Source organism: Lampetra fluviatilis, chromosome 43 (genome assembly GCF_964198595.1).
Source record: "Lampetra fluviatilis chromosome 43, kcLamFluv1.1, whole genome shotgun sequence".
NCBI lineage: Eukaryota > Metazoa > Chordata > Hyperoartia > Petromyzontiformes > Petromyzontidae > Lampetra > Lampetra fluviatilis.
Genome location: NC_136317.1, coordinates 3,575,162 through 3,697,057, shown reverse-complemented (window position 1 = coordinate 3,697,057; position 121,896 = coordinate 3,575,162). Strand labels below are relative to the sequence as shown.

General features: G+C 50.1%; 1 protein-coding gene and 1 long non-coding RNA gene across 2 annotated transcripts; both read right to left on the bottom strand.

Annotated features, from left to right (window-relative positions):
- Positions 1 to 752: 752 nt before the first annotated feature.
- LOC144946909 (P2Y purinoceptor 4-like) lies at positions 753 to 2,044 on the bottom strand. The gene has a single exon (XM_078875977.1). It carries the CDS (start codon positions 1,938 to 1,940, stop codon positions 753 to 755), a length of 1,188 nt encoding a protein of 395 aa, XP_078732103.1. The 5' UTR covers positions 1,941 to 2,044.
- Positions 2,045 to 2,103: 59 nt separating this feature from the next.
- LOC144947027 (uncharacterized) lies at positions 2,104 to 96,069 on the bottom strand. The gene is made up of 3 exons (XR_013639962.1): positions 95,997 to 96,069; positions 24,692 to 24,841; positions 2,104 to 2,183 (listed from the first exon to the last, which is right to left on the bottom strand). It is a non-coding gene; the product is annotated as an uncharacterized LOC144947027 (long non-coding RNA).
- Positions 96,070 to 121,896: the final 25,827 nt, after the last annotated feature.

The following is a 121,896-nucleotide window of genomic DNA, read 5'->3' as shown; positions in this document are numbered from 1 at the left end:
GGACATAGACGTTGTAGCACAATGCGGAGCGATGAATATTGCTCCATCTTCTTGGTTCCTTCGGTAAAGTCACGTAGAAGAAAAATAATACAGTAATAAAATAATAAAACATAATAAAATAATTCTCACGACGTTTCGGCCACAACGCAAGCAGCCGTCCTCTTGTTGTGGCCGAAACGTCGTGAGAATTATTTTATTGGTTTATTTTTATTATTTTATTATTTCCCTTCTACGCGACTTTACCGAAAGAACCAAGAAGATGAATCCCTGCAGTCACGAAAGCTTTCAATCGAAATATTGCTCTATCTTCTTCTTGCCGACGTGGCGGCCCTGTAAGTGGCCCCGCAGTGACACCCGTCCAGGCTGCACCCAGCCTGGCACCCGAATTTGTGAGGTCGCCGGTCAAGTCCCCAGGGCAACTCCGTGCATCGGCAGCTTCACGAAGAGCAACGGCGTTGCGGTGGTCAGATGTTAACTACCTCGCCTGGTGTACAGGAGGTCGTGGGTGTGCAAGACTATTTGGCTGCTATAAAGTTCAGCGTGACAAGCCACTTTCGTTGAGTTAGCATTTGTGACTGCGAGGTCGCTTCTGAAAAAGAGCTACGTAGCTCGGTGGGGCCTTACGTGCTGGTCAAAAACAACAACAACCAACCCACGACACCACCCGGGCAGCGGCGCGTCTCCCTGTGCCACGCCGCGGCGAATCTTGCGACGTTCGCCGTCGTCGTCGTCGTCATCCGTCCGCGTCTCTCTCACATGAAGTTCCCGTCCACGGTGCTCACCGTGCTCACCCTCGACTTGAAGTGCGGCTGGCCGTGGGTCCCGTTGGCGCCCCCGTTGGCCCCTCGCTCGACCACCCAGCTCGGCTTCTCCTGCTCCTTCTGCTCCACCGCCTCCACCGCCTCCACCGCCTTAGCCTTCTTCTCCTCGCCGTCGGACGACGACGACTTCTTGACCCTGGACGGCTCGCTGGCGCCGGTGCGCCGGGCCGCGTTCGCCCGCGTCACGCTGCGGCGGTACAGGTCGCCGGCGAGCAGGTAGAGGATGGGGTCGAGGCAGCTGTTGACGGAGGCGAGCGGCCTCGTCATCTTGTACGCCATGTTGATGGCGTTGAGCGTCGCGCAGGCGGCGTCCTGCTGCCGCAGCACGTAGTAGGCTGTGCGCGTCACGTTGAACGGCACGAAGCACACGGCGAAGACGGTGAGCACGAGCACGATCATGCGCAGCGAGCGCCGCTTGTACGCCGTCCACGTGCGCACGCCCGACGTGGCGGAGCGACGCAGCGTGCGGATGATGGCCACGTAGCTCACGAGGATGACGAGGAAGGGCAGCACGAACAGGGTGACGAAGAGCACGTGATTGTACGCGACGAAGTTGTCGAACAGCTCCGGCTTGGCCGTGTCGTGGCAGATCGTCTCGTCGCCCCAGCGGCTGGTGGAGACGAAGAACCACACGGGCGCCATGTGCGCGACCACCACCAGCCAGGTGACGGCGCTCACCACGCGCGCCCGGCTGTTCTTGCGCCACGAGAGCGAGCGGATCGGGTGGCACACGCCCAGGTAGCGGTGCAGGCTGATGACGGTGAGGAACGCGATGCTGCCGTACAAGTTGGTGTAGAAGAGGAAGCGTACAGCCTTGCACATGAACTCGCCGAAAACCCAGTTGTTGCGGTTGGCGTAGTAGTGCACGAGCAGCGGCAGCGACGCCACGTACACCGTGTCGCAGACGGACAGGTTGCACATGAACACCGTCGCCGGCGTCCACGGGCGGATCTTGAAGATGAACATCCACAGGGAGAGGCAGTTGAGCACGAGGCCCAGGACGAACACCAGGCTGTAGGAGACGGGCAGCAGGATGTACTTGAACTCCTCGTCGAAGGTGCAGTTGTCGTCGTAAAGGCTGCCCCCCGTTCCCGCGACGCTCCCGTTGCCGGCGCTCATGTCTGCGACGACGGGATCACGTGGTCTCCGCAGCCGCCCAAAAAACTGGCACTCCCTTCGATTGCTGTCGTTGAGGTCGCGCCGGGAAGAGGCGCGCACCCCACCACCCGGATCGGTCGCTTATTTAGCCTGCCGCCCCCCCCCCCCCCACCAATTTGCCCCCGCGCAAGTTCAGCGCCGGCGGCCGTCGACGGCGTGACGGCGAGCGACGACGTCCCGGCTGGTCGTCGTGGACTGGCGCCACTGTGGTCGGGCAAGAAAGAAGGGAACGGACGTTAGGGCACAACAGCAAAGCGGGCGAAAGTAGGAAGTTGATTCAAACTTCTCCTTTCGTCTCTCTCTCTCCCTCTCTCTCTCCCTCGTGACAACCGCGTGTGCCCTCGCGCATCCCGCCGTAGCCACCTCCGACAGGTTGGTGCACGAATGTTGAAATCTGTGCCACTCAGGGATCTGCATCCGCGAGCGGCGGGGGGGGGGGGGCTCCTTCTCCCGCAAGCCGAAAAGTTTTTTTCGCTTGGTAGTGCTGCGCAACGCGACCTTTAAATGTCGTGCATTTTTATTTTTCAAGAATACGCGTTACTCTCTTTCTCTCTCGGCTGGGGGCGGAAATAATAAAAGGCGATTCTCTGCTCGCGAGCTCTACGCAGAATACGCCCCACCCCCGCGTGCATTTGCCGCTTTATCCGCTCACAAAGGCGCATTGTTGTAAGATGAATAATAAAGACGCTGTGCTCAGGGGCGCCCAATGCAATACACTCTCTTACCTAATCGGGCAGCACGTACCCAGACCAGCAGGATGGCACTGGGTGGTAGCAGGAGTTCTGCGTAGTAGTAAGCGGTCTAGCGGTAGTGCTGAGTGCTCCGGTAGTAGTGCTGGGTGCTCCGGTGGTAGCGTTGGGTGTTGTGGTGGTTGTTGTTTTGGACATTCCTCGTTCTTGTTAATAATCTCCTTCGCAAGAGTGAGCCTTTGTTTGGCAATGTCAAGGCCACATTTGCCCAACTCCCACACATCCCCTTTGCTCTTTCCTCGGTGTTTGTACTCTACGCCCGTAACAACGGGCACAAAGCAGCCAAAGTCAAACAGGCAAGACAAGTGACAATTATCTCTCCACCAGATGCCAGAAAAAAAGACAAAGATCCCCCGTATAACCTTAACAGACTGTTGAGGCAAGTGCTGTTAGCGAGCATCTACGAAGGCCAGAACGGCACACGAGGGGGTGGGTGGCCAGCACCACGCCCGGCCGACTTTCTCTCCCCGGTGGCAATGTTTTTACGCACCGCACCAGGTACTCATTTGAGGCCGAGTCGACCTAGGGGAGGCCCAGGACCGGTTCAGATAATCGTCGACGGTGTTGGCCGTGAGCGGCAATCGAACTCTGGTCGCCGGGTTCGTAGCGCAGCGTAGCGCTAACCGCTGCACTACCGCGCACAAACGCACGCGCGCACACCCACGCACGTACCAAATACGCAGCAGCAGCTGCTCATCATGAAGTCCTCATAACCGGGGACGACTGCGTTCCGTAAAAAAAGGTGACCCCTTGGTAAATATTTAAAAAGCCACCCAAAGGGGAAAAAAAATAAAGAGAAAAAAAATGGACACACACACAAAAAAACATAGGGCCTTGTTTACCCTGTCACCGCTTAATGGAGGTCAAACGGACGGCGGTAACTTCCCCCACGCGGGCGCGTGAATGATCGCGCTGGGCGGTGGTGCGGGAGATGGTCCCTGGCCTCAGCAGACACGGGGGGGGGGGGGGAGCCCCGATGAAGGTTATAGAATTTAGAGGAGGTGCAGCGTTCGGATCGTCAGTCTAGTGCAGGGGTCGGCAACCAAAATAACAAGAAGAGCCATTTCTTTCCAATTCGGTACAAAATTCAGTATTTCAAGAGCCGCAATGCATCTGAGTACATACTGTACATACGTACATATCGTCAAGAAGCAGCCCGTAAAGAGCCGCATGCGGCTCCGGAGCCGTAGGTTGCCGACCCCTGGTCTAGTGTAACCACGGTGCGTGGTTTCACCAGGGTGTGGTATAACCACAGTTATACATTCTAGATTTGAAGCTTTCGTGACTGCAACGATTCATATTCTTAGGTTTTTACGGTAAAGTCACGTAGGTAAAAATTTTTAATTAATAAAAGTAAAATAAAAATAAAATATTTAAATTTTATTTTTTATTTTACTTTAATTCATTTAATTTTTTTACCTACGTGAATTTACCGAAAGAACCAAGAGTATGCATCCTTGCAGTCACGAAAAGTTCAAATCTAGTATATAACCACAGTGTTGGTGGTATAACAAACGTACATGCCTACCCACGTATTTATGCAGCCATCTGCCTACATTCACACACACACCTACTTACTCATACGCCTACATATTTATCTACAGACATATCTACCTATGCGAACAGCTACCTAACTAAATTCACACACACGCATCTACTGACATACCCACACAACTATCCACATACCCACCCACCTACCCACTCACCTATCAATATCACTTATCAACGCACGTATCTACCTATTTACCTAATTAACTACCTACCTACCCGCCCACCCACCTCCCTACTTATATAACTACCTATCCGTATATGTACCGGCCCACTTACCCACCTATCCATCTACCCAACTTACCTATCGAGTTAACCGCCTCACCGACGTACCTGTCGACAAGGCCACTCACCCACCTTATCCGGCACCTGCCTAGCAGCGTTGTAGCAGCAGCAGCTGGCGCGGACTCAAGGATAAAAACCCGCGTCTGGCAGACGCCGAATATGAAACAGCTGCGCCAATTTGAAAAGTCGAAAAAAAACGCTTTTCTGAAACGACAATGTCGAACCCGATACCTTACAGCATCCAACCGATCAGCCAACCGATAAGAATAGCAACCAACAAAATGCCAAAGCGACACAATTGTGCCCCGTTGATACTACGTATCGTAGCAGAAGACGGAGCTCCACAAGCCTGCCGAATCGTTCTCGTCACCTGTTCCCGTGGTGGTCGTCGTTCCTCGGTGTTCAAACACGGGCTCGGCAATATGCGGCAACGTCATTCCGTCGAGCGAACCCGACCCGACCCGGGCGCCGTGCTGCGTTGCCGGTGCCGCTGCCGTCAGCACCGATGGCTCGCGGCTAATTTCGTGAGTTTATTTTTCCTCTCTCGCTCGCTCGCTCGCTCTGTGCGTGCGGCGCACGCGCTAAATACCCATTGCGAATGTGGCCCGGCGGCCAAATGACGTGACACACGAATAATAACAACTCCCATGGTAAACTGGACTTCCATTGTAAACTGGACTTCCATGGTAAACTGGACTTCCATGGTGAACTGGACTCCCATGGTAAACTGGACTCTCATGGTGGACTGGACCTTCATGGTGAACTGGACTTCCATGGTGAACTGGACGCCCATTGTAAACTGGACTTCCATGGTAAACTGGACTCTCATGGTGAACTGGACCTCCATGGTGAACTGGACTTCCATGGTGAACTGGACGCCCATTGTAAACTGGACTTCCATGGTAAACTGGACTTCCATGGTGAACTGGACTCCCATGGTAAACTGGACTCTCATGGTGAACTGGACCTCCATGGTGAACTGGACTTCCATGGTGAACTGGACGCCCATTGTAAACTGGACTTCCATGGTGAACTGGACGCCCATTGTAAACTGGACTCCCATGGTGAACTGGACTTCCATTGTAAACTGGACTCCCATGGTAAACTGGACCCCCATGGTAAACTGGACTTCCATGGTGAACTGGACCCCCATTGTAAACTGGACTTCCATGGTGAACTGGACTTCCATGGTAAACTGGACTCCCATGGTAAACTGAACTCCCATTGTAAACTGGACTTCCATGGTGAACTGGACCCCCATGGTAAACTGGACTTCCATGGTGAACTGGACTTCCATGGTAAACTGGACTCCCATGGTGAACTGGACCTCCATGGTGAACTGGACTCCCATGGTAAACTGGACTCCCATGGTAAACTGGACTCCCATGCTAAACTGGACTCCCATAGTCAGGGACCTGCAACCAACATAACAAGAAGAGCCATTTTTTTTCTCGAATTCGGCACAATAAACCGACCCCCTCCCCGCCTCAATATTTCAAGAGCCTGCAACACTGCAGTCATTGAAAGGAGCGGCACGCGGCTCTGGAAGGGCAGGTTTGCCGACCCCCCTGCACGCGGGCGTCCACGTGGAAGCGCCACGTGGACCTATTCCCAGACGCACTGCGTCAATAAACGGGAGCCGTGGGCCATGGAGTCTCCGCTGTCACCGCCCGTAAAAAAAGCACCTCGCCTCTGAATTGCCACCGCGGAAATTGTGTCTGTGCTGCGAGCAACTTGACCTGTGTTTGCACGCCTTGCTCCAAGCATCTGCCCTGCCTCCCCCTCCATACAGCCCCCTCCTGCTAACACCCCCTCCTCACTCCACAGCGCTTCCATTTATGTTCAATGGAGAAGGGCCGTTGCCCAAAACATCGTAGGTTATTCATAATAAAGGTTTTTGGGTTAGATTGCGTTATTAACACAAGCTTCTAGCGGGAGACAAGGGAGAGCCCATTGCTGCTCCTTCCTTTTGTTTAAATAAGTCACTTCTACATAAGAAACGAGTGTTATTTAGACAATCGAAAAAAAAATGGTCAGCTAGTTTTGGGATATCTTCTGGTAAACCTGTCTTCTTTACTAGTGTATCAAGTAATTTAAGTGATATTATTTGGGTCTTTTGGTGAAGTCACGTAGATAGGTAGTACGTACATGCTTGCCAACAAGGACATCCAATTGATTTTGATAACGTTGAAGTGTTATGCAAAACTAATTATTACTGGCCAAGACTGATTAGAGAATCAATCGAAATTGAGAAAAATCAAATAATTTCAACCGCTGTGATAGCCACAGACTCAGCGCAGCCTGGAAGCGTATTATTAAGTAATAAACAACACACATTGCAATTCCTTATCGAGGAGTCACATGCTAAGTGCCTAATTACCGATCTATTACATAATTGCAATACCACCCCCACCTCCGCCTCTGATCTCGAAACCTGATGCGGTTAAACTATGATGACGTCACCCTGCTGCTCAATTTGAGCCGGATGCAGATGAATGGCCTTCACTATTCTGGCAAATTGCCCGAAGATTCTGGATGTAATTACCAGCGAAACGTCACATTAAAATTCTGAATGTTGTGGATTCACTCTTCAAACACACCGGGGGGCTAAAGTAGTGAACTATTTGTCTTTTGTCAACGTGACACATTTTTGCTGATTGGCCGTGTCGGGTGGTGGAGGGTTGCGACACATTTATAAATAACGCGATCGAACCCAAAAGCCTTTATTATGAATAATACTGGTCGCGAAAGCCTACACGTTGTATGTTATGTTTTTCTTTTAAGGCTATACACACACAGCTCTTGGGCGCCACGGTGGCTAGATGCTAACTACCTCGCCTGGTACACAGGAGGTTGTGTGTTCGACCTTGACGCCTGCGGTATATTTAGAGTTTGCGTGTCTTTCTCTTCACGTGGTCGCGTGGCTTTTTCTCCGGGTCCTCCGGTTTTTCCCTCGACATTTAGAATCGTGTATTTAAGTGTGATTGGCTGCTGTACATTTCCACGTGATGAGCCACTTTGCTGAGCTGTTATTTGTGGCCAGGTCGTTTCTGACAAAGAACTCTATACAGCTCAGTGGTCCATACCGGGCAAAATACCAAAAATAGTTTGAATAGACGAATGTGTTGAGTTAGTTTATTTAAGCAAAAATATGCCATCTGCCAAAACGAGTAAATCTTTCAAAGCAGTCACTCAATCACGATTGATACAGAAAGTTCGCTCCCGGGCATTAACATTTAACAATAACATGCTGAGTTTATGCCTAAGTAGTAGTGGCAGTACCTGTATTTAGGGTGGAGCTGTGAAGCAATGATTGGCACACCGCCCAATGAACCTATCCACAGGCCTTCTATTTGTGGCCCAGGCAAACATCAGTTGTGATTGACATCTGAGCCGGTGTTGCGCAAACCTCCCTGGAAATTACATATTCCGATGGCAAGATCGATATGGCACGGGCAGGCCTTCATCCAGCAGTGGATTGACAAGCGGGCTGTGACTTACTTATTCATCTTCTTGGTTCTTTCGGTAAAGTCACGTAGAATGAAAATAATAAAATAATAAAACATAATAAAATAATTCTCACGACGTTTCGGCCACAACGCAAGCAGCCGTCCTCAGGTGAAGAACAGGTCTGTCGGAAAGACAGCGTCTGAATTCAGACGCTGTCTTTCCGACAGACCTGGTCTTCGTTGTTCTGCGTTGTGGCCGAAACGTCGTGAGAATTGTATTTTATTATGTTTTATTATTTTTATTTTTTTATTTCCATTCTACGTGACTTTACCGAAAGAACCAAGAAGATGAATCCCTGCAGTCACGAAAGCTTTCAATCGAAATTTACTTATTATGATTATTCATATTCATGATTAGCCACTCGATATTTGAGAACCACGAGGCTATTTTTCCGACGGGACATCGGGTTTAAACATTGAGAATAGAACAGCAACACGAGTAGAATGCCAGTCATATATATATCCAGGAAAACCCCACTCCAGGCTATTTCTGAGCCAAGTATATTTGGTCATAAATCAACGAGACGTTACGCAATCGCCTACCCGTGCCACCTGGGCGCTTGCTCAAGGTCTCCCGTCGTACCCCTCTGCTCGTCACTCCGCCGACCACAGCAAACAGCCGCTCCCTACGGGCACACCTGTGACGGTTCCACCTGAAGACGGAAGCTTGTGTTGCCTCCGAAACGTCGTGATTTGTATTTTATTTTTATTTTACTTTTATTTATTTAACTTTTTTTTACCTACGTGACTTTACCGGAAAAAACCTAAGAATACACCACCGACAATCTACCATGCCCCGGGCTGAGTGGCGTTTCTCCATAGCTGCACCACGCACAGAGGCAGCGGCAGCAGCAGCATCACCATCAAGGCACCGTCCTACACCTTCAAGCAGCGGCTCAAGGCTCTCACCTGGTCCAGGCTCCCATCTGGTCTAGGCTCTCACCTGTCCACATCTCACCTGTACAGAATCTCACGTGTTCAGGCTCTCACCTGTTCAGGCTCTCACCTGGTCCAGGCTCCCATCTGGTCTAGCCTCTCACCTGTCCAGATCTCACCTGTTCAGGCTATCATCTGTTCAGGCTCTCAGCTGGTTCAGGCTCTCACCTGATCCAGGCTTTTACCCATCGAGGCTCTCACCTGGTTTAGACTCTAACCCGTCACGGCTCTCACCTGCCCAGGCTCACACCTGCCCAGGCTCTCACCTGCCCAGGTTGGTGCACGAGGAACTTTGAGCTCTGGCTCCGCGCCTCCGGAGTTCCCCATCGAACACCGCGCCAGATTCGCAAAATATTTCCGCGTTACAAATTGTGTTTATCGCGTCGATGATGATTATCGCCAACAGTGGTGAGGGTTCGCACGTGGGAGGAGATTGGCGTGTCCGGTAAAGAACCGACAAAGTTACAAGGGAACAACGCCCAAATTGTCCTCAATGGCTACGATTCAATTCTCAAACATTCAATGTGAACGCAGACTCGGCCCGTTGCCGTGCTGCCGCCATATGGTGGGCACCTCACCGCCTGTCGCTCGCAACCTGTAGCACCTGGCAAGCACTGGCGGTCACCCATCCAAGCACTCGCCTGGCTCAGCCCTGCTTAGCTCCCGGGAACCAACACGATCGAAGGCATTCAAAGTGCGGGCGGGGGGGGGGGGGGTAAATGAGGGAGGGGGCTAAATGGGGGGAGGGGCTAAATGGGGGGTAAACGGGGGAGGGGGTAAATGGGGGGTAAATGGGGAGGAGCTAAATGGGGGGAGGGGGTAAATGGGGGGTAAATGGGGAGGGGCTAAATGGGGGGAGGGGGTAAATGGGGGGTAAATGGGGAGGAGCTAAATGGGGGGAGGGGGTAAATGGGGGGTAAATGGGGGAGGGAGCTAATTTGGGGGGCTAAATGGGGGGTAAACGGGGGAGGGGGTAAATGGCGGGGGGGGGGGGGTAAACGCGGGGGGGGGGGGGGGGTAAGGGAGGGGTTGGGGGCTGTTCGGTCGTAAAAGCGCACGTACAGTATGAAATAAAACAAACTAAATACGAGGCAACGTATAAAGCGAGCGCAACGACTCCCCTAACTTACAACGATACGGACAGACACGTCGCATGTTTCTACAAACATCGACGGCGATCAGGGGACAAAACTCCCGACAGCGTCCCTCCCACCCCCCCCCGGGTGACCTGGTCCTGGGAACGGGGCGACCTACCGCTCACCGTTCCACTCACCGGACCCCCCATCACCGCTTACGAGTCACCCACTTGCCTGAGCCTCACCACTCTCCTCACCTGGCCCTCACCGCCAGCCATCAACTCGTTTGTTTATCCTCGAGGAATCCGATGTGCTATAAAGCTCCCTCCCTCCCCACAAATGTCCGGTCGGAGCCTGGTCAGAACGTTGCCACAACAAACAGTACAAAAACAACGATAGGTGTGTAAGGTATCGGCAAGATAAACAAAGAACTTTAAGTGTATTCAGATAAAACAGTTTTATCTCACCAAGTAAAGCCCCCACTGAGGTATTGACTGATCTTTCAGAAGCAACCTGGCCACAAGTGATAGCTACTGACCCTCACCACCCCCCCTCACCTGAACACTCACCACTCACCCACTTGCCTAACCCTCACCACTCACCTCACCCTTACCACTCACCACTCACCCACTTGCCTAACCCTCACCACTCACCTCACCCTCACCACTCACCTGCCCCTCACCTCACCCTCACCACCCCCCCTCACCTGAACACTCACCACTCACCTAACCCTCACCACTCACCTCACCCTCACCACTCACCTGCCCCTCACCTCACCCTCACCACCCCCCTCACCTGAACACTCACCACTCACCCACTTGCCTAACCCTCACCACTCACCACTCACCCACTTGCCTAACCCTCACCACTCACCTCACCCTCACCACTCACCTGCCCCTCACCTCACCCTCACCACCCCCCTCACCTGAACACTCACCACTCACCTAACCCTCACCACTCACCTCACCCTCACCACTCACCTGCCCCTCACCTCACCCTCACCACCCCCTTCACCTGAACACTCACCACTCACCCACTCGCCTCACCCTCACCACTCACCTCACCCTCACCACTCACCACTCACCCACTCACCTCACCACTCAACTTCACTGAACCTCACCACTCACCTGACCCTCACCACTCACCTGACACTCACTGCTCACCTGACACTCACCATTGTGAAGCCGATGCTGTAATGAGACCCAAAGGCTGTTTCCACCCCATACGCCTTCTCTCCCTCCCAAATGACACATGGCCTATCCGTTGTACGATTTTGATACGGGATATATATTTAAAATGTTAGAGCAGATACAGCGGGCACGGTCGGCTCAAAGGCTGAATTATACATCCCCATTCATTATCTTTCAAATGCCATTAAACACATTCCCTTTCGTTGAGTCGTTTCGGATGATTTGCCCGGACAGAGAGACACGCGTGCTCCTGGATCTGTCATTGTATAAACACAGACTTGTACCGTGCATATAAATATACATACATAAGTTGTAGGTTTTAAATGTTTGTCGATGCGAGCGTTGTTTTTGCGACTCATCACCACCCAAGGTGGTTTATCTAGGTGAGATATTTCAATAAGACGGCATACTCACATTCGCTGTTTGCGTATAGCCCCTGTTTTATTTTAAAGTCGGCTCCGGTTCAAGTAGTCCATGAACATCTTAGAGTGGCACAACTAATCAAAATGCATTTTGACTGCTTGTGTTGTGGTTATTGCAAACATGATGCCTTGTATAAAGGTGTCAGTTTTGTACCAGTTGAAAGGGTTAAAACCTACTACTATATTTTGCCACTGGTAAAGGAGATGTCTCATAGTGTAAATGCTTACCCCGAGCTCTCAATACTCTGATAGTGCGCTGTTTTTGAGTTGTACGCCTTTTGGCGTCATCTGGTCCAACACCAATGGAGACTAGGCTCTAAGAAAAGCGGTCTCGGGTGTGGACCAATCAACTTCAAGGACAGTGCATATCATTACCATTATCAGAGTTGTTTCTTTTTGTTTGCATTTTGACTGCTTGTGTTGTGGTTATTGCAAACATGATGCCTTGTATAAAGGTGTCAGTTTTGTACCAGTTCAAAGGGTAAAAACCTACTACTATATTTTGCCACTGGTAAAGGAGATGTCTCATAGTGGCACAACTAACTCGAGCCGTTCCAATTTCTTCACGTGGCCATCACAGTACCAGTGAATGATGGGAGTGGAGTCATCAAGCAATGCACTCGTAATATTTGGCCGTATAATTATATAGGGTCGGGTACGTGGAACGTTCCAATACCTTTGGGCGGTACCAAGTCCCACTCCTGCCCTAAAAGTCCACATTGTTCGGTGCGCGCGTGTCGGACATCTGCGGTGATGTGGTTGTCGAAAATAATGATGATGGCTCGTGATTTTCCCTTCGAGTGCCGCTCATTGCATCGACCCAGGAAGAACGATGGTCGGCAGCTTTGTTAAATATGAAAAATGTGTGGCCGTTGAATGTGAGTAGTGAATTTTAGGTCCCGACTTTCGGTGAGTGCACGATGAAGTTTCTGCTACTCAGAGAATTACATTGGAGGATCTAATTGTTCAATTTTGTCGTGGGACTTCGTTTATTCAACTGTCCTGCCACCGCAGTCACACGTGCATCCAGTACGTGTGGAGATGTACCGGTGAGCTGAAACAACAACTTCCTCGCCGGTGAACGAGATAAAACGGTGACAACTTAATCGGTCAGTGAGATAATACAATAACGGCTTCGCTGGTGAGTGACCTGAAACAATAATGACTTCACCGGTGCGCTCAAACAATAACGACTGGAGCTTCGTGACACGCTTCTACACCTCGTGACAATTTCATTTGTTTGGCCGCGTCGGGTGGTGGAGGGCTCTTGACACAAATTCGTCAGGATGATCATGCGGCCTAACGCGCGAATCAATTATGAATCGTGATATCGCCTGCGACCTGCCACGCGTTACGTATTGTGCTGCGTCACTTGGCTTTGTTGATGTAATTCTTTGAATAGCCGGATAAACTGTTGCGTCGTCTGACCGTGAAGGATGGCGACAGCTTTGGGGAGGCCCTCATCCAGCAGTGGACACAACACGGCCTGTAATGTGTACTTAGTCCTGCACTTGGTGGTGCAAAGGGGGGTTCACGAACCCATCCGTGCGGACTTTTGAGCGTAGCCACATCATATGCCCGTAAGGGTCTCGTCCAGGCACTCCGGTTTCCCTTTCGGCAAAACCAAACAAATATGATCCTTAAATAAAGGCACTGGTCAAAAATTCACCTCCGAAAAAACAAAAGACCCTTGAGACTCGGAGAGGCTTTGCTCACTGTACTGTGAAAATGTCTCACCGTGCACTGTACGCAACTTTGGCTCTCCCTCGCAAAGGGGCGCTCACACACAGGGCCATAAATAAAATCTATTGATCTATCGATCGATCGGGGTGAGATCACCCGTTGCTCATACCTCACCCCCCCTCCACCCCACCCACAGTCGCGAGGCCGCCACAATTTCCCAAGCATCAGGCGCGTCGCACGGCGCGCCAGGTACGTACGTACGTACCTGCCTACCTACGTTGAACTTCTTTCGCACCACGTGGGTGGCTCTAGGAGAGCACCGGCCGTATACGGGTGCTGGGCGCGGTTGGACCCGGTCATCCCCCACCATCGTTCCGCACCGTCCGGTCGGTTGAGACCGCGGTTTGGGTGTCCGTGACTCGGGAAACAGGGCACCCCGAAGTCATGGCCAAACCGCTGATAACATTCAGTGTCCCGGGCATTACCATCGATTGATGGCGAGCGTTACTCGGTGCAGGGTGGGCTATTTACCCAGGCCACACACAAAGACAAATATCCCCCGCCGAGCCTCGACAGACTGTTTGGGCAAGTGTTGTTAAGTGAAGCACCTATGAAGACCGGCACGGTACACAAGAGGGTGGGTGGCCAGCACCACGCCCAACTGTTTTTGTCTCCCCATTGGCGATGTTTACACACCGCAGCGGGTACTCATTTGAGACTGATTCGACCTAGGGGAGGCCCAGGACCGGTTCAGATGATCGTCATTGGCGTCGGTGGCCATGGGCAGGAATTGAACTCGGGTGGCCGAGTTCGGAGCCGCATCGCGCTAACCGCTGCACCACCGCTCCCTTTACCCAGGCCACACACACGCGCGCGCATGCACATGGCCCACTCCCAGCTTGAACCCGATTGTATATGCGCGTATAAGAAAAAAAATACTTGCGTGCGTAATAAGGCTAAAGGGCTTTCGTGGAGTTGCCCGGGTTTTCGGAGTGCCCGATCGTTAGGGCTGCGGGAGGCAAAGGTGGCTTGGGTGTGGCGCTGGTCATGCCGCTTACTCAGGTGCCGTGTCGGCCCTTGATAGGCGCTCGCTAATGACAAATTGTTTTATGTCCGTGCGGCTAAATGGAATGAGGCTGTCGTCACACGCACATTTTTCTTTGGTATGCGGACGTACGTCGACTTTTTATAGACGGAGCCCATCTCGGCCCTTCTGGTGTGGATAAAATAACCAGTACCAGTTTGTGGATACTCAACAGCAGGTCGTGGAATGGAAAGGCTGGCCATCGCCATGGGAATGTGGAATTTCCAACACTGACTCGGGGGCCATCAATGGAGCCGAGGGCTTCCCCATCACTCATCTGAGAAGGAGGGAAAATAACTTAGTCCAAAGTCATCGCAGACCAGTAATACACGAACGAACGCATCTTTTGAAACCGCGATTCAACTCAAAAACGCCTCCCAACCTGCTCAAACGAGAATTAGCCCAGCGCCCACCCCCCACCCCTTCCGTCGGCGTGCCTGTGCCTGGCACGGCGGAAATTCCACGTTGGCGTGGCAGACGCCAGTCCATCCACGAGGCGACCGCCGTTGCCCACCGGCGCGTCCCAGTAAATCGCCTGCTGCGGACGGACGAACGACAGACACGCCGCGACAGACCTACCCCGAACGCGCGCGCATCAGAGGTCGCAAACGGGTTTTGATTCCTTACCCGTACCCGTACCCGGCCGCACCAGGGTCGCAAATGGGTACCCGCACCCGTACCCGGCCGGGTACGGGTTTCCGTTCCCTACCCGTACCCGTACCCTAACCGAAATGAGTGACAAACGGTGACTCACCAGTGACTCACGGCCTACCCGTACCCGTACCCGGCCGCACCAGGGTCGCAAACGGCTACCCGTACCCGGCTGGGTACGGGTAGCCGGGTATCGGGTAGGGTACGGGTATCGGGTACCCGGTTGCGACCTCTGGCGCGCATCTAAAAAAGCCGGACGCAGTGCCTACGCCACCGCTCCGCCGCGTGTTCCATTAACGCTCAAGAGCGGAGTGAGGGACACAAATCATGCGTGGATTATCAGTAGGGCAACGGCGCTGTGGGCTGCCCGCACACCGCTGTGTAAACATCGCCGCATTAAAGGGTGAAATCGTCGCTGCGTTGCTGAGTGCTCTGCATTGGTCACCCAGTGTTTGAGATTCCAGGAGAGTTGGGGTGGCTAACCATGGCGTTGCTAATATAATTATCACAATATCATTGCGTTTTCAAGCGTGTGTTACCTACACGTCGTTCGTACAGCCCCTTTCATGTAAATCCACTGCCGGTTGAAGGCCTCTCGACGCTAGTCAGTGCGGGTTTGCAAAGGCGGGGAGCATATTAGTACAGCACAACAATTTATTTTTCAGCACTGCCTCGCTGCAGCCCGCAACGTAACTCCGAGATCTGATGAGGAAATCAGACTGTTGATTTGCCCACAAACTGGTGCTCATTTTGTGGATTGCGGGTGAGATGATGGGCTGAGACAACGCCCAAAACCAGGATTTGAATTCGCATACTTCTGGCTGCACCACAACAACCACGGAACTTACATTTGGCTCTTTTCTTAAGACATCAATATTCATCGTAGGAGGTTTTGGGTGAGATCGCGTAAATATAAATGTGTCGTTAAACCCGCCACCACCCGACACACAGCCAATTATGAAGGTTTGTCACGAAAACAAAACATCGTCCATTCGTTACGAGTTCAGCACACTGATGTGTTGGAGATTAAACCCACGACGTTTAGCATTCGAGTACCGTGAAGTTTCACCGGCAATTACAATCAGCATCATCAGGCGACAGCCAGAACTGTGGAGAAATCCTCCTGCTTCGGAATTAAATCAATATTGTGGCTCTGTGAGAGATCAAGATCGTCGAGTGCATTGCTGGTTTGTGCGCGCGTGCCTCGATGGTTAATGTGGAGGCTTCGTTTTTTGACATCGAGCTTAAGGAGCCATTCGCTGACCCACCGGGGGGGGGGGGGGGGGGTGGGGGGGGGCGGTGAACTGCTCGAAAAGAGACGTCACCGTCTCAAGACGACGATGCCGATCGTAACCATCGTACCCGCGATCGATTTATTGAGATGCGCCCCGCCGTTCCTGCTTAGAGCGGTGAAGCGAAGGCGGTTGCGAGGATGAGCTGCGCGCGGCCAACGAAATCCGTGACAGCTTACGACGACGACGATGACAACGACAAGAAATGCCCCGAAAAAAATTCAAGGTTGTTGTTTTTTTTGTTGTTGTTAAAGGTCCGTGCGTGACCCGAAGCTGCATTGCAATCGAGGAACGTCAGCGTGGCAGATTCACGGCCAGAAACGGATTTTTCTCTTCGGCCGTGATTTATTCCGGGCGAAGTTCCAGAGGCCACCCGCCGAGGGATGACGCCAAATCCCAACCCGGCGAATGCCACGTTCTTATCCCACAAACAGCCTCTTTCGTGTCACTCCACTGCTGGATGAGCACCGGCCCCCCCACGTTAATCACGACGAGTGCGGTCAACGCATTTTGCGCGTGTCCAGCCGTGCTCGCCTCGGTAACCTGCACATGTGCGGGGTTATTTGACCATACTTCACCACGGTGGTCAGTTCGGTTTGCTGGCCAGCACAATCGTGGGCGCATGGTATAGTAAGGAGGTAAAGGCGCAGCCCTGCAATTGCTCGCTCGCGCCACCGTTGGCGGAAGGGCCTCCACTCGCGTATGTGGCCAGACGTCTTGGAAGAGATGAGAGAGTACCCACACTGCACCGCACCGCACGCGACCTGCCGATGGACCGCGAAAGTAGAGGGGGAGGGGATTTAAGAAACGTGCCCTGTGCTCCGATCGCCATGTCAAGAGGTCAAACCCGATGACCTTTGACTTGCAAATCCAGCGTGCCAACGATGAGACCACGGCAGCAACCTTATAACACCGTCCAGCATAACAGTAGGTTTTTACGAGCTGCCCGCAGTGTAGTGGGACACACGTGATGGTACTGCCCAAGAGGTGCTATGGTTGGACCAGCTAAAAGTTATGCTTACAGGTGTAGTGGGTTCGAATTAGGTGCACACACACGCAGCTTGGAGGCAACACTATTTATTAAACGGTAAGTAACATAACGCTGTACATGAGGTGGTGACCACCTTCCTCAACTCACTAACACTCTGAAACGCGACACAGACTGGACCAGGCAGGCAACGGCCTGCCTGGCCCAGGACGACGACCCATGATGTCTTCACTTTGGAGTACAGTACAACAGCCTTGCTCTGCGTTCACACCACGCTTATATCTGGTTTGGCGTGGCTGGCTCTCTTCAGGCCACGCCTCCCTTCCCAGGCCACGCCTCCCTTCCCAGGACATGCCTCACTTCCCCCCACCTCTGGGAAGGTCCGGATCCCTCCACCACGTGACCCCCCAGGCACCCCCTTGGGGCCCCCAGCCTTTGTACAGGCCGACACAGTAGTGACCATTCTATGTCACTACACAGGAAAGACTAACACCCACGATCGAACCCTAAAACTAAACGTCAAAAACCTTACTAAAAACGATTAAACTATGAAACTATTGTTATTTTACCGGGTAATGCCCCACTAAGCTATGCAGCTCTTTGTCAGAAGCCACCTGGCCACAAATGATAGCCCAACGAAGTGGCTTGTCATCATGTGGAAAATGTTATAGCAGCCAAATACTCTGAACGCGTGATGTCGATTCTAAATGTGGAGCGAAAAACCAGATGACGAGGGAAAAATCCACGCAACCACGGAGAGAGATAGAGACACGCACAATCCAAATATACGGGTGTCAGGGTTGGGATCGAACCCACGACCTCCTGCACACCAGGCGAGGTAGTTAACATCTCCTAGCAACCGTGATGATGATGATGAGAGAGAGACACGCAGACTCCAAATATACAGCAACAGGCGTCAGGGTTGGGATCGAACCCACGACCTCCTGCACACCAGGCGAGGTAGTTAACATCTCCTAGCCACCGTGATGATGATGAGAGAGAGAGACACGCAGACTCCAAATATACAGCAGGCATCAGGTTCGGGATCGAACCCACGACCTCCTGTGCACCAGGCGAGGTAGTTAACATCTCCTAGCCACCGTGGTGATGATGAGAGAGAGAGACACGCAGACTCCAAATATACAGCAGGCATCAGGATCGGGATCGAACCCACGACCTCCTGTACACCAGGCGAGGTAGTTAACATCTCCTAGCCACCGTGGTGATGATGAGAGAGAGAGACACGCAGACTCCAAATATACAGCAGGCATCAGGATCGGGATCGAACCCACGACCTCCTGTACACCAGGCGAGGTAGTTAACATCTCCTAGCCACCGTGGTGATGATGAGAGAGAGAGACACGCAGACTCCAAATATACAGCAGGCATCAGGATCGGGATCGAACCCACGACCTCCTGTGCACCAGGCGAGGTAGTTAACATCTCCTAGCCACCGTGGTGATGATGAGAGAGAGAGACACGCAGACTCCAAATATACAGCAGGCATCAGGATCGGGATCGAACCCACGACCTCCTGTACACCAGGCGAGGTAGTTAACATCTCCTAGCCACCGTGGTGATGATGAGAGAGAGAGACACGCAGACTCCAAATATACGGGTGTCAGGGTCGGGATCGAACCCACGACCTCCTGTACACCAGGCGAGGTAGTTAACATCTCCTAGCCACCACTGGCTGCAGGTTCATGTCGTCTCTGGCCAACGGTGACTGAAGCGCGTTACCACACCTCGTCATAGCATTTGACTAATCGTGTTTGATGACGATTGTCGTCTCACCTTCCGTGCGTAGCCCTTCGAGTGAAATAGTGCACCGCGTATTGTACGCCAGTGTCAGCGATTTTTCTAAACGTGAATTTATACCGACTTTGCTTCCTCGAGCGCCGAATGGTTTCGACCGCCCCCCTCAAATATAAATCATCATCATCATCACCACAAAGCAACACACCGATTTACCTAAAATATATAATGCATCTATAAAAATCTGTAATGATTAATTACGCTCGCGCTAAAATCGGTTGGTGGAGCGGTTGCGCAGTGGTTTGCATTTCTCGTGCCACGAATCCATTCCAGCAACCTGAGTTCGATTTCCCAGCGACAGGTATTCATCAGCGGCGAGTGATACCTGGTGTACGGTGTTTTTTTCTGCAACATTTTGCTGTCTTTTCTTGGATTTTCTGTTTGCACTCAGTCACATATTCACTTTAAGATGTGTTCTTGTTCATGTTTTTGTTTGTTGCGGTTGCACCCGATTCAAGAGCCGAATGGCTCACAGGGCGATACCTAATAAATGAACTTTAACTTGATACCCGAGCCGGATCTAGGTGCCCAACTTGCCTCCGCCAATCCCACCCTGATCAGCGTGGTGAAGAATGGTCCAACCAGGCCTCCCATAGCCAAAACGGCACAGGGAGAGGCATTCATCCAGCATTGCAGGGCGCCGCGGTGGCGAGATGTTAACTACCTCGCCTGGTATACAGGAGGTCGTGGCTTCGATCCCGACCCTGACGGCTGCTGCTGTATATTTGGAGTTTGCGTGTCTCTCTCTCTCTCTCCCTGTGGTTGCGTAGATTTTTCTCCGGGTCCTCCGGTTTTTCCCTCTACATTTATAATTAACATCACGTGTTTATGGAATTTGGCTGCTATACATGTCCACGTGATAAGCCACTTCGTTGAGCTATCATTTGTGGCCAGGTCGCTTCTGAAAAAGAAATTAATATCTCAGTGGACCTTACCTGGTAAGAAAAAAAATAGTTTACCGAAAGACCCAAGGAATATAGTTCCTTATGCTTTGCACTACTATCGTGTTTTTTGTATTGTTTGCTGTTGTAACATTCTCACCCGCGCCTACTGGACATCTGTGAAAGAGAGCTTTCTAGCTCATCAGATTTCTCCAGGATTAATACACACTCATTCTGACTACACGCACTCTACGTTAGAAAAAAAAAACGTGGAAAACCACGTGAATAAGTACAAAATCTAATATTGCCACTGTTATTTTTAACACGCTGCATATGTTGACACGTGTGTGAACAATGCACACATCCCTTACGGAGTCAAATCGGACGTCAACCAGGGCTTTGTAGCTGCCCAAACGTCGTCGTTTAGACCGCCGACTGACGCGACGCGTCCACGAGTTGATGTCACCGCAGCGGTCTTTTTTGCACGCGCGCGCATCCACAAATCGTGCCCAGAGCAAATTCGATTCGCGTGCGAGCACGCGTCCCCAAGGTGCGTTACGATGACCACCTTCTCCACCATCAACACCTTCGACACCTTGACCACCTTCGCCGGTGCAGGTGGCCAGGAAGAACGGTCAAACAAAGCCCTGCGACTGACCAGACGGTGGGAAGACCTTCATCCCCGTTCAGCGGCGGGTTGAGAAAAGGCCGACAATAATTTCGAACGTCCAGGCTTATCGCGATACGCACGTCGTCGCTGCTGCTGCTGCTGTCTTCGCTACTACGAGCACGTTTGAGCGTGACGTACTGCATTCTTTTTTTTTTACTCGTCGTATATCGTTCAAAGGACGCGTGTCCCACGATGTGCTTTGGAGATTGTGCATTGAGATGTGTCGGGAATTTCACGTGATAAAGACGATGATGACGACAACAACAACAACAACAACCATCATTTACAGCCCTTTGATGGATGAAGACCTGCCCACGTGGTGTCGATCGTGGAGACTGTTTGACCATACTTCACCGTGCTGGTCAGAGTACAGCTTGGCAAGGCAGGTGTCCAGCTATCACTGGCCACCGATATTAGCCGTGGCCGGGACACAAGCACAGATCTCCCCACTGAGCCACAGCTCCACCATAATAACAGCGGTATTGCCATGACCACATCGACTAGCACGGTTGGCAATGTATGGTGCGAAAGAAAGTTCAACATAGTGCATTACGCGGTTCGATCGACGTGCGTTGCCGGGAGCTCCCTCTCACTGTGAATCGTGGGCGTATGATGGCTTTTAAAGTTATATGTTTTAAAGTTGTATGTTTTAAAGTTGTATGTTTTGACATACATCCCACTGGGATTTTTGCACACAGCGTTGGTGTACGGTGTTTTTTTCTGCAATATTTTGCTGTCTTTTCTTGGATTTTCTGTTTGCATTCAGTCACATATTCACTTTAAGATGTTTTTTTGTTCATGGTTTTGTTTTTTGTTTGTTGCGGTTGCACCCGATTCAAGAGCCGAATGGCTCACAGGGCTATACCTAATAAATTAACTTGAACTTGACAGATGATGATGATGTGTTTCACCACGACAATTGAGGATAGCGCAGAGTGCAACTCTGGTCACCAGTCTTAAAGCACGCACCACAGAGTGACGCCACCACCTTACTTCCATCATTCGCCGTCAGAATTTCAGATGATAACTTCAGAATATTTTTAGGCCATCGTACTGGCTCACCCACAGCACTCGGCACGAACGGGAAAACATTGATGATCAAACTTTCGTGACTCGGGAATTATTCGTTGGTTCTTCCGGTAAAGTCATGCAGAAAGAAATTCAATTAAAATAAAATACGACGTTTCGATTGCAACACATGCAACCACCATCAGGTACAAATGAATGAGAAAACAAACATAGTGACCTTGTAAATATAGTGTAATACAACACAGAGAGTCGGCCAACAAAACAGTCAACACCCCACCTGGTTGATTACGTTCTTCCGAAGATTGATGATCAATTACATCCCCACCGTACGGAGGAAGAAACGGCTATTTAAATATATGTGTCTCTAACTCTCTAAGTCTAGGAATCTCAACGCGTCTGTATCTCAAACCATGGACCACATAGTAACACCATTGCCCGCTTCAAACGTTTAAGTCCATGGTCTCCACGTGGATCCCAACGATATCTCAAATCATCATCATCATCATTAACTCCGCCCTCCATGCAAAAGAAGAAGATGATCATCATGCTGATCAGCGCACGTTGATTAAGTGGGTTGGAAGCCAGGACTAATTCAGATGTATCACTCGCCGCTGATAATAAGCAACTTCGCTAAGCTATCGCTTGTGGCTGCGTTGCTTCTGAAAAAGAAACTAAAAGCTCCGTGAGCTTTACCTGGTAAGATAAAACAATCGTTTAGTTATAGTAATAGGTTTTTACCCTTTAAACTTGTACAAAAACTGACACCTTTATACAAGGGATCATGTTTGCAATAACAACAACACAAGCAGTGTGGACCAATCAACTTCAAGGACAGTGCATACCATTATAATTATCATAGTTGTTTCTTTTTGTTTGCATTTTGACTGCTTGTGTTGTTGTTGTTATTGCAAACATGATCCCTTGTATAAAGGTGTCAGTTTCTGTACCAGTTTAAAGGGTAAAAACCTATTACTATATTTTGCCACTGGAAAAGGAGGTCTCATAGTAGAATAGTTTAGTTTTATGTTTTAAGTGATTTGTTTACCTTTCCTATACTTTGAACTCCTATCGTGTTTGTGTCTTGTTCGTTGTAACGTGAAAAAGAGCATTAAAGCTCCTCAGATTCCTCCTGCAGTAAATATGTTGATTCTGAACAAAATATGACCCAAGCGTTGGCATTTTTAGTCGATGCTTCAACATCAATCCATACCGATCAACCCCTTATCCGTGCCTAACTTCTTCTTGGTTCTTTCGGTAAAGTCACGTAGAAGAGAAATAATAACAAAATAAAAATAAAACATAATAAAATACAATTCTCACGACGTTTCGGCCAGACCTGTTCCTTCACCTGAGGACGGCTGATTGCGTTGTTATGTTTTATTAATATTAGTTATTATTTTATTATTTCCCTTCTACGTGACTTTTACCGAAAGAACCAAGAAGATGAATCCCTGCAGTCACGAAAGCTTTAAATCGAAATTCGTGCCTAACTTATTAAAGACCAATTCAGAACTTACTGGTCAGCCCGTGCCTTTATAAATCTCAACGTTCATCCCACAAAGTCCCATCACAAGAGAGAAACACAAACAAACAGACACAAATTTAACTATACTCTTTGATTCTTTCGGTAAAGTCACGTAGGTATAAAATAAAATAAATCACGACGTTTCTGGCGCAACACAAGCGTCCGTCACCAGGTGGGAGAGCTGACGGAAGCTTGTGTTGCGCCCGAAACGTCGTCATTTATTTTTTGATTTTAAGCTTTCGTGACTGCAGGGATTCATATTCTTGGTTCTTTCGGTAAAGTCACGTAGAAGGGAAATAATAAAATAATAAAAATATAAAAGAATAAAAAAAATCACGACGTTTCGACTGCAACACAAGCAATCATCATCAGGTGTAAAATCCACAGCAAGAAAATTTGAAATGTTCTTGCTGTGGATTTCAAATTTTCTTGCTGTGGATTTCACACCTGATGATGATTGCTTGTGTTGCAGTCGAAACGTCGTGAGAATTTTTTATTGTTTTATATTTTTATTATTTTATTATTTCCCTTCTACGTGACTTTACCGAAAGAACCAAGAATATGAATCCCTGCAGTCACGAAAACTTAAAATAAAAAAATTATACTACTGAATTTTTTGTTGTTGCCCTATTGAAACGGTTGTACGCCGTACGAACCTAAAAACTCAATTCCCCTGTATGAGAATAGGGGGGGTTAAACCGTATGGGGTTGACAAATATGGGGTTAAATTTTTATTTAAACTTTCGTGACTGCAGGGATTCATCTTCTTGGTTCTTTCGGTAAAGTCACGTAGAAGGGAAATAATAAAATAATAAAACATAATAAAATACAATTCTCACGACGTTTCGGCCACAACGCAAGCAGCCGTCCTCAGGTGAAGAACAGGGCTGTCGGAAAGACAGCGTATTTTTAAATCCTTGATATTAAGTTCACTTGCTTGCTTAGGACCGTGCAAATCTTTCGGTCGTTTTTTAACCCACTTCCCGTGATCCAATCGAGCTGACATTTTGCACACAGACTCGTTGTGCGTGACAATTAATGTTCGTGAAATTTTTTTCCAAAATTTTACACTTTTTAGGACAAAAATATTATATTTAATTACCAATTGCTTAATGCTGCCATGCAATCATCTGACCCATAGGTGGCAGCCATCTCAAGCCGGAGGACGAGAGGACTCTAGTCGCCACGCACATAAAGGATTTATAGTGAAAAACTTTGTTTTTACGGGTTATACTTGTTATTATTGTATTATTTCCCTTCTACGTGACTTTACCGAAAGAACCAAGAAGACAAATATGGAGTTGACAGGTAATTGTCACTGCACAGCGAGACACACACAAATCCGTGGTTGCAACACCGGTGATGGGACGTCTACTTACCATGCTCAGAGCGCCGTCAGAGTTCGGACACCACTGGGAGAAGCTCTTCAGGTGGATCTGGGGAAGGTTTGCATCGCGTTCGTCCGCAGTGGAAGCGTCGACCGGGCGAGGTCGTTGATCTTGACTCGGATTTTGCTTCTTCGTCCGTCACTTTTTTTGGTGAGAAGAAGAAAAAAAAGCAGACAGCGAAAGGGGTGAGCGTGGGGTGGGGGTGTGTCCCTTTAGATGGCGAGAGAGAGACACTGAGAGATACAGAGAGAGACGAGACAGAGAGAGACACTGAGAGACACAGAGACTGAGAGACAGAGAGAGACAGAGAGAGACACTGAGAGACAGAGAGACGAGACTGAGAGACAGAGAGAGAGAGAGACACACACTGGGAGACTAGACAGAGAGAGACTGAGAGACAGAGAGACGCAAAGAGACAGAGAGAGACAGAGAGAGAGACAGAGAGAGACACTGAGAGACTGAGAGAGACAGAGAGACGAGACAGAGAGAGACTGAGAGAAAGAGACAGACAGAGAGACTGAGAGACGAGATAGAGACACAGTGAGAGACGAGACAGACGGAGACACAGAGACAGAGAGATAGACTGAGAGACAGAGAGAGACAGAGAGAGACACAGAGAGAGACACAGAGACAGAGAGAGACTGAGAGACGAGACAGAGACACAGTGAGAGACAGAGAGAGACGAGACAGACGGAGACACAGAGACAGCTTTCTCGACGGATACCCGGGGGCACAGGAAGAACGTCCGGCCCCAGGCAGTGAGACAGCAAACGGAGCGAGTCGCGAGCAACACGCCGCGAAAGTCGCCGGCAACACGACACGAAAGTCGCGAGCAACACGATGCGAAAGTCGCGAGAAACACGCCACGAAAGTCGCGAGAAACACGATGCGAAAGTCGCGAGCAACACGATGCGAAAGTCGCGAGCAACACGCCACGAAAGTCGCCGGCAACACGACGCGAAAGTCGCGAGCAACACGACGCGAAAGTCGCGAGAAACACGCCACGAAAGTCGCGAGCAACACGATGCGAAAGTCGCGAGCAACACGATGCGAAAGTCGCGAGCAACACGCCACGAAAGTCGCGAGAAACACGCCACGAAAGTCGCGAGCAACACGATGCGAAAGTCGCGAGCAACACGATGTGAAAGTCGCGAGCAACACGCCACGAAAGTCGCCGGCAACACGACGCGAAAGTCGCGAGAAACACGCCACGAAAGTCGCGAGAAACACGCCACGAAAGTCGCGAGCAACACGATGCGAAAGTCGCGAGCAACACGATGCGAAAGTCGCGAGCAACACGCCACGAAAGTCGCCGGCAACACGACACGAAAGTCGCGAGCAACACGACACGAAAGTTTCCAGCAACACGACGCGACAGTAGCGAGAAACACGCCACGAAAGTCGCGAGAAACACGATGCGAAAGTCGCGAGCAACACGTTGCGAAAGTCGCGAGCAACACGCCACGAAAGTCGCCGGCAACACGACACGAAAGTCGCGAGCAACACGACACGAAAGTTTCCAGCAACACGACGCGACAGTAGCGAGAAACACGCCACGAAAGTCGCGAGAAACACGATGCGAAAGTCGCGAGCAACACGATGCGAAAGTCGCGAGCAACACGCCACGAAAGTCGCCGGCAACACGACACGAAAGTCGCGAGCAACACGACACGAAAGTTTCCGGCAACACGACGCGACAGTAGCGAGAAACACGCCACGAAAGTCGCGAGAAACACGATGCGAAAGTCGCGAGCAACACGATGCGAAAGTCGCGAGCAACACGCCACGAAAGTCGCCGGCAACACGACACGAAAGTCGCGAGCAACACGACACGAAAGTTTCCGGCAACACGACGCGACAGTAGCGAGAAACACGCCACGAAAGTCGCGAGAAACACGATGCGAAAGTCGCGAGCAACACGATGCGAAAGTCGCGAGCAACACGCCACGAAAGTCGCCGGCAACACGACACGAAAGTCGCGAGCAACACGACACGAAAGTTTCCGGCAACACGACGCGACAGTAGCGAGAAACACGCCACGAAAGTCGCGAGAAACACGATGCGAAAGTCGCGAGCAACACGACGCGACAGTAGCGAGCAACACGACGCGAAAGTCGCGAGAAACACGCCACGAAAGTCGCCGGCAACACGACGCGACAGTCGCTAGCAACACGACGCCACGACCTCGTGCTGGACTTGACAAGACTGTTGGGGCAAGCGCTGTTAGCGAGCAGCACCTCTATGGGCAACACGCCGCGCCCGGCCGCCTTTGTCTCCCCAGTGGCGATGTTTATACATCGCACTAGGTAATCATTTGAGGCTGAGTCGACCTAGGGGAGGCCCAGGACCGGTTCAGATAATTGTCACCCGCGCTTACCGTGAGCGGGAATCGAACCCGGCTCGCCAGGTTCGTAGCGCAGCGTAGTGCTAACCGCTGCCCCACCGCTCCCCACACACACACAGACCCACACAGACCCACAGACACACACACACAGACCCACAGACAGACACACAGACACACACACAGACCCACAGACAGACACACACAGACCCACAGACAGACACACACACAGACAGATACACAGACAAGACCCACACACACAGACAGACACACACACACACAGACACACACACAGACAAGACACACAGCCAAAGAGAGACACACGCAAAGTCACAAAGAAACCAGAAGAGAAGACGCGTGAAGGGACGGATGGAGGGGGGAGGGGTAAAAGATTCGACTGAGAAAGTTCACAGAGACGCACGGAGAGCGATACGTGCGAAGGGAAGAAACCTTGACCACCGTCGCCACGCCAGCGATCGAACCAAAGTGAATCGAACACCGTCACCTACCAAATACATCTCGGGGAGGGGAGGTGGAAGTACATTCATCATCCTCAAGAGTCCAGCCTCGTACTGCGGGGAAAGGGGAGAGGCCGCCCGCTGGGTTGTTCTCAGGGTGCGGGGGTGGGCAGGGCCGGGTCGTTTGTTAGGCAGGGCCGTGTTTGGGTCACTGGTTGGGCCAGGATTTTTTGGAATTTCCAGGCATCTCTATAGGATCGGGTTGGGCCAGGATTTTTTGGAATTTCCAGGCACTTCTATAGGGTCACTGGTTGGGTCAGGATTTTTGGGAATTTCCAGGCATCCCTATAGGGTCGGGTTGGGTGGGTGAGCGTTAGCGAGGTCATCGCAAGAATGTTTGGCCGGTGGGGGAAATACCCGTGTCAACGAAATGAATAACGATTAGCAGAAAAAAAGTTTAAACTTGTGGAATGCACTAAAAAAAAACCTCGCCAGGAGTATGCGGCTGTGGTCACCTAGATCAGAGCGTAACGACAACGCCAACGCTGACGGACGCAATTCCCCGATCCACAAATACCAAGGAGACATCATCGCTGTGATTCCATTCCGCCGCTAATGAAGCGGTGATCTGGGCTTGAACCACCTGAATGTGAAATTGTAGTTGTTGCATTATTTACATCAGCAGCCGTACGAAAGATAGAAGAATAACAACGCCTTGCTAGTTTAACACGTAGGCTTTCGTGACCAATATTCATAATCAAGGTTTTTGGGTTTAGATTGCGTCAGTATAAATGTGTCGTAACCCTCCATCAGCTGACAGAACCAGTAAGGTTTGTCACGTAAACAAAACGTGGCAATTAGTTACTACTTCAGCCCACCGGTGTGTTGCAGAGTAAACACACGACATTTACCATTTGAGAACTTAAGTAGTCATTCATTCTGATTGAAAGCTTTCGTGACTGCAGAGATTCATATTCTTAGTTCTTTCGGTAAAGTCACGTAGAGGAGAAATAATAAAAAGATAAAACAATAAAAAAATTTGTATAAAACAATAAAAATTTTTTATTGTTTAATATTTGTATTATTTTATTATTTCCCTTCTACGTGGCTTTACCGAAAGAACCAAGAAATAGTAATTAATTGCCAAGTTTTGTTTTATATGACATCTTACTGGCTGTGTCAGGTGGTGGAGGGTTACGATACATTTATATTTAGGCGATCTAACCCAATAACCTTTATTATGAATGCCTTGCTAATGTATGACAAACCACCTATCTCAATTGCCCCACTGACCCGAGTTTAAATTCCCGATCAAAAAATGGTTTGAACCGGTCCTGGGCCTCCCCTAGGTAGACTCGGTCACAAATGAGTACTTGGGATACAAAGGCAACCGGGGCGTGGTGGTGCTGGCAACTCCACTCTCCCTCGTGTGCCACAGTGCCGGCCTTCGTAGGTGCTGCTCGCTAACAGCACTTGCCCCAACGCTCTGGTGAAATTATACTGGTAGGAACCTCCTGGTTACACCAGCCCACAGGGGATTATTGTGTCCGTCCGTCGTGCAGGGAGGGGCTGGGTGGGGAGGGGCTGGGTGGGGAGGGAGGGGCTGGGTGGGGAGGGGCTGGGTGGGGAGGGGCTGGGTGGGGAGGGGCTGGGTGGGGAGGGGCTGGGTGGGGAGGGTGGGGCTGGGTGGTGGGTGGGAGGGGTGGGGCTGAGTGGGGAGGGGAGGGGCTGGTCACCCCATGGTGCCCTTATAAAACTCAACGTTTAACCTACTCACGCCGGCTTGTGCCCGCCCTCACAGTCGGGCATATTTGCGGAATACACCACGCCGCCGTTGACCCTGGCCATTGACCGAGCAACCCAACGTTCCTACCAGCTCCCTCCGCAGGAATGTGTTATACAGGGGGGTCGGGGATCTTTGTCTTATGACTTGCTTACTTGTCCTACCTTACACTTTTACACTTCATCATTATCACCACCACTAACATAGCCACGAGCTATCCACGTTGTCATCAGCCGTGATTTAAAGGGCGCAGGAATGCATTGCTGAGTGCACCGAGCCTCGAGACTCGCACTAAAAAACGTCACCAATGAGTCGGCAATATTCGAAAACATAATTTGCATCTAAATATTTTTTTTTCGTAATGCGTTCTCGTTGAATGGGGGTTGTCTGTTACGCAACAGTCACCGTTTGGTTGACATCAAATGCAAATTTATCAGGAAACGTTGAGGAATTCGATGAGTTATGCAGCTATTTTCGATACAGACGTCTAGTCAGGGGTGGAGTCAGCGAGTTACAATACAAAAAAAATGGTCATCAGAAAATATTACAAAAATAGTATTCTAATCAGGCCCGCCCCATGGTGTAAAGTGGAGTTCACAACTCGTATTATCCACACGGTCTCTCTGCGCTCCCTATTTATAGAGCAGTGTTATGAAGGGCAATGGCACGACACTTTTTAAACGGTTTAATTCTTGTAAATCACGGCACGATGTATTTCACGACCACTGCAAAGTCAAGTTTAATGGTCGGCATACACACAGGTAGCATTAATCCGGGCGGCCGCTGGAATTCGAACCGCGAATCTGTCTACAACAGACACCTTTACCGCTGGTCCTTGTGCTGAAATTAAACGCGAGGTTTCTATCAGGGATGGCAACAAGAAGAGTCGTGGCTCAGGATCACGATTCTATTTCAAGAATCGATTACAGTATGACTTTTATATATATAAAAATAGGAAGAAAAAACCCCTTGGGAAATGTAGCGGCCTCTAGTGGCCGGAGGAAAATCACATGACCCCTATTAATCATACACCATAAACGAATCTTTAAAAAAAACACGTACGGTTCTTTAACATAATTTAAATTACATAATAGGGTTTTCCCCTTTTTTTCTGGCAACAAAACTGAAACTTTTTTTTACAAGAATTCATGTCTGCATTAACCACAATACTTGCAGTCAAAATGCACAAAAAACCACTATGATAATATATACATTGTCCTTGAAACTGATTGGTCCACACCAAGGGACGGCTTTCTTTTGAGCCTCGACCCAATTGGTGCTCGACCAGAGGACGCCAAAAGGCGTCCACAGCTCAAAGACAATGCTGCACTATCACAGTAATGAGGGCTCGGGGTGAGCATCTACATCATTAGACCTCCTTTGCCAGTACCAAAATATAATAGGATAATTTAAATTGATAAAGCACCCACGAACAATCGTTCACAGGGCACGAAATTCGATGCATGCACACCATGAACTTGTGAATAAATATCAATCCGTGCATCGTTACATGGGATGTCACCCACCACCACTCCCCCACGGCCAGGTTAAGGTTCTTGTAGGCCCTAGGCAAAGTTCAAAGTTCATGTATTAGGTATAGCCCTGTGAGCCATTCGGCTCTTGAATCGGGTGCAACCGCAACAAACAGACAACAAAAACATGAACAAGAAAACATCTTAAAGTGACTATGTGCAAACAGAAAATCCAAGAAAAGACAGCAAAATATTGCAGAAAAATCACCGTACACCAACCCTGTGCAAATATCCCAGTGGGATGCAAGTCAAACAACAACAACTACAAGACAACTTAGATTAAGGCCATCAGTCTAACTCTGTACTACAACAAACAAACATGGCCAAACCAAAAAACGTTTCGAAAATCACCAAAATAAAGCCATAAAAGCAATGAAACAGTGGTCATAGGAACTGTGACCGAATTTTCACAATAAACGATGTAAACAACATGTACTACCAAACTCTGCAGCCATAGCTGGCTGCATGAGTCACTCCACAACAGCAGGAGCATCAGTCGGAGTATCAACATTTTTCAATGCACCTTTAAGATCAGCACACTAAATCAAAACACAGATCATACTTTGCAGCGATCATCCGGAGCGAAACATTGTATTTTAGGCCAATAAATTGCAGTGGCAGCTATGGGTGTACAACTCCTCTAGAGCAGTTTTGAGTGAAGATCTCATAGGTAGTGACTCAAGTTGCAGTTTATTGGCAATATCATTCCAGACCCTGGGGGCATCAATAGCAAAGGCCCTTCCTCCAGTATTTGTACGGCAATAGGGAATGTGAAGCGGTAAATGAGCGAAGACCTTAGGTAAAATTTGTTCTTTGAAACAGAGATGAGATCCAGCAGGTAATCTGCGGATTTTTTTGTAAGTACATCGTGAATAAATAAGATCTGATGCACAAGCCGTCAAACATTGAGAGATGTTAAGTTTGACCCAATGTAGAGATAGGCACTTCTGTGTCGTCCGGCCTACAGTGATTACCTTCTACAGGTGGCATTGCTGCTGCCCCCCCCATGTTGTCACCCTTGCACTGCTGTCCGTTGAGAATGAGATTGTGCGAAAGACACCATTTGAAGGTGTTATTGCTAATTTTGCAATGAAAAAAAGTTCAAGCTATGGCAGTGACAGAGATGAGGATGCTGCGGTGGATGTTGGGCTCAACAAGGAAGGACAGCGTGAGAAATGAAGAAGTGAGAGAAATACTCAAGGCGGTATAAATCACACAGAGAGAGAAGGCTCTGGTGTGGTTCGGTCATATTGAGAGACGACAGGAAAACCATGTGGGTCAGAAAGTGGCAAGTGATGCAAGCGGACGGAAATAGATCAAGAGGAATGCAGAAGAAGAGGTGGTGGTGGCGATGTGGTCCGATCAGACCCTGGTGGCCCGAGGAGCGGAAAGAGAGATGACGCAGGACAGGGCAGCGTGGAAGAGGTTGGCAAGGACAGCGGACATCCCCACATGAGTGGGACAAAGGCGTGGAAAAAGAATATTTGGCTGCTATACATTTCCCCATGATAAGCCACTTCGTTGAGCTGTCATTTGTGAGAGCCAGGTCGCTTCTGAAAAAGTAATATTTAAAAAAACTTTTTTTAAAACACGCTTTAATGAAATGTACCCTACTAGTATTGGAAGAACTCCACCACTCCAGGAAGTGGCCCCAAAGCTTGCCATAACGTAAGGGACCGTGGTGGACAATTAGACCCAAGCCGAAACATAACATATAAACAAGATTGTTTAAAAATATTAGTTTTTATTTTTCATGATAGAATATAGTATTGTCATCAGTATGACAAGTATACCAAGTTTTGCAGTCAGTACCACATTGGGAAGTGGGTTAAAATTGAGTTACAAGATTTGAAGATACGACAACAGACATTGAGTTAATAGAAAGTGTGTAAAAAAAAAGCTACATAGCTCAGTGGGGTCTTAGACCTGGTAAAATAACAAGTTTCGTAGTTGTTTACATGACCCAGTGGTCGCGAGTTTGCCAAGGTGAGCAGTTCGGTCCTGGAAGGCCGCCCTGGTGAATAGCAGAACGGGTGTATCGACTATAAAATACTACACAGTCTGCTTCACACAGTGGATGTTAACGATCCGGTGGCGTCATTAGAAAGAAAATCAGAATCAGAATATTGATTCATACTGGAGGAATCCGATGAGCTATAAATCCAGTAGCGGCAATCAATAGATAAACACGATAGGAGTGCAAGGTGTAGGAATGGTAAACAAATCACTTTAAAAAAATACAACTAAAACTAAACATTTAAAAAACGAAATCTTACCATTTAAAGCCCACTGAGGTATTAATAAAAATAAAATTTCAGAAGCGATTTGGCCACAAATGATAGCTCAACAAAGTGGTTTTCATCATCATCGTGTGTCGACTGTCACGGTCCAGATTTTACAAACTTAAGAAATATACTCGCAAATTATACACAAGCACGTGAGTACAGTACAGCAGAGTACAGTACACACGGACACAGTACAAATAAACGTCTGTACAGTACACACGGGTACAGCGACGCCTGGGCACAGCGTCGCCTGGGCACAGCGTCGCCTGGGCACAGCGTCGCCTGGGCACAGCGTCGCCTGGGCACAGCGTCGCCTGGGCACAGCGTCGCCTGGGCACAGCGTCGCCTGGGCACAGCGTCGCCTGGGCACAGCGTCGCCTGGGCACAGCGTCGCCTGGGCACAGCGTCGCCTGGGCACAGCGTCGCCTGGGCACAGCGTCGCCTGGGCACAGCGTCGCCTGGGCACAGCGTCGCCTGGGCACAGCGTCGCCTGGGCACAGCGTCGCCTGGGCACAGCGTCGCCTGGGCACAGCGTCGCCTGGGCACAGCGTCGCCTGGGCACAGCGTCGCCTGGGCACAGCGTCGCCTGGGCACAGCGTCGCCTGGGCACAGCGTCGCCTGGGCACAGCGTCGCCTGGGCACAGCGTCGCCTGGGCACAGCGTCGCCTGGGCACAGCGTCGCCTGGGCACAGCGTCGCCTGGGCACAGCGTCGCCTGGGCACAGCGTCGCCTGGGCACAGCGTCGCCTGGGCACAGCGTCGCCTGGGCACAGCGTCGCCTGGGCACAGCGTCGCCTGGGCACAGCGTCGCCTGGGCACAGCGTCGCCTGGGCACAGCGTCGCCTGGGCACAGCGTCGCCTGGGCACAGCGTCGCCTGGGCACAGCGTCGCCTGGGCACAGCGTCGCCTGGGCACAGCGTCGCCTGGGCACAGCGTCGCCTGGGCACAGCGTCGCCTGGGCACAGCGTCGCCTGGGCACAGCGTCGCCTGGGCACAGCGTCGCCTGGGCACAGCGTCGCCTGGGCACAGCGTCGCCTGGGCACAGCGTCGCCTGGGCACAGCACTGCAAACCAACTTCTTAGTACAATTCGTAAACGGCGTCTTGAGACTCACTGAGTCTCTGTTTGAGGGTAAATGACGACGACACTCGCCCCGCTTGGCTGCCGAGGTCTCATGATGATACCCGCGGTGCACTGTGGGCGATTGGGTCAAAAGTGTTCGATAATTATGCAGCAGTGCATTACTTCACCGCATTAACTATTATGCTGTGGGGTTTTTTTTGGATGTTCAAGCCCAGATAATACATCGAAAGAAAAAAACACAACGACAAAATTACTTTTTAGCAAATTTTTGTTAATAAATGTTTGTTTAGTTTTGCCTAATTTGCATTAAATCCTGAACTAAACACAACACTGCCTCGTGCACCGCTTCTGCACAATGTACTTTTTGTTTAATTTTATTTCTCCACGATGTTATTTCATCAATTCCCCCCCCCCACCCCCCATTACTCCTTAAATCGTATTTCACAATTTTATTGCACTTTTATTGTGCTCGCAAATGTAACGTCCTGTACTCGAACGTGGGATGATCTATCCGAACTTTCTTCCGCCCCAGTTAACTCAACAAAGGCAAAAATTAACCCGTAAAAACAAAGTTTTTCACTATAAATCCTTTATATGCGTGGCATCGGTTTTATTTTATTATTCATTTCTGTTTTTCTTGAGTAAGTGTTTCATTTTTATCACATTGGTATTTTAAATTAAATATGAATTTTTTTTTTCCTAAAAAGTGGGAAATTTAGGAAAAATGTTTTCACGAAAATAAATTGTCACGCACAACGAGTCTGTGTGCAAAATGTCAGCTCGATTGGATCACTGGAAGTGAGTTAAAAAACGACCGTAAGCGCGCAAGCAAGCAAGCAAGTGAACTTAATATAAAGGATTTAATAAAAATTCTATAACCATTGCAACGTTCCAATCTGCAACGCTTATTACGTACACGCTGATAGTTACACGATAATTAATGAAATACACCACTCGCTTTTAAGTCCAAGCCTGTTTAATACGCGAAGTACGTACTAATTACTGTGCTGTGCCATGTTATTATCAGTGGTGGATTGGAGGGGGGGGGCATATTGAGACACATAAATTTGGTTGTGTAATTTAATTGATATTTTACCAAAGATATCATTACCTTGAATGTGTTCATGTATTTATGTAGGCCCTGTTGAAAAAGCTTGAAATGTTGTGGACTCCCCCCCCCCTACCTCCCTCTTGGCAACTTTCTAATTCTGCCTCGGCATTGCTGAGCGACTATTGGATCTGTAGTGATCTTGTGAGATACAGATGTGGATCATCTGGTGAGTTGTAGATGTTGATCATCTGGTGAGTTGTAGATGTTGATCATCTGGTGAGTAGTAGATGTTGATCATCTGGTGAGTTGTAGATGTTGAGCATCTGGTGAGTTGTAGATGTTGATCATCTGGTGAGTTGTAGATGTTGATCATCTGGTGAGTTGTAGATGTTGGTCATCTGGTGAGTAGTAGATGTTGATCATCTGGTGAGTTGTAGATGTTGAGCATCTGGTGAGTTGTAGATGTTGATCATCTGGTGAGTTGTAGATGTTGGTCATCTGGTGAGTTGTAAATGTTGATGTTCTGGTGAGTTGTAGATGTTGATCATCTGGTGAGTTGTAGATGTTGATGATCTGGTGAGTTGTAGATGTTGATCATCTGGTGAGTTGTAGATGTTGATCATCTGGTGAGTTGTAGATGTTGATCATCTGGTGAGTTGTAGATGTTGATCATCTGGTGAGTTGTAGATGTGATAACTTTGTGAGCTGTAGATGTTGATGATCTGTTAAGCCGTAGATGTGGGTGACCTGTGTATTTAATGAATTGTGAGCAAACGGACTTTGCGATCGCCTCTCACACGACGGTATGCGCAAACAGCGCAAACTTCAAGGGTCGTATAACAGCACACAAATTTCGCCATCAAAGTTGTCCATGACTGCCTCTGGAGGAATTTGGTATTGAGTGAGTCCACAAAGATCCACCGTATAGCCTGAACAGACTGTTTGGGCAAGTGCTGTTAGTGAGCACCTACGAAGGCCGGAACGGCACACGAGGGCGTGGGTGGCTAGCACCACGCCTGGCCGCCTTTGTCTCCCCACTGGCGATATTTACACACCGCACCAGGTACTTATTTGAGGCTGAGTCGATCTAGAGGAGGAGGCCCAGAACAGGTTCAGATAATCGTAACCGGTGTTGGCCGTGAGCGGGAATCAAACTCGGGTCACCAGGCTCGTAGGGCAGCGTTGCGCTAACCGCTACACCACCGCTCCCCACATCTGACGCACACGCACTGCCGTGCGTACACAACGACCCCCGTAGTATCTACTCGGACGAACACAAATATTAACCTACACAAGGTACCGCAACGTCACGGGTTGGTAATAAAGACTAAGCTAGGGGTGGATCCATAAAGACAGTGTCCGCGCTATAATTAGAGCTAGAATTTGGGGTGTTAGGCTCAGTGCTATAAACCAGGCGTGTTAAAGTATTGCAATTATACTAATAGGGGTTTTCCCCTTTTTTCTGGCAACAAAACTGACACCTTTTGCAAGGAATCATGTTTACATTAACCACAATACTTGCAGTCAAATGCAAAAAAAACCACAATACTCTGATAATTTATGCATTCTCTTTGAAACTGATTGGTCCACACCAGAGACAGCTTTCTTTAGAGCCTAGTCTCATATGGTGTTCGACCAGATGGCGTGTGGACCAATCAGTTTCAAAGACAATGCATAAATTATCAGAGCATTGTTTTTTTTTGCATTTGACTGCAAGTATTGTGGTTACTGTAAGCATGATTCCTTGAAAAAGGTGTCAGTTTTGTTGCCAGAAAAAAGGGGAAAAACCCTATCAGTATATTTTGGTACTGGCAAAGGAGGTCCCAAGATATTGCAAGTACCTTACATGATAGAACAACCCGTGTAAACTGCTTGTTTTTATACTTTCCATGTAAGGCATCTGACAAAAAGAGAATGATGTTGATGATGATGGTGGTGGCGAAGCTATTAGGGGTGCACGCGGTGCAATCGCCGCAGGGGGCACGGTTTGCAGATGCTCAGGTGCAGCGTTACGAAGAGTTGGGTTTGAGAGTTGGACAGGAGGCCCCAATTTATTATTTGTAACAGGGATCATGCCAGCGACGATACACCACTGGAGGATGATGATGATGATGAGAACATTTGGGACTATTTCGAGGGTCGTGGTCTCTTTGAGTCCTCATCCGAGGCCTCCTGAAGTCCTCATCTGGTCAAGTAAAAAAATAAACTTATCAACCTGAATTGGTAACTCCACAAGGCTGGCCGTGGCGCCTGTTTCTACCCATCACTGTATCAGCATCTCCACAATCATCATCTACTTCTTCGTAAAAAAATGTCAAGTGAATGTCGAGTGGAGTGGCGGTGCAGTGGTGAGCGCACTAGTTGGGTTTGAGTGGCGACGGTTTTTGTACGAACAGCCACAGCGACCAGCGTGGTGAAGTATGGCAACAACAACCCTCACGGGTGATGCGTTTATGGCGAGGCCTTCATCCAGCAGTGGATTGGTAAAGTCTGTAACGGGTAAAACAAGTGTAGTCGTAATAATATAATTAATGATGCACGCTACTACAGCGCTGTATTATTGTAAGTGTGCATAATGGTGTAACCCCCCCCCCCCCCACAAATGTTCCGATGTTAAAACGACCAATGGGATGGTGGCATTTATTTATTCGGGGGGGGGAGAGTAGTGGAAATTCCACGTTTCTCTGGACAAGGGCCGGTCTGTCCATGAAACAATGGCTGTTGAGAAAGGATCTTTGACCTCGAGAGCGCAGCCACCCACGCGGTCCCACCGTTTGTTGACGGCTGCTTCCTCCCACCAATAAAGTGGGGGGGTGGTAGGGGGTGGTAGGGGGGGTGGTAGGGGGGGTAGGGGGGTGGGTGGTAGAGTGGGTGGAGGGGAGGGGGAACACGGAAACTGTATAACTCAAAAGTTTCTCGAGACACGGTCCAAACCTTTTCGGTGTACTTTTAATGATTCGGCCGAAAGAACGAATTAAATTAAATGAATAGATGAAAACGACGACGCCGATCCGTTAACGTGACGCGCAATGCCTCGGGGCAAGGACCGCGTGCCAATGCCCCCCAACCCCTGCCCCCCCCCCCTTCGGATGAAATGTCGGATTACGCAACTCTGCCACACAGAGAGAGAGAAACCCCCCAGAATTAATGGAATGAGTAAATCACTTAATTCTTCAGAGTTTAATGTTTATTCCCCCCACCCCCAACATTTCCCAACCCCATCGACCAACTCGCCTATCAGACCTCACTTATGTGCTCTGAATAAGGGTCATTTCCCGAAACGTCGCCTGCTAGACACTTATGTATTTTTTAAGGCCAAGCAGTGTTACTGGCGAATGCGTTGAGCTTGTTTTGTAATTTCTCTCTCTAAATGTACTTACCAACCGATGCGTCTGCCTGCCTACCAGCGCAGCATGTTTGACCAGAGACGTGTGTGTCTTGAGGAAGGGCTACGTGTAAACAATTCCACTAATAAATTCAGAATTGCATCCACGCAGACCTTCATCCAGCAGCAGATTGTGGTTGTTGATGATCATCTGAATATACTGCAACCTTTAAAAAGAATATGCCTGTTCATGTTGATAATATAACAATGCCAATTATAATTTTCCCATAACAGCCAGTGTCTCAAGACTTCTTTTTCAAGAGGGCTCTTGCGTTGGGAGGTTAGGCCAATACCACGAATGAGTGGGTTGCCTCCGTGCGGAAGGAAACCAGAGAACCTGGAGAAACCCCCCATGCACACGAGAAGGTGGCACTCAGCACTGGCATCTTGCGGCCAGCTCACAGCTCCACGCCTACAACACCTGGCAAGCCCCTGGTGGACACCAATCCGATGACTATCCAGGCTCAAGTCTGTTGAGCTTCTGAGATCCGAAGAGATTGGTGAAGTGACGGTGCTTTGGTCATGGGTTGTTTACCTACCTAGCAATCAACCTACCTCCCTATCAACTTACATACTTACGAAGCAATATACCTATCAACTAATAAATATTAACTAATCTACCGAGATATCAACTTATCTACAATCAACACACCAACCAACCAACCAACATGTGCCTACCATTTTCGATGTTAAGCTTTCGTGACTGCAGAGATTCATCTTCTTGGTTCTTTCGGTAAAGTCACGTAGAAGGGAAATAATAAAATAATAAAAATAAAACATAATAAAATAATTCTCACGACGTTTCGGCCACAACGCAAGCAGCCGTCGTCAGGTGAAGAACAGGTCTGTCGGAAAGACAGCGTCATTCAGATGGGAAGATAGCGTCTTTCCGACAGACCTGTTCTTCACCTGAGGACGGCTGCTTGCGTTGTGGCCGAAACGCGTGAGAATTATTTTATTATGTTTTATTTTTAATATTTCCCTTCTACGTGACTTTACCGAAAGAACCAAGAAGATGTGCCTACCAATGTGCCGACCTGTCTATCTCTCTCTTTGTCCAGCATATGTATAAGACATGTATGTCTGTGGGTATACATAATAATAATCATCATCATCACCCCCCTGGGGTTGATACAATGGGTACCAGCTGGTGAGGCCCTACCAATTGACACAGTTAAACCAAATAGTGGTTGCTGCTGTTATGTAAATCAAGTTTCAAGTGAGAACTGGAGAGGTCAGAATGAGTTTCATTTGTAAAAGTTACCTGGGTAACCGAAAATTACAAAAGCAATCGCGTGAAACACAAAGTACATTGCAGCAACGATGCAAATATTTAAACCAGAGCACAAACAACCAAAGATCAATTAGCGCAAAAAAAACCACAACTGCATTACAGAAGCGATTGAAACATCGGCATGACATTAAATACAATTTCAGCTACCAAAATTGACTCGGAATAAAAAAAAATTGACGTCTGAAAACCATTTCGGAGTAAAATTAAGTCACCGAAAAAATTGTTTATTGCTGCGATCGCACAACTCGTGAGTAAAGAGGACACGCATCGAAGACACGTGCAAAGTGGAGTCCACAAAGCACAACGACACGGCTCGGCACCACGTCACGATTGCTCAAGGACCGACACAGCTGGCGTTCGTTTTTATATCCTGGAGAACATAATTTTTTTGTTTCATAAAAGTTGAAAGTTAGTCTCGGACCCCCACCCCCCCCGCCCACTGTCTCCCAACTTCAAAAGAGCATCGCGTGAAAGGTGTCAACGAATGGTCGTGGACTCTATCGCCCTCCCATGATTATATTACGGGTTGACAAAGTTCGAACGAGAAGGCTCCCTCTCGTTTACAATCCCTTTACTGTTCCGTTGTGGTTGTGACTCTTGGGCGCAAATCGGCGAGGCGTCAAAGCCTCAAACCAAACGACGCCACACAAAGACAAAGATCCCTCCTCGCCCGTGTAGCCTTAACAGACTGTTGGGGCAAGTGCTGTTAGCGAGCACGCACCCCCATCTACAGAGCAGCACGCCCGGCCGCCTTTGTCTCCCCAGCGGTGACGTTTACACGCCGCACCGGGGTACTCATTCGAGGCTGAGTCGACCTAGGGGGAGGCTCCCACCCGTTACGCACGCGAGCAAGATGGAACAGCGGCACACGCAGTGATGGTGCAGCGGCATTGTCGTGTGTCGGAGCAGGGGGCTGGAGGGGGGGGGGGGTGCTGAGTGTTGGGGGGCTGTCAACTCATGGGGTGTCCCCCCCCCCCAACTCTCTCACCACCACAGAGGGTGGTCAACAGGCAGCGGCACGGATAAGGGGCCGTCCATAAATGACGTCACGCGATTTTGGACGATTTTTGACCCCACCCCCCTTCGTCACACATCGTCACAAAAAGTCAGACCCCCCCCCCCTCAAATATGACGTCACAAAGCTCTGCCCCCCCCCCCAAACCACATTTCCATTTTGAAAATGAAACATGCTTCAAATCGCTTTAAACTATTGTCATTGTAGTGCGTATTTAATCTGGCGCTGCACTCTGATGTTGTAGGAGTGTTGTTATAACAATTAGTGTTTAGCCCACTGGTGTGTTGAAGCGTGAAACCACAACATTTACAATTTTTGAGTACGACGTTTCGCTGGTAATTGCATCCAGCATCATCGGGCAATTCGCCAGAATGGAATTGCAAGAATGGAATTATCCGATGATGCTGGATGCAATTACCAGCGAAACGTCGAACTCAAAAATTGTAAATGTTGTGGTTTCACGCTTCAACACACCGGGGGGCTAAAGCAGTGAACTATTTGTCTTTTGTCAACGTGACACTTTTTTACTGATTGGCCTTGTCGGGTGGTGGAGGGTTACGACACATTTATAAATAACGCGATCTAAACCCAAAAACGTTGATTATGGTAGGAACCTCCTGGTTACACCAGCCCACAGGGGTTTATTGTGTCCGTCCGTCCTGCATCAAAACATGGGAGGGGTGGGGCTGGGTGGAGAGGGGAGGGTGGGGAGGGGCTGAGTGGGGAGGGAGGGGCTGGGTGGGGAGGGGAGGATGGGGAGGGGCTGGGTGGGGCTGGGTGGGGGGTGGGAGGGGTGGGGCTAGGTGGGGAGGGGCTGGTCACCCCGTGGTGCCCTTATAAAACTCAACGTTTAACCTACTCACGCCGGCTTGTGCCCGCCCTCACAGTCGGCCATATTTGCGGAATACGCCACGCCGCCGTTGACCCTGGCCATTGACCGAGCAACCCAACGTTCCTACCAGCTCCCTCCGCAGGAATGTGTTTCCTTGCTGGAGGGGTTGCCCCCCCAACTACCTGAAAATCCTTGCTCCGCCATGTCCGGCTCCCAAGCCTCCCATTGATACCGGCCGTCGTGTGCCGCGCAAGTGCGTGGGCAGTGCTTCATTGGTATCGACCACAATGGCTCCTCTTCACGAGTTACCGGACCCTGTTGTACCGTTCTTCACACGATCCTCCGTTAGTTGACGCTACCTCTGGAGCGGTGGCGGAGCGGTTAGCGTGCCACGCGACAAAACCTGATGGGCCGGGTTCGATTTGCAGCCACGGCTGTCATCAGTGGCGCGTGATATCTGAACCGGTGCTGTCCGCCACCGAACCCGCACTAACCTGCGTGACAATGGACAGTAATCATCAAACAGCCTTCAATCTAAGAGTGCATTGACTGCGGTCTGCATATATATATTTTTACGACTATTTATTAATGACCGATTGCCTAATTCACTTTACATTACTTTCCTCCATGACAAATCACATCGATCTCAAATGAAATTGCACATACATTGGAAACGCGTGTACCGTGCTGTTTACGCAGTGAGATGCGTTGCGCATAGCACATTATGAATATATTGCGATGGCGAGATGTTAACTACCTCGCCTGGTATACAGGAGGTTGTGGGTTCGATCCCGACTCTGACGCCTGCTGCTGCATATTTGGAGTTTGCGTCTCTCTCATCATCATCATCACGGTGGCTAGGAGATGTTAACTACCTCGCCTGGTATACAGGAGGTTGTGGGTTCGATCCCGACTCTGACGCCTGCTGCTGCATATTTGGAGTTTGCGTCTCTCTCATCATCATCATCACGGTGGCTAGGAGATGTTAACTACCTCGCCTGGTATACAGGAGGTTGTGGGTTCGATCCCGACTCTGACGCCTGCTGCTGCATATTTGGAGTTTGCGTCTCTCTCATCATCATCATCACGGTGGCTAGGAGATGTTAACTACCTCGCCTGGTATACAGGAGGTTGTGGGTTCGATCCCGACCCTGACGCCTGCTGTGTATTTGGAGTTTTCGTGTCTCTTTTTGGTGAGATGTTAACTACCTCGCCTGGTATACAGGAGGTTGTGGGTTCGATCCCCCGACCTTGACGCCTGCTGCTGTATATGTGGAGTTTGCGTCTCTCTCCCCGTGGTCGCGTCGATTTTTCTCCGGGTCCTCCAGTTTCTCCCTCCACATTTAGAATCAACATCACGCGTTTAGAGTATTTTACCACGTGATAAGCCCACTGCGTTGGGCTGTCATTTGCGACTAGGTCGCTTCTTCGAGCTATATAGCTCAGTGAGCCTTGCCTGATAAAACAAAAATAGTTTAGTAATTTTTTTTTTATCAATACAGTTGAGGATGACAACTCGAGTGATCGTTATGTGTTGTTGAACACATCAACTTCCTTCCACACCTGCGAGCATTAGCCCCTGCGCAGTTGCACCGCCTGCACCCAAATAGGTGCTCGCTGCCGTCACTTGCTCCTCCTCCACCACACATTCATTCATTCATTCGTTTCATTCATTTGTTTCATTCATTCGTTTCATTCATTTGTTGAGTAAGCTGGCCAGGATTGGGCAAACCCAAGCCCACTTTCACCCAGTATCTATGTGTTGTATCTGTGAGTCTCTATGTGCCTCTATGGGTCTCTATGTATATCCAATAGTCTCTGTGTATCTCCATGATCCTCTATGTGTCTCGATGTATGTGTTTATTACTTTTGTTGAGTCAGCTGGCCAGGATTGGGCAAACCCGAGCCCACTTTCACCCAGTATCTATGTGTTGTATCTGTGAATCTCTATGTATCTCTATGAGTCTCTATGTATATCCATGAGTATGTATCTCCATGAATTTCTGTGTATCTATATGAGTCTATATGCATCTCTATGAGTCTCTATGTGTCTCTATGAGTCTATATGCATCTCTATGAGTCTCTATGTGTCTCTATGAGTCTATACACATATATGTGTATCTCTATCAGTCTCTATGTGTCTGTATGCGTCTTTGTATCTCTATGAGTGTTACTAACATTAACACTAACAATAACATGTATAAGAATCACAAGATACAGACAACGTGCACTATTACAAATTATTTAAATAACATACAAAAAATATCATTCATGGTACACAAACTATCCGGGACACCATTCCAGTGCCCAACCGGGCAGCATTTCGAAATGCCCCATCACCCCAGGCGTACGATCTGTTACGCATTGTTAAAACCCCCTCGTTCTCTCTCTCATCTCCGTTAAAAGAAAAAAATCCTTCTCATTTCTGCCGCCAAAGCTCATGCCAAGAGCTGAGCTCCTTATGTTTTACAGCTGTTCAGATTTACAGCACAACATACACACACACACTAACATTCACACACACACACAAAGATTCCCCGCATGCCTTAACAAACTGTTGGGGCAAGTGCTGTTAGCGAGCACCTATGAAGGCTCCAACGGTACACGAGGGGGTGGGTGGCCAGCACCACGCCCGACCGCCTTTGTCTCCCCAGTTGCGATGTTTACACACCGTACCAGGTACTCATTTGAGGCTGAGTCGACCTAGGGGAGGCCCAGAACCGGTTCAGATAATTGTCACTGGTATTGGCCGATGAGCGGGAATCGAACCCGGGTCGTTGGGTTCATAGTGCAGCGCACTAACCGCTACACTACCGCTCCCCACACATACACACACCTGCACACATACACACACCTGCACACACATACACCTGCACACACACACATGCACCTGCACACATACACACAGCTGCACACACACACACACACACACCTGCACACACATACACCTGCACACACACACATGCACCTGCACACACACACACAGCTGCACACACACACACACACACCTGCACACACATACACACACCTGCACACATACACGCACCTGCACACACACACACACACCTGCACACACACACATACACCTGCACCCACACAGAGCTACACACACCTGCACGCACACACACACCTGCACACATACACACACACCGCGCACCTACGCCGTGTCCCGATCGCTTCTCCTCTAATTTATTACGCATTAGGCGTCACGTGCCCGTTCCGTTCTCTCTGAGAAAATTGGGATATATTCAAGCCCGTAAATAAAAAAACGCGATTGAAAGCCTAGAATCCGCGGTGAAATGCCAAAGCAATAAAACTTAACATCTCCTCTCCCCCTCGCTCGTCTCTGGATCTAAAATACTGCATGCCCCAACCACCGCCACCACCACCACCACCCCGCCGCCGCCAATGGCTCTGGGAGGCAAATGAAGGAGGTGGATTGTGATGGGTGAGTGGAAACGTGTTTTTGGCACGAAACTACATCGGCGTGAATCGATGTGCGATGCTATGCGGTGCATTACAATTGGCATTTTGTGTGTGCGCGCGTGTGTGCCCAGGAGGCTCGTGAAGGACGCTGCTGGGCAATTGGAGCCTCCCCCCAACCACCTTTCAGCAGCAATGGAGAGGCGGAGAAACTACATTCGCACACCACTAAAACTAAACTATGTTTTCCTTATTTTTTATTTTCGTTCAACCTATCTCGGTGATTTTACCGAAAGACCCCCAAAAAATATGAGTTCCTGCAGTCACGTAAAAGCTTTAAGTCAAGAGTTATGTTTTCCTCGCCAGGTAAAGCTCACTGAGCTATTCAGCTCGTTTTCAGAAGTGACCTGGCCACAAATGATAGCCCAACGAAAGTGGCTTATCACGTGGACATTTATAGCAGCCAATTAATTTTGAACGCACGTTTCTAAATGTGGAGCGGATAAAGAACAGGAGGACCTGGTGAAAAATCGACGAGAGAGACATGCGAACATCCAAATATACAGCAGGCGTCATGGTCGGGATCGAGCCCACGACCTCCTGCATACTAGGCGAGGGAGATAACATCTGGCTACTGTGGCGCAACAACAAGCGGAGCGCCGGGCACATAGCGCACAACAAGGTGGCATGGTGGGTGACTTCGGATAGTGCATCTGCACCAAAATTAAGCACCTGCTTGGGTGTTTTGTGCCATCAAACACTCCACCACCACAACTCCCAATTGGTGATACGGCAGTTGTGGAGAGAGTGGAGAGTTTTCCATACCTGGGCAGTGTGCTCATGACCCGTTCTGGTTTGACAGCAGAGGTCTCACTCTGAATCAGGCGAACGACATTATCTTTTCATCGGCTGTGTAACGCTGTTTGGAAGCTACCTGGTCTGTTGCTACACGCGAAGCTTCGGGTCTTCTCGGCCATGGTCATTCCCCCCCCTTCTCTATGTTTGTGAAACGTGGACCCCCCCTAATGGAACATCTTCGCCGGTGAGAAACATTTCGGCTGCCCTGCTTACGATCTATCCTGGGTTTAACCAGGCTGGATTGTGTGAGGAGCTCACAAATTTTTGAAAGATTTGGACAAAATCCCATCAGTGAACCCCTCTGGCAGGCAAGGCTGCGTTGGCTGGGTCATGTAGCCTGCATGCCCAGCCACCGCATTTTTAAACAGCTTTTGTTCGGCCAGATAGAGGGGGCTAAACCGGCGCGGCACGTGCTAGAGAAGAGATGGAGTGATGTGGTACAGGAGAATGTGAAGCTGAGTAGACTTGCCGATGACTGGTACCAGCGGTGTCAAGATCGGCCTCTATGGAGGAGGCTCGTGAAGGACGCGACTGGGCAGTTGGAGGTAGTCTCCCTCCAGCAACAACGGAAGGCAGAGGAGCGACGCTCACAACAACGAGTGGAGCGCCGGGTGGTTAAAGCACAGCAAGTTGGCACAGTAGGTGGTGCATCAGCCACTTATATCAGTCAGGCAACCCATGGCACCTGCTGGGTCTGTCCTGCCAGTGGGCGTTCGACACGTCACGTGGCCTTAACGTGCACATAACCTGGCACAAGCGCCGTGGTGACATCATCGCCACATAGTGGCGAATGGTGGTTGTTGTTGCATCTGCCATTCATTTAAATTAATTAACCAAAAACTCCTGGGTATGTCCCCTTGACCTTCTTTGCAGTGAGGCTTTCTTGAACCTTTGTGGTGTCACAGTGCACGTAGCCTGGCACAAGAGACGTGGTTGTTGTCCTCAGTGGTACTGCGTCACGTGCAGCAGAGTTACACAGAGATCCATAGAGTTACACAGAGATCCATAGAGTTACACAGAGATCCATAGAGTTACACAGAGATCCATAGAGTTACACAGAGATCCATAGAGTTACATAGAGACCCATAGAGTTACACAGAGATCCATAGAGTTACACAGAGATCCATAGAGTTACACAGAGATCCATAGAGTTACACAGAGATCCATAGAGTTACACAGAGATCCATAGAGTTACACAGAGATCCATAGAGTTACACAGAGACCCATAGAGTTACACAGAGATCCATAGAGTTACACAGAGATCCATAGAGTTACACAGAGATCCATAGAGTTACACAGAGATCCATAGAGTTACACAGAGATCCATAGAGCGACACAGAGATCCATAGAGTTACACAGATATCCATAGAGTTACACAGAGATCCATAGAGTTACACAGAGATCCATAGAGGTACACAGAGATCCATGGAATTACACAGAGATCCATAGAGTTACACAGAGATCCGCAGAGTTACACAGAGATCCATAGAGTTGCATAGAGATCCATAGAGTTACATAGAGTGATGCAGAAATACATAGAGTTACATAGAGAGCCATAGAGTTACATAGAGATCCATAGAGTTATACAGAGATCCGTAGAGTTACACAGAGATCCATAGAGTTACACAGAGACCCATAGAGTCATATAGAGACTCAAAGACCACATCCCTAGGCAGTGGTGACAGTCGCAGGACATTGCAGGGTGGTGACGATGCACACACGAACAAGAGCAGCGTCAGATGTCATCGTCGACACAAAACCCCGCGGCAGAACTTACTTCGCAGACGCGCGGAGACCCAAAAAATGTATCCGTAAAAACAAAGTTTTTCTATATAAATCCTTTATATGCGTGGCATCGGTTTCATTTTATTATTCATTTCTGTTTTTCTCAAGTAAGAGTTTCATTTTTATCACATTGGTATTTTAAATTAAATATGAAAAAAAAATTTTCCTAAAAAGTGGAAAATTTTTGCATTTTTTTTTCACGAAAATTAATTGTCACGCACATCGAGTCTGTGTGCAAAATGTCAGCTCGATTGGATCACGGGAAGTGGGTTAAAAAACGACCGAAAGATTTCCACGGTCGTAAGCACGCAAGCAAGCACGCAAGTGAACTTAATATAAAGGATTAAAATAAAAAGGTGCGATCACAGCCACCGGACATCGTACAGCTTAGCTACAGCGGCAGAGATAGCGCGCATGGCAGATACGCGGATACTCGCAAGCGAGAGACAGTGAGTGTCGAATGGCAGCGTGGGTTTGTAGAGGGACGCTCCAAACTTTGGTCGAGGCAGTCGTGAGTAGATATTTAGTGCGCAGTGCCAACACATGGGAGACAAAAGGCTGGTCACGGTAACCCCTATCGTTCTCCCTGTAGCCACCACTGATAACGATGCCGCATGATTCCAGTTCTGAGTTGGCATCGAAGTCGCCTATCGTGCAGGTTTCTTGTCTTACGTCCCGATCTGAAGCAGAGATTGTTCTTCTTAAACTGCTGCACCCACTGGGGGTCCGATACGTGGGCAGATTTTTTTTTTTAGAAGGTAAAATCATCGACAACACACATTAATCACGGACACGTAAGTTATTTTTTATTTTACTTTGATTAATTTTTATTTTTTACCTACGTGACTTTACCGAAAAACTAAGAATATGAATCCTTGCAGTCACGAAAGCTTCAAATCTAGAAGTACAACTTACTTTGTTTCATCAGAACCTCATGCATTGATGGACGTTATGCATTTGTTGACGATTGACAAGCAAATGGATGCAAAACTGCAGTGGAGGTTCAGGACCACCGACTTTAAAGTGAGGCTGGACTATTCTACAGGCTGCGTGTCTCACTGGCGCGACCACCGTTGCCGTGGTTCCCTTGTGTAATATGAGGCTATATCCGGCTCACTGACGTATCACAACTCGTCATGGTGATTGGCTCTATCCGGTCCTTGTTCATAGCCAATGGGGGGAAGCCTGGGGGCATGGCCCTGACGTGATGGAAAGGTGACAGCTATAAGGATTGGGTCTGCTGGCTTTGGCCTCAGCCAATGGGGGAGATGAGTCAGGGGCGTGGTCCCGGGAGCTGACGAGGGAGCCTGGAAGATTCGACGCAGGCTAACGAGGATTGGCGGAAGCGTACCACGTGACCCGGGTATTAAATAGGGGTGGAGAAGAACGACACGTGGTCAGAACGGGAACGAACGGAGGAAGGGGGCCACGCGGGAGCGGGGCTCCGAGTTGCCACGTGGCAGTGCGTCTCTCTCTGTCTATCTGTCCCTCTCACGCTGCCTATCAGCAGCGTGAAGTAACTGTAACACAAGTTGAATAAAAGACGGATTCCAGAAGTCGTCTCAACGAGCTTTATTACACTTGCATGGACGAGCTTGCCTCTCACAGCGCAGTTGGCAGCGCCGCAGCAGCTTGTGTTACACATAGACATGACACTAACTTGCTAACCCCCCTAATCTCCCCGCCTAATCTCTCCCATCAACATGGCGCTAATCTCCCATGAACACTGCTGTTGTGCGCATATTACGGAGACGGTGCTCTTGTGCGGAGACGGAAGCTCATTTCATGCTAATCTCTCTCTCCCTAATCAACAACAACAACAACCGCCATTCGCCACTAAGTGGCGGTGACGTCACCACGACGCTTGTGCCAGGCCATGCGTACCTTGAGGCTACCACGTGAAGTGTCGAACGCCCGCTGGCAGGAGATCACGGGGCAGACCCAGGTGCAACGGGTCGACTGACTGAGATGACCGAGATGACTGGCTGAGAGAGAGAGAGAGCGTCATCTCTCCCTAATCTCCCCCATTAACACACCTGACGTGCTTGTGTCCGGGGATGGAATTCCTTTCCAGCTCAGACCTCGCCTGCTTGCCCATCGCCACATATATAACCATCTTGTTGTAACAACTCTCTCGCTGGTTCAGCAGTTTCACTGCTGGATGATTTTTTTCCGCCTGAGGACGACCGCTTGTGTTGCGATCGAAACGTCGTGAAAATTATTTTTTTGTCTTCTTGGTTCTTTCGGTAAAGTCACGTAGAAGGGAAATAATAAAATAATAAAAATAAAACATAATAAAATAATTCTCACGACGTTTCGGCCACAATGCAAGCAGCCGTCCTCAGGTGAAGAACAGGTCTGTCGGAAAGACAGCGTCTGAATATGTTTTATTTTTATTATTTTATTATTTCCCTTCTACGTGACTTTACCGAAAGAACCAAGAAGATGAATCCTTGCAGTCACGAAAGCTTTAAATCGAAATGTATGTTTTGTTTATTTTATTTTTCTACCTACGTGACTTTACCGAAAGAATCAAGGAGTATGGACTATTATAGCAGTCGATTTGCTCGTCACGCAGCTGACCGCACATTCGTTATGAGCGTTGCATATTGTGGCGTTGCAAGGGTTATAAGATGTATGGCAGGGCGTGTGTGCCGAGTGATGATCGGAGCTGGAAGTAAATCAAAGCGCAAGCACAATACAGTAACGAAATACAATCACTAAGTGATGGCAAACTGATATAATCAGGTTGCTTATTTGTTTATGGGTGAGGCTATGTGGTTGTAGTTTAATGTCACAGCCCTGTAATTAACCCTTCGTCGGGTGACACGATTGCCGCGTTTACAAAGGTAGCAGCAGCAGTAGCAGGATGAGTATTATTGTTTACACGTGGTCAGTGTGGACGGCATTGAACACAATCAGACCAAGAAAGCCTCGCACAAGTTCCTTTAGACGTTTCGTGTCTGAGTGTAACTCCGACAAACCACGGATGCGTTCGCGTGCTTCACTGGGACCGCTTCGTGTCGTTATCGAGTGATGTTGTTTATTTTACAACGCACTTATCAGGTTACACGTTCATCAGTTGCTTTGCTTCTGTTGACTTATAATTGAGTGATGTTTTACAGTACCGCGTCGTTCAAACATTTACTTGTCATTGATGATGTGGCAGCCGCGCAGCAATTCGTTATTATCTGCTCTTTTGAAGTTTGTTTTCGTATAAATTAAATTTCGATTCAAAGCTTTCGTGACTGCAGGCATTCATCTTCTTGGTTATTTCGGTAAAGTCACGTAGAAGGGAAATTAGAAAATAATAAAAATAAAACATAATTAAATACAATTCTGACGACGTTTCGGCCACTACGCAAGCAGCCATCCTCAGGTGAAAAATAGGTCTGTCGGAAAGACAGCGTCTGAATGGACAGTGTTCGAATGGACAGCCCTGTTCTTCACCTGAGGACGGCTGCTTGCGTTGTGGCCGAAACGTCGTGAGAATTTTATTTTATTATGTTTTATTATTTTTATTTTATTATTTCAATTCCACGTGACTTCACCGAAAGAACCAAGAAGATTAATCTAAATTGCTTCTCTGATCACCCGTCACCACGGTGACTGCACGTGCATGCCCCATCCTCTCTCTCTCTCTCTCTTGTTCGTCCATCAAAGTTGATGATGACCATGGCACGTTTGTCATTTTGTTGGGTTTTGATGAGTGCGCAGATGCCCCATCCACTTTGGTAGAGTTCACCACGAGTCCACCCCCATGCATGTACTGGCACGCTCGCTCTGCCACAGCCAAGAGGCATTGCTCTGCTGGGCACTATTTGAACGCGTGTACGCTGAACTTCTTTCGCACCGTACACGTCGCCAAACCGTGCTCGTGGTTCGTTCGGACAGTAATGTCTACAGCTGGACGCAATCTCCTTGTTCTTCTTCTGCTGCTGCTTCATCTTCTTCTGATTCTCTTCTTCAACTCCTCCTCCTTCAATATGTTCCATTGTTGTTGATGTTGTTGTCGGCTGTGTCCATTATTTTGCGACGCTTATCGGACGCGATCGCATTTCCCACCCCCAAGGTACGTGTGCGTGTTGAACTTCTTCCACGTCTCTCAAAGTGCTTCGCGAGCCACCGGGCGAGGATGCCGGGGGACTTTATCGGGTCACACAAAGTCGTCGATAATGACATTGGCACGGACAAAGAACCGCTCTGTCGACGCGACGAGATCCGTCGCGTTGCAGCCGGCAGAGGTTCAGTGACAATAATAACGTTGGTATACAACGACCGCCACGCGGGCCCACCCCATAACAAATAGGCATCGTTGTGTTGGCTGTGGAATTAAAAAAAACACCACCGCGTACGTTTTAAAAATAAAATAAAATCATACCCTTACCCACGGGACCACTTTTGCCGGCAGCAAAATGACGAGAATAAGAATGGGCTTCACACTTGTCGTGGCAAATCACACGGGAGGTGTTGAGACGTTCGATTCACCGACGAGGCAACACACCCACAGCAAGGCACTAAGTGTGCATTACCCAAACACATCATGCATGTGGTGGAACATGCAAACACACATGCGAGGCCGTAAATGGAAAGGCTGCCTCTGTTGTGGGCTAATACGTTTCGACGGCAATGTATTCGTTATCAAAAACAGCGTGCGTTTGCGGTGTTTTATCGCGAGCTTGTGGTTAAATCGCGTGGATAAATTGATTGCCTTGCAACAATAGGTGTGTGCCGAGTCGGCGTCTAAACACCTTAACATTGTTATTGCCCGAAAACGTCGAGATCCCGACCTTCGACGTCCTGTAGAGGTTCACTCTGCAGCTGCCCACGGTGACCTGCACGTGTGGACTTCAGCATCCAGGAGGCAGATGTGGCCACCAGCCAACAGCGGTGCTAAGCACTCGGCCCGGTAACACTACAACAACAACAATCCCAACATACGCCACTAATTGACGGTGACGTCACCACGGCGCCTGTGCCAGGCCAGGTGCACTTTGAGGCCACGTGAAGTGTCGAGGGCTCGCTGCTGGCAGGAGGTCACGGGACAGAGCCAGCAGGTGCCATGGGTTGACTGAGATGACTGGCAGATGCACCACCTGTGCCCACTACTGTGCCAACTTGATGTGCTTTAGCCACCCGGCGCTCCGCTCGTTGTTGTGCTTGTTGTTGTGAGCGTCGCTCGTCTGCCCTCTTGTTGTTGTTGGAGGACGATTGCCTCCCAACTGCCCAGCAGCAGCAGCGTCATTTACTAGCTACCTCCACAGAGGCCGATCTTGACACCGCTGGTACCGGTCTTCGGCAAGTCCACTCAGCTCCACATCCTCCCGTACCGCATCAGTCCCATGTCTTCTCCAACCCGTGCCGCGCCCGTTCATCCCCCCTCTTCTCCGGCCAAACAAAAGCGGCTTGGGCATGCGGTGGCTGGGCATGCGGTGACTGGGGCATGCGGTGACTGGGGTATGCGGTGGCTGGGCATGCGGTGGCTGGGGCATGCGGTGACTGGGCATGCGGTGGCTGGGGCATGCGGTGGCTGGGCATGCGGTGGCTGGGGTATGCGGTGGCTGGGCATGTGGTGGCTGGGGTATGCGGTGGCTGGGCATGCGGTGACTGGGGTATGCGGTGGCTGGGCATGCGGTGGCTGGGCATGCGGTGGCTGGGGCATGCGGTGGCTGGGCATGCGGTGACTGGGGTATGCGGTGGCTGGGCATGCGGTGGCTGGGCATGCGGTGGCTGGGGTATGCGGTGACTGGGGTATGCGGTGGCTGGGCATGCGGTGGCTGGGCATGTGGTGGCTGGGCATGCGGTGGCTGGGGCATGCGGTGGCTGGGCATGCGGTGACTGGGGTATGCGGTGGCTGGGCATGCGGTGGCTGGGCATGCGGTGGCTGGGGTATGCGGTGACTGGGGTATGCGGTGGCTGGGCATGCGGTGGCTGGGCATGCGGTGACTGGGGTATGCGGTGGCTGGGCATGCGGTGGCTGGGCATGCGGTGGCTGGGCATGCGGTGGCTGGGCATGCGGTGGCTGGGCATGCGGTGGCTGGGCATGCGGTGGCCGGGCAAGCGGTGGCTGGGCAAGCGGTGGCTGGGCATGCGGTGGCCGGGCAAGCGGTGGCTGGGCATGCGGTGGCTGGGCATGCGGTGGCCGGGCAAGCGGTGGCTGGGCAAGCGGTGGCTGGGCATGCGGTGGCTGGGCATGCGGTGGCCGGGCATGCGGTGGCTGGGCACGCGGTGGCTGGGCACGCGGTGGCTGGGCATGCGGTGGCTGGGCATGCGGTGGCTGGGCACGCGGTGGCTGGGCATGCGGTGGCTGGGCACGCGGTGGCTGGGCACGCGGTGGCTGGGCATGCGGTGGCTGGGCATGCGGTGGCTGGGCACGCGGTGGCTGGGCATGCGGTGGCTGGGCACGCGGTGGCTGGGCATGCGGTGGCCGGGCATGCGGTGGCCGGGCATGCGGTGGCTGGGCACGCGGTGGCTGGGCACGCGGTGGCTGGGCATGCGGTGGCTGGGCATGCGGTGGCTGGGCATGCGGTGGCCGGGCATGCGGTGGCCGGGCATGCGGTGGCCGGGCACGCGGTGGCTGGGCACGCGGTGGCTGGGCATGCGGTGGCTGGGCACGCGGTGGCTGGGCACGCGGTGGCTGGGCACGCGGTGGCTGGGCACGCGGTGGCTGGGCATGCGGTGGCTGGGCATGCGGTGGCTGGGCATGCGATGGCTGGGCAAGCGGTGGCTGGGCATGCGGTGGCTGGACACGCGGTGGCTGGGCATGCAGGCTACATGGCCCAGTCACGCGGGAACAACACCACGACCGTTCTCAAAGCTACAGACCGCAACTCGCAAACGGAAGTAAAACGATAAACGTGCGACTCCCTTTTTGTCGATTCATTGCAGGTCAATGCGGTTTGACCACCACTGGTATTTGGTCAAAGAGGGAGGTCTGTGTGCGTGTGTGGGGGGGGTAGATCAGCGGTTAGCGATACGAACCCAGCAACCCGGGTTCGATTACCCGCTCACGGCCAACACCGGTGACGATTATCTGAACCGGTCCTCGGCTTGCCATAAGGTCGACTCAGCCTCAATTGAGTGCCTGGCGCGGTGTGTAAACATCGGCACTGGGGAGACAAAGGCGGCCGGGGGTGGTTACGTTCCGCTCACCGGTTACCGTGCCAGCCTTAATAGGTGTTCGCGAACAACACTTGCCCCAACAGTCTATTAAAGGCTATAGTGGGGCGGATTCTTTGTCTTTGGTTCTGGCGAGGCTGGCAACAGCACCGTGGGAATTGAACTCGGGTCAACTCGGGTCCGCCAGAACTCGGAGGCGCAGCGAGCCAACTACTGGGGGGGAGGGGGGGGGGGTCCCAGGGGTGGGTGGGTGGGGGGGTCCCACCGCTCCACCGATACCCAACAACAGTCGCGCCAATAAAGCCGAACGGCAAAACGTGAAATGTGTCGGGGCGCGCGCGTCTCCGCCATGAGTTGATGGCCAACACTCATTGCGCAACTTTTGTGTTTTAGTTGTAAAGTTGGTTTATTTTTATGGCGATGGGGGGGGGGGTGTTATTAGGAGGGCGTATTGTGCCCCCCCCTCCCCCAGCAAATAAGGGGGAAGGATTCGCGTGGGAAGTGAGCCATGCGGACAGCGCATGGCGCAGGGCAGACGCGTTTGCGCGGTGAGGATGATGTCCACCGGTAACCCCACGACGCTGCCGCCGCGATCTCTCGCTTGCTGTCGAAGAGAGGGGACGACTCAGAAAGAGAGAAAGGGGACGACTCAGAAAGAGAGAAAGGGGACGACTCAGAGAGAGAGGACGACTCAGAGAGAGAGAAAGAGGACCACTCGGAGAGAGGACGACTCAGTGAGAAAGAGGATGACTCAGAGAGAGGATGACTCAGAGAGAGAGATAGGGCGACTCAGCGAGAGAGGACGACTCGGAGAGAGAGAGGACGACTCGGGAGAGAGAGGGGCGACTTAGAGAAAAAGGAACGCGTCGTAGGGGAGACTCAGGGGCAGGTTCGACGCTGATATTTTTGCTGTGACCAGGAGTCGAACCAGGAGTCGAACCAGGGTGGCAGACACCACCACAGCAGATCACTGTCAACCCGAGCAAACGCCAGTGGCGAGTGACGATGTCCTTTCACCAGTCCCGGACCTCCCCCCCCCCTAGCTGACCGGCGTGGTGAAGTATGGCCAAACGACTCTGGCGACCCACATTTGGTACTGGGAATGATGTGAAAAAAAAACACGAAGAAGAGGCCTTCACCCCTTACCACGTGGTAAAACACGGCAATCAACGTGCTTGGAGTGTGCACGCGTTGTCTGTGAAACTGATTTGACCTACGCCAGGGACAACTTCCTTGATGGCCTCGTCTCACCACCGGTGTTATACCAGAGGACGCCAAAAAGGCGAACAGCGCAAAGGCGCCGATGCAAATATCAAAGCATTAACATCACGAATCGAGCAAGTTTATGCATGCCGTGGTGTCGGTAAGCCGATTCAAAGTTCAATGTTAATTTATTAGGTATGGCCCTGTGAGCCATTCGGCTCTTGAATCGGGTGTAACAAGCAACAAAACAAAAAACAAAAACATGAACAAAACACATCTTAAAGTGACTAAGTGCAAACAGAAAATCCAAGAAAAGACAGCAAAATATTGCAGAAAAAAATCACCGTACACCAACCCTGTGCAAATATCCCAGTGGGATGCAAGTCAAACAACAACAACAACAACAACCACAAGACAACTTAGATTTAGGCCACCAGTCTAACTCTGTACCACAACAAACAAACATGGCCAAACCAAAAAACTTTGATTGACAAAGGGTTGTATTACACACGCATCCAGCCCACCGTATAAATCCACTGATTGTGTGTCAAGAGCAGTTGTTGTTTACATCTCCTGCAGCCTTGCACACTTTTGGTTCGCAATCGTTACAAACATGTACAACGTCGATTTAAAGCTTTCGTGACTGCAGGGATTCATATTCTTGGTTCTTTCGGTAAAGTCACGTAGAAGGGAAACAATACAATAATACAATATAAAACAATACAATTCTCACGACGTTTCTTGCTGTGGATTTCACACCTGATGATGATTGCTTGTGTTGCAGTCGAAACGTCGTGAGCATTTTATTGTTTCGTGTGAGCCATGAGTGTCGTTGTGTCTCCCAAGCTACCCCTGGCTCTGTTATAAACAGCGCGTGTATCATCACTACGGCTAATCATGCGATAACAGCAACGCTATTTTCTCCTAAACAACGATGTCGCGGCCAGAAACGATCAGCGTCGTCAACACAGCTGAGAGCAACCCACGGCACGAACATCGTCATAGGCCGACGCTGCTCAACTTCAACGCCTCCGCTTGTTCAGTGACGGCGTCCAGTCTCGCAGCGGCTGATACGAAGCTGCCGTTTCAATGGACTTCACCTCCGATTAGCACGTTTGGCTACGTGCGGTGCGAAAGAAGTTCAACGTGCATACAAAGACTCGCACAGAAACGTGCACGCACAGAAACACACACAGAAAACACACAGAAAACACACACACACACAACACACATACACACACAACACACACAGAAAACACACACACAAAACACACACACAAAAACACACAGAAAACACGCACACACACAACAGACGTACACAAAACACACACAGCACACAACACACACAAAACACACACACACAACACACACAAAACACATGTACACAAAACATACGTACACAAAACACACACACCACACACACACGTACACAAAACACACACAACACACGTACACAACACACACAAAACACACACATAACACACGCACAACACAACACACACACCACGCACCACACAAGCACACAACGTTGTATGGCTCTAGTTCGAACGAAGTACGTGCCGGTCACGCATTAAACACCTGGGGGGGTGGTGGTGGTGATGGTGGTGGTGGGGGTGGTGGTGGTGGGGGTGGGGGTGGTGGTGGTGTTGGTGGTGGTGGGGGTGGTGGTGGTGGGGGTGGTGGTGGTGGTGGGGGTGGTGGTGGTGGTGGGGGTGTTGGTGGTGGTGGTGTTGGTGGTGGTGGTGTTGGTGGTGGTGTTGGTGGTGGTGGTGTTGGTGGGGGTGGTGGGGGTGGTGGTGGGGGTGGTGGTGGGGGTGGTGGGGGTGGTGGGGGTGGTGGTGGTGGTGGTGTTGGTGGTGGTGGTGTTGGTGGTGGAGTAGAAGGGGGCGCAGTGTGGCGCACGCCAGGGAAGGCAGCGTGGGGACAGCAGCAGCAGCAGGAGGTGGTGGAGGAAGGAGTCAGGGGTGTGGGGTGTGTGTGTTTGTGTGTGTGTGTATGTGTGTGTATGTGTGTGTGTTTGTGTGTTTGTGTGTGTGTTTGTGTGTGTTTGTGTGTGTGTTTGTGTGTGTTTGTGTGTTTGTGGGTGTGTTTGTGTGTTTGTGTGTGTGTTTGTGTGTGTGTTTGTGTGTGTGTTTGTGTGTGTTTGTGTGTGTGTTTGTGTGTGTTTGTGTGTGTGTTTGTGTCTGTGTGTGTGTATGTATGTGTGTGTGTGTGTGTTTGTGTGTGTATGTGTGTATGTTTGTGTGTGTGTTTGTGTGTGTGTGTGTGTTTGTGTATGTGTATGTCCGGCAAAACAACCTCCTACCTCCTCGCGGTGCCGGACGGGCAACACTGTCGTGGGCAGTGCTGTGGGGGGAGGGCCAATGCCCATTGGCCTCTCCCCTCATGGCGTCTGTGACCACCACAGTGGCTAAACGGGGGCTCTGGACGGGTGCGAGGGGCTGGTAACCCCTCCACCTTCAATTAACCACCACTAAACTACGATTTAAACATAAACCTGTAATTAATAAGCTTGTGCCGGAGGCCCCGGGGGGTCAGGCTTTTATGACGTCTCCTGGCCAAACCCCATTTGGCGGAGCCAGGAGATTGAATTTTAACCCTCGGGGCTCCTCCAGTAACAACGAAAAACCATTGCGGATGGCCACGTGGAATGTTCGAACGCTCACTGCGGAGGAGAGGCTGCCACTCCTCTGTCGGGAGCTGGACCGGTACCGCCTGGATCTCTGTGGCATTCAGGAGGTCCGGTGGACCGGTTCTGGCTCCTGCCACCATGAGGGGTGGACAGTCCTCTACTCGGGGCAGGAGACTGCCAAACAACAGGGTGTGGCTCTTCTTCTGAACAAAAGAATGAAGGGGGCGTGGGAGCGTGGCGGTGAGGTGTGGGAAGCTGTAAGCCCCAGGATACTTTGGGCTCGCCTTCCCATCAACCAGAGGCGAGGAGTGGTGGTCGTGGTTACTTACGCCCCCACCGAAGACGAACATCCGTGGAGGGATGCAGGCAAAGCCGATGAGTCAGACGCTTTCTATGACCTACTGTCACAGGTGCTGGCTAAAGTGGCCACTCGGGACAGAGTCATCTTGTTGGGTGACTTCAATGCCCGAGTTGGTCATGATGCTGGCACCTGGTCTGGAGTGATTGGAAGGCATGGGCCAGATCAGCTCAATAACAACGGTAGGAGGCTGCTAGATTTCTGTGCAGCCCATGGGCTTGTAATTACCAACACGCTCTTCCGGCATCGGCGCATCCACACAACATCATGGATGCATGCCGGGTCCAAGCAAGAACATCTGCTGGACTACGTAGTGACGGACCAGCGGATGCGAGCCCATGTCCTTGACACCAGGACCTACCGTGGAGCTGATCTGCCCTCTGACCATCGACTAGTCATCTGTAAGATGCGCCTGCCATTCTTCCACTCCGGTGGTGGGTGTACACCCAGGATCCCATTCCAACCAAAAGTGGCCTGGTCTAAGTTAGCTGATGAAAGTTGCAAGCGAGAATTTCATCATCGCTTGCAGCTGGGGTTGGCATCGTCCCCCACTCCACCTGATGTCGAGGGTAAATGGGCGAGGTTTAAGACTGTGACTCATGCAGCTGCAATGGCTGCTTTGGGTACGCGGTCCAGACCTCCCCGGGAACCCTGGCTGACGGAGGAGGTGTTCAGGTTAATTGAGAAAAAGCGACAGGCCCACTCTCATCGCCTACAGCATCCCACGTCAGAGAATGAGGAGGTTTACCGCAGCCTTCGCTCGGAGGTTCGGAGAGCCGTAAGGCGCTGTAAGGATGGGTGGTGGTCGCGGGTTGCTGAGGAGATGGAGTCTGCCTCAGTGGCCCGCGATCACAAATCACTATTTAACTCCATCAAAAAAGTAACCTGCAGCGCCACACCTATTACCATCATTAGAGGAAAAAACGGTGATCCAATCTCCGACCCCCAGGAACAGGTTTGCAGATTTGCTGAGCATTTCTGTGAGGTCCTGGGGGAGGGAAAATCTCTCAGCCAGGAAAACATCATGGCACAAAGTGGGGATAACCCTGCTGAGGCTGCGGTGCCTCAAATATTGGAAGAGGTCACCCCCTGTGAGTGGCTGGCTGAGGTACCGGCTGTTGAGGAAGTACTGAGGGCGATCCGGAGTCTGAGACCAGGGAAGGCACCGGGCAAAGATGATCTCCCAGGCGAAATGCTGAGGGAGGGTGGCGTTTGTGCACAGACTGCCCTATATGACATCATAACAACAGTCTGGACCACTGGACGGGTTCCGCAGGACTGGAAGGATGCCCTGGTGGTCCCCCTCTTTAAGAAGGGGGACCGCACAGACTGTAACAACTACAGGGGCATCTCACTCCTCAGTGTGCCGGGTAAGGTCCTGGCAAGGATTATTCAACATCGCCTTGCTAGGCATGCTGAGGAGAGGCTTGCGGAGCCCCAATGTGGTTTCAGGAAAGGGCGGTCCTGCACAGATGCCATATTTTCTGTCCGTCTGCTACAGCAGAGGTGTAGGGAATTCCAAAAAGACCTACATCTCTGCTTTATTGACCTGGTCAAGGCCTATGATACCATCAGTAGGACTGGGCTCTGGGTTGTTCTTCGTGCTTTCGGAGTCCCTGACCCTCTGCTCACGATCATTAAGGACCTTCATGATGGTGAGCGGGCCCGGGTAAAACTACGTGGCCGGGAGTCGGAGCCTTTCCCTGTACACCTTGGGGTGCGACAGGGATGTCCTCTGGCTCCCACATTATTTAACATCTATTTCGACTGCGTAGTTCGTGAAGCCTTCAATAGCTGTACCGGGGGAATTACCATTTGGTACAGATATAATGGGAGGCTGATCGACGCCCGGGTGCGATCAAGGGATGGCTCCCTATTGGTCAACCACGTTATGTATGCCGATGATTTGGTAATAGCTGCTCATTCAGAAGAGGAGTTGGAGACGCTGCTGCTGAGGCTGGAGTGTGCCACTAAGAGGTGGGGCCTTACCATCAGCCCCACCAAAACTAAGCACCTGCCTGGGTATTTTGTACCATCGGGCACTCCGCCCCCACAACTCCCAATCGGTGATGGGGCAGTTGTGGAGAGAGTAGAGAGTTTCCCATACCTGGGCAGTGTGCTCATGACCAGCTCCAGTTTATCAGCAGAGGTCTCACTCCGAATCAGTCGAGCGGCAATATCTTTTCATCGGTTGCGTAACGCTGTGTGGAAGCTACCTGGTCTGTCGCTCCGCACGAAGCTTCAGGTCTTCTCGGCCACGGTCATTCCCTCCCTTCTCTACGCTTGCGAAACGTGGACCCCCCTAGTGGAGCATCTTCGCCGGTTGGAAACATTTAGGCTGGCCTGCCTACGATCCATCCTGGGTTTGACCAGGCTGGATTGTGTGAGGAGCTCACAAGTCCTTGAAAGATCTGGGCAAAGTCCCATCAGTGAGCTCCTCCGGCAGGCAAGGCTGCGTTGGCTGGGTCATGTAGCCCGCATGCCCAGCCACCGCATGCCTAAACAGCTTTTGTTCGGCCGGATCGAGGGGGCTAAACGGGCGCGGCACGGGCTAGAGAAGAGATGGAGTGATGTGGTACAGGAGGACGTGGAGCTGAGTGGACTTGCCGATGACTGGTACCAGCGGTGTCAAGATCGGCCTCAGTGGAGGAGGCTCGTGAAGGACGCTACTGGGCAGTTGGAGGCAGTCGCCCTCCAACAACAACGGAGGGCGGAGGAGCGACGCTCACAACAACGAGCGGAGCGCCGGGTGGCTAAAGCACAGCAAGTTGGCACAGTAGGGGGCACAGGTGGTGCATCAGCCAGTCATCTCGGTCATCTCGGTCAGTCGACCCGTGGCACCTGGGTCTGCCCCGTGACCTCCTGCCAGCGGGCGTTCGACACTTCACGTGGCCTCAAGGTGCACATGGCCTGGCACAAGCGTCGTGGTGACGTCACCGCCACTTAGTGGCGAATGGCGGTTGTTGTTGTTGTGTATGTTTGTGTGTATGTGTGTATGTGTATGTTTGTGTATGTGTGTGTTTGTGTGTGTATGTGTGTGTATGTGTGTTTGTGTGTGTTTGTGTGTATGTGTTTGTGTGTATGTGTTTGTGTGTATGTGTTTGTGTGTGTGTTTGTATGTGTGTGTGTATGTGTGTCGACTCAGCCTCAAATGAGTACCTGGTGCGGTGTGTAAACATCAACACTAGGGAGACAAAGGCGGTCGGGCGTGGTGCTGGCCACCCACCCCCTCGTGTACCGTTGCGGCCTTCATAGGTGCTTCGCTAACAGCACTTTCCCCTACAGTCTGTTAAGGCTATATGGGGGATCTTTATCTTTGTTTGTGTGTGTGTGTTTGTGTGTGTGTGTTTGTGTGTTTGTGTGTGTTTGTGTGTGTGTGTGTTTGTGTGTGTGTGTTTGTGTTTGTGTGTGTTTGTGTGTGTTTGTGTGTGTGTTTGTGTGTATGTTTGTGTGTGTTTGTGTGTGTGTGTGTTTGTGTGTGTGTATGTGTGTGTGTTTGTGTGTGTGTGTATGTGTGTGTTTGTGTGTGTGTGTGTTTGTGTGTATGTTTGTGTGTGTTTGTGTGTGTGTTTGTGTGTGTGTGTGTTTGTGTATGCGTGTTTGTGTGTGTGTATGTGTGTTTGTGTGTGTGTGTTTGTGTGTGTGTCGTGCAATGTTGCCATGGGCTGGCTCCGTCGTTGTTGTTGTTGTTGGAGGATGACGAGGAGGAGGAGGAGACCTTCTTCTGTAACGCGGTACGATCTCGACATTTGCGATTTTCGCGCACACCAACATCGGGAAGTGGGAGCTGACGGATCTCTACCATTTCTGGATATTCTGCTCGGACGAGGTAGAAATGGTAAAATAACACGCAGCGTTTACCCAAAGAAAACGCATACTGACGCCTATCTGAATGCAGTCACACCATCACCCCGCACAGAGATACGCTCTTATCAAGACGCTTATTCATCGAGCTAAGAAAGTGTCAGATGGTGACAGTCTGAGAAGTGAAATTCGACTTGTTAAAGAAGCGCTGCAAATGAACGGTTACAATGATGCACAAATCAACAGGGCATTGAATACCAAAACCAAATAATAAAAAAACACGAGCATTGCAACTTCCCGAGTAATTTAAACGATCAAAATACCGTACACATTGCGGGAGTAATTGATAAACTAGCCAGATGTTTGGAAAAACAAAACATCCGAGTCAGATTTGGCACGGTACAGAAAATACAGAATCTAATATCTGGTACAAAAGACGTATTACCGAAGCTATCAACAGAAGGTGCGTACAGGATTAACTGCACGTGTGGTAAATGTCATGTTGGGCAAACAAGACGAATGATCAGCACGAGTCTAAAAGAACATCAGAGAAATATTAAATTCTCCCAAATGCAACTGTCAGCAGTAGCAGAACACGCGTGCCAACAAGGACACTCGATTGACTTTGACAATGTTGAAGTTCCGTGCAAAACTAGCTACTACTGGCCAAGACCAATTAGAGAATCTATTGAAATTGAAAGAAATCGTATTTTATTTCATTTTATTATGTTTTATTTTTATTATTTTATTACTTCCCTTCTACGTGACTTTACCGAAAGAACCAAGAAGATGAATCCCTGCAGTCACGAAAGCTTTAAATCGAAATCTAAATAACTTTAACCGTTCGGATAGCTACCGTCTTAGTGCTGCGTGGAAGCGATTCGTTAAATAATGCATTGTTTAAATGCATGCCTACAAAGGGCAGCGTTCTTCAATAGGGATTACCGTTGGGTAGGGATATTTTAATGAACACAAGTCAGGAAGGACACGTTCAAAGGGCTCGCATAATGCACATACATAATGTAAGTTGACTCAGTAATCCCCCCCCCAACTTTGCGCAAGAGCGCAGAAGCGTGGTCACCACATCTACGCCTCGATAGAAGGAACGAAACAGGTGGACGTCTCCAAAAAATCTGACTGTCGCCTGATGAAGCTAGTTGTAATTACTGGCGAAACGTCGTACTCAGATTGTAAATGTTGTGGCTTGGCTCTCCAACACACCTGTGTGCTGTACTAGTACACTACACTATACACTACACAGTACACTACACTATACACTACACTACTATACACTATACACTAGTGCTGTACTAGTACACTACACTATACACTATACTACTCTACACTACACACTACACTAAACACTAGTGCTGTACTGGTATACTACACTACACACTAGTGCTGTACTAGTATACTACACTATACACTACACACTACACTAGTGCTGTACTAGTATACTACACTACACACTACACTACACACTAGTGCTGTACTAGTATACTACACTATACACTACACACTACACTAGTGCTGTACTAGTATACTACACTACACACTACACTACACACTAGTGCTGTACTAGTATACTACACTACACACTACACTACACACTAGTGCTGTACTAGTATACTCACTATACACTACACACTAGTGCTGTACTAGTATACTACACTACACACTACACTACACACTAGTGCTGTACTAGTATACTCACTATACACTACACTACACACTAGTGCTGTACTAGTATACTACACTATACACTACACTATACACTATACACTAGTGCTGTACTAGTATACTCACTATACACTACACTACACACTAGTGCTGTACTAGTATACTACACTACACACTACACTACACACTAGTGCTGTACTAGTATACTACACTATACACTAGTGCTGTACTAGTATACTACACTATACACTACACTACACACTAGTGCTGTACTAGTATACTACACTATACACTAGTGCTGTACTAGTATACTCACTATACACTACACTACACACTAGTGCTGTACTAGTATACTACACTACACACTACACTACACACTAGTGCTGTACTAGTATACTACACTATACACTAGCGCTGTACTAGTATACTACACTATACACTACACTATACACTAGTGCTGTACTAGTATACTACACTATACACTAGTGCTGTACTAGTATACTACACTACACTATACACTATACACTAGTGCTGTACTAGTATACTCACTATACACTACACTACACACTAGTGCTGTACTAGTATACTACACTATACACTACACACTAGTGCTGTACTAGTACACTACACTATACACTACACTACACACTAGTGCTGTACTAGTATACTACACTATACACTACACTATACACTAGTGCTGTACTAGTATACTACACTATACACTACACTACACACTAGTGCTGTACTAGTACACTACACTATACACTACACTATACACTAGTGCTGTACTAGTATACTCACTATACACTACACTACACACTAGTGCTGTACTAGTATACTACACTATACACTACACACTAGTGCTGTACTAGTATAATACACTATACACTACACTACACACTAGTGCTGTACTAGTATACTACACTATACACTACACTATACACTAGTGCTGTACTAGTATACTACACTATACACTACACTACACACTAGTGCTGTACTAGTACACTACACTATACACTACACTATACACTAGTGCTGTACTAGTATACTCACTATACACTACACTACACACTAGTGCTGTACTAGTATAATACACTATACACTACACACTAGTGCTGTACTAGTATAATACACTATACACTACTATACACTAGTGCTGTACTAGTACACTACACTATACACTACACTACACACTAGTGCTGTACTAGTATACTACACTATACACTACACTACACACTAGTGCTGTACTAGTATACTCACTATACACTACACTACACACTAGTGCTGTACTAGTATACTACACTATACACTACACTACACACTAGTGCTGTACTAGTATACTACACTATACACTACACTATACACGAGTGCTGTACTAGTGACGAATTGGTCACGTTCTGTTTACGTGACAACCCTCACTAGTTGGCTGTGTCGGGTGGTGGCGGGTTTAACGACACAATTATATATTTACGCGATCGAACCTCAACAAAATCCTCTATTATGGATCGGGTTCATCAAAGATTATCGGGAGACGAAACCACCCACCCCCCCGCACCCCTCCCCAACAACACACGAGGCATTAATTGTGGAGGAATGTTTAGTACATCCACCGCCAGGTGTAAAGCCAGAGGCTCGGCCTCTTTGCGTGGAAGGGAACAGCGCTCGTGCGATCCAGCGTCTGGGAGCCCCGGCCATGACAATGTGGAATTTCCACCACCGCTCTAGGCGGGTGCTAGGCAATGGAGGGCCATCGCAGCAACATCCCTCGGTTGTACTGCACTCCTATGCTACCGCCTCAGCACCTCTCACCCGCCTGCCCTCACCGAGCCGCGCCGCTGAGGTCAGCCTTGGTGGTGAATTATAGATTTGAAGCTTTCGTGACTGCAAGGATTCATATTCTTAGGTTTTTTCGGTAAAGTCACGTAGGTAAAAAATTTAAAATGTATAAAAGTAAAATAAAAATAAAATAAAAATCACGACGTTTCGGAGGCAACACAAGCTTCCCTCTTCAGGTGGAACTGTCACAGCACGATAGCTGTGAAGTTTATGGTCACAGAGCTCCCGGTCACTCGTTCTGCCGTGGATTGTACGTCCACAGATGATGATGATTATGACAAGGCAAACGTCATGATTTTATTATTAATTTACTGCTCGTGCTGTAATTACCGATGACGTCATCATTTCAACAATGATGCCATTGAGTGCTAATTCATTTTAATTTATTCGACTGCGCTAAGAGCCTGGGGAGATCCACGAGGTCGATTCACGACCACGGCTACCATCAGTGGCGAGTGACGTCTGAAGGGTTTCTGTTGGATCCTGCCACGTCTCCATTTATGCGTGTACATTGAACTTCTTTCGCACCGTACGTCGCCAACTGTGACTGATCAGAGGTGCGGGGGGAGGAAGGTCAACAAACGATGGGTCCCTGTGTGAGTCTGTGGGTCTCTGTGTGAGTCTGTGGGTCTCTGTGTGAGTCTGTGGATCTCTGTGTGAGTCTGTGAGCCTCTGTCTGAGTCTGTGGGTCTCTGTGTGAGTCTGTATGCCTCTGTGTGAGTATGTGGGTCTCTGCGTGAGTCTGTGGGTCTCTGTGTGAGTCTGCGGGTTTCTGTGTGAGCCTGTATGCCTCTGTGTCAGTCTGTGGGTCTCTGTCTGAGTCTGTGGGTCTCTGTGTGAGTCTGTATGCCTCTGTGTGAGTCTGTGGGTCTCTGTGTGAGTCTGTGCCCCTCTGTGTGAGTCTGCGGGTTTCTGTGTGAGTCCATGGGTCTCTGTGTGAGTCTGTGGGTCTCTGTGTGAGTCTGTGGGTCTCTGTCTGAGTCTGTGGGTCTCTATGTGAGTCTACAGCCAGCGGTGAATCTATAAAACGCGGGGCTGCACATTTATCGCTTTGACTGCGAGCGCTCGTTAAGTTTGCGAGCATCTATTAAAGATATTTGAAACGACAGCTGCGACTGGGTGGTGTTGTCAACACCACTCCCACCGCTCACACAAACTTCAGAGGGCACTGGGTGGTGCTACGCTTGCCGCAACATGAATCTTCACTTATGCACGATTTCCAAACTGCACTGACCAGCGTGGTGAAGTATGGTCAAAACATCCCAACATTTGATTGACAAAGGTCTTGTAAATAATAATAATAATGATATATTTTTTTTTATCTAATTACGACATAACGATTATGATGATTTATAACTGATGATGACACTGATGGCGAGGAGGAGGAGGAGGGTGATGATGATGATGATGTGGCGGAGGCCACGTTGGGCGTGATTCCAACTCATGAAATCCCCACGTGCTCTACGTTGCTCTCTCAAACTCAAACAAACCCGATTACAGAACGAAAATCCAGAGGTGTGGACTCGAGTCATGTGACTTGGACTCGAGTCAGACTCGAGTCATGAATTTGATGACTTGCGACTCGACTTGGACTTGCATAACAATGACTTTGTCCCACCTCTGCGAAAATCTCAAACGTGTTCTCGATGAATTGATTGGAAAAGTACCCCAGTGTGAGCCGTGGGCAAATCGCCGCTGTAACCCTCACAAACGTTCAGCGAGTTAATGTTTACTCATTGGTTCTTTCGGTAAAGTCACGTGGAAAGAAAATCAATTAAATACTAGAATACGACGTTTCGATTGCGACACAAGCAGTCGTCATCAGGTAGAACTAAACTTGAGAGAGAGACAAAACACAGACACGGAGACACACAGACAGACACACAAACAGAGAGAGAGACAACACAGAGACACACAGAGAGAGACACACAACATAGACACACAGAGAGAGAGACACACAACATAGACACACAGAGAGAGACACACACAACAAAGACACACAGACAGACACACAAGCAGAGAGAGACACACATAGACACAGAGAGAGAGACACCCAACACAGATACACACAGAGAGAGACACAACATAGACACACAGAGAGAGACTCACACATAGACACAGAGAGAGAAACACACAACATAGACACACTGACAGACACACAAGCAGAGAGATACAACACAGATACACTGTATGCCTATGTTGTGTTCCCTCTCTGTGTTGTCTCTGTGTGTCTATGTTGTGTGTCTCTCTCTCTGTGTCTCTGTGTTGTCTCTCTCTGCTCGTGTGTCTGTCTGTGTGTCTCCGTGTCTGCGTTTTGTCTCTCTCTCAAATTTAGTTCTCCCTGATGACGACTGCTTGAGTTGCAATCGAAACGTCGCATTCTGTAATAAAACATTTTTTATACGTGGCTTTACCGTAAGAACCAAAGAGTAATTTCTGCAGTCACGAAAGCTTCAAATAAAGTTCGAGTTAATGTTTAGCCGTCTCGCCGTTATCAGTGATGACAAAAGCGACTGCATGTGGCCAGGTGACCCAGGAAGCTCGCGAGTCGGCACGGATGCGAGCCTGGGTTTGAACTCGGGCTGAACGATTTGGGGGAAAATATCTCATTGGGATTTTTCTGACCGATATTGCGATTGCGATTATATTTGTTAAAGTCAAGCTTCGGTTCAATATTCACTGTGTAATAGATTTAAAACATGTGATGGAGCATTGCCACATGATACCATCAAACATATGAACTGCTCCATATAGTCTAATGCAAGGATGAGAACTTAAAAGATATGAATTGCTTCCAACATTTATTTATTAAAATGTTTTAATTGAAATAGAACAATCAAACATAGAACAATTGTTAAGTTAAATAAATAAAGTTAGTATAATAATAAAAAAAAACAATTTCAATAAGAAATTAATTGGACTTTTCAAATCGCAAAAAATCGCAGCCTTTGCGATTTGATAATCGCATTGTTTCAAATTGCGATTTCGATTTGAAATCGATTAATCGTTCAGCCCCAGTTTGAATCCGAGTTTGGTCCACCTGGGGTGATACCGTGTTCTCTAGTGTAGCGAGTTCAAACTAAAACTAAACTACGTTTTCTTTATTTTACCAGGTAAGGTCCACGACTGAGCTGTTTTTGGCTCTTTTTTTTCTTTTTCAGAAGCGACCTGGTCACAAATGACAGCTTAACGAAGTGGGCTTATCGCGTGGAACTTAACAGCAGCGAAATAACTCTTGAACGCGTTGATGTTGATTGTAAATGTGGAGTCGGAAAAACCCGAGGACCCGGACAAAAATCCACGCGACCACGGGGAGAACTTGCAAACTCGAAATATACAACAGGCGCCAAGGGTAAGGATCGAACCCCCAACCTCCTGTATACCAGGCGAGGTAGTAAACATCTCGCCACCGCAAGATGTCCATGATGCTCTATGCGCAACACATCTCATTGCGTAAACACCAAGGTACACGCTTTGCCAATGTGTGTGCAATTTTGATTTGAGATCGATGTGATTTGCCATGGAGGAAAGTAGCGTGAAGGGGAATTAAACGCAACGTTGATTGTAAACGTGGAGGGGGGAAAACTGGAGGACCCGGAGAAAAATTCCACGCGACCACGGGGAGAACATGCAAACTCATTGCGGTCACCAACTCGAATCCAGTTATACTTTGAACATAATAAAAACCTGCTGTTTGAACACACATGTACACATGCCTTCCGTCAATCCACTGCTGGATGAGGGTATCCTCACACCTTGCGAGTCATGGGGGTTATGTGACCAGACTTCGCCACGCTGGTCAGTGCGTGTTGGTGACGGCGGAGAGAATAGACTTTGGAGCCATAGTGCAGTACAACCAAGGATGTTGATTCACTGCCCTCTGCTGATAATGTAGCCCCATTGCAACCTCCAAGATGTGCTTTATGCATGCGGGTTGCCCATCCAATCAATATCCAGAGTGGACCCTGCTTAGCTTCCAAACTCTCACACTGCAGACGTAGATGCCACTGGTTCTTCATTTTCTGTAGATGTAGATGCCACTGGTTCTTCATGTTCTGCAGATGTAGATGCCACTGGTTCTTCACGTTCTGCAGATGCCACTGGTTCTTCATGTTCTGCAGATGTAGATGCCACTGGTTCTTCATGTTCTGCAGATGTAGATGCCATTGGATCTTCATATTCAGCAGATGCCACTGGTTCTTCATGTTCTGCAGATGTAGATGCCATTGGTTCTTCATGTTCTGCAGATGTAGATGCTATTGGTTCTTCATGTTCTGCAGATGTAGATGCCACTGGTTCTTTTGCTGCTTCTGCAGATGTAGATGCCACTGGTTCTTCATGTTCTGTAGATGTAGATGCCACTGGTTCTTCATGTTCTGCAGATGTAGATGCCACTGGTTCTTCACGTTCTGCAAATGTAGATGCCACTGGTTCTTCATGTTCTGTAGATGCCACTGGTTCTTCATGTTCTGTAGATGTAGATGCCACTGGTTCTTCATGTTCTGCAGATGTAGATGCCACTGGTTCTTCATGTTCAGCAGATGTAGATGCCACTGGTTCTTCATGTTCAGCAGATGTAGATGCAACTGGTTCTTCATGTTTTGTAGATGCCATTGGTTATTCATGTTCTGCAGATGTAGATGCCACTGGTTCTTCATGTTCTGTAGATGCCACTGGTTCTTCATGTTCTGCAGATGTAGATGCCACTGGTTCTTCGCGTTCTGCAGATGTAGATGCCAATGGTTCTTCATGTTCTACAGATGTAGATGCCACTGGTTCTTCACATTCAGCAGATGTAGATGCCACTGGTTCTTCATGTTCTGCAGATGTAGATGCCACTGGTTCTTCATGTTCTGCAGATGTAGATGCCACTGGTTCTTCATGTTCTGCAGATGTAGATGCCAATGGTTCTTCATGTTCTGCAGATGTAGATGCCACTGGTTCTTCGCGTTCTGCAGATGTAGATGCCACTGGTTCTTCATGTTCTGCAGATGTAGATGCCACTGGTTCTTCGCGTTCTGCAGATGTAGATGCCAATGGTTCTTCATGTTCTACAGATGTAGATGCCACTGGTTCTTCACATTCAGCAGATGTAGATGCCACTGGTTCTTCATGTTCTGCAGATGTAGATGCCACTGGTTCTTCATGTTCTGCAGATGTAGATGCCACTGGTTCTTCATGTTCTGCAGATGTAGATGCCACTGGTTCTTCGCGTTCTGCAGATGTAGATGCCAATGGTTCTTCATGTTCTGCAGATGTAGATGCCACTGGTTCTTCACATTCAGCAGATGTAGATGCCACTGGTTCTTCACATTCAGCAGATGTAGATGCCACTGGTTCTTCATGTTCTGCAGATGTACATGCCACTGGTTCTTCGCGTTCTGCAGATGTAGATGCCAATGGTTCTTCATGTTCTGCAGATGTAGATGCCACTGGTTCTTCACATTCAGCAGATGTAGATGCCACTGGTTCTTCATGTTCAGCAGATGTAGATGCCACTGGTTCTTCAAGTTCTGCAGACGTAGATGTCACTGGTTCTTCTGCTGCTTCTGCTGGGTCATTTGCTGTCAACGACTGGCCTCGTGACAGCCCCCGCTAAAAACCCAAACAAAATCACTTTCCGTGCCACGTTTACGATGAATGTGCGCGCAAAGAGGCCCTCCTCCCGCCCACCCCCCCCCCCCCCCCATGGAACACAACGAACAGGGGCGCAGCACCGTGGCAGCACCGATCACGCCGCGAAATAAACTCCTGGCGGCGACCCCGCGTCTTACGGATGATGTGCGCCGCCCCCCCCCTCCCCCCCGCAACATCGAAAAGCGGAGAGAGAGTGAGAGAACAACCCCGTCAATCAATGGAGCTCATCAATCAATCCGATCGGTCAATGCGTGTCCTTTGTTTATTGAAACAAGATCCCATTGAGATGCAGCGTGAAGACGTGGGTGCTATGGCCCCACTTACACAGTGTTGGGGTGGGGGATGCAATATTTTTTTACGTTTTGGTCGACCTCTGAATTCCTGTCCCACCCACCCACCCAGCCACCCCCACCCCTCACTTCATCAACCCTCACTGACCAGCATGGTGAAGTATGGTCAAACACCCCCCCCCCACCCCAACTATGAACAAACACGACATTGCCAGATCTTCATTCATCGATGGATTGCCAAGTGGCTGTTGTTGTACTGCATCGTCGACAGAACCTCTGTCCCTCCACCCCCCTCGGCCACGGGTAGATGTCTCACGCAACACCGTGCCAACACCATCCACCAACCCTCCCATGCAACTCTCCCATGCAACCCTCCCATGCAACCCCCCCATGCAACCCTCCCATGCAACTCTGCCATGCAACCCACCCATGCAACCCTCCCATGCAACCCCTCCATGCAACCCTCCCATGCAACCCCTCCCATGCAACCCTCCCATGCAACCCTCTCATGCAACCCTCTCATGCAACCCCCCCATGCAACCCCCCCATGCAACCCTCCCATGCAACCCTCTTATGCAACCCTCCCATGCAACCCTCTCATGCAACCCCCCCATGCAACCCTCCCATGCAACTCTCCCATGCAACCCCCCCATTCAACCCTCCCATGCAACCCTCCCATGCAACCCCCCCATGCAACCCCCCCCATGCAACCCTCCCATGCAACCCTCTCATGCAACCCTCCCATGCAACCCTCTCATGCAACCCCCCCATGCAACCCTCCCATGCAACTCTGCCATGCAACCCTCCCATGCAACCCCCCCATGCAACCCTCCGATGCAACCCTCCCATGCAACCCCCCATGCAACTCTCTCATGCAACCCTCCCATGCAACCCTTCCATGCAACCCTCCCATGCAACCCGCCCATGCAACCCTCCCATGCAACCTTCCCATGCAACCCCCCCCATGCAACCCTCCCATGCAACTCTCCCAATGAACCTTCCCATGCAACCCGCCCATGCAACCCGCCCATGCAACCCTCCCATGCAACCCTCCCATGCAATCCTCCCATGCAACCCTCCCATGCAACCCTCCCATGCAACCCTTCCATGCAACCCCCCATGCAACCCTCCAATGCAACCCTCCCATGCAACTCTCCCATGCAACCCTCCCATGCAACCCTCCCATGCAACCCTCCCATGCAACCCCCCCATGCAACCCTCCCATGCAACCCCTCCCATGCAACCCTCCCATGCAACCCCCCCATGCAACCCTCCCATGTAACCCTCCCATGCAACCCCCCCATGCAACCCTCCCATGCAACCCTCCCATGCAACCCCCCCATGCAACCCTCCCATGCAACCCCTCCCATGCAACCCTCCCATGCAACCCTCCCATGCAACCCTCCCATGCAACCCTCCCATGCAACCCTCCCATGCAACCCTGCCATGCAACCCTCCCATGCAACCCTTCCATGCAACCCTCCCATGCAACCCTCCCATGCACCCCTCCCATGCAACTCTCCCATGCAACCCTCCCATGCAACCTTCCCATGCAACTCTCCCATGCAACCCTCCCATGCAACCCTCCCATGCAACCCCCCCATGCAACCCTCCGATGCAACCCTCCCATGCAACCCCCCATGCAACTCTCCCATGCAACCCTCCCATGCAACCCTTCCATGCAACCCTCCCATGCAACCCGCCCATGCAACCCTCCCATGCAACCTTCCCATGCAACCCCCCCCATGCAACCCTCCCATGCAACTCTCCCAATGAACCTTCCCATGCAACCCGCCCATGCAACCCGCCCATGCAACCCTCCCATGCAACCCTCCCATGCAATCCTCCCATGCAACCCTCCCATGCAACCCTCCCATGCAACCCTTCCATGCAACCCCCCATGCAACCCTCCAATGCAACCCTCCCATGCAACTCTCTCATGCAACCCTCCCATGCAACCATCCCATGCAACCCTCCCATGCAACCCCCCCATGCAACCCTCCCATGCAACCCCTCCCATGCAACCCTCCCATGCAACCCCCCCATGCAACCCTCCCATGTAACCCTCCCATGCAACCCCCCCCATGCAACCCTCCCATGCAACCCTCCCATGCAACCCCCCCATGCAACCCTCCCATGCAACCCCTCCCATACAACCCTCCCATGCAACCCTCCCATGCAACCCTCCCATGCAACCCTCCCATGCAACCCTCCCATGCAACCCTGCCATGCAACCCTCCCATGCAACCCTTCCATGCAACCCTCCCATGCAACCCTCCCATGCACCCCTCCCATGCAACTCTCCCATGCAACCCTCCCATGCAACTTTCCCATGCAACTCTCCCATGCAACCCTCCCATGCAACCCTCCCATGCAACCCTCCCATGCAACCCTCCCATGCAACCCTCCCATGCAAACCTGCCATGCAACCCTTCCATGCAACCCTTCCATGCAACCCTCCCATGCAACCCTCCCATGCAACCCTCCCATGCAACCCTTCCATGCAACCCCCCATGCAACCCTCCAATGCAACCCTCCCATGCAACTCTCCCATGCAACCCTCCCATGCAACCCTCCCATGCAACCCTCCCATGCAACCCCCCCATGCAACCCTCCCATGCAACCCCTCCCATGCAACCCTCCCATGCAACCCCCCCATGCAACCCTCCCATGTAACCCTCCCATGCAACCCCCCCCCATGCAACCCTCCCATGCAACCCTCCCATGCAACCCTCCCATGCAACCCTCCCATGCAACCCCTCCCATGCAACCCTCCCATGCAACCCTCCCATGCAACCCTCCCATGCAACCCTCCCATGCAACCCTCCCATGCAACCCTCCCATGCAACCCTCTCCGAGCATGTTGAGATTTCCGCTGTCAGCGAGCGCCTATCAAGGCCGGCACGACCACGGCACTCGAGGGAGCACGAAGGGGGAACAGTTAACATTCGCTGGATGTTCAGGGAGGAGATTTAAATAAACCCACAAGCAAAACTACGGCAATTACCACCGACACAATGATACCCACGTGCCCTAATTTGCCACACACATCTGCCCTAAATAGCAGAACGCCATCGCCTAATTGGCCCTCTTAAGCTGAATCTGCCGGTTAATTGCATCTTCTCTGTGTTGTTTTTTTGGTTATTTCGCATGGCAATGATTGCATTAATGTACGGGGCGATCCCTAAACGGATCGCTAACTCTGTACATTCGAGGTCGGGAGAGGTCGGAAGCCGTTTTGGGAAGACAATGTTTGTGTGTTTACGAACGCGGCAATAGTGGTCTTGTGAAACAACGATTACAATCTTGTTGGTTCTTTCGGTAAAGTCACGTAGAAGGGAAATAATAAAGTAATAAAAATCTAAAACAAAATAAAATTCTCAGAGAATTTTAATAAAATTCTCAGAGAATTGTAGTTTATTATGTTTATTTTTTATTATTTCTCTGAGAATTTGATTTTATTATGTTTTATTTTTATTATTTGTCTGAGCATGTTATTTGATTATGTTTTATTTTTATTATTTATTATTTGTCTGAGAATTTAATTTTATTATGTTTTATATTTTTATTACTTTATTATTTCCCTTCTACGTCACTTTACCGAAAGAACCAAGAAGATGAATCCCTGCAGTCACGAAAGCTTTAAATCGAAAAATAATTACAATATCATCATCAAAATACGACGTTTCGATCGCAACACAAGCGGTTGCCTGATGACAACCGCTTTGTGTTTCGATCGAAACGTCGTAGTTTTTTTGTTATTTTCTTTTAACCCATCTACGTGATTTTACCGAAAGACCCAAACGGTGAGCTATTACGTATGGCCAGGTCGCCTCTGAAAAAGTGCCAGTAACTCCGTTGCCCTTTACCTGGTACAATAACAACTGTACACGTCGTTATGTTTAACATGCCCAATCATCATAATTGTTTTTTTACCCTTCTATCTGGCAACAAAACTGACACCTTTTTTTACAAGGAGTCATGTTTGCATAGACCACAATACCTGCAGTCATAATGTAAACAAAAAACACAACTCTAATAATGTATGCACTGTCCTTGAAGTTGATTGGTCCACACCCGAGACAGCTTTCCTTAGAGCCTAGTCTCACATGGGTTGGACCAGATGACGCCAAAAGGCGCAAACATGACTCCTTGTAAAAAAAGGTGTCAGTTTTGTTGCCAGATAGAAGGGTAAAAAACTAAGTATCATATTTTTTTTTACTGGCAAATGAGGTTTCAATGATGCCCAATCATCGTCAAGTCAATTACATTTTGTTTTGCTGGGACACGTGGTACCTTTTAGGCACAGTACTGCCACTCAAAGCGCCACCATATTAACACCCATGAATGTTAAATTAGGAAATTCTATACTATGAGAAGAAAAATGGCACCTAAAGTGGTCGCCATCATTTTTGACCAATTCCAGTAAGGAAATGGAGATACCAATAGTTGTACAATATTCATGAAGGACACTGAAACTCGTTCTGAGCAACGTTGATGTTTTTGTCTTTCGTTTGTTGCTGCTGCTGCTGCTGCTCCATTCACGTAGCGCCACGGATCTCCCGTGTAAAATAGCCCGGGGCCACCGGCGAAACGGGACCACCACCACCATCATCATCATTTGTACCATTGGAACCTTCTTTGCCAGTAGCAAAATATGATAATTGTTTTATTACCCTTTTATCTGGCAACAAAACTGACACCTTTTTTTTTACAAGGAGTCATGTTTGCATTGACCACAATACCAATCAATTTCAAGGACAGTGCATCATTATCAGAGTTATGTTTTTTGTTTGCATTCCGACTGCAGGTATTGTGGTCAATGCAAACATGACTCCCTGTAAAAAAGGTGTCAGTTTTGTTGCCAGATAAAAGGGTAAAAAAAACAATTATCATCATTTGTGTCACAAATAAAACTTCACCATCGCCATCACGAGCGTCGTGCAGTGATGACGCTGGCGTGAGCAACACTGCCCCCTGGCGACACGATACGCAAATCGATTCATTCATTCGCTCGCTTCATTCATTGATCGATTCATTCATTCAAGGACACAGCGAAAACACAATTTGACCCCTGGCTTATTTGCTTAGACCAAATTGGTCTAAGCCTTGGTCTAAGTATCATCCATCATCATCGTAACTAAAACCATACTTCGCCAGACTGGTCACTGCGAGTTTTATTAGGGGGGGGGGGGTCTAGCTATCACTCGCCACTGGTGTTAGCCGTGCGCAGGGTTCATTCATGCCACAGTGCGCTAACCGCTGTGCCACCGCTCCCCCACCCGCCTCTCCCATCGCTACACATTGGGACACAAACACCGATATGGGAAAGATGAACCCCAATTTGGCTTTGCTCCATCGCACCAAGTCCACTCGCAGACGTTACACACTATATATCTTTTGTAGCAGTACTTATAAACTACGGTGGCCAGTTGCGTAAAATGTACCTAAGTTAATTCCCCACCCCACTTAGTTCACACTAAGGGGGTGGGGTGGGGATACCACGTGATATATTTACTAAAGGATGTTTTTGTTACTATTAAACAATTTTAATTTTACCAGGAAAGGCCCACTAAGCTTTGCAGCTATTTTCGGAAGCGACCTGGCCACAAATCATAGCTCAATGAATTGGCTCATCGTGTGGAAATGCATATCAGCCAAATGTCTCTAACTGTGGAGGGCAAAACCGGAAGACCCGGAGAAAAATCAACGTGACCACGGGAAGAGAGAGAGACACACACACAAATATACAGCAGGCGTCATAGTCGGGATCGAACCCACGACCTCCTTGTATACCAGGCGAGGCAGTTAACATCTCCTAGCCACCGTGATGGTGACGAGTGAGACACACAAACTCCATTTATACAGCAGCAGGCGTCAGAGTCGGGATCGAACCCACGACCTCCTTGTATACCAGGCGAGGCAGTTAACATCTCCTAGCCACCGTGATGGTGACGAGTGAGACACACAAACTCCATTTATACAGCAGCAGGCGTCAGAGTCGGGATCGAACCCACGACCTCCTTGTATACCAGGCGAGGCAGTTAACATCTCTCCCTATCTCATACACTGGTGGATGAGAGTCCACCTCGAGTCCACCACCACCTTGTCATACTCCACCGAGCACCTGCTGCATCGCAACCATCTCCGCAGGACACGTGATCGACGAGTCTGCTCAAGTAAACATCGGGTGGTCCTGATCTCTCTTAGCCAGGGGGTCGTGGTGGAAATACCACGTTCCTACAAAGTGGATCCGTCTGTTCTTTGGACAGGCGCTGTCAGCGTCCCACAAATTGGTCACGCATTTTAATGACCAACGTGAACCATTGGCTGAGTTGACTCCCAACGAGAATTTAAACTCGTAACTTTGCCAATTGTGAGGCCAATATACTGTGACATGGTTGGGGTCAAAATATATTCTCTGTGCTCAGTCAGTCTGCATGGCACTTAGTATACGCGTCACTCAGTATTCATGCCACTGAACCTGTGTGCCATTCAATCTGCGTGCTATTGAGTCTGTGTGCCACTGAACCTGTGTGCCATTCAATCTGCGTGCTATTGAGTCTGTGTGCCACTGAACCTGTGTGCCATTCAATCTGCGTGCTATTGAGTCTGTGTGCCACTGAACCTGTGTGCCATTCAATCTGCGTGCTATTGAGTCTGTGTGCCACTGAACCTGTGTGCCATTCAATCTGTGTGCTACTGAGTCTGTGTGCCACTGAACCTGTGTGCCATTCAATCTGCGTGCTATTGAGTCTGTGTGCCACTGAACCTGTGTGCCATTCAATCTGCGTGCTATTGAGTCTGTGTGCCACTGAACCTGTGTGCCATTCAATCTGTGTGCTACTGAGTCTGTGTGCCACTGAACCTGTGTGCCATTCAATCTGTGTGCTACTGAGTCTGTGTGCCACTGAACCTGTGTGCCATTCAATCTGTGTGCTATTGAGTCTGTGTGCCACTGAACCTGTGTGCCATTCAATCTGTGTGCTACTGAGTCTGTGTGCCACTGAACCTGTGTGCCATTCAATCTGCGTGCTATTGAGTCTGTGTGCCACTGAACCTGTGTGCCATTCAATCTGTGTGCTACTGAGTCTGTGTGCCACTGAACCTGTGTGCCATTCAATCTGTGTGCTATTGAGTCTGTGTGCCACTGAACCTGTGTGCCATTCAATCTGTGTGCTATTGAGTCTGTGTGCCACTGAACCTGTGTGCCATTCAATCTGTGTGCTACTGAGTCTGTGTGCCACTGAACCTGTGTGCCATTCAATCTGCGTGCTATTGAGTCTTCGTGCCACTGCATCTGCGTGCCTCTGAATCTACGCACCACTCACAGTCTTCATGCCACTGAGTCTGTGTACTACTGACATTGTGTGCCACTGAATTTGTGTGCCACTGAATCTATGCACCACTCAGTCTACACGCCACTCAGTCTTCATGCCACTGAACCTGCGCGCCACCGAATCAACGCGCCGCTGCTCAGTCTGCCGAATGGATTTCAGTGAAAACGTTTCGGCGGCTCTCTGCGCAAACCCACGATGGCAAATTAAATACTATAATTTGATACGTGTTGACACGCGGAGAGACGGAGTGCGGTTAGTTCTGCGTGTATCCACGCACTATGTTATTACTGGGCCCCATCGTTCTCACCCTCTTTCCTTTCTGCCTCCTCTCTTCATCTTGAGAATACAGAAACGGTCATTTACTTGACCGGTCATTTACAAAACGTTGTCAATCCACTGCTGGATGGAGGCCTCCCGCCACCTCCACCACCCACACCACGTGGGGCACGACGGTTGTGGGTTCTTACGGCGGTGCGCAATCCGTTGTGCCACCACCGCTCCATTACATACAACACCGTACCGAGCTAACGGTATTACTGGTAGGAACCTCCTGGTTACACCAGCCCACAGGGGATTATTGTGTCCGTCCGTCCGTCGTGCATCCAAAAATGGGAGGGGTGGGGCTGGGTGGAGAGGGGAGGGTGGGGAGGGACTGGGTGGAGAGGGTGGGGGAGGGGCTGGGTGGGGAGGGTAGGGTGGGGAGGGGCTGGGTGGGGAGGGTGGGGCTGGGTGGGGGGTGGGAGGGGTGGGGCTAGGTGGGGAGGGGCTGGTCACCCCGTGGTGCCCTTATAAAACTCAACGTTTAACCTACTCACGCCGGCTTGTGCCCGCCCTCACAGTCGGCCATATTTGCGGAATACACCACGCCGCCGTTGACCCTGGCCATTGACCGAGCAACCCAACGTTCCTACCAGCTCCCTCCGCAGGAATGTGTTAACTCGGTGGCGAGGAGATGTGATCTCTCTCGCCTGGTACGCAGGAGGGGCCTGGGTTCAATCCCAGACCCTGACGATGCCTGTCGTTGTAGATGATTGGAGGTTCACGTGTTCTCTCTCTCTATTCCCGTGGTGGTCACGTGGATTCTTCTCCGGATTCCTCCGGGTTTTGCCCGACGCGCTCAAATTATTGGGCTGCGACGATTAATTCCCACGGATGATGATGATGATGAATTATCTAAGCCAAATTTCACGTACGGCCAGGTCGCCTCTGAAAAAGAGCCACTAGCTAAGAGGGCTTTAACCGGTGAACAGAATCGTTTAGTTTGATGGGCAATTGGGAGAAGTGGAGATGCAGGGGTTAGCGCATCGCACGACGGCCCCAGTGGCTTTGCGTTCAATTCCCGGCTAACATCAGCGGCGAGTGATATGTGAAGTTGCCCCGGGCCTCCGTGCACTATCACCACAACTATACTGATCCACCGTGGTGAATTATGGTCAAAACAACCCCTCCCCCCCCCATGTCCGACGCGGCGTTGCGACTCCCTGATCCAATGGTGGATCTCACAAAGTGCACTTTTGTTAAAATTGAATTCAGAGGTATTATGTCGATAACGCCACGTTATTGTTAAACGGTTTTAAAACGTGATAATTGTTTTTTTACCCTTTTATCTGGCAACAAAACTGACACCTTTTTTACAAGGAGTCATGTTTGCATAGACCACAATACCTGCAGTCATAATGCAAACCAAAAACATAACTCTGATAATGTATGCACTGTCCTTGAAGTTGATTGGTCCACACCCGAGACAGCTTTCCTTAGAGCCTAGTCTCACATGGTGTTGGACCAGATGACGCCAAAAGACTTCTCGTAAAAAAGGTGTCAGTTTTGTTGCCAGATAAAGGGTAAAACAAAACAATTATCATATTCATCTTCTTGGTTATTTCGGTAAAGTCACGTAGAAGGGAAGTAATAAAATAATAAAAATAAAATATAATAAAATTATTCTCACGACGTTTCGGCCACAACGCAAGTAGCCGTCGCCTCGACAAACCTGGTTTTCACCTGAGGACGGCTACTTGCGTTGTGGCCGAAACGTCGTGAGAATAATTATATAATGTTTTATTTTTATTATTTTATTACTTCCCTTCTACGTGACTTTACCGAAAGAACCAAGAAGATGAATCCCTGCAGTCACGAAAGCTTTAAATCGAAAATTATCATATTTTTCTACTGGCAAATGAGGTTCCAATGGTTTTAAAACGATTTAAATAAACAGCGTTTTGGCTCACCAAGCTGGAAGGTTTGTGAGTTTAAATTTTGGTTTGGCTGTCAACTCAGCCCATCATCCCTTTCGGCTTGTAAAACGCGCACCACTTTGTGACAATTTAGCATATATTAACGCACAAGAACAGGACCAACAAATCTTATGAAAGGAATTTGATATAGCGGGTAACCTCCGACAGTTGCTCATGTGTCTGGTGACAGAACTGTCCTCTCCGTGAAAGTTTGGAATTTACACTCGGAGCATCCTTGGGCCACTTTGAAGCGAGAGACACTTTAACCGTTTTGACTTACAACGCAAACGAACACGCCTTAACCATTTATCTATATTTTATATTTGTTTTAAACTTTTTTTGTCCGTTGTACTTTCGATGTATTTTTTTTATTTTCGCCGCCGTTTTATTGCATGTTTTTTTATTCGTGCGTTTCACCCTCTGCTGTTTTCAAATGTCCACGCACGTTGTGGGACAACGGATGTTTTTACATCCCACATGAAAGTGTGTTTCCGGGAGATGCCGAGTGATATCATCATCTTCTTAGGTTTTTTTCGGTAAAGTCACGTAGAAAGTAAAATAAAATAAAAACAAAAATCACGACGTTTCGGAGGCAACACAAGTCTCCGTCATCAGGTGGGACCGTCACAGCCAGATTAGCTGTATCAAGTGAGGCAATGATTCAAGATGTAATCCCTTAAAAGCGAGTTGAGGGGGGAGGGAGAGGGAGGGGGGAGCTCATCAGACTATGGTAGCCAATGAATATAGATATCATCATCGTCGTAATTATTACAACTGTGAATAATTTTTAAACTGTAACACACACGCACACATCACACACACACACACGTTTCATTTACTCTCTGACTAATATAGGGACAATGATTCAAAGCAGTGAGAAATCAGGGACACGCGGAAAGGCAGCCAGAAGAAACGCCAACAATTGTACAGGCTCTATGAATCCTATTTTTGGGATGTTGGGCCATCTCATGGAACAGTTACTGTAAGTCTGTACCTCCATATAGTGCCGGATTAAGCTAGTGCGCGGCCTGTAGGATATGTTATAAAGGGGCCCTAAATAAATAAAAACACGTAAATATTAAAACACACATGTTTAACTTGCATAGTAAAGTTAGTGTAATTTTGTATTTGCTATACAGCCAGATAATACGACACATTGCTAACCTTAAATACCCAGTGGTTAATAAAGTTGAAAGCAGTTTATTACTATAGTAATAGAGCAAGTGCAGAATCACTGAACCGGAGTTGATAGCTTGAAAGCATTTAGCGCGGGGCCCTTGAAAGTGCGGGGCCTGTAGCATGTCTAGCTACTTGTGCTACTACGATAAGACTGGTCAACACACCTTTTCTGCAATAAGGCATTCCAACGGTTTTAAGGTAATTTTGGGGTGCTGATTCCAAATCTGGCATCAGTTTTTGTGATGGGTGGGACGCGTGGTGTGCAGGGTGCAGCAGGTAGTGGTGGGTGGGACGAGTGGTGTACAGGGTGGAGGAGGTGGTGATGGGTGGGACGAGTAGTGTGCAGGGTGGAGGAGGTGGTGATGGGTGGGACGAGAGGTGTGCAGGGTGGAGGAGGTGGTGATGGGTGGGACGAGTGGTGTGCAGGGTGGAGGAGGTGGTGGTGGGTGGGACGAGTGGTGTGCAGGGTGGAGGATGTGGTGATGGGTGGGACGAGTGGTGTGCAGGGTGGAGGAGGTGGTGGTGGGTGGGACGAGTGGTGTGCAGGGTGCAGGAGGTGGTGATGGGTGGGACGAGTGGTGTGCAGGGTGCAGGAGTCTGGTACCCAGCGTTCAGTGTGGATGCTTGACCGCCATCCCCTCCTATGCGCGGTGTTTTCCCCGCATCATGTGAAAACTTCACAAACTTTTCTCACAATAAGCGGCTGAATACCCCAGGCAGGACTATCTTGCACGAGAGAGGTGTTTTTCTTTCGTGTTGAGTTACGAAATAAAAAAACAACGACGCAACATCGTAGGAGTGATAATAATGATGATGATCGCTGTCTGGACGGAGCAAGCGACACGTCCAGGAATAATGACTCGGAAAATGAGAGAAGAACCGGGGCCAGGGGAGGGGGCCGTGGGTGGGGGCCAGGGGAGGGGGCCGTGGGTGGGGGCCAGGGGAGGAGGACGTGGGTGGGGGCCAGGGGAGGGGGGCAGGTGGTGGGAGCCGTGGGTGGGGGCAAGGGGAGGGGGCCGTGGGTGGGGGCTGAGGGTGGGAGCCGGGGGTGGGGGCCGGAGGTGGGGGCCGTGGGTGGGGGCAAGGGGAGGGAGCCAGGGGAGGGAGCCAGGGGAGGGGGCCGGGGGTAGGAGCCGGGGGTGGGGGCAGGTGGTGGGAGCCGTGGGTGGGGGCTGAGGGTGGGCCGGGGGTGGGGGCCAGGGAAGGGGGCCATGGGAGGGGGCCGGGGGTAGGAGCCGGGGGTGGGGGCCGGAGGTTGGGGCCGGTAATGAGAGCCGAGGGTGGGGGCCGGGGGTGGGTGTCGAGGGTGGGGGCCAGCGTGAGATGTGGGGGGGGGGGTGACACAAAACACCGCCCTCCCCCCCCACACATTCAACCCGTGACGTTCACCGCGTGTGATGCTCTAAACGGACACGTGCTCATCGCGTTCTGTATCAGCACTTGTGGTATTGAATGCGCGTTGCCAAACGATATGCAGCGCATACTAAAGACTGGCAGTGCGACACGCACTCACGCACTCACGCACGCGCATGCACTGACACGTACGGCAACGCACAAAGATGACCCGTGCAGCCTGCACGTGGCATTTGGGGCAAGGATCCCGTGCCGGCCGCCTTTGTCTCCCCCAGTGTTGCTGTTCGCTCACCGCACCGGGTTGAGTCAACGCAGAGAGACGCCCAGCGCCGGTTCAGATATCGCTCACGACCGGGGGATCCAACTCGGGTGGCTGGGTCCGTAGGGCAGTGCGCGAACTACTGCACCGATACTCTTGAATCCTCACTAAGGCGCACATACAGACACACACATGTACTGACCCCCCCTAATACGATATCAGCTCTATGCAGGATCGGTGGTACAGCGGTTAGCACACTCCAAACTGCGCTATGAGCCTAGCCACCTGCAATTCCCGACCACGGCTGACGCCAGTGATATCTAAACAGGTCTTGCACCCCACCCACCCCTTCTTCACCAACTCACGCTGACCAGCGTGGTGAAGTATGGTCAAAAAACAGTCCCCATGGCTGACAAGGCAAGTATGTACGTATGCTGGACTTCTTTCACACCTTCTTGGTTTCTTTCGGTAAAGTCACGTAGAAGGGAAATAATAAAAAAATAAAAATAAAACATAATAAAATAATTCTCACGACGTTTCGGCCACAACGCAAGCAGCCGTCCTCAGGTGAAGAACAGGTCTTTGAGAAAGACAGCGTCTGACAGACCTGATCTTCACCTGAAGACGGCTGCTTGCGTTGTGGCCGAAACGTCGTGAGAATTATTTTTATTACGTTTTATTTTTATTATTTTATTATTTCCATTCTACGTGACTTTACCGAAAGAACCAAGAAGATGAATCCCTGCAGTCACGAAAGAAGCTTTAAATCGAAATTCTTTCACACCGATTGTAGCCAACCGCGCTAATCAGAGGTGCGGGGGAAGAACAACAAACTGAGCACAAGAAGAAGTTCTGAAGAAATGAGTTTTCAATCTAGATGATGATTGAAAAGTGCGTAGCTCCATCGACTTCCTAATATCGGAAGGAAAGAACGTTCCAGACGGCCGCAGAAGCCCATCTGAAAGCGCCGCGTGATGCCAAAAGCCACTGCGGAGGTCTTTCATCCAGTGGCTATAAATGATAACTTCTTCATATTTTATCGCCTACAAAATTATTACTCAGTACCTATCAATAATACAAAGACAAATATCCCCCCCCCCCATAGGCGTGTAGAATGTAGGGGCAAGTGCACGCGTTAGTGAGCACCTATTAAGGCCGGCATGATTACGTGTAGAGGGGTGATGCGGCCAGCACCCCACGTGACCGCCTTTGTCTCCCCCGCACTGCGGAAGTTCCATGCCGTGCACCGAGAGCTCATTGAAGGCTGGGATCCACCTCGGAAACGCCTCGGACTCCTTGCGATATTCCTCGCCACTCGTGTGAACAGCGCAGGGAGTTGAACTCAGGTGGCCGGGTTCGATGGCACGGTGCGCTTCACCGCGGCACCACTGAACCCCACGCGCGCCACCAGCGCATGCGATGGACATTTGTGAAAGAAAGAGCTTCATAGCTCATCGGATTCCTCCAGTATAAATGTTCTTCTTCAAATTAATAGGAAGGTTTCTCAGACAGTGTGTGGGGCTGTGTGGGGAGCGGTGGTGTAGTGGTTAGCGCGTTTCGCTACGAACCCGGTCACTCGAGTTCGATTCCCGCTCACGGCCAACACCGATTATTTAAACCGGTCCTGGGCCTCCCCTAGGTCGACTCAGCCTCAAACGAGTATCGGGTGCGGTGTGTAAACATCGCCACTGGGGAAACAAAGGCGGCCGGGCGTGGTGTTGGCCACCCACCCCATCGTGCGCCGTGCCGGCCTTCAAAGGTGCTCGCTAGCGGCACTTGTCCCAGCAGTCTGTTGCAGGCTACACGGGGCATCTTTGTCTTTGGGGTTGCACATAACACATATCGCACATCATAAAGATATACGATTCGTGGAATATTACAGACGACGCGCAAAGAGATTTAGGTCCCCGGGGTATAATATGTGCCCCGTTTTCACGCGTTTAGCGCAAAATATTTGCAACATTCCCATCACACGCGGCCATGCCCGCTCAGACAAATGGCTTTTCACGTCGCAATGTTTGGCGGCCGGGCAGACAGCACGGCTGGTTTAATTAAATCTAAAATCTGAAATGTCATCCAACCCATAATAATAACAATAATCATAAAAAAATTAAACACCGAGTTTTTAGGCGTTTAAAAAAAAGAAAAATTCAATTAACGCGCCCGCTATGCACGTATCGCCTCCGAAAGTAGTTCGATCATCTTATCCAACGTCGCTGGCGCAATGTGTACATGACAGAGTGCCTGGACCTATTTTGAGCATGTAATTACGCAATAAATGACCGAGTTGCTTCTCAGCTGATGGGAGTGGCAGCGCTCCCAATCATGCGATTCTGAGTTATAATTCTGGCCAAGGACAACATTAGCCCCATTGCCATTTTCATCATAATCATCATTATCATAATTAACACTATGAACTATATAATCATTTGTCATAGTTGTGATCGTAATTTGTCACGATCATCATCAGTATCGTCGCCATGCCATTATTGTCAGTGTCGTCATTTGCCGTCGATGTCATCATCATCACCACCACCATCATCACTGTCAACCTAATCATTATCATCACCATCATTGTCAACCTAATCATCATCATCACCATCATTGTCAACCTAATCATCATCATCACCACCATCATCACTGCGAACCTAATCATCATCATCACCATCATTGTCAACCTAATCATCATCATTATCATCACCATCATTGTCAACCTAATCATCATCATCACCACCATCATTGTCAACCTAATCATCATCATCATCATCATCACCATCATCATTGTCAACCTAATCACCATCATCACCACCATCATTGTCAACCTAATCATCATCATCACCACCATCATCATTGTCAACCTAATCATCATCATCACCACCACCATCATTGTCAACCTAATCATCATCACCACCATCGTTGTCAACCTAATCACCATCATCACCATTATCATCCGTCATCGTCGAGAAATCAATCACCATCGTAAACAAAACAAAAAACCGCCCAATGCAAATGGCATTGCCCAAATGCTTAAAATTCAATGAAGTTCAACTCCTCCCTGGGGACCAGCTGTCACGGGAGAGCCGCTATCTTACTTGACGACTTGGCAGCATCCTCCTGAAGAGAGGCTCGAGACACGAGGCTACCCTTGGCTAGCACATCGCAGAATCAAATAAAAAAAAGACACCAATCAATTTAATCACCTCCAGAATTATGTCGCAGCGTTTCGGAATGCGGATTTTATGTCCGGTTTGGGGTTCGGCGTAATATGCTACTGAGTTTATAGGATCGCGTGATAGTAAGTCAAGCTTCATTGGCGCGCACGCGCGCGCGTGTGTGTGTGTGTGCAGAGGTATCACTTTAAAGGTTACATTTGATGAGTGCACAGTCACAATTTTATATGCGAGTCTTGCAAAAGCGAGAGTCATTTTTTGTTCTTTCCCGAGCCACATTTATACGTGCCGAGTAATTTTGTCGTAATTCGCTGTTATGAGTCTGAGCGCGAGAAAGAGATATACTTGACCGTTCCTATGATTTCACGGCACTGCTCCTTTGATTTCACGTCACTGTGCATTTGATTTCACGTGACTTCCTTTGATTTCACGTGAGCCTTTAAACGGAGATTTTTTTCTTCGGTTAAAAAAGTTTGTTGGAATTTTTAAATCAAATAACAATTTTAGTTTTTAATATCGCCACGCCGATTGCACATCAATTGTGATATCGGCTTTTGTACACGGTGACTCATGAATACGGATTATCTCCCATGACGGGGAATTTCTCACAACATCAAGTCAAATGTAATTGATGAAACCATTAAATGGTCTAACTTACCAAAACCTTTGACCATGCTCTTAATCCACGCAGATGAATGATCCATTCTTTTCGTGCGTGTGCCAAAATAATATGCCCTCAGTTGGACTCAAAATAATTAAGTCATCATCATCATCATCATTTAGCCACGGTCAATACGCTGCTACTGCTGGTGATGCTGGTGTTGGCGATGGTTATGATCGTGTCATTGACTTTAATAATGGTGTTAGTGATGGCGATGATGGTGCTGATGATGCCGGTGGTGGTGGTGGCGATGATGGTGGCGGTGGTGGCAATTCTGCGGGTGGCGGCGATGGCGATGCTTGCTGGCGCTTGTGAACACGAACCAGACAGCAGTTAATTACAAGCCAGGCAGGGAGGATGGATGGGGGGCAGCGTGGAAGGTTGTGATGGTGGTGGGGGAAGTGGTGGTTATATTGGGGTGGGCCAAAAGGTGGGTTTTACATGAGGCCATTCTGCAGGTTGGCCATAAATACGCGGGCCGAGACAGGCAGGCAGCGCACTGCGCGGAATGAATATTGATTTATCTGAGAGCCCTTATGGGGATCCTGCGTCTCGCAAGTCTGCGAGGGGCGTGCGAGGTGAGAGCGGTAATTGTCAGAAGGGGGAGGCGAGGAGGGTTAGAGGGGAGCGAGTGATGGCGAGCGTGGTGGGGTGGGGGGCTCGAGAGCTCTGTCAGCTACGAGTCGGGAATGAAGCGTGGTAATTAACGGAAGTTCATTACAAGCGGAAAATAAACACCGCCCTCACCGCCACCACCACCGCCGTTGCCACCGCCCCACCGCCCACCGCCACCGCTCACCACCACCGCCGTTGCCACTGTCCCACCGCCCACCGCCACCGCTCACCACCACCGCCGGTTTCGTTAGCCAGCGTCTGGCCTCGGTATCTGCCTGCGAGGGAGCCTCCATCCACGCTGGCGGGCACCGTGTGCCAGTTGGGTGCTCATTCCACATTGCCATGGCGCGCGCGCCGGAGGTGGCTTTCTAATGAGAAGGGGAGGAAGGCGTCTTGTGAAACGAGGGTTGGGGAGGGGTCGACCACGACGAACGTGAACTTTGTAACTTTACCGAGGGCATTCGTGCAGGGGGAGATGCCTCTGTTGTTGTTGTTGTCGCCGACTGTCTGTGTCGGGTCGAACGATCGAGTGGCGGTGGCCGGTGCTTTCAGACCGCGCTCGCTTTTGCGGCCGTCTGGAACGCGCTCTTGCTTCCGATGTCAGGAAGCAACTGGGAGCTGTGATGCACTTTCAAATCGTCGTCCAGATTGTAAACTGATTTCTTTACAATGAGATTTCATGTCGCAGAGCTGCTGTTCGTGTTTAGTTTGCTGTCCTTCGAACGTAATAACCTCCCATTAGCACGTCCGGTGCGAAATAAGTTCAACATAGGTACATACACAACAACAACAACAACATGCGTGCATACACAACAACAACAACAAAATACGTACATACACAACAACAATAACATGCGCCATTCGTCACGAAGTGGCGGTTATGTCACCACGGTGCTTGTGCCAGGATAGGTGCAGTTTGAGGCCACGTGAAGTGTCGAAGGCTCGCTGACAGGACGTCACGGGGTAGAGAGAGAGAGAGTGCCATGGGGTTTTCTGACTTTGATGACTGGCAGATGCACAAAGACAAAGATCCCCCGTATAGCCTTCACAGACTGTTGGGGCAAGTGCTGTTAGCGAGCACCTATGAAAGCCGGCACGGCACACGAGGGGTGGGAGGCCAGCACCACACCCGACCGCCTTTGTCTCCCCACTGGCGATGTTTACACACCGCACCAAGGTACTCATTTGAGGCTGAGTCGACCTAGGGGAGGCCCAGGACCGGTTCAAATAATCGTCACCGGTGTTGGCCGTGGGCGGGAATCGAACTCGGGTGTCCAGGTTCGTAGTGCAGCGTAGGGCTAACTGTGACACTACCGCTCCCCTTACACACACACAGACACGTGCACGCACGCACTCACCAGTTTATAACAGAGCAATTTGCAGGGTTTGCTGATTTTATGGCTATAAGTGCAAATTGCATAAAATAAAATAAAAATTATAATAATTTAAACCTGTAAACAAGATAATAAATAACGTAAAAAAAATTGATTTTGTTGTCTGAAGTCATAGAACTTTTTTTTAACGGCAATATAATTGCACAGGTCCACGCCCACCTCCGTGAATTGCCGAGTGAAAGCACAATAGGTAGGCTCGCGGGCACGCGCAGACGTGTGCACGGGGGATGTATCTTCAGAACGATGATCTGCCTTGGTCTACCCACTGCTGGATAAAGGTCTCCCCTCCATCGTCCCGTAATCGCACGATCCACCTCCCGCGCACAAAGCTGGGGCTTTGCCGATCGCTCCATCTCCGCTGGAGACGCCCTCTCGGGACGCGTTCCCTCACTTAGCCGCCATTCGCTCACCACTCTCGTGCGTCGCATTTAAGGCTGAGTTGACCTAGGGGAGGCCCAAGACCGGTTCAGGTATTCGTCACTGATGATGTAAGCCGTGAGCGGGATTTGAACTCGGGTCACTGGGTTCATAGGGCAGTGCGCTAACGACGACACTGACGCTCTCCAAACTACAGTCAATATCACCAGCAGCACCACAACCACAACCATTATTATTTGGTTCTTTCGGTTAAGTCACGTCTAAAGATAAAATAATAAATTAAATAATAGAATACGACGTTTCGATTGCAACACAAGCAATCATTTTTTTTTTTAGACGTGACTTAACACAACCATTATCTACTAACAAGTTGTATCACCACCAATATCGCGACCACCAAAACCACCATCAAGGCCTCTCTACATGACCAACACTACTACCGCCACCATCATCATCCTCGTCCAATATCACTACCACCACTACTACCACCATCACCACTAAAACTACCACCACCATCATCATCATCACCCAATATCACTACCACCACTACAACTACCAACATCCACCCCTAAAACTACCACCACCACCATCATCATCATCATCACCTAATATCACTACCACCACTACAACTACCAACATCCACCCCTAAAACTACCACCACCACCATCATCATCATCATCACCCAATATCACTACCACCACTACAACTTCCAACATCCACCCCTAAAACTACCACCACCACCATCATCATCATCATCACCCAATATCACTACCACCACTACAACTACCAACATCCACCCCTAAAACTACTACCACCACCATCATCATCACCCAATATCACTACCACCACCCAGGGCCGATACAAGGCGTGGGGGGCTTTAGGGGCTGCAGATGAAGTGAGAAGTGATTTAATTTGTGAATGCTGAATTTTATTTGTTATTGTAAAAATAAATTTTCTTTTTCTTAAACTTTGTTTTTCTTTTGAAAATATTACCGGGGACCTCACAGTACCTGTAGCCCAGAGGCCTACACAATATCAATCCAGCCCTGCCAATACCACCATTATCATCATCACCACCCAATATCACTACCACCACTACTACTACTACCACCATCCCCTCCATTACCATCATCATCAACCTCCTCCTCCACCAACGCAACACCAATGCCACCACCATGACATAATTAAAAGCGATACAAATCTCAACATCGTCGCCACCACCACCACCACCACCGCCGCCGCCACATCTATAACCACGAACCATCAAGAGCACCAGCAACACCACAACCACCAAATCGACCCACCATCACCACCACCACCAACAGCACCACCGTCGTCACCCAACCAACCACCCACCCCCCCCCGTGACGATACCTTTGCCCTCACCGCGCTGTCGTTAATCAGACTGTGGTCAATACATCCTCAGACACCCCCCCCCCAACACCCTTTTACGTTTTCGAGCCCTGCTCGCTTCGGAGACCTCAGTGAGCCGTGCGGGAAGGGACCACGCACACACCGCGACGGCGGCCCTTTGCTTGATCCACTGCTGGATGAGGGCCTCACAACCCCTCCTCCCCCCCCCCCCCCGGTTATTGGGCAATACCTCACATACCTCACAGGACGTTGATCAGTGTGGGCTGGCCAAGGTGGGGGAGCTCAGAGACGGCGGGGAAAGGCCGGTCCAGGTGTCTTGTGACCCCAATTTAAGTCTCTGCAACCAAATGTATATATTTTAAAGAAAATAAGTTATCTTCTTGGTTCTTTCGGTAAAGTCGCGTAGAAGGGAAATAATAAAATAATAAAAATTAAACATAATAAAATACAATTCTCACGACGTTTTGGCCACAACACAAGCAGCCGTCCTTGCGTTGTGGCCGAAACGTCGTGAGAATTGTATTTTATAATGTTTTATTTTTATTATTTTATTATTTCCCTTCTACGTGACTTTACCGAAAGAACCAAGAAGATGAATCCCTGCAGTCACGAAAGCTTTAAATCGAAAAATAAGCTATGTTAATTTAAAACAGAAATTAATGTGCAAAGGAAGCAACAACAATGTTAGGGGTCAATTAATTGTAGGGGGGGGGCGGGTCACAATACATCCGGACCACTGCCCTACAAATGACAGCGGATTTCTACTGCACTGCCCTCTGTTGCCCACAGCAGCGGCAGCAGCAGCAGCAGCCGACAGCAACACGTCCGTGCATGATGGTTGATGGTGGTGGTCGCAAGCGCAAGCGGCGCCTGCCCCAGCATCCGAGGCCTGCTTGGATCGGGCTCATTCATTCATCCCCGGCACCTCCGATTGGCACGGTCGGCCACGCACGGTGCGAAAGAAGTTCAACGCGCGTGCGCACATCTCACGGTTTCACGGATGGGTTGGTTGAGGTCACGGGTTATCCACCACAGGGTCACAGCCACTCGAGAGCAATGACGGAATGCCAGCGCAGGCGGCCACTCCGCTGCACGTGACTGCTGCCTGTCGCCCAGCGCCGTGTGGAGGTGGCAGTGACGGGGGTTAGTGGATCACCGCACGCAGATGTCGCGCGAAGCTCACGTTCGTTCTACCCCGTGGGTCGTCGAGGAGTAAGTCCGTACCCCTGGCTCGCCAGGTGAATGCGGGTAAGGCGAAGCAATGTGAACTCGGTTCACTTGTTCCGTCTGTATGGGGATCGAGTGTTTCGCCCTCGCGTGAGTTTTCTCCCGCTGCTCCGGCCTCTTCCCATACGTGTAAACGCTCGTTCATTGTCCGATACACACACAACAAAAAAACCCGGCCCCTTTAACGCGTTGCAGCACTTTCGCGACCGATAATATCGATGAAAGAGGTTGTTGGGTTAGTTCGCGTGAATATTAATGTGTCGTTAAACCCGCCAACACCCGATACACAATCCAAGGCCGTGTTTAATGGCACATTTATATTTACCCGATATGTTGACGCGATCTCGTCTAACAACACCCTCTAGCACGGCATAACACCGACACGCACAGAGGACCGCAGAGCTTTGGGCAGGTGTGGGGGGTGTGGTGTGTATGGGGGAGGTGTGGGGGGGGTGTGTGGGGAGTGGAGGGGGGGTGTGGGGGAGGTGAGGGGTGTGTGACGGTATATGGGGGTGTGTGGGGAGGTGTGTGGGGGAGGTGGGGGTATGGGAGAGGTGGGGGGGTGTGGGGTGTGTGTGTGGGGGGGGTGTGGGTTGTGTGGGGAGTGGGGGATGGTGGGGGGTGTGTGGGGGAGGTAGGGGGTGTGGGGGAGGTGGGGGTGTGTGGGGGTGTGTGGAGTGTGTGTGGGGGAGGTGGGGAAGGTGGAGGGGGTGTGGGGGAGGTGTGGGGGGTGCGGGAGGTGTGGGGGTGTGGGGGGGGCTCATATATATATATGGGGGGTGGGGGGAACGGAGGAAGTAGGCAGCATTCTAAACTAAACCATTGTTGTTGTATTTTACCAGGTAAGGCCCCACTGAGCTGCATAGTTTATTTTTCTTTCAGAAGCGACCTGGCCTATCGCAAATGCGAGCTCAAAGAAGTGGGCTTGTCACGCGGAAACGGAGAGCTGCCAAAATAGTCTCCACGCGTGACGATGCTTCTAAAGGTGGAGGGGACAACCGGAGGACCCGGAGAGGAAAATCCACGCGACCACGGGGAGAGAGAGAGACACGCAAACTCCAAATATACAGCAGGCGTCGGCAGGGTCGGGATAAAACCCACAACCTCATGGTAACCAGGCGAGGTAGTTAACATTTCACCACGCGAAGAGAAAGACACGCAAACTCCAAATATACAGCAGGCGTCGGCAGGGTCGGGATAAAACCCATAACCTCCTGTAAACCAGGCGAGGTAGTTAACATCTTACCACGCGAAGAGAAAGACACGCAAACTCCAAATATACAGCAGGCGTCGGCAGGGTCGGGATAAAACCCATAACCTCATGTAAACCAGGCGAGGTAGTTAACATCTTACCACGCGAAGAGAAAGACACGCAAACTCCAAATATACAGCAGGCACCGGCAGGGTCGGGATCGAACCCACGACCTCCTGCACACCAGGCGAGGTAGTAAACATTTCACCACGGGGAGAAAGAGACACGCAAACTCCAAATATACTACGGCAGGCGTCGTCAGGGTCGGGATCGAACCCACGACCTCCTGTACACCAGGCGAGGTAGTTAACATTTCACCACGGGGAGAGAGAGAGACGCAAACTCCAAATATACTACGGCAGGCGTCGTCAGGGTCGGGATCGAACCCACGATCTCCTGCACACCAGGCGAGGTAGTTAACATCTCACCACGGGGAGAGAGAGAGAGACACGCAAACTCCAAATATACTACGGCAGGCATCGTCAGAATCGGGATCGAACCCACGACCTCCTGCACACCAGGCGATGTAGTTAACATCTTGGAGATGTGGTGTGTGGATGTGGCTGCCGCTGTGATCGTCCACTGCGTAATGGGAGTGGACAAAGAACGAGCCGAGCTCGCGTAGCCGGGCAGGGGACGAAACCGCGGGTGGCATCGCCAGACCACGCGAAAGAGAAGACGCTGACGAGAGCTTGACGTAGCCGTCATCCAGCAGTGGATGGACCGTGGCTGACGATGACGACGGCGGTGGTGATGATCACACCCTCCGATCTGCCCGCGCCTCCGATCAGCACGGTCGGATACGTACGGCGCGAAAGAAGTTCGACGCACGCGAGACGCCGTCGAAGCTGATTTTTTTTTTTTAGCCTGCGTCCGCGCGGTTCGGCGAAACGTAAAAACAAAAAAAAAATCCCCGCACCCGGCACACCACATCGAGCACAGCCCTCGCTGCAGGCCGCGGTCACCGGTCGCGGATGACATCGGCGGCTCAGTTAGATTTGCGTCTGAGCCTGAAGCCCTCCTCCGATCGGTCAATTTCCGCTCCCCGCCGGCCAAACGTGGGCCAGGAATTCAGCGAGACGCGACAGGCCTCGGCCAAGCGAGAGGGGACGCGACGTCGACTCGATTGGGAATCGTCGGTAGTGTCGTGGTTGTTGTTGTTGTTTGTGTGTTCTCACCGGAAGGAATCCGATGAACGTCGAGGGCTCCTTTGTCACACGATGGAACTACAGCGCGCGCGCGCTCACCCAGCCGCTCGCTGTCTTCAGATGAGGTGCTGCTGGTTTGACAACAAAGACAACAGTTTGAGCCAGAGGGTCAACACAATGAGAAATACAAAGACCAAAGATCGTCTCCCCTCCCGCCGCCGCAGCCGCAGCCTATAGCCTTAACAAGAGAGACTTAAAAACTCACCTCTACAACCACGTGCTTTCGAGCGACTCTGAGCTTGGCTCCGCGCCTCTGAGTTGCGGCCACTACGTTTGCAAATTTTGCGCGCGTTACAAATTGAACTATTATTATAATTAGAATGTTTTTACTTAAACTTTCGTGACAGCAGGAATTCATATTCTTGGTTCTTTCGGTAAAGTCACGTCGATAGGAAAATAGAAAAGTTTCAATTAAAAATAATAAATGTTAAATAATTAAAGCAAAAAGCCCACACTGTAACAGACTGTTGGGACAAGTGCTGTTAGCGAGCAGCACCTATGAAGGCCGGCACGGCACACCGAGGAATGGGTGACCAGCACCACGCCCGGCCGCCTTTGTTTCCCCAGTGGCGAGGTTCACACACCGCACCAGGGTACTCATTTGAGGCTGAGTCGACCTAGGAGAGGCCCAGGACCAGTTCAAATAATCGTCACTGGTGTTGGCCGTGAGCGGGAATCGAACTCAGATCGCCGGGTTCGTAGCGCAGCGCGCTAATCGCTGTGTGTGTTCGACTGCACGTATCGATAGTTTAATTGTAATGTGCACTTTTATTACGAGGCTGTGTGGTTGTTGTCTTGGTGGGGTCCGGGACTGTTGTTGTTGTTGTTGTTTTGTTGCCTTGTCCAAGGTTGCGTTTAGTGTGGCAAAATCGACAGGAATTTACGTACTTATGCAATTTTAACTTAAATACTTTGTATATTTATTTAGCGTGACTTGTTTACCTCTCCTATACTTAGCACCCCTGTCGTATTTTTGTTTTCACTGTTTGCTGTTGTAACCTTCTGACCCGCTCCTACTGGAACGCCTGTGAGAAAGCAAAGAGCTTCATAGATCATCGGATTCCTCCTCCACGGCAAGTGAAGATTCTGACATCACATCGTGGAGCTGCGGTGGAACGGCTAACGCGCCGACTTCAAAGTTCATGTATTAGGTATTGCCCTGTGAGCCATTCGGCTCTTGAATCGGGTGCAACCGCAACAAACAAAAAACTAAAACATGAACAAGAAAACATCTTGTAGTGAATATGTGACTAAGTGCAAACAGAAAATCCAAGAAAAGACCGCAAAATATTGCAGAAAAAGCACCGTACACCAACACTGTGTGCAAATATCCCAGTGGGATGCAAGTAAAACTACAACCACAAGACAACTTAGATTAAGGCCATCAGTCTAATTCTGTACTACAACAAACAAACATGGCCAAACCAATACACTTTTAGAAAATCACCAAAATAAAGCCATAAAAGCAATGAAACAGTGGTCATAGGAACTGTGACCGAATTTTCACAATAAACCACGTAAACTTGCGCTCCCAAGCCAAGCCCGCCTGAGTTCGACGCCGGACCGAGGCTAACATCAGCGGCGAGTGACACCTGAATCGGTCCTGGGACTCCCCTTTAAGCGACACCGCAACTGACCAGCGTGGTGAAGTATGGACAGACCGCCCACCCTCCCGTGACCGACACAGCGTGGGGAGAACCATCGTCCAGAAGCGGATGAAAATGATTCGAGTGATGTATTGTTAATGCGGTGGATGTGCATGTTGATTAAACACACTTATCGACAGACCAGTCCCAGCCATTGATGTTTCCCAATTGTTAAATCATGCATTTCTGAGCCTGTCCTGAGCTTCCCCCCTTTAGGTTGACTCAGCCTTAAACGAACACCCACTACGGGAGATGAAGGCGCCTTGTGTTTGTTTACGGACACACCAACGCCCTCGCTTGCTGTTCCGCCCTTAATAGGTCTCGCGAACAGCACTTGCCCCAACAGCCTATTGGCGTTAACATGTACTCGGAGCCTATGGTACAAAGATGTAGGTGGCAATGCTCTAGGCTATGAGAGTGAATAAAACAAAGACAAAGATCCTCCGTATAGCCTGTAACAGACTGTTGGGACAAGTGCTGTTAGCGAGCACCTATGAAGGTCGGCACGGCACACGAGGATGTGGGTGGCTAACACCACGCCCGGCCACCTTTGTCTCCCAAGTGACGATATTTACACACACTGCACCAGGTACTCATTTGAGGCTGAGTCTACTTAGGGAACGCCCAGTACCGGTTCAGAGAATTGTCACCGGTGTTGACCGGGAATCGAACTCGGGACGCCAGGTTCGAAGCGCGGCGCGCTAACCGCTACACTACCGCTCCCCACAATGTGCACACACACGCACGCACACACACCTTGAGGCCACATGAAGTGTCGAACGCCCGCTGGCAGGAGGTCACGGGGCAGACCCAGGTGCCAAAGGTCGACTGTCTGAGACGGCTGGCTGATGGACCACCTGTGCCCCCTACTGTGCCAACTTGCTGTGCTTTAGCCACCCGGCGCTCCGCTCGTTGTTGTGAGCGTCGCTCCTCCGCCCTCCGTTGTTGTTGGAGGGCGACTGCCTCCAACTGCCCAGTAGCGTCCTTCACGAGCCTCCTCCACAGAGGCCGATCTTGACACCGCTGGTACCAGTCATCGGCAAGTCCACTCGGCTCCACGTCCTCCTGTACCACATCACTCCATCTCTCCTCTAGCCCGTGCCGCGCCCGTTTAGCCCCCTCGATCCGGCCGAATAAAAGCTGTTTAGGCATGCGGTGGCTGGGCATGCGGGCTACATGACCCAGCCAACTCAGCCTTGCCTGCTGGAGGAGCTCACCGATGGGACTTTGTCCAGATCTTTCAAAGATTTGTGAGCTCCTCACACATTCCAGCCTGGTTAAACCCAGCCTAAATGTTTCTAACCGGCGAAGATATTTCATTAGGGGGGTCCACGTTTCGCAAGCGTAGAGAAGGGAAGGAATGACTGTGGCGGAGAAGACCTGAAGCTTCGTGCGGAGCGACAGACCAGGTAGCTTCCACACAGCGTTACGCAACCGATGAAAAGATAATGCCGCTCGACTGATTCGGAGTGAGACCTCTGCTGTTAAACCGGAGCCGGTCACACACACGCACACACACGCACACACGCACACGCACATACGCACACACGCACGCACACACACAGAGGCGCGCACGCACACACGCACACACACACACGCACACACGTACACACACGCACACACGCACACACACGCAAACACATACACGCGCGCACACACACACGCACACACACGCGCGCACGCACACACACGCACGCACACACACACGCACAAACACACACACGCACAAACACACACACACGCGCACACACGCACGCAGACACACGCACACAGATATACACACGCACAAACACACGCACACACGGAGGTGCGCACGCATGCGCTGCAGGATGTATTTTGCATTCAGTCACTCGCGACCTTGGCACAGCGAACACAACTCTCTCGCACTCTCACCCACACAGCGGCCGCAGCAGAAACCACACTTAACACGGATAGAAATTTAATACTCTCGTTCTGTCTCTCTCTCTCTCTCGTTATATAAGCAAAACAACTGTGAACTATACACCCGCGCCTCTTATTCGCCGGTTTAATCTCGAACCCACTTCGTTACGCGTTGTCGAAGCCGAGCCGGCCAGCGCCAAGAGACCTCCGTCGTGAGAGACACACAGAGAGAGAAACACAACGACAAGAGATGAGTCGACCGCTCACGTGAATCTCTCGCGATAAGAATTAGGAGACATCAATTGGTTTGGTGAAGGGGGTGTCTGGGGGAAGGGTTGTTCCACCTCGCACGGGCATGGAATGTTCGGCTCAGAATGGACCCTGAAGTATACCCGGTAAGTTTGTTCACGTGCCAAACATGCATCTTCACACTGACGTGGTAATTGTGCACGTGGTGGCTATCGGGGAGCGGTGGCGATGTGGTTAGCGCCCCGCGCTACGAACCCGGCGAACCGAGTTCGTTCACCGCTCGCGGCTACCAACGCCCGTGAGGTTGATCCGAAGCGGTCCTGGGCCTCTTCTAGGTCGACTCAGACTCAAACGAGTACCTGGTGCGATGTGTAAAACATCGCCACTGGGGAGACAAAGGCGGCCGGGTGTGGTGCTGGCCACCCGCCCCTTCGTGTGCTGTGCTGACCTTCATAGGTGCTCGCTAACGGCACTTGCCCCAACAGTCTGTTACAGGCTATACGGGGCATATTTGTCTTTGTGGCTGTTGTCGTTGTTGTTTGTAAATGTACCCATACTTTGTACATCAACAAAACTCAACACGTTCCTCGATAGCACCGTGTAGCCTTCAAAGGGAAGCGTATACTGTTCATAAAATAGGCGACGTTTCGGGCAATGCTCCTTCAAAGCACTAAATGATAGCGCACACACACACACACATGTTTAGCGCACATCAAAATACACCAATTTTGAAGGTGACACAATCATTACGAAAAGTAAGGCACATCAGTGTCTTAAGTGAACACTGAGCGTGTCTGCATGCAGTACATCTCTGTACACTACTTCATTAAACTCCAGTTCATGTTCGTGTTTTCCATGTTGAAACAAGCAATGTTGCTTACAGATCTTTGCCAGCCCACTGCTGGATTTGTTCTAATCCACTGCTATATCGGTCATGGGTCATGTGTGTGTGTGGGGGGGGGAGGTTGTTTGACCATACTTCACCACGCTGGTCATGCAGGGCTTGGTGAAGGGAGCGCTTAGCTCGCAACTGATGTTGGCCGTGGTGGAATCACAACCGGAGGTCATAATGCAGTGCGCTAACCACTGCGCCACCGCTCCACTCTCCGAGTCGAACACGTGTAACCCATGCGCTTGGTGCAAAGGGAATGAAAAGTGAACTCGAGCAAACATTCTACACGAGGGTCGGTTAAAACTACTTTTGAGGAACGTGATGTTTCACAGTCTCCTTGACGTCCGTGGGACGTTGACCGTGACGCCTGACTCGGACGCGACAGCGAGGTCTCCCAACTGATCAAAGTCCACTTAACCCCATCATCATCATCCATATGGGGTGAATAAAATCAGTACCACCTTGTACGCAGTGAAACCAACAGTGGCTGTCCCGTGCGCGGACTCGTCCTTGCCATACGAACGTAGAATTTCCTCCACTGGTTCAGCGCCGTCACTGAGGTTATTCGGGCATCGAGGTACAACGCTGAGATCGCACACAACTGATGTGCAATACAAATGTCGGGGAGTGGAGCGGTGGCGCAGATGGTTAGCACACTACGTAACACAACCCGACTGTCTGAGTTCGATTCCTCTGCGCGGCCAACACCAATGGCGAGCGATATCCCAACCGGTCCTGAGACCCACCCCCCCCCACCGTCTCCCTTCACCAATCGGCACTGACCAGCGAGGTGAAGTATGGTCAAAGAACCCCCACGAACAACGAGCTTGGGGAGTCTTACATCGGGCAAGATATTGACAAAGGGGCGACAATCGTTGTCGTTACTGTTATGATTATTATTTAAAAGAAACTTTCTTGGTGCACCTCGTTACGAAGTTAAAGGGCTCGCTTAAAGCCACCGCCGTCTGTTCCGTTCCAGTCCTCCCAAGAGGGGGTTGTTTGAATTGACCATACTTCGCCAGACTGGTCATTGCGCGTTGTATTAGGGGTGGGGGGGGGGAGGTGCCTGTCCAGCTATCACTCGCCACTGATGTTAGACGTGCGCAGGGTTCATTCATGCCACCGTGCGCTAACCACTGTGCCACCGCTCCCCCCCACCCGCCTCTCCCATCGCTACACATTGGGACACAAACACCGATATAAGAAAGATGCATCCCAATTTGGCTTTGCTCCATCGCACCAAGTCCACTCGCAGACGTTACACACTATATACATTTAGTAGCAGTACTTAGAAACTACGGTGGCCAGTTGCGTAAAATGTACCTAAGTTAATTCCACACCCCCCTTTGTTCACACTAATTAACATTGCAAAACTAAGTGGGGGAAATGACACGTAATATATTTACTAAAGCATTTTTTTTATTGATATTCAACATTTTTTTATTTCACCAGGTAAGGCCCACTGAGCTACATAGCTCATTTTCAGAAGCGACCTGGCCATGATAGCTCAACGAAGTGGCTCATCATCACGTGGACATTCATATATCAGCCAAATACTCCAAGCGCAAGTTGATTCTAAATGCGGAGGGGAAAACGTGAGGAGCGGGAAAAAAATCCACGAGACCACGGGGCAAAGAGAGAGACACGCAAACTCCAAATATACAGCAGCAGCAGGCGTCAGGGTCGGGATCGAACCCACGACCTCCTGCGTACCAGGCAAGGGAGTTAACATCTCGCAACTGGCCGCAGACCGTCTGGCTATCTCTAATTTGGGGCTGTACGCGTGGTCCCAACTCGCCGTGCACCTGGCATGCGACTGTAGGGAAAATAAGACTACAGCAACGTTGTTTATGATTTCGTTTGCAAATAAACCACAGCCCCCCCTCCTCGCCTTTCTCCCAGAATAGACGACCCCCCCCATTCCCTGTACCCCCACCCCCCCATATACCGAGGCAGGCATCCAGCCTGGACAACCATTAATCGAGCTCTTTTTAATCTCTCCTTCCTCCTTCTCCCCGATGTCCCCCCTCCTCTCTCGCTCGCTCTCCTCTTCCCAATCACACTCTTCTCCCCCACTCGCTCTCTCTCTCTTTTTTTTCTCATCTGCCCTGCCTCTTTCCCTCCCCTTCCCTCTCCCCTCCCTCCTCGCTCTCTCTCCCCATCTTTTTTTTTTACGATCAGTGGAAACAAGAAGATGCTCGGTGTAGTCGGCACTTTGCTTTGATCATCATTTCGTAATTAAAAAAAAACTTTGCATTATGTAAACCCCCACCTCTCGTTCACTCTCTCGGTCACTCTCTCGCTCTCTCTCCGTCTCACTCATCTCCGCCTGCCTCTCTCCCTCCCTCCCTCCCGTCCCTCTCCCCACTTCCACCCCCCTCCCCTACCCACCCTGGTCGTCTTGTGTAACAAGTATCGGAAAGGCATTATGTGTTGCGCGGGGATGGTGGATGGTGAACGGGGCGTGCATCGGGGATTGAAGCCGGCCCTGCTTTGAGGCCCGTGTGAGCCGTCGGGATGGGGGCTGTAGATTGTTGCATGTTTTATAGATGAAGTCTTGATTGGACTAAGCTTCAAGTGCCCGTGCGTCAGCGAAGGAATCTGTCTCTCCACCCACCCACCCTTCTCTCTCTCTCGCTCGCTCGCTCTCTCTCCATAAAGATTTTACGGTACGGAGCAGATCGGGTCAAATGATGGTTATTTGATGCACATTTACTCGTCTTTTGTCAGTGGTGACTGCGACACCACCACAGCATCACTCATCCCCCCCCCGCTACTTTAATCAGCATTTATGGAAAGCCCCAGCTGCTGACAACGAATGACTTACTGAGCCCGCTGGAGCCCCCCCCGGCCCCCACCAACAGATTGTGAGCCACCACCACGACCACCACCACCTCATCACTACCATCACCGCCACCACCACCACCCCATCACTACCACCACCACCCCACCACTACCACCACCACCACTGCCAACACGACCACCACCAGCCCACCACCACCACCGCCATCACTACCACCACCGCCACCATTACCACCACCCCATCACTACCACCACGACCACCACCACCCCACCACCGCCACCACCACCGCCATCACTACCACAACCACCGCCACCACCACCATCACTACCACCACCGCCACCATTACCACCACCCCATCACTACCACCACGACCACCACCACCCCACCACCAACATCGCCACCACCACCGCCATCACTACCACCACCACCGCCACCACCACCGCCATCACTACCACCACCATTACCACCACCCCATCACTACCACCACGACCACCACCACCCCACCACCACCATCGCCACCACCACCGCCATCACTACCACCACCACCGCCACCACCACCACCCCATCACTACCACCACCACTACCATCACCGCCACCACCACCACTGCTACCACGACCGCCACCACCACCACCACCCCATCACTACTACCACCACCCCACCACTACCACCGCCACCACCACCACTGCCAACACTACCACCGCCACCACCGCCACCACTACTACCGCTACCACCTAACCACCACCATCACCTAACCACCACCCCACTGGCTCCTTTCCAACGAGGCGCTTACAAAATGAAAACGAGTCACGCTCCAGAAGGTTCCCGTGGGCTCCACGGCGCATCGCGCACCGAACGTCGACAGCTGCCGACGAACTGCGTCGTGAAATTTCGATGTAAAGCTTTCGTGACTGCAGGGATTCATCTTCTTGGTTCTTTCGGTAAAGTCACGTAGAAGGGAAGTAATAAAATAAGAAAAATAAAAAATAAAATTCTCCCCGACAGACCTGGTCTTCACCTGAGGACGGCTGCTTGCGTTGTGGCCGAAAACGTCGTGAGAATTATTTTATTATGTTTTATTTTAATTATTTTATTACTTCCCTTCTACGTGATGACTTTACCAAAATAACCAAGAGAACTGCGTCGTGGTGCCTTGACCTCGAGTCACCTTCGCCGTGAATTCGAACGAACGCGATCCGCTGACGGCAGCAGCGGTGACGAGAAGACGGCCCCGGATGGGGTTCGTCGTTATTAGGACTCGTCAGTACAGCGAGAGGCGCCAGTGCTCGCTGCTGTTGCTGCAGGGTCTGCCTCTGCGACGCATTCTTACACTGCAGCGTCCTTCCGGACGATCTTTGCTTGTTGGAGAGTGATGGGAAGGGGAGGAGGAAGAGCTCGCGGTCCGAGTTGCACATTTGTAACCCATAATTTTTTTATTTTTTGGGGGGGCGGGGGGCGATTTGCCCCCTCGTTGCGAGTGGAGATCTCTCCACGCTTCGTCCAATAACTGGAACTATTTGTAAAAAAAAAGTGGTCGTGGCTCTTGGACATAATTGTTATATTTTTTTGTCGTGGTAAAGGCAATCTCATCTGAAACACGACGACAACAATACTCTAGACACCCCCCCCCCACAACTCCCTTCCACATTTGTAAACGTGCCGTTGAAATTATGTTGGCTGCTATAAATGTCCAGGCGATAAGCCACTTCGTTGAGCTATCATTTGTGGCGGCCAGGTCGCTTTTGCAAAAAAAAGTTAACACCTTAGTGGCCTTTACCTGGTCAGAGAAAAACAAAGTTTAATTTGATCTGTATAGATTTTTTTCAAGTGATTTATTTATCGTTCCTATACTTTGCACTCTGTATCGTGTTTTTATTATTATTATTATTATTATGTATCGTTGTGACGTTCATCATCATCATCATCTTCATCCAGCGGTGGATGATCATCATCATGATGATGATCATCATCATCATCCATCAGTAGATGATGATGATGATCATGACGGAATAGATAGATCTATGGCGTGTATCTACCCAAGACAGCCTCGCTGAGCCTCAGAACTCTCCTCATTGAGGAAGGTCTTAACATTGAGGTGGGCCAAATCCAATTCACGAGTAAATTATCATTTTATCAGTATAAAAACAACAACAACCACACTTTTTGTATCCTTCGGTAAAGTCACGTAGGTAGAAAAATAATAGATCACGACGTTTCGATCGCAACACAAGCAATCGTCATCAGGTGGGACAACCACAGCAAGAAACTGCCTACTTCAGCAGGTCTTTCTTGTTGTGGTTGTCCCACCTGATGACGATTGCTTGTGTTGCGATCGAAACGTCGTGATCTATTATTTTTCTACCTACGTGACTTTACCGAAAGAACCAAAAAGTATGGATTCCTGCAGTCACGAAAGCTTCAAATCAAGAACAACAACAACCACACCACGTGAAGAGAAACTCCACTCCCCTCCGAAGAACCACACACGAGAGAGACAGCACGCAGAGACCCCCACAACCCACACAGAGAGAGAACAAGTATAACCCGTAAGAACAAAGTTTTTCACTATAAATCCTTTATATGCGTGGCGGCTAGAGTCCTCTCGTCCTCTGGCTTGAGATGGCTGCCACCTATGGGTCAGATGATTGCATGGCAGCATTAAGCAATTGGTAACTAAATATAATATTTTTGTCCTAAAAAGTGTAAAATTTTGGAATTTTTTTTTCACGAACATTCATTGTCAGGCTCAACGAGTCTGTGTGGAAAATTTCAGCTCGATTGGATCACGGGAAGTGGGTTAAAAACGACCGAAAGATTTGCACGGTCCTAAGCAAGCAAGCAAGCAAGTGAACTTAATATAAAGGATTTAAAAAGAGCCTCAATCTGCACAGAAATCCAAGGGGCACTGAATCATTAACGTCTTACTGAGTGTAGTCGCGTCTTTTTAGCAATGTCAATGAAGCCCCCCCCCTCTCCTCCCCCCCCCCCCCAACTTGTATTTAAGGGCTTGCATCTTGAATCCCTGCCTCACTTGATGCAGCAAATCTGGCTGTGACGGTCCCACCTGATGACGGAGACTTGTGTTGCCTCCGAAACGTCGTGATTTTTTTTAATTAATTTAAATTTCATTTTTTACCTACATGGTGACTTTACCGAAAGAACTAAGAGTATGAATCCTTGCAGTCACGAAAGCTTCAAATCTAGAATGTCAATGAAGTGACTGGCGTAGCTTACCAGTCTCTGCATCGTCTTCAGAGAGCAAACAACAACAACAACAACGCCACAGTCAGACCCATGAAATATTAATGACGTTGTTTATTTATGTCGCCGTGTTAAAAAAATAAAATATTTATTCGACCGAATCTCGAGATTTCTGGTCGGTGCGGGTCCCTGCAACGCACACGACCGGGGGTAACGGCCCTTGCAAATACATTTTGACTGAAAACTTTCGTGACTGCATGAATTCATGTGCGTTGGTTCTTTCGGTAAAGTCACGTAGATAGAAACATAATAATACAAATAAAGTGAATACAAATTAAAATAATGAAATTAAAATAAATAAAAATAAAAAATAAAAACCACGACGTTTCGATCGCAACACAAGCGTTTCACACGTATAGGCTTTCGCGACCAACAGAGGTTTTTGGGTTAGATCGCGTAAACACAAGAGGTCGTTGCGATCGAAACGTCGTGGTTTTTGTTTTTATTCATTATTATTTAATTTTAATTATTTGAATTTGTATTCATTTTTTTAAAATTATTTTTCTCCTATCTACGTGACTTTACCGAACGAACCAAAGAATACGCCTTACAAATAGATTCAAGATTCCCGGCCACTTCCCAGAATCCTCCTCTTCCCCCGCCTCCCTCCCCGCCAGAGACACCTGGAGAGGGGATGGGAGAGGATGGGGGAGGGAGGGGGGGGGTAGCATTGAAGACTCCCACGAAGTCACGGGAATTTCAATGTCGTTTCAAAGTTAAATATATAAATATACAAATGCGTCGGTTTACTTGGAATGCAAAGCAAAGGACGGGCCCCAAGTCGGCTTCCTGGCACGAAAACTCGAGCGGAGTGACCCCGCTGATGGGTCGTGTCCATGTGCAAGGGAACCTCGCAAGGAGTTTGGGCGCACATTCGTCAACGCTCTTACTGCTGCTACTGCTGCTGCTGTTGCTGCTGCTGCTACTGCTGTTGCTCCTGCTGCTGTTGCTGCTGCTGTTGCTGCTGATGCTACTGCTGTTGCTCCTGCTGCTGCTGTTGCTGCTGTTGCTGCTGTTGCTAATCCTATTCTGCTGCTGCATAACGCCCATGTTGCGGATAATTTGTTCCGCGGTTAACATTTTTTTTTTATTCCGTCATTAAAATAAATAAAATCGTCGTCGCCTGTAAATAATGTCTCCAAAATGTGCCCCGATATTGGTCTAACGGGGGGGGGGGGAGCTTAATTCGTGAATGAATCCCTGGCTCCCACCACCGACGGCACTGTATATTGGCAATCTAAGAAGAGATTTGAAGCTTTCGTGACTGCAAGGATTCATATTCTTAGGTTTTTTTTTTTCGGTAAAGTCACGTAGGTAAAACATTATTGTATTCTACTTTTATTAATTTTAATGTTTTACCTACGTGACTTTACCGAAAAAAACCTATGAATATGAATCTAAGAAGAGCTCAAATCTCGCGTTTCCGCCTACGAAGGGAGAGAAGGGGTCCTAGGGCATGGGGCCGTCGTTCAGGAGAGACTCGGGGAACAGCTTCGTGATGCCCGGGGGTCTCGGTCGGCTTGGATCGGCGCTCGTTGTACGGTCGGTCTGAGCGAAAGCATCGCCGGTCTTCGGTGTTGCCTCGCGGGACGGGGTGTCCGTAAAAGATATCATCCATTATTTTAAAAAAAATACGCGAGTAATCGGACAGCAGTTTGCGGCAGAGGTCAATACAACTAGAAAGACAAAGCCAAAGATCCCTCCGCCACCATCTATAGCCTTCGCAGACTGTTGGGGCAAGTGCTGTTAGCGAGCAGCACCTATGAAGGCCGGCACGGCACACGAGGGGTTGGGTGGCCAGCACCACGCCCGACCGCCTTTGTCTCCCCAGTGGCAATTTTACACACCGCACCAGGTACTCATTTGAGGCTGAGTCAACCTAGGGGAGGCCCGGGACCGGTTCAGATAATCGTCACTGGCGTTGGCCGTGAGCGGGAATCGAACCCGCGTCGCCGGGTTCATAGCGCAACGCGCTAACTGCTACACCACCGCTCCACATACACACACACACTTACACACACACACTTACACTCACACACTTACACACACACACTTACACACACACACACTTACACACTTACACACACACACTTACACACACACACAGACACACACACGCGTACACACACGTGGATACACGTGGGTCGTGTGATCGTAGGGAGTCTCGTCCCCACGTGTTCCGCCAAAAATCTCGGCAACGTGAAACAAAATGTTTACGAATAGAAACCGCGACACGGCGCTGGTAACCGGACGGAGTGGGTCTCGAAGCTGAGCAATCAGCTGCAAATCACTCGAGTGGGATTTCACGCAAAACAGCAGCAGCGGCAACAACATTTCACGTCGTCGTCTTAATTTATATTTATATAGAACGGCCGTTTACTCAGCGCGCTCTTTGTCACACAGTTCATAAAAACGGCGCGCTAAAGGAACGGTGGAGATTAAAGAGGCGCTCCAGGGTCGTAACCGAGCAGCAGGTCCTCCTCCTGAAAATGAGTCTTGAGACTCGGCGACGCTTTTCTGGGTATACGAACGTCGTCACGACAATACTAAACCGCGGGTGTGATTGTGCTGAATGTTTCCGTTACGAACCTACTGGACGTCACTCGATCATCACTTCTGCTTACGTGCGTGCGCGCGCGGCGCGTGTCTCATGCGTAAAATACTTCAATCCACACATCACCCCCCCCCTCCCGGTAGACAATCGACGCATTTCAAAGTTGGCCACGCGCGCGGCAGCGAGGGTTGATGGATTGCTCGAACGCCGTGAAACTCTCTCTGCCCTTGGGGGGGGCGAAGTGCCGCCTACCCCGCAGGGTTCGCCGGGAGAAGTCGACTCAGCAGATGCGTACTCGCCCCAATCTGTTCCATCTCATCGAGAGGAGTTTTCTTTTACGACGTGCTTTTGCCAAAGCGCCTTTACAGGAATTATACATGGTGCATTAGCATCGGCTGGTGGGGAAACGCGATGGGGGGTTGGGTGTTGAGGAAGGGATGACAAGGAAGGGTGATGACAGGGAAAGAGGGGGTGAGGTTAAGAAGGGGAACGAAGAGGATGGTGAAGGTTTAAGGATGCGGACCGAAAGTATTAGAGGGATACGGGATCGAGTGTTGCCCCCTTGCACGTCGTGGTTTCGTGCCACGTGTAAGCACTCATTTGTAGGCTGATACCACCCGAGCATGTAGAGGACTGCAGAGCTTGGTGAGGGGAATATGTTACCGGCCGCTGCCTTCCTGCTACACGTCTGTGGTTCTTCCCATGCAGCTCAATGGGGTTTTAAAAATGATAAAAATAATCATATATCTGGTGCACCAACTGTTAGCTCGAATTCACATCCATAAAGAGATAAAATGGTAATCATGTTAATAGCTACGTAAAAAAAATATTCGATTGCAATTGGAATTGGCCTATTAAATGAATAGTTTCGCAACTCTGCGACATACAAGTAGGCAGCGTGTTCGGTAGTAATGTTAACGCGCAGGAGTCACGTGACTACAATCGTCACCGTTGCTGCCCGTGAATGGGAATCGAACTCGGGTGGCCGGGTTCGCAGCGCGGGGGGTAGCGCTCACCGCGACAACTACGAATCTGCCCCCACCGACTTTTTTTTTAGTTCGCCGCTCACAGCCAACCAACATCGGTGACGAATATCTAAAGCGCTCCTGGGCGCCGGCTAGGTCGACTCAGCCATAAATGAGTACCCGGTGCGGTGTATAAACACGCAGCACTGGGTTATCTGGCTTGGCCATCGGAACGTGAAATTGTAGCTCTTCATCAACATCAACATCAGCCATACGAAAGAAAAAAAGGATTGCAGAGACAAAGACGCCGGGCTGATGCTGAGGCTATAGCACTTGCCCCAACAGTCTGTTGAGGCTATACGGGGGATCTTCTCCACTACCCATACACACAAAGATCCCCCATATAGCCTTAACAGACATCAGGGGCAAGTGCTGTTAGCGAGCACCGATGGCGGTCAGCACGGCACACGAGGGGGTGGGTGGCCAACACCACGCCCGGCCGCCTTTGTCTCTCCAGTGGCGACATTCGCACATCGCACCAGGTACTCATTTGAGGCTGAGTCGACCTAGGGGGGCCTAGGACCGGTTCAGATAATCGTCACTGGTGTTGGCCATGAGCGGGAATCGAACCTGGGTCGCCAGGTTCGTAGCGCAGTGTGCTAACCGCTACACTACCGCTCCCCACAACACACTGACACACATTGAAACACACTGACACACACTGACAAACTGACACACTGACACACACTAACACATACACACTGACACACACTGACACACACACACTGACACACACACACACTGACACACACTGACACACACTCCACCACCAACGCATTGACGACGCTTGGGCCACATCCCCGTAATGACTTGGCGTGTCCTGTGCCAGCAAGGCACGCTGTCCCGAGCGCATATCGTCCCGGGTCACGGGGGACTTGTGAGTGCTCGCCATGTGCCACTGCTGCTGCTGCTACTGCTGGTGCCACTGCTGTCCTTGCTGCTGCCACTGCTGCTACTGCTGCTGCTACTGCTGGTGCCACTGCTGCTGCTGCCACTGCTGCTGCCACTGCTGCTACCGCTGCTGCCACTGCTGCTGCCACTGCTGCCACTGCTGCTGCTGCTGCCACTGCTACTGCCGCAGCTGCTGCCACTGCTGCTGCAACTGCTGCTGCCACTGCCACTGCTGCCACTGCTACTGCTACTGCCACTGCTGTCCTTGCTACTGCCACTGCTACTGCTGCTGCTGCCACTGCTGCTGTCACTACTGCCACTGCTGCTGCCACTGCTGCTGCTGCTGCCACTGCGGCTGCCACTGCTGCCACTGCTACTGCCACTGCGGCTGCCACTGCTGCCACTGCTACTGCCACTGCTGCTGCCACTGCCACTGCTGCTGCCACTGCGGCTGCCACTGCTGCCACTGCTACTGCCACTGCTGCTGCCACTGCTGCTGCCACTGCTGCCATTGCTACTGCTTGCCACTGCTGCTGCCACTGCTGCTGCCACTGCTGTCCTTGCTGCTGTCCTTGCTGCTGCCACTGCTGCTGCCACTGCTGCTGCCACTGCTGCTGCCACTGCTGCTGCCACTGCTGATGCAACTGCTGCTGCCTTTGGAGGCAGTGACGCATGCTCTGAGCCGGCAGCTCTCATGGCTCCCGGCGAATAAAAATTAATTTGGCTCAGAGAAAGCCCCCAAAGGTTTGGGCCATAATTAAAGTATTGATGGCTCTTAAAATTGGACTTTAAATAGCATTTAAGGACCCCGGACAGTGTTAGAGGATGCGGGAAAAAAAATAAACTACTGTATACACATGTATATTTTTAACACGCAATATGAATATTTTAAGAACATATAAACCACGAGCTCATTTGCGTCTTTGGTTTGTGGCAGTTTGGCCAATGTAGGAAGTTTTGCTGTCAGTGGCAGGGCCTTTTCGTTTGTTTGACAATGAAGGGAAATCCAAATAGTAATTTATTATATTCTTGGTTCTATCGGTAAAGTCACGTAGACGGGAAAGAATAAAATAATAAAATATACACCACAGCAAGACATAAAACATAAAAACAATAAAATTCTCACGACGTTTCGATTGCAACACAAGCAATCATCATCAGGTGTGAAACCCACAGCAAGAACATTTTCTTGCTGTGGGTTTCACACCTGATCATCATCAGTGGGTTTCACACCTGATGATGATTGCTTGTGTTGCAATCGAAACGTCGTGATAATTTTATTGTTTTTATGTTTTATTATTTTATTGTTTCCCTTCTACGTGACTTTACCGAAAGAACCAAGAATATGAATCCCCGCACTCACAAAAGCTTTAAATCAAAAAATAATTAATTAGTGGGTCCTTTTTAATGATAATTTTTAATGATCCACCAAATTATAAAATTGCATTTTTAAAAGTCACGTAATGATATATGTGTATCATTAATTTAAGTGGTATGAGTTTGTGCTAGATCATCAGTCAACAACATCTCACGCTTAGTAAAAAAAAAAGATTATTGGTAAATACGAAAGCATGTACAAGTACACAAGGCGCATGATCTTCATTTATAAAGACAATCAAGTGATCAATGGAATAGCACTAATTTCTATCAGGAGCACTTAGCCAGTGGTGGAAATTCTACATTACTATGGCAAGGACCAGTCTACCCATAGAAAGACCACTGTTGACAATGCACAAAGTGGTACTAATTTTATCGACCCCGCAGATGAACGGTAGGCCCAGTCAGCTCCCCGACTGGAACTTTATAACCTTTCAGTTGTGAGCCAAAGTTTTCCAATCACGCAATCTATCCGGATGACCGCACGCAACTATCAATAAATGCACCTGCTTTGATTGCGTTGGCTCAATAATTTATCATTTTAAGTTTGCCGACATCATTCGCAGTTACTTCCCAATATTGGATTGTTGATTATATACTTTTTTCCGAGAATCGAATCGATCGACGGAACTTATTGCGCCGTCGCGACCCCACGCGGGAAATAATTCCTCTTTTTAATTTTCACGATTTTTTTTCTCTCTCTTCTTCTTCTGCTTTTCCCTTTTGAAACTGTCGAGGCCTGCACTTTCGGGGAGATTAGCTAACGACTCGCACGTTTCCACCGCGCTTCATCGAGGTCCGATAACGCTTTATTTAACGCAGATTTAAACCGAGTTCAGTGGCACGCAACGCCAAGATATAAAGGTCCCCCCTCTCCGCCCTTATACCGGGCACTGCATGCAGCTTGATTTGCAGGTCCTAAGTCACCGAGAGCGGTAATTCTGCCAACCACAACTTTGCTCTACAAATAACGCCCCTCCCCACCACCACCACCCCATCCACTCACCCCGACCCAACCCCCCCCCCTCCACTACCGCCGTTCAATGCTCGTCTCACTCGCGGCCAGGCTCGTCGTGATGAGTAAGAGCGGCCCCGTTCGCTGAGTCGGGGCCACATTCGAAAGTGGCGCTCGGGAATAACGTCGCTTCACTGCCACGTGGCATCGCTCAGCGGTCCGTCGGAGTGACGTCACGCGGTTTAGACTCCAACTCGTCACGGCGGGGGGGGGGCTCAGCTCGTCGTGTCGTGGAAAAAAAACCGGCGACGCGGGTTCGAAGCGCTGCTCTCACCGGACATGCAATGACCAGCGTGGTGAAGTATGGTCAAATAACACCCCTCCTCCCTCCCCTCCATCCCCTCCATCCCCACAACCGACACAGAGTGGAGCGGCCTTTGTTCGATGGTGGATTGACAATGGGGGGCACGGGAGATGACAGTTCATATTGTGGCTGTTTGGATATGGATTGTCATGGGGCCCCTGTGGTCTTGTATGAACCTTGCCCAATTGTATTAGGCTACCTGGTAACATGAGTGTAAGTGGACACACCCTGCCGATGGGATTCCAAAAAGCTGAAAGAGCTCCCAGAGTTGACCTTCCTCAAACAAATACTGTTCATATACGGGTCAGAATATGCGGGAAGCTCAGTGGTGTGGAATGATCTTAAATCCGGCCAGAATTACTGAGGGTGGGTGGGTGGAGGTAATGGTGTGGGTGGGGGTGGGTGGGTGGTGGTGGGGGTGGGTGGGGTTTTGGTGGGTGTGTGGGTGAGTGGGTGGGTGTGTGGGTGAGTGGGTGGGTGTGGGTTGGGGTGTGGGTGGGTGGCGGTGGTGGGTGGGGGTGGGTGGAGGTGGTGGGTGGGTGGGGGTTTGGGTGGGTGGGGGTGGTGGGGGTTGGTGGGTGGGGGTGGGTGGGTGGTGGTGGGTGGGGGTGGTGGGGGTGGGTGGGGGTGTGGGTGGGTGGGGGTTTGGGTGGGTGTGGGTGAGTGGCGGTGGTGGGTGGGTGGGGGTGGGTGGAGGTGGTGGGTGGGTGGGGGTTTGGGTGGGTGGGGGTGGTGGGGGTTGGTGGGTGGGGGTGGGTGGGTGGTGGTGGGTGGGGGTGGTGGGGGTGGGTGGGGGTGTGGGTGGGTGGGGGTTTGGGTGGGTGGGGGTGGTGGGGGTGGGGGGTGGGTGGGTGGGAGTGGTGGGGGTGGGTGGGTGGGGGTGGTGGGGGTGGGGGGGGTGGGTGGATGGGGGTGGTGGGGGTGGGTGGGTGGATGTGGTGGGGGTGGGTGATCTCCATCCAGCAGTTTATGGAGAACAAGATGGTCACAGTAATGGCGTCGGCAATGATGAACCACATTTGTAATCGACTTGCAACTATTGTTTGCTGTTGCTGGCCGCTTTGGCATTTTGGGCCTGCGCTCAATGGGCCCTGACATATTTGACAAAATTATAATTATATAATCCGTGTTGGGAGGGGGTCTAGTGGTTAATGCACTCCGCTACGAACCTGGCGACCGGAGTTCGATTCCCGCTCATGGCCAACATTAGCGACGGACAAATATTTGAACCCGTCCTGGGCCTCCCCTGGGTCGGCTCAGCATTCAAACGCGTACCTGGTGCGGTGTGTAGTAAACATCAGCACTGGAGACCGGGCGTGGTTCTGGCCACCCATCCCCCATCGTGACCTTCACAGGTCGTCGCTAACACCACTTGCCCCGACGGTCAGTTGCAGGCTACTCATCCTAGCCCACCCACTGGTTGTCATGAAAGCTTATTAATTATTGGTAAGTTCACGTGAACAAGATTTACTCCAGTAACCTCGGTGGACGGCTGCAGGTTGAGAGGTTCACCTGAAACAATTCCCCTTTTCAATCTTCCACATTTGGCGTCGTCCCAAATGGCGTGTAAAACGATGCCCGTGCCATCGGTCAAAGCGAGGCAATGCCGCTGCATCACCGCTCCGTCGGTGGCTAGGAGATGTTAACTCCCTCGCCTGGTACACAGGAGGTCGTGGGTTCGATCCCGACCCTGACGCCTGCTGTAATGTTATTTGGAGTTTGCGTGTTCACTCTCCCGGATGTCGCGTGGAATTTTTTTCTCCAGGTCCTCCCGGTTTTCCCCTCCACATTTAGAGTCAACATCCACGCGTTTAAGAGTAATTTGGCTGCTATCAATTTCTACGTGATAAGCCACTTCGTTGAGCTGTCATTTGTGGCCAAGTTGCTTCTGAAAAACAGCTACATAGCTCAGTGGGCCTTACCTGTTAACATAAACATAGATTAGTTTCTAGTTTTTAGTTTAAAAGTCTCATAATTTTTGTCCTTCCCTACTTATTTTTGTGTACGTTTTTATTTCATTATTTCTTTGTTGTTGGTAAAATTCTGACCTGGCTGTCAGGTCTACATGGTTCAGTGATGCCTTACCTCGTAAAATAAAATAAAAATAGTTTAAAGTTGAATGGTCTGATGTCAATGTAACGGCCAATCCCATGTGCTCCAACTCAACTGACACCAAGAGGCATTCTAAATGAAAGGCCACAGGTCCGTCAACAGAGTGGCTACGAAGACCATTCGCAAGCCAATCCAGGGTCTACTCAACACAACGGTTCAAAATTACCGGGTAATCTTTGAACCGGTGCTGCTGATAAGCATCTGTAGAAACTACAGGACGTCTGTGCAAACTACAGGACATCGGTGAAAACTACAGGACATCGGTGAAAACTACAGGACATCGGTGAAAACTACAGGACATCTGTGGAAACTACAGGACATCTGTGGAAACTACAGGACATCGGTGAAAACTACAGGACGTCTGTGAAAACTACAGGACATCGGTGAAAACTACAGGACATCGGTGAAAGAGAGCTTCACAACTCATCAGATTCCTCCAGCACAAATCGATCTTCTCGTTCTGAACCAGCCGCTTATCCGCTCAACTATTTACAGCCGCCCTCGATGCGTAATGCGAGCGACGTTTCAAAATCGTACGCCCGATAGGCGTGCGTCTTTGGGGAGGGGGCGAGTGGGTGTTGGGGGGGGTGGGTGGGGGGTGATGATACACCCGCAAAGCCCTCAAGGTAATTTATCACCGTTGAATTTAACGGAGGTTCCTACTCGTGGTTAAATAAAGGACGCCGTATTTCACTCTTCACTGAACGTGTGTGAAGAAGCGAGGGGGGAGAGGTGGGGGGGTGGGGGGTGGGTGGGTGGGGGCGAACATTGGCGCAGTGGTTAACGCGTTGCGTTAACCCGACCCCGACGACCTGCCATTGAGTCCCCGGCCAGATCTGGCATCAGCGGCGAATACAAATCTGAACGGGAAATATGCGTGACATTTTTTGCTTTGCCGTTCTCGATGGCGAGATGTTAACTCCCTCGCCTGGTGTACAGGAGGACGTAGATTCGATCCCGACTCTGACGCCTACTGCTGCTGTATATTTGGAGTTTGCAGTGTTTCTTTCTCACCGCGGTCGCCTGGAATTTCTTTCAGGTTCTCCGGTTTTCCCCTCCACATTTAGCATGAACATCACGCGTTTAGAGTCTTTGGCTGTTGTACATTTCCACACGATAAGCCACTTCGTTGAGCTATCATTTGTGGCCAAGTGACTTCTGAAAAACAGCCACGTAGCTCATTGGGCCTTACCTGGTAAAATAAATATAGTTTAGTTACTAGTTTTTAGCTTAAAAGTCTAAGAAATTTTGTCTCCTACCTACTTATTTTTTTGTACGTTTTTACTTCATTATTTTTTGTTACTAATAGGGTTTTCTCCCTTTTTTCTGGCAGCAAAACTGACACCTTTTGCAAGGAATCATGTTCACATTAACCACAATACTTGCAGTCAAATGCAAAAAAACCCAATACTCTGATAATAAAGAGGGGAAAACCCCTATTAGTATATTTTGCTACTGGCAAAGGAGGACTCGTGAAATTTTTTTGTGTTGTTGGTAAAATTCTGAAGCTGTGAAAAAAGAAAAAGTATTGACCGGAAAACCTCTCAGGGGAAAAGGAAATCCTTGTGAAAATTGTGTCATTAGATTGAATGTTGCGTGAAAGCACGTGCAAGGGGAGAGAAGGGGAGCGAGTGAGTGAGAGCCAAAGGAGTGAGGGGGTGATTGACGGTGGCTGTGAGAGATGGAGAAAGATGGGCTATAAGTCCCTTACCGCGCGGCGCACATTTTTCTAAAAATATATATTGTTAAAAATGCAAGACTGTTAAACGCAAGGTATTCATCAACGTTGGAAAAAATGTTACATTTATTGAGCCATCGGTATTTCCTCAGGGTTAGGCGAACCAAAGTGACATAAACAAACACTTTTCTCGAGGTATTTCTATAAAAAAAAGTGCGTTTTGTATGGAATATTGTCAATCACACTTCCTGCACATACACCGCGAAAAAGCCTTGACTGAGTAAGAATATCTCCCCCTCCTTCTCATCACGGCTGCTGATTGGCGATCTTTTGCAAGCGGTGTCGCGTGAAATTCTCAAAAATATCGCCCGCGAGCAGAGCTCAATGTGCTGCACCCAAGCAGTGGACACGTTGATGACATTTTACTGGTAGGAACCTCCTGGTTACACCAGCCCACAGGAGATTATTGTGTCCGTCCGTCCGTCGTGCATCCAAAAATGGGAGAGGTGGGGCTGGGTGGAGAGGGTGGGGAGGGGCTGGGTGGGGAGGGGAGGGTGGGGAGGGGCTGGGGGGAGGGTGGGGCTGGGTGGGGAGTGGGTGGGGTGGGGCTGGGTGGGGAGAGGCTGGTCACCCCGTGGTGCCCTTATAAAACTCAACGTTTAACCTACTCACGCCGGCTTGTGCCCGCCCTCACAGTCGGCCATATTTGCGGAATACACCACGCCGCCGTTGACCCTGGCCATTGACCGAGCAACCCAACGTTCCTACCAGCTCCCTCCGCAGGAATGTGTTTTAATAATAATTGAACTTTATCCTCTTTGGCAATAAAACAGCGAGAGGGGAGAAGTAGGAGAGTGCGTGGAGGGGAGTAGAGTGAAATGAGAGGGGAGAGGTAGGAGAGTGCGTGGAGGGGAGTAGAGTGAGATGAGAGGGGAGAGGTAGGAGTGTGCGTGGAGGGGAGTAGAGTGATATGAGAGGGGAGAGGTAGGAGAGTGCTTGGAGGGGAGTAGAGTGATATGAGAGGGGAGAGGTAGGAGAGTGCGTGGAGGGGAGTAGAGTGAGATGAGAGGGGAGAGGTAGGAGTGTGCGTGGAGGGGAGTAGAGTGAGATGAGAGGGGAGAGGTAGGAGTGTGCGTGGAGGGGAGTAGAGTGAAATGAGAGGGGAGAGGTAGGAGAGTGCGTGGAGGGGAGTAGAGTGAGATGAGAGGGGAGAGGTAGGAGAGTGCGTGGAGGGGAGTAGAGTGAAATGAGAGGGGAGAGGTAGGAGTGTGCGTGGAGGGGAGTATAGTGAGATGAGAGGCAGGAGAGTGCGTGGAGGGGAGTGGAATGGGATGAGAGGGGAGAGGTAGGAGAGTGCGTGGAGGGGAGTAGAGTGATATGAGAGGGGAGAGGTAGGAGAGTGCGTGGAGGGGAGTAGAGTGATACGAGAGTGGAGAGGTAGGAGAGTGCGTGGAGGGGAGTAGAGTGATATGAGAGGGGAGAGGTAGGAGAGTGCGTGGAGGGGAGTAGAGTGATACGAGAGTGGAGAGGTAGGAGAGTGCGTGGAGGGGAGTAGAGTGATACGAGAGTGGAGAGGTAGGAGAGTGCGTGGAGGGGAGTAGAGTGAGATGAGAGGGGAGAGGTGGGAGAGTGCGTGGAGGGGAGTAGAGTGAGATGAGAGGGGAGAGGTAGGAGAGTGCGTGGAGGGGAGTAGAGTGATACGAGAGTGGAGAGGTAGGAGAGTGCGTGGAGGGGAGTAGAGTGAGATGAGAGGGGAGAGGCAGGAGAGTGCGTGGAGGGGAGTAGAGTGAGATGAGAGGGGAGAGGTAGGAGAGTGCGTGGAGGGGAGTAGAGTGAGATGAGAGGAGAGAGGTAGGAGAGTGCGTGGAGGGGAGTAGAGTGATACGAGAGGGGAGAGGTAGGAGAGTGCGTGGAGGGGAGTAGAGTGATACGAGAGTGGAGAGGTAGGAGAGTGCGTGGAGGGGAGTGGAATGGGATGAGAGGGGAGAGGTAGGAGAGTGCGTGGAGGGGAGTAGAGTGAGATGAGAGGGGAGAGGTAGGAGAGTGCGTGGAGGGGAGTAGAGTGAGATGAGAGGTAAAATAGTGCGTGGAGGGGAGTAGAGTGAGATGGTAGATTACTATTGAGAAGAGTGCTTGGGCTTGAGCAAAACGAATCGCTTCAATGTGACGATGACCAATGGTCGAGACGATCAGCAGAGTGCAAACCAAAGGAGGGAAAAACACACAACAGGGGACGTCCACTGTGGAGAGATGGAGCGATGCGATCAGCGCACGTACAGATGCTGGATGGACTGTCACATTCCACGAACTAAAAGAAGTCGCGACAGCTTGGGGAGAAGCCTTCATCCAGCAGTGGATAAATCATTCGAGATGATGATGATGATGATGGTGACGACGACGTTTAACCAGTTTTATAGTTGTTCGAAAGCTCCGCACGAACTGTCTACGTGCTGAGCAGTCTCATTTGTAATTTAATCTCCTATTCATGGCAGCCGTGCCCCAGAGTGTACTCACAAATCCCGCAAAGGGGTTGATTTGCTGCACGAGGAGTAACTCACCGACGGTCGTAATAATATTAACAACAATCCCAATAACTCACAATGCGCGCCGTTGGAACCCGAAACTTTCTGAAAGCGATGGCGACAATTTAAGATTCCTGGAGGCTCGAGGGAAAGCAGACGCCGGGACAAAAAACATCAACAATTACAGCGAGAAGCGAGACACCAAGGAAGTTTATGCAAACCACAAACTCGTTAATTGTCCTCCTAACTTCTTAGGCGTAGAGATTTGAAGACGTCCACTCTCCTACCTCTCCCCTCTCATCTCACTCTACTCCCCTCCACGCACTCTCCTACCTCTCCCCTCTCATCTCACTCTACTCCCCTCCACGCACTCTCCTACCTCTCCCCTCTCATCCATCTCACTCCACTCCCCTCCACGCACTCTCCTACCTCTCTCCTCTCATCTCACTTTTCTCCCCTCCACGCACTCTCCTACCTCTCTCCTCTCATCTCACTCCACTCCCCTCCACGCACTCTCCTACCTCTCCCCTCTCATCTCACTCTACTCCCCTCCACGCACTCTCCTACCCCACCCTCTCATCTCACTCTACTCCCCTCCACGCACTCTCCTACCTCTCTCTTCTCATCTCACTCTACTCCCCTCCACGCACTCTCCTACCTGTCCCCTCTCATCTCACTCTACTCCCCTCCACGCACTCTCCTACCTCTCTCTTCTCATCTCACTCTACTCCCCTCCACGCACTCTCCTACCTCTCCCCTCTCATCTCACTCTACCCCCCTCCACGCACTCTCCTACCTCTCTCCTCTCATCTCACTCTACTCCCCTCCACGCACTCTCCTACCTGTCCCCTCTCATCTCACTCTACTCCCCTCCACGCACTCTCCTACCTCTCCCCTCTCATCTCACTCTACTCCCCTCCACGCACTCTCCTACCTCTCCCCTCTCATCTCACTCTACCCCCCTCCACGCACTCTCCTACCTCTCTCCTCTCATCTCACTCTACTCCCCTCCAAGCACTCTCCTACCTCTCTCTTCTCATCTCACTCTACTCCCCTCCACGCACTCTCCTACCTCTCCCCTCTCATCTCACTCTACTCCCCTCCATGCACTCTCCTGCCTCTCCCCTCTCATCTCACTCTACCCCCCTCCACGCACTCTCCTACCTCTCCCCTCTCATCTCACTCTACTCCCCTCCACGCACTCTCCTACCTCTCTCTTCTCATCTCACTCTACTCCCCTCCACGCACTCTCCTACCTCTCTCCTCTCATCTCACTCTACTCCCCTCCACGCACTCTCCTACCTCTGCCATGAAAATCGTCAGCTCGTGCCATGCTCGCCGTCACCGCGGTCAACTCTGGAACCCCTCGCCCCATTCGAGGTCAGGGGGTTTCCGAGGCATTTGACAAATCTTCAAACCTCGACCAAAAAACGCATCTGCTTACAACGTCTTTCTCTCTCTTAAGTTATTTTCAAACGTCTTTCTCACCTCTTCTCTCCTCGGTTGTTGTTTAACTACTTCTCGCCCTTTCCATGGCAGAACGATCGCTTAAGGGAGCGCTTCATATAACTTCACATTGATATTATTCATATTCTTGGGGTTTTTCGGTAAAGTCACGTAGGTAAAAAATTTAAATTAATAAAAGTAAAATAAAAATAAAAT

What these genes read in the sequence shown, in the direction of transcription:
- LOC144946909 (XM_078875977.1), bottom strand. Translation starts at nt 1,940, where the DNA reads ATGAGCGCCGGCAACGGGAGCGTCGCGGGAACGGGGGGCAGCCTTTAC.